The following is a 128,772-nucleotide window of genomic DNA, read 5'->3' on the forward strand; positions in this document are numbered from 1 at the left end:
CACCCTCCCCAACTGGTGGGCACAGCCAGAGACATGGCATAGACATGAGCCCCTGAAATCAATAAAATTGCCTCCCCAAGACAGACACCTGCCAGTACTAAAGAAGGGACATAGGACCTGGTCTCATAAGTCAGGGTCCTAGATCCTTAGTCTTCCTTCATTATCTGCAGGATGTCTCTCCTTGGACACATTATCCAAGGCATCAAAAAGCCTGTAATCTGTCCCTCACCTCATTGGCTCATTTACCCAGATATACTTCCTTTATCTCTTTCCTGATGGGCAGTGTGGCTTCTGGGATGTCTGGTGAGTTATCTTAGCCTTCCTGTTTTCCTCCAGGACTAAGCTCGTGTCAGTCTTCATGAGCATCAATGAAACTTTTTGTAACAGTTTGTCATTCCCTCCCCCCACTGCCTACCCACCCAGTTTACCCTCTTTTGTCCATTCCTCAGTCAAGTGCTAGAATAATCTCATGGTTACCCCACTTGCCCAGCTGGAGAACCAGGAATACTCCCTGTCTCATGTGATGACAGAAAACCCAGAACTCCACCATCTCCAGCCATGACAGGAACAAGGGAGGCACCTGCTTACCCCCAGAGCCATGCACGTGCACCAAGTGCTTCCCTTACTTAGGTATCCTGAGTGTCAGGATGGCCTCAGCCGCCAGCCTCTCACCAAGTTCCTGTCTGTCCTGCTCACTTTATTTCTGACTACCCCCTTTGTGCTATGGGAGGCCCTAGGGAGGCTGTCCAACATCATCAAATCCTGACACTTGGATTATCAGAGGATCAGGGGAGACTCTCACCTGCAGAATTATTTGCACAGAGCCTTGTTCCTTGGAAATGGGGCAGGTTTGCTTTCCGTGATTCTTTTGGAGAAGAGAGAATCCTGTTCAAATTCAGGAAAAAGGTTGCAATTGGATATTTCTCTTAAGCCTTGCTCGGTTGATTAGAAGGCCTTCCTATTTCTGTCCTGGGACTAGAAAAGTGCAGGATAACCTTCCCCTGGCATATGACTGTGGACTGTGGATCAGTCTGACGGTGGCCGGCCTGGGAGTAATGGTGTTAGGGCCCCGAGGGTCCTTGATTGCTTGAGAAAAATCACACTTTGGGCTGTGTGCTAGAAGTAGGGCAGGTAATATCTGGGTGTTTCTAAAAAGGACAACAAAATTCCTTTGAAATTTTGATCTCATCTTATGGTTTTGAAATTTAAATCTCATACTATAAAGAGAATCATAGTTGAATCTGAACCAGAGAAGTGAGGCAGCTTTAACTTGAGAACAGTGTGCGCATACTGGTCTCTCCTCCGACCCGTGCATGTCCATCACTTCAAAGTTTTATAGAAAGTTTTTTTTTTCCCCCCCAGGAAGGCATTCCTGATGAACAGATTTTTGCCTGAGTATCAAATGAGTATTTTCCCTAAAATCATTTCCCAGAAAAGGAGGAGTTCCTTAATAATAAATTCCTTGCAAAGTTTCTCTTATTACACGCTCTTTCTCAATTACTTTGAAAATGGGAGTGTTTGGGAAAGACCCATTCACAAAAATGACCTCAATTGGGCTTAGTTTGGGAGTTATAGTGGAGATCTCCAGAAGAATTGCCATAAAAGGAGCCAAAGGCAAACCCAAAGATTTAGTCATGACTCCCATGATATGAGCTCACTATGAAATATATATGATTTCATTTTAAACAAGTTTTTTAAAGACCCTTTTAAAAAGCAAAATGCGTAAGCAGTTACCTTATGGAGATGATACATAGGCACTTCTGAGGTAGTTGGTGAAACTTGTTAATATTACAAAAGTAGGTACTCAGGACTTGGGAGACTGTTTCCAGCGACAGCTTCATCACACTGTTTCTCCAACAGCTGCATGGCAGGGACAGAAATGAGCTCTGGAAAACTGCTGATTCAAAAAGAGGAACTAGTGATGACACGGAAAAATGCGTTGTCCACGAGCACGCTAAGATCTGGATAGAATTATTTCATAAGTAGGAGGGAAAAATCAGTATATTTGGGTATTGGATATGGTCTGATTTAAAATAGCAACAATAGGTAGACATGCAGCTGTTTAATCAACATTTATAAAATGTATACATTCATGTTCAAGAATTTTCTTTAGATCTCGTCACTGGAAAATTGGGAGATGACTGTGTATTTGGGGCTGCCTTATATTCAAGCCCTGAGATAACTAAGAACCTGATTTCCCTAGTCTGCACTTAATGTGCCTTTTCTGATGTGCTCTTTTTTAAGGCTGAGGCCAATCGTGTTTACTTCATCTTCCTCTCCAGAATAACATCTGAGGACAGGGCTGTTGTCTTTTTGCTGTAACCCCTCCCAAATGGAGTTTTCCCCTCCTGTGGTGTGGGAACGGTTGCTAGTCTATCTTCTCATGGTCCTTGTCTGTGGGATGAGGAGATGGAATAAGATGATCTGTAAGGATCCATCCTGGCTTTAAAAAAAATTTTTTTTTTGAATTTTTGTGTTTTGGCTTACTGAGTGTCTATGTTGCTTTTAAAACTTTTAAGCCCTTGGTGTGTAGGGCTGGGTATCAGGAGACGTTTTCATGTTGGCGGTGAAAAAGAGGCCAAATCCCTGACTGCCCATGGCACTATGCACCCCTGGGTAAAAAGAAACCTGAGACCAGGGCTAAAAAAAATTTCATTAACATATTTGGAAATCTGTTCTGTCTACTCATGCTTCCATTTCTTCCTCTAAACAAGATCTACCAAGCACCTATATCTACCTGGCGTCCTAGGTGCCAGGGACCCAGAGATTGAAAAAAACCCAGGAACCTTCCTCCAGGGGGTGTGGCTCCTAGGTTAGAGAGAGTCAAACACTGGCCAGCAGTGTGGTTGCAAGACACAGAAGGCCCTTAAGTCTGGGGAGAAAATGAGAGAAGAATGAAAGGTCTCATCCAGGAGGATCGTTTGAGTTTCTTCATTAATAAGTAAGAATTTTCTAGCTAAACGAGGGACTGGGACGAGGACTAGGAGAACATATTAGAAGAACAAATCCTGTGCATAGGCTGGGAGGTAAGAGAAAACAGTATGTTCCAGCAACTAGAGAGTGTATCTCTGGAAAGATGATGCAGCCAGAAACGCAAATGTTGGCCATGGGTCAAAGTGGGACAGCGGCAAGCCTTTCATGCTGCTGGTGCTGCCCCCTAGTGGATTGGCAGGAGATGGGAGGGAGCTGGGGGAAGCCATCCTGAAGGAGAGGCCCCAGAGGTGGACAAGTGGGGATGGATCTGTGCACAGGGCAGCAGACGTGGGCATCCCGTGGCAGAACAGCCGGGGACAGGATGTGTGGGATCTGAGTACTCAGGGAAGGTGTCCTGCCCCCAGGCCCTTTGGTCACGAGCTGCCGTGGGCCCGATTCCACCATTAGAGGACATTTCCTTGGGACAAATGAGACTGTAGGAGTTGTGTTAAAATGCATTCTGAGGAAAGAGGGACATATTTACCTCCCTTTCCTCCCTTCCTCCCTCCCTCCCTGTTTGTTTCTTTTTCTTTCTTTTGTTTTTATTTAAATTCCAGTACATTTACCTCCCTTGCAGGTGTTGCTCTATGTGCTTAGAGCAAATGCATGAGCTGAGGGGGAAGGCAGGCTTCTGAGCCAACTCAGATGAGTGCCTAAGGGGATCCTGATGAAGAAACACTGTTCTGGGCTCAGGGCTGGGAACGGGGAATCTTGGGGGCAGGAGCTGGTGATGCAGAGGCTGCGGTGAGGAGGGGGGAAACTCTGAAGAGTTAGCAAGGTCTAGGAAACAGAAGTGATTCACTGTGCACGCCGGCCGCAGAGGTGCTGATGAGCAAGGTTTTCACTAAAAGCAGCTAGGGACAGATGGTGTACACAGCAAAGGATGTGGGCTTTGGGGTCAGGTTAGAGTTGGAACCCCATTGCGCTATTTGTCTAACATATGACGCTGAGCAAGTTGTAAAACCTGAGTCGGCCAATAATTCTGATGCTTACCTCAGAAGAGGTAAGGATTTACTGACCCAACATGAGTGTTTCATAGATGGTACATACATGTTCACCTTTAAACACCCGCACCAGCCTGTGGCCCCTGGTAGGTAATGAGAACTGTCGGGCTTGCAGTGAACATGCAGCCCAGCAATGAGCAGCCAAAACTTGCCAGTCAAAATTCTGCACGTGGAGCTTCTACTTTCTCCGGGGTCCTTAGCTAGGCTCTGAGGCCAGTTGGGAGTCCAGGTGTTCATAAGTCAAATCCACGCTGGCTTGGTCTGAGAGGGAAGAATGGCTGCCTTTCCATTCTTTGCGTGCTCCTGCAGCGTTAGGTTTTTTGTTGTCAGAATCTCAGTGCCTTTGAGAACCTTCTTCCTTAAATATTCCTTTAGGTGATTCATTTAAAGGCATGATCCCCTTCCTGGAAGCTTACAGAACCAACTCCAGAGAAATTTATAGTAATTCATTTAAAAACTGTCACTAGGCCACAGGCTTCTCATGGATGTAGCCAGAACTGCATGGGAAACAGTTTCCTACAGGGACGCGACCGAGATGTGGACGTACTGGTTGTAGCATGGACCTGTTCATTGAGACAATTTTATCCAAGGGGGTCTGGACTCAGTCCAAGGGTGTCGCTCAGCATCTGAACGAGTGCTCTGGGGGATAAACTAGCGATTGCTGGGTAACTCTGGCTACTCTGTCTCTAAAGGATTGTGCGTGGCCCTGGATGATGGGGCCCTTGGAGTGAGATACACTTCATCGGAGGTGGGGTTGTTTTCCCCCACTTTCATTTTTGTACGAGGATTCCCCTATATATCTCACCATGTTATCCTAGTAAGATTGCAGTTTCGCACAAATGCATAAAGGAATCAAGAAATACTATTCAAGTGGGAGATAATTCTCACTAAAAGTTCAAGAATAACACAGGTCTAATTAGACTTTTCTAATATGTTAAGGGACATAACCATAGTGACAAAGAATGAAAGTAGAAGATGGAGGTTTTGGATGACGAAAGATTTCTAAAACTAAGCTATGCTGTCCCGTCTGTTTAAATCTGAAGCCGTTTAAATGGACTTTGCATTTAAAGGCAGATTTTCTCCCTCAGTGGAGACAGAACTATTTTAAGCTGTTGAGAAACCAAGCATCAACAGGGCCACGAACTGCTGACCTGGATTTGGTGGGTTGAGCTGCTGTCTGCTTCCCTGCACGCTCTCCTTTTTCTACCTGAGTTCTGCTTTCCTCCTGCTCTTCTGCTTACTTGGGAACTGGCTGAAGCATCCGACTTAAACATGAACTTAAACAGTTTCTCTGCCCCTGGGCTAGGGCAACAATGCTCTGAGGGAACTCTGTCATCTTTCTGGAAGCAGGATGTACTAGATGCATAATATAAATCAGGATAAGACGAGAGGTACCACAAAGAAGTCAGGCTGAGTGTGTTAGAGCCAAATGAAGGATTTTAAACAAAGGAACGCTTATTAGCCCAAAGCCAGATTTTTGTAACCTGTAGTATATATGTGAAGGGATGAAGTTAACTTGGTTTGTGGATTTGACTCACTGCATATTTTAGATAAATTCACAATGTGAAGATGTGCAAATCTAATAGTTCAGGATTTTCTTCCAGGTGGAATTGTTGCCTTAGTTTTGTAGACTAACCTCGGGGTAGCAGTGGGATGCTGTGTTATCAGTTGGCTTCATGCCTCTCTGTTAAGGAGACTTTAGCAGCGTGGCTACAGACCAGCCACTAGATGGCGCAGTACCTCTGTACTTGGCTGGTCCCTTGGCAGCCCAATAGAAAAAAAATCCACTGGGAGGTGGGACGGTGCTGGGATTCCAGAACTCATCTTGGCAAATTCATTTACCAGTTTTCCAGATTTACAATCTCTTGGTCCATTCTGTGTTATTAAGACCAAGATAATGTATCGATTTTCTTCTAAAACCTATTCCGTTATGCTAAATGGACATTTAAAAAGCCACAGAACCCTCTAAAAGCATCTAGTTCACACTAAGACCCAACAGCAGGAGTGACACTGTTAACTCAAGCATTACATGTAATGACATCACGCTAGTGATCACACACAGAAAAAAATTTAAACAAGAATTTATTTCTTAAATTTACTTGAAAGATTAGAGCTGATACATAAGAATGTTTACAATAACGTTTAGAGTTATGTTAACATAAGACCGATAGCTACAGTAACAATTAGCACATGCAACTCACTACAGAGGTAAAAATACAATACTCTCTCTAGACAAACCTATATGAAGTAGACGGGCGGGGGGTAAAATAGCAAGTGAACTTCAAAGGATTGCACTTACAAGTAAAAGGTACATAGCTAGGATATAAACAGGATACACACCTAATGCTAATCACTGTACTGTAGTACTAGCAAATTGCACACTTATTTAGAGTATACTCAGTAACATATGAGACTAAAGAATTTTCAAATATCTGCCTTTAAAATATCCCTTTGACATCACATTTTGGTATTCATGTTACAGCATTTGAAACGTGTAGTTACCATTCAGACAAAGCTTGTCTCTAAGGGATAAAAGATCTAGAACATCTAGCTATCTCCATTGGTCTTCAATGCATTTTCATCATAATCAAGGGTAAAGCACTGGGTAATGAAGTTAAATAACTAATCCACTTGAAGGAGATGCTGACTGCAAAAAGCTCTTAAAAATTTAGGAAAAAATGGACAACAGTAGGGCACACACCAAGTTGCCTTCTTTTTCTTTTGAATGCAATGTATACGAGAATATCATGCTAATGCATACTAGTAGCACATACGACAAAAAAAAAAAAAGATTAATCGAAAAGATAGTACATTTGGCTCTGGAAAGTTTCTTTTGACTTACATCTCAATTGTTTATAAGTATTCTGAAAAGGAACTGCTGTCAAAAGACTGTCTGAAAGAAGAACTAGCTGTAAGTTGCTAGTTTATACCATCTTTGAAATCCATGAGAATGACCAAATTTATTATTTTTTAAAACTTTTTTTTAGTAATATCTACACCCAAGGTGGGGCTTGAGCCCATGACCCTGAGATCAAGAGTCACATGCCCTTCCAACTGAGCTAGCCAGGCACCCCGACAATCACCAATTCTACATTAAACATAAACACTTGCCATTTGACGGCTCCACATTCTCAATATACAGAAAAGGGCAATGAATTTTTAAAAGCAATCTTACTTAGGCAATAGAATTGAACATGACCTGCAACAGAAAGCTATCCCAGTTAACTTTTAGCAATTGATTTAAAAAATGTTATATAGCTTATTACATTATTACCCATTTCAACAAAACGTTAAGTATATGGTTTAAAAATTTCTTAAAACCAAACATAGGAAAATGATGTAGAATATAACAGAATGGAGGAAGAGCTCTCCTATTTGACTTATATTTGGTCAATACATGCCAATTAACAAATTTTAGAGAATTGTATGATATTATCCTACTTCTACATTATTTGTCATGTTACTAGTTAACTCTGTAGATAGAAAAAAGACATTAAAAATTTTTTTTTGATTTCTACTTACGAAACTAAGATGTTCTACTTAAAGGATGAGCTTTCATAAATAAATGTTTTACAAGTACATTTCTACTTCATGAACCTTGAACTTCACAGTAAGCTAGGAAGATTAGGTAACTTCATGTGTAAGGTTGAAATTAAATGAACAGCTAGGTGGAGAACTGATGTGAACACAGAACGTGTGAATGGTTCTTTTTCCCCTGCTTCTACTTACATGTTGGGTATGTTCCTGAGTGCTGACTGATCCAAGTGAAAAAAAATTTTTTTTTTTTAGATTTTAATGGGTTTTAAGTTTGGGAGTTTTCCCATAGTTGCTCAGCATCATGCCTTTATAAGGGATGAGGGTAGGGTACCAAACACACCAGTAACAGTCAAACTACGATGGCAATACCTGTGGCACACATGCTTATTTTTTACTCCTCTGTGAGGCCAAGTGCATCAGAAGCAGTGCATTAGTTTTGTCCATAGAGAGGCTTTGCCAGCATTACTTTAAAGGAAATTTCTGGATACTCAAGATTTAGTGAGGATCACATCTACTAACATATATAGACTAATTTTCATACAAACCAGATTTGTTTCTCTATGTAAAATACAATTTACATGCCTCAAAACAAATTATCTTAAAAACCTGAAGAAAACCGCACAAATTATCCTAAGACATGGCTTAGGAAAGTAATTTTGTACTTTAAACAAGTTTCATGAATGCTTCTCTTTTGTTGGGCAAAGACCTATCTAATAATACTATCACGTATTAGTAATCAATTCTAGGGCTATTTCTGAATGGATTATTGGTTCAGCAACCATCCATTCAGTATGTCTATAGTGCTCTTGCACCTGGGGGGGGCACTCAGGGCACCATGTTCTATACAAGTTTCAAAAGACTTGCTTATACAGTATTCTTTCTTCAATGACTTCATTCTCATTCCCTTGGATTGTGAGTTTACATTTTATAACTGCTCCCATGCCAAGTACCAACGTCACCCTAGAATTATTCGTAACACTGCTATTTAGCATGAGGAAGGGCAGAGCTGACCATTTTTACAAATAACATGACTACTTACTTGGAGGAAATGAAAAATAAAGCTGATACATATTTCTTGACAGATTCTTAGCAAGATAAATGTAATCTTAGTTTGGATCAGGCTTTGACCAACCTAAATGGTGGTGGTGCCATTATCCTGTAGTGTGACTTTGGGGTCCCTCTGTCCCTATTTGGCTTCTCTGTGTCCAGTCTTCCTCATGTACTTCTCATCCTGTCATTCTGCCACTCTCATGTTGCCTCCACCCCGTCTCACAAAGACCATGTGTGTGAAAGTGCTCTGAAACACAGCAGGCAAGAATATGAAGGATAAGGTCTAATAAACAGAAGGTCTAACAGGAACAATATTCTGAGAGTGTAGTGAGTAGAATTAAATTTCAACTGTCAATGGATACCAACTTTTCTTAGCCTTTTATTCTTGAATAACCTCTACAAAATATTTGAAGTTGTCCTGGTTTTGGTGATTTAATTATGACAGAAAACTGAAACATACTTTCTGCAAATGTACCTGTAGCACTGGTCAGCCACTAATGATTTATGAAAATCTCTTCATACTTCTTGTTCCTGTCTTTAGCCTGCCTCCTTGTCAAATGTGGTGGGTAGGGTATGGCAGAAATGCAAAAGTGGGGTTAAGTGCTAAACTCGAGCCTGGCTCACTTCTCTCTGGGAAGAAAAGAACTTGCAGGGAGAGGTTTAAAATCTAAATCACAATGTGGAACTAAGTAAGTTCCACTTACCTCAGAACTGGCAGATATTAAAATACTATCCCTTAAGTGCCTTTATAACAGGGTATACGCTGTGACATTTACTAACATCAACATGTACATTTTTGGATGGTGCTTTATTTTGGTAAGTAGTGCCCATGTGCTCCTCGTTTGCTTCAAACACTAGAAAAAAAAAACAAAAACCTTTGAATCTTGGCCTACTTAAAAATAAAAACAAAACATTTATCTTCACCTTAAAATGTTTTAATTTAACATTGTATAAAGTGCTTCATCAACCAAATTCTCCAGCATTTTTAACAAAGGGTCAATGTTTATATATATAGAAAAATGTTAATAATTTAAGTCTTTATAAATGGCAAAGAATTTTTAAGATGGCTAACATAGTTTGGCATTCATTCCTAGCTCTTAACTGGGCACTCTGCTGAATTTGTAAATAACGACCGAAAGCAAATTTTGAAAATTTTAGATTACTTAGGATTATATAATATTCAAAAATATTTTTAATTTGCAAAATTCACACTCGAATTCCATTTGTCTAATAACTGGCAGCATCATTACCAATGGAAGAGAATGTCTACTACTCCTGTGGGCGATATTATAATTAAACCCACTATTTTTTTCTTGTTGGTTTTGGTCAGACAACAGAAGCTGGGTTCTTGTAATTATGCCACCTGCAGCTCTACGCTGTCAGCTAAGTAGAGCGTCTAGATCTCACTCATCTGTTTATCTCAGCCACTTTATTTGGTGCCTATTCTCCTTAAAATCGGTATAGCTGTACTAAGTATATCACTGCTTATTATTTAAATACCCTCTGTTTTCTAGCTACCAAAACAAAGTTTTACTTTATAAATTTCAGACAAGCTTTCTGTTTTTCTTCAGTGCAAACATCCTGAAACAGCACAAAATCATTCAGCTATTCAGAGGATGAAATGAGTTCATGTAGTGCTTGAAAGTAGAATCCCAGATATTCTGGAAGGGAAACAGCCCATGTGGGAGGGCAGTTTATTGTTGTCCTCAAGGGCAAATGATCATCTTCAGTGAGTGAAGATTATTTTTATCTGAAATAACAGATAAAATTAGCTTTAGTTTACAGGTACTGCTGAAGTTGTAACAGGAACTAGTCTTCACTGAGGCATGTAGCCACCTCGTCTGACAGTCTGCGGTAGGTAACTTTTAGGCATTCCTTCATCAACTGCAGCCTCCATCCCAACTGTTTCAAATCTCTCCACCTGTCCCTCAGTACGTGGGCCAAAAGCATCTGCTACAGAAATTTCTTGAAACATTTTCATTTGCCCAGATCCATAGGGCTGTGAAATATCTGAAATCTGCTGTTTGAGTCTCACAAAATCTTCTTCACTGACTGATGAAACTTGCTTTGACCTTTCAAAACGTGAAATATCTGGGCTGGTTTCACGTTGACTGCAGTTTTGTTTGAAATACTGTGGCCTGAGCAGACTGCCAACACTGCTCTCTGTGTTCTCTACCAGCTGGAGCTCTTCTGGCCGCTCCTCAGAATCTAACAAGGGTTGGGTGGACTCGGATCTTGAGAAGACTTGGACCGATGGAACCTGGTGTCTGTAGCCACTGTGCACCACTGTGGAATACTGGACAGTGCCCGAAGTGTTTTGTGCGGACTCATTTTCATCGCTGCTAGAAATGCTTGGCCTAGAGGAGGACATGCATGAAGACCCTCCAATACCACTGCTGTGTCCTTCAGTACTAATTTTTTCCTTCTTGAACAGGTCCAGTGATTTCAGATCTTCTGGAAAAGGCTTCTTGTCATTTGCTGCTTCTATTTCCACAACACTTACATCAGTGAAATTACCATCTGAATATATTTGATCTTTTGAATTAAAATTATGCTAAGAAAGAAAGAAAAAATGTATTATTACCTCTGGCATATGTTCATTCAGAAACTCTGAAACATACATATATGGCAAATTCTAGTTAAAACCACAGAGAAATGCATCTCTGAAACTTCTCAGTAATTCCTATGGTGCGGAGATAAGCTGGATCACTGAGCCCTGTCAACTAGCTGAACTACAGATACTGTGGAAATGATTCTGAGAAGCATGAATCAGACTGTATTTCACCAGAACTCCAAATTAATACTGTTGTTCAATTTTGATAAGCTACTGGTGTACAAAGACTACTTCATTACTAGACTATGCAGCCTAGGATTACCAGGATATAAAAACTAGAAAAATCAAACCCAAATGACTTAAGTCTCATAGAAGGTAAGATTAAAATGTGTTCTATATTTTAACATTAAATTCAAGGATTATTAGAAGGTAATGAAGTTCAGTCATTTCACCTTTAAGGAGGTTCAAAGAATTTAGTCTAGGTTTCTAGAAATCATTTCAACAGTATTAAACTGGTATACTGTTAAATTTGATTTTAATATCCTATATAAAATGCTTGTCTTACAACACAGTTACCACAGAGCAGTATTTATACATTAACTTTTCTATTTTGCAAGTTCAATCAAGTTCTTTTCATGTTTACTGAACAGAATAAGGAATATCAGAATATGTTGTGATAATACTTTATTATCATTTACTTTTCAATTTGGGCTCATCATCTGGTTCAACTCTATAAATGTACCCTAACATGCCCGTGTATAAACAAGTCAGAAAAATTGTATCTTACCCTAGGAGGTGTATGAGGTGACCACTGGGCAATATGACTCTTTGAAGGATCTGGAACATTAGGCCAGATATGTTTTTTAATTCTGGAGAGAAAGGAAATATAATGTCTGTAAAACCACAACTAATAAACAACGAATAGTCCCTGATTCTAAACATGAGCTTAATCTAGCATAATGAAAAACTGTTAAGTATTCAAGTTAAACTGAAATAAAATTCTGCAGTAAAAAACAATTAAAAAGTTGAGCCAGGTCACAAAACCTTAGAGTACACCCCTTCCCAACAACAACAAAAAAAAGCAAAAATGTTGAATTTCCAACTAAAACCACATAAAAAATTTTCACATGACTACCAGAAAAAAAATAAATTTCATTTTTTCACAAGAGTATTTAATATAGTTCCTAACCCAAAGTTAGAGATCCCTAAGTGTATATAAGTATACAGGAAGTGAGTCATCTTTAGAATAAGTTCAAATATAAAAATAAAAATGAGTAGTAAGATCTCGACAGACTCTCCTGTGGAAACAACTATAAAATCTGGGTATAATATAAAAAGCAGTAAAGTTAACCTAAACAAAAATAGCAACCAGTCAATGGATGAATTCCTTGAAAGAGACTGAAAGAAAATTTGAAGTAAACTAACATTCTTCCCACAAGAAAATCTCAGGCTCAAATGGTAAATTCTAGCAAACACTTAAAGAGAAATAATACGAATCCTATGTAAACTCTCCCGAAGACAGAGAAGGTAACATGTCCCCATTCATTTGATGAGGTAATCACTATTACCCTGATTTCAAAAGTAGGTGAAGACACCACAAAAACAAAAAAACACAAAAAAAACCCAGTGTCACTCATAAACATAAATGCAAAAATTAAACTGAATCCAGAAAAGTCTGAGAAATGGAAGAACGGTTTAATGTGTGAAAAAAATCAATGAATAAAATTCACCATATATGTAGGAAGGAGAAAAATCATATGATCATCAACAGATGCCAAAAAAGCATTTGCCAAAATTCAACACCCACTCATGACAAAAACTCTCAGCAAAATAGAAATATAAGAGAACTTCCTCAACTTAAAACCAACATCACATGTAATAATCAAAAACTGAACGGCTTTCTCCCTTAAAACTGGTGATAATGTAAAGTTTTACTTAACCAGTATAATAAGAAAAATAACTGAAAACAAACATCAGAATAACCATCTTTACTGGTTAGCAGCGAAAATGCTAAATCCAAAAAGGTACTAGAGTAGATGAATGTATCCCATCTTAGTATACAAGGACAATGTATTTTTTAAACTGCATTTCTATTTCTAGCAATGAACAATTAGAAAATAAAAATTTCTGAAAATGCCATTTAGAATTGTATAAAAAATATTTAGGAATAAGTTTAACATAAGATGTGTAAGGTCTATCTAATGGAAACAACATACTGCAAAAGAAAATTAAAACCTAAAGAGTTCTTAACATATCCCTGAACTGAAAAACATGTGACTTATGAAGATGTGAACTCATGTTCAGATTACAGTTCTTCCCAAAATTGACCTGCAGATTCAATAAAATCTCAATCAACGATGTACAAGATTTTTTTAAAAAGAAATTTCCTTTTCATATAAATATTAATATCAGCTTATCAAAGATTCTAGCCAAAATAATTTTGAAAAATAATAGAATTCTAACTGCTCTCAAAACTTATTATAGAGCAGTAAAAATTAAGACAGTATGGTATTGGGATGAACAGACAGATCAATGGAATAGAATTGAGAGTTCATAAAAAAAACCAGACTTATGTGGATAATTGATTTTGGCAAAGATAGATATCTTTAATACAATGGGGAAAAAAGTATTTTCACTAAATAAAGCTGGAACAACTAAGTGGTATCTATGGAAAAAAAAAATAAATGAACCTTGACCCTGACCTTATACCATGCACAAAAATTCTGAATAGACCACAGACATATGGCTACAATAATTAAAGTTCTAGAGGAAAAGAAAGCAGAACGTATTTGTGACTGACTTAGGCAAAGATTTCCTACATAGGACATAAAACACAAGAATCACAAAAAAACTGATAAAATGGACTTCATCAAAATTAAAAACTTTGTTCTTCTAAAGTCACAGTGAAGAAAATGAGAAGGCAAAGCCACAAGACCAGATTGTCCAAAACACATTTGAGAATAATTTTGTAATCAGAATATATAAAGAACTCTTAAAGTTCAATATTAAGGCAAACAACCCAATGTAAAAATGGGCAAGATTTCAGAAGATATATCACAAAAGAATATATAGAAACGGCACATGAAAAGCTCCATTACTAGTTACTAGGGAAATGGAAATTAAAATTACAATGAAATAGCATTACACACTGATAAGGAAGTGGTTAAAATTAAAAACTTTAACAGTACCAAGAGTTGATAATATGGAACAACTGGAAGGCTCACAGAGCTGGTGAGAATACAAGATGGTGTATGTGCTTTGAAAAATAGTTTGACAGTTTCTTATAAAGTTAAATATGCACTTACTATCTGACCCAGCAATCCCACTACTAGGTATTTACACAAGACAAATGATAACATGCCCACGCAAAGATCTGTCGGTGAACATTCATGGCAACATTATTCACAATAGCCCCAATTCAAAGAAACAACCTGAACTTCTGTAACAGATGTTATCAACAAATTTTGATAAATCTATACTATACTATTCAATAAATAGAAAAATAGTATATGCAACAAGTCTCAACATGTGAAATGAAAGACGTTATATAAAAAACACTATTATTTGATTCTATTTATATGAAATCCTAGAAAAGGCAAAACTACAAAGAAAGCAAATCAGTAATTACTTGGGGCCAGAGGCTGAGGGAGAGAATAGAGCATAAATCCAGGGGAAAAACTGCAAAAATAAAAATAGGGGTACTTACAGGTCTCGCTTATTAAAGCAGAACAATACTCCCAAAAGGGTTGTCAAGAGGAATGCTAAGCAAACAGGGACAACTATAGCTTCAATTTCTCCTTGAGCTAAAAAACAGAAAGGGGTAAGAAGGAAAATAATGGTCAATGCATATGTTGACACAAATAATAAAACTTCCCAGCCAGAGGATTGTTGAAGAGATGAAATACCATCCTGTTTTTATAGCCTTTTCAAACTTAAATGGCTGTTTTCTCCCCTCTCCCTCTTCTTGGTAAATGATATCCTAGCCCTTTATACCTTACACTGTAACCTGGCCACAGGATGTTGGTTAGGGGAATAAAATGACTAAGTTCATTTTATTGGACAGATAATCTAGAAGTTAGAGCTCCCAAACCTAACCATTTATTACATTTTTTTTAAAGATTTTATTCATTTATTTGACAGAGAGAGACACAGCGAGAGAGGGAACAGAAGCAGGGGGAGTGGGAGAGGGAGAAGTCAGGCTTCCCGCTGAGCAGGGAGCCTGATGCGGGACTCGATCCCAGGATCTGGGATCATGACCTGAGCCGAAGGCAGACGCCCAACGACTGAGCCACCCAGGCGCCCAACATTTATGATCTGCCAGCAGAATCTTAACAAAAGCTTATCTTTGGGGAGAAGTGGAAAAGTTGTAAAACAATCTTAATAACTGAAACTACAAATATGATCCTCTATGAGGAATAAAAATAAAAGGTTCAGGCAAAATTTTTAGTAGCTATTTACTATTTTCAAAAAGATGGCGTCAGGGCCCCTGGATGGCTCAGTTGGTTAAGTGTCCAACTCTTGATTTTGGCTCAGGTCATGATCTCAGGGCAGTAGGATCGAGCCCCAAGTCAGGCTCTGCATTTCAGCAAGGAGTCTGCTGGAGATTCTCTCTCCCTCTCTCTGCACTCCCCAACCCCACGTTGTGTGCTTTCAAATAAATAAATAAATCTTAAAAAAAAAATGGCATATCTGATAAACAGCTAAGAATTTATAAGTTTTTTTTTTTTTTTTTTTTTTTTAAGATCTCAATTAGTTGAGAGAGAGAGAGGAGAGAACATGAGCAGTGGGGAGGGGCAGAGGGAGAGAGAGAAGCAGATTCCCTGCTAAGCAGGGAGCAGGCAGGGCTCCATCCCAAGACTCTGGGATCATGACCTGAGCAGAAAGCAGACACTTAACTGACTGAGCCACCCAGGCACCCCAGAATTTTTAAGAATCTTGAGTACAAGGAGTGGCGGTAGTAGGAACAGTATCACCGAATCAGTAAGCATAAGGTTTCTAAATAGCAGATGATACCTAATCTGCATTTAAAAGAGGGCTTACTTAATCAAATGAATCATTAATTGGATAGTTCATACTGGAGTTATTTTTTAATGATTTACCTTATGGTTGTTTCCAGTTAACTCCTCCAGTCTCCTTCTAATTAGTCTTTTATGGGAAAACTTTGTAAAAGTAATATTGCAATCATATGCTATTCACTTAGTCTAATCTTTGCACCACACATATCCCTTTGCAAGTAACTTTATTTTCTATGAAGCTTAACACAAATCAGTAAGTCAGATCAATGCTCAGGAATAAAGTGTAGACTGGCAAATACTAACTCTTGTATGCTCAGGTTTCATATACATACCAAATCAAATTCAGGCAGAACATTTTCTTTACTGCTGCTAAACTTACTAGGTTTTTATATCTTGGGCCTTTGCTCATTCTGTCCTAAGATGCCCTCTTCCTATTTGTTCACAACCTAACCTCGAGGCTCAAGTACTGTCTCCTTTATAAAATCATCTCTGAAGATGAAACTCCCCCCTACTAATTATCTTTAAATTCCTACTCTATTTACAGCCTCCATGGCCCAAATGCCTTTCCATTCAGTTACTTTACTTATGCTGTATTTCTTTAAATACACTGTAAGGTCCTTTGGGAGCAAGACCCACGCTATATTAAGAAGCCATAATAGTTCCACAAAACAATAAACAAATCAGTGAAAAAAGCAGATGATGAAGTAAATCCTAACAAGTATGCTCTAATTTTTGGGAAAAAACATATGCATAGATAATACCAGAAGGATATACAAGGATATACAAATATATTAAGAGATTATTCTAGATGAGGGATTAGGAGTGGACTTTTTTTCTGCTCTATAGAATGTTACTTTCATAATCAGGATAATATTTTAAAAGCTTTTTTTTAAGATCAACTTCAATTATTACTTGTTACATATATATTTTATTAACATGTCACCACAAATCTTATTCCAGAAACTATGTTCATTACTGGCTATCACAGCAAAGCTCAGGATCTTTTATTATCTATTTTATGTAGTTATTCATTCATTTTCTCATTCAGTAATCATTCAATCAATAAGGAATATGTAGTTTCTATTTATCAATCACGGTGGAGGTTACAAATACTTTATAATAAAATAAGGTAATTTCTATACTGATTCAAAATGTGGGAACAAGAAAGAATGTAGCTTCAGTCTGCATTAGGGAGGCTAAAGGAAGAGCCAAAACAAGGGAAGGTGAGGAACTAACATAGGGCTACACATTAGGAAAAGCAGAAAAAGATGGAGAAAGTCATGAGAAGCTTAGGGTCAAGGAAAGAGACTATCAAAGGGCATGCAAAAGCAGTAATTAGAAGGCATGATCAATAGGACTTTATACTTGGCTTATGTAAGCAAAAAAGATAGGAAGAAGTTTACTATCATTATCTAAATTTCTGGCTTTGGCAAAGACTCGGATGGTTGTGTCACAGAAAAGAGAAATGTATTTGGGAAGGAGAGAAAGGATGGCTGAAGTCACGGATAGGTAGTGTGAAGAGGTAGATAATAAAAGAGGGCTGAGAATAGAGCTCTGGAAAATACAAACCATTTTATAAAAAGAAGAGTGAACAGGAGGCCAAGAAGGAAGTACCAGAGAGGAAGAAGATTCAGGAGAGTGCTATTACAAAAAGAAGTTTAGAAGAACCAAGGGAAGAAGCAGTTTCAAGGATGGAGAAGCCAACAGAGTCAAATGCTGAGGAAGTACAGAAAAAAGACTAAAAAGCAGGCCCTGGAGATCATAACTAAGTGGACTTCCCTGAGTGACATCAGGGAGATTTCAGTGGCGTGGTGGGCTGGATGCCTGGGTTCAGCAAGTCGAAGACTGAGCTGGAGGAATGGAAGTAGAGCCTGCAAATGTGCACTCATCTTTCCAGCAACCTGCCTATAAAAAGGAGTAAGAGAAGGAAGAAAGAGACTACACTCGATTTTTGCCAGTGAACGTATGAGCCCATTTAGAAAGATACACAAATTCTTTTGCCATTTGTAGAGTATAGATGAAGTCAGTGAGAAGCAGTTAATGAAATAACAGAGGTGAGTTTTGACAGTTTAAAGAAACAACCAAAATCACATAAATACAAAAACCATAATTTATGAAAAATGCATTTCTATGATCCAAAGATGCATTTTTAACAAAATTTTAGATTAACTAAGTCCATTTTTAGTCTGATTAAATTTTAAAAAGAGGGGCCCCTGGGTGGCTCAGTTGGTTAAGCGACTGCCTTCGGCTCAGGTCATGACCCTGGAGTCCCAGGATTGAGTCCCACATCGGGCTCCCTGCTCAGCAGGGAGTCTGCTTCTCCCTCTGACCCTCTTCCCTCTCGTGCTGTCTCTCATTCTCTCTCAAATAAATAAACAAAATCTAAAAATAAATAAATTTTAAAAAGAAAAAAAGAGGAGAAAAGAGCAAACATCATTCTTTCTTACCAAACTTTGGTGTAGTGAAAGTGAATTCTGGGCCATCCTTTCCCCCTTCATCTGTATATGCTGCCATTCGTACCATGTACAAAGTGTCACTGGTCAAAGAGGACAGTGTATATTCTGTGTGGGAAGAATCCACATTCACAGCTAGAAGAAATCATAAGTGTGGCTTATTCAACTGCTCAATGTCTCTGCTTGATTTGGCTTTTATTTGACATTGCAAAAGAATTAAAAAGGAAAAAAATATATTTTTCAGAAAATAACTTTCGTATCTCTGACATAATATTCTTCTCCCATAAGCACAATGCAGTTATTTCTTTAATAGGACCATGAAAGCAACCATAAGGCATATTCTTCAGATGTCTCTTTTCTGATGATAATATACTCTAAGATATATAACTTAAGGACGTGAGACTTAACATTTAAAAGCTTAAGAAAAAAACCAGTAATTCTTAATAACTGATAGTTTTATTACCAGTTTCATTTCCAATGATGGTTCTATAAAATATAGTATAATTCCGGATAAATCCATTCTGAACATCAACAGGAAGTTGGTCCCACTCTAAGACAGCTTCATTTTTCCCCACTTTTTTTGTCCGAACAGTAGGTCCTTTGGAAGGTGCTAGAATAGAAGTATTTGATAACTGAAAATCATTATAATTCAGTATATCACTAGAATTTACTAAAATTTATTATATTTGAACACCGTAAGACATATCCTTATTTAAAAAAGATAAAATGTCTTTGTTAATAGAAAACTCAACATATTTCGAAGAAAATGAATTTGGACTTACGAGCTTGTTTAAGGTATGCTTTTATAGACTCAGGGCTTCCTGGTCCATCAGCATATATTGGAGTAACTGTTATCAAATAACATTTGCTCTCTGCTAGGTTCCCTAAAGAAAGAATAGGAGAGTAAGCGTTTTTTTCCCGTAATAAAAAAAAAGTCTAACTCCATTATTTATTTTTACACTATAATTTCATGGTTATTGAACTTTCTTTTCAAACTGCAGTTTTTTTTTTAATTTTTTTGTTATGTGAATCACCATACATTATTAGTTTTTGATGTAGTGTTCCATGATTCATTGTTTGTGCATAACACCCAGTGCTCCACGCAGAATGTGCCCTCTTTAATGCCCATCACCAGGCTAACCCATCCCCCCACCCCCTCCCCTCTAGAACCCTCAGTTTGTTTTTCAGAGTCCATCGTCTCTCATGGTTCATCTCCCCCTCCGACTTACTCCCCTTCATTCTTCCCCTCCTGCTATCTTCTTCTTCTTTTTTCTTAACATATGTTGCATTATTTGTTTCAGAAGTACAGATCTGTGATTCAACAGTCTTGCACAATTCACAGCACTCACCATGGCACATACCCTTCCCAATGTCTATCACCCAGCCACCCCATCCCTCCCACCCCCCACCACTCCAGCAACACTCATCAAACTGCAGCTTTTAAAGCATTGCTTTTTGTGTCCTGTTTTCAAGCTTAATAGAGTAAAGCTATTTATGAAAATATAAGCTTACTTTTATTGCCAATATGGTGGAAATATTTATCAGTAAAAGTAATTATTATATTTATATCAGGACTTATAAAACATTGATTTCAAATTATCCTTGGTCTTATAGCTTCAGTGTTTGTACATCTTAACTAATTCTCAGAAAACTGCCTAAAGACCCACTGGTAAGAGCTAGGGAAATGGCCCTGGTTTGTAACTGGGGAAAAAAAGAATTAGTACTATTTCCCCCAAAGGGTAAAAAAAAAATTTTAAATAAAGTTATCTTGAATACCTCATTTATAATCTCTTCAAATTAACAAAGTAATCTATTCCTTTAATACACAATAGTAAAATCTTTTTTTAAATCTTTTTATATAGAATTTTATCTGTCCACATCAGAAAATAAGGTATTTGTTATACTGAAGTTTATACATTCAACAAGAACTTTTATTTCCTTAACTATTACTCATAAAGTTATATATGCTCCTTTGCTTTCTTAAACAGAGTAATTTTACTTTTTCTTGATGACTCAATATTATCAAGAAGATAAATTAAGTGTTGAACTCTGCTGTAATACAGTGATGTTATCAGAACTATGAGCTATTGGGGCTCCCTGTGCAACCTGAAGGTCTCTGGAGATTATGCTATGCTTTCTTAAAAACATTTCTATTGTCTAGTTACTACCAACATGCATCTTCTCTCTAGCTCCACCTTGCTTTTGATAAGGCTGATAAACTAACCAATCTTATTAAAATTGTTTATTAAATAAGAGGTTAATGAGGGCCAAATAGCCTGTTTTATAAATAAAACAAACTTTATGGCAGATTTGTCCTTGTTTACAGCTTTTCTCTAATTAATCATATTATTCATAGCTGAATTCTAATGGTTCTCCTTCTTTACTAAAACAAAACAAAACACATACAAGCTGAGTGTTTTCTCTTTAAAGCTGTTTTATCACTTCAAAGCCACAGAGTAAGTTGTACCTTAAAACACAGGGCAATCACTATTTTGGAGCTCTACAACATCATTACTTTCTGTCCATTACAACTTCCAGTTAAAAGACATAAGGAAATCTGAGTTCTAATTCTGCTTCCCCTATTCAACAGCTTTAAGAGTTTAACAAGTCATTCAGATGCTACAGGAAAATATTTTCTCATTGCAGGATGAGGAGTTAAATCAGGTATAGAAAAAATGCAACTAATTACAAGCAGAAGTCATATTATCTTATAGTTCTCTTTACAGTGTTTTAAGTGTTCCTTTGAGATCAAAACACTTAACTCTAAAGAGAAGATACTATTAGACCCACTTTGTCAATAAACAGACCCTGCAATTGAATGAGGTTATATGTGACTTGGTGAGAGTCACACATCTGGCAAACTAGATATAACTAGTAACTGATAAACTAAAAATCTTTTCAGGGGACCACAACATCTGTAAAGCACACAAAAATATGTAAAAGAAAAATCTGTCTAAAGGATATCAACTTAAAATTTTTTCTAGCCAGGTATACCTCTTAAATAGGTGCGGTGTACAGTACCATCTTCTTGTTGCCAGTCTGGGATACAGGGCGATTTATCTGATAATACACACCATTCAAGTACGTATTTGTTTACAGATTCATTTGGAGCAGTCCATTCTACCCAAAGCATATTATCTTTGGGAAATGCTTTAAGATCCGTTACAGGGCGAGTAGCTTTAAAACAAAGTTTGAATACTGATATGATAAATGAACATTAAAAAAACTTGAAATTTTGATATTTTACATTTCCATAACCAGTTTTTGTAGCACATATTAATATGTATTTCCATTTACAATTTATTTTGAAACTAAAATTCTTCAAATGTTTTCTACATATAAATGGCATTTTTTCTTCTTTGAAAGCAATGAACAATATATTTAAGTCATATTCACCTTTGGTTCCCAGAGCCTTAATATTTAAAAAACCAGGTAAGCAATCAGGAAAGGCCGAAATGAATTAAGCAGTTTACTCCAAAGTCTATTTAAGTGAGCCACATAATAATGGAACAAATTATTTGGCTGTTGACTTAGAATAATTATGCACTATGCCTCAGAATATCTTCTACATGTGGAACCACCTTTTCCCATCCGTAAGTCGACTCCATCTCACAGACACAAACCTTGAAAATCATAAGCAGGAATAGTTAAAACAGCTGCATCTGATTTGCCAACCAGATTTCTTGCTGTCAGAGTTGCTATGTAACGATCATTTGTGATGTTTACTGTCCATTTTGTGTCATTAACTGTGTAATTCCGTAAACGTGATTTCCATCTTGTGAGAGTCACTTCATAATCCAAAATTTTTCCATTGGCTTCAAAAGGAGGCAATGTCTACAATAAAATAGTTTATTTTAAAAATGTATTTAATAAAAGTTAATCAGTTTTCTCCATGTTCACAAATTCTACTGTTATGTCAAACCTCTAAATGTTTAACTGAAAGGTCCTGACAACCTCATTTACACGTCAGTACCTTAAGTAAAACTACTACATAGTAATGAAGAGTAAACCCATGACTCTGACTAGGAGGGAAAGTAGCACTATTTCATTAGCTTTTAGTTCTGTATAGTACCTGCACTGTGGCTATCTGGCCCTAAATTATATTTTATGCCTGAGTATTTTTCTATTTTTTTTTTTAGTATGATATGCTTGCAGACTTATGGAGTTGACAATAATTTTGTATTTCCTATTATTGGCATACATTTTGATTACTCAAAACCTTTAATAATTATTTTCTATGAGGCACTCAGGAAAGTTCAATGACAGATAAGATCCTTCTCATAGAACTTTAAATGGAATTGTGATGAAGTATTTATGAAATAAAACCTGCAGCTTATGGCTCTCTTATGTAGTAAATACAAAGCTTTGTGTTTCTATTTATCAAATGTTTTCCTGATATTAAGATGAATAAAAATTTAAGTGAAACTACACTCACAATGCCATATAAAATGTATTTATGTTAAGTGATAAAAGAACATAAACATGCAATTTTTTACCTTCCATATGAGTTGTACAGATCTATAGCCATGAGTATGGGATGGCTCTATCTTATACCAGAAACTTGGTGCCTTGGATGGTCCTAGAGAAATGACATAAACTTTTTAAAATAAAATTTTTTAACAATAAAATATAATCCTGGAAATTATTCTCTTCCTTTGTTCTTAATATTCTTGCCCTTCAGCCACTGTTTAAACTGTCATTTGCCCCACCCTAGCATGCTATGCCTGGGTCTTTCTTTAGTCAGGATGAAGCTTGATAATTTAGATTATATCGGGATACTTTTCTAATCTTTAAATTGTAAAGCTACAAACATATCCTAAGGTATAACCAAAGATGGATCACCATTTCTTACTGCTAAAAATCAAACTGAAAAATTTTATTTAAATATATACTTAAAACTCCTAAATGTATGTATGTAAGAATATAAAACAAAATAAATGGGAATAAATGTGGGCTAAGTTTATTACCTTATGTTAGGATGACTGTTGACAGGATATAATAAAAATGAATTCACAGTGTTGTTATCATAATCACCAACAATGTGAAAAATGAAAATCCACTTTATAAAACCAAGTATCAAATGCTATTAGGTTTTAAAAATTCCTATGGAATCAACTGATGTTTCAAAATTTTTGTAAGTGCAATTATAAGATATGGTTCAATAGAATAAAATCTAAGCAGTGATATGATGATTATAAAGAGGGATTACAGAGAACAAAAGAGAGAAAAGAAAGAGGCAAGACTGGGGACAAGGCTGCCCGTATAGGAGGTTCAAAGAGATACACATACATGAGTATACAAAATAAAGACCAAGAAACTATAATGAAAATGTTACAGGCCAGAAAGACTTCCTAACATAAAAAGAACCTAGAGGAATCATTCATTAAGTTGAAGAAATGCTTAATCTAATGGTTCATAATTTTCCAGGTATCTTTCTGACAAAGGTTATGTACCATCTCCCCAGAAAACGTACAGAGGCACTAATGATAATATTTTGCCCACACCTGAAGTAGTTCAGGAACCACCCTCCTCTCGCCTCCCTTCTGCAACTGACCCACCAGCTTTCAAGGCCCCAAGGATCCCAGTTTAAGAATTCCTGGCTGAGACAAAGAAATCCAGTTGAAGACCCCCAAATCAGCAATAGCAGAATTGCTTTCTTTCATGTCATTTATGAGAATAAGAGAAAATTCTTAGTGGAGAAAGGTAGTTTACTTTTTTGCCTCTCTCATTTCACTATCTAAACCTCTGGTGGAGCTGGAAGTGAAGGGATAGAGGTGGTACAGGAGGTTTTAAAGCCAGAGCTGTTGCCATTGACACCTGAAGGGTGAAACTATGGAAGAAAACTGTTCAAAAAGAAAAATCTGTATGCTACAGGACTATTTCTTGACTGCTACAAAAGAAATTACTGATGTTAACTGCTATGGGCAGGGATCTTACCTTGGACCCCATATACCCTTTTATGAATTTTGGATTCTGTACTATATGCCCTATATGATCGTGGGGGGAAAAAAAGGAAAATGAAAATAAACCAAAACTCCAGGATTCTTTTCCAGGGGTTTATTAAGTGCTGGTAGAAATAAACAAATAATAGTACAAACATTATTTCTGACAGTGAGGGACTATGGTATATTTTGTTAGTATCATTTTAATGAGTCGGGATATGATTCTCTAGGGATATCTCTGAACCACTGTCCTTTAATAAAATGTTCTGGACTTAACTGTTAGGTCAGTGGTTTTCTCTTGGTCATTCCATGATAATTTTATTAGGAATCAAATAGATTTATACCATCAATAATGCACACTTTATATCCTGATGTCCTTAAAGAGAATAAAAGTGTAAAATACAAGTTTGAATAAAATGATCACAAAATAAGAAGGAACGAGGTCTGTATTATTAAAACCAGACACAATTCATAGTCGTTAATTCCAAAACCTTCCTCATATATCTTAGTTACTCACTATCTTCATATGTAATACCACTTGCTTCTTCGCTCCAGTCACTCCAGAATCCTTTACCATCTTCCTTCATACAACGAATCCTAAACACATATTCTGTAAAAGGTTTAAGGTCCTGGACAGTGAATGAAGATCGGGTGGATGCGGTATCTTCAGGAGGAATCTGAAATCAAAGCAGATCAACCAATAAAAAACCCGATGGCATTTATTTTAACTGTTCTAAATTCTCCAAGATTTTGGAAACTGATTTAATGAAACAAGACTAATAAATTAAGCTCTGGAGATATAAATGCAAATCAAAAAGCAGTCTAAGTTAATGAAGTAAATAGATTTGGGAAGTATGGAAAACATCTATTATTAATCCTTCATTTATTTATTTTTTTTCTTCCATGGGGCCTGTATCACTTAGGGTCTCAGCAGGAAAAAGATGGTATACTCCAAGTAGAATTTAATTCAAGAAGAGTTTACACAAAAGGAAGTATGGGCTGAGTGTAGGGAAACCTTAGATAGTGGTCATTACTCAGGGGCTTGTAGCTGTTACTACCCCTAGGCCAAAAGGGATGAGGGGAGGTACCAGAAACTGGGAGAAGAGGGTCAGATGGGGTTAATTTGAGAGGAGCAGTGACCTTAGGCTGAGAGACATGGGCAGCCCCAGGGAGGAAGGAGGGAAAATAAGTAATGCTGATCTCACTTGTCCCTCTTGCCAGACCCCCTGCTCCCATTAACCACATTCACTAGGAAACCAGAGAGAATGTGAACCCACAGATGAAATCCATACAGGTCAGCATTCCAAGACAAAGAGTAGAGAAGAGAAGAGCACAGTGCAGCTCTCAATAGGCAAAAGGAAGATATCCAGCTCAATCAAGAAAAACAAAAGGTATCATTGTATACAAACTTGGTTTTCAGGAAAAGAGAGAATATAAATAACTGATTCTACTACTCTGAGACTTCAATACTGAATACAAAGTAGGTGTCAATTTTTTTTTGTTATCAATGAATTAAGAGTCTATGATATCAAAAAACTATTTTGAAGTTCAGGTATGCATCCTCTCTACAACATGAAGCATGAATCCATTTTCATTTGTTGCTTTTTCTAACTTTATTTTGAGCAGCCCTTCAGATAAGTGGAATGGAGAGCAGAAGTATTAACATCATGGGCTCAAATCCCTTATGAGCTCATTATTGTAACAAGAAAAAGCAAAAGCATAGTGTTTGTGCCAAATGAAATTATAACAAAGAATATTTTGTGGAGCGCAATTATATGGTGTTGGTCTTTTTAAAAGTTCTAAGTACTTCTTTTGGTGACAGCATCATCTCTGGATACACGTGTTCTGTTCCTTTTCAGTCTTGTAAGTTCCCCACAACTCCTTCCTTTACTAAGAAGTTGACATGCTTTCTAAAAAAGGTCTAGATAGTAAATATTTTAGGCTGTGGGCCAGATAGTCTCTGTTCCAACTACTCAACTTGCCCACTGCAGCACAAAATAGCCAAAGACAATAAAAAACAAAAAACCGAGTGTGGCTGTGTTCCAATAAAACTTTATTTATAGAGACAGATGGCAGGCTGAAATTGGCCTGCAGATTTAGTTTGCCAACCCCTGCTCTACCTTAGCCAAATAATCTCTTCATGTACTCCCCACTTAATTTGCTTATGTTTTGTGTTCCTTTCACCTCCCATCAAAAATACTAGTCCTTATCACCTGGTATCACTTCCATACTTCACTTAAAAGCTACTGCACTCAGCAAAACTGTTTTTTCTATCTGAATGTCTTCCTGTTTGCCCTTGCATGAAATACAGATCAAGAAGATGTGTCAAGCAAAATATTTCATATAACCACCACCTTAGGATATTGAGACTTTTAGGTTAGAGGGTTGTAAGACTTTTTGCATAAACAGTAACTTGCAATTTACCTGGCTCCAAATTGAGGCATCTCTGGTCTTATACTGAATGTTGTATTTCAGTCTTATAAAACCCTGAATACTTGAGTTGATCCATGTCAATTTTAAGATACTGGAAAGTTCCTCTGAGTTGCTTACGGATAAATTATGTGGCGGATTGGGCTTCACTGAAGAATAAAATAAATCCGAATGTTTATCATGGTTTATTTTTACAACTTCTTATACAAACTCAAACATACTACTTATATTTTATTTCACAATATTTATTTATTCTTACCAAATGAACTAATTTTTTTGAAAACAATGTGATGTCATACTATTATATTGGAGAGGAAAGGTTTCCAAAGAAATTTTAGTTTTCTCTGTCAAGTAATCGTATGCTTGTTAATCTTTTTAGGTTCAGTTAACAAAAGACAAATATTTATGATATATGTAAAGAAAAAGACAATTAAAAAAACGTGTACTATAATTGCTATGTTGTAAAATGTTTGATAATTGCATAAATACTAGCAGATAACATTCAAAGTGAAAACCACTGTAGTATAGTTGGATTATTAAGATTTTTCCAGATTATTTTTAATGTTGATAAAATAAATTTGTAAAAATCACTAAAATAATGATTATTTCTGTATTAATTAAAATCTAAAAACTAAATTAATAAGCCACTGCATATATCCTAATAAATTCTCAAATTCAGATTTATAACTACCTTTATCTACAGGATCAAAATTTATATGATCTGATGTAACCTTCCCAAGAGCATTCTCTGCTTCTACCCAGACTTCAATGTTGACAAAATACACAGGAGAATAATCAACAGTACATGAGGTGGGAGTATCACGTTTTGTTTTACAATCAGCAAACTTCTCTGTTGCCCTAAATACAAAAATGGAAGAATCGGTCATTAAAAACAGATTTTAAAAAATTAGAGTAAAAAAGGTTACTTGATGAGACCCAGATTGTTACAGCTTAAAATAAAATTTCTTAAAAACTATCATGCTTTCCTTTAAAACTGAGTTTGATCTATATCTTAAAACATATTATTTTCAAATTTTTACTCCAAGAACATTACATTTAGAATACTATACTCTATCCCCAATGACCCTTCTCCAAAAATAATTTCCTGTGATCTTCTTTCCATTCCTGAAACAGAATCCTTACTGTACTTGCAATGTCCTTCTTTAAGCACAGTATGATTTTTCTAAGCACAATATGCTAGGAGGTGACAGGAGGACAGGGATAAGTATTTCTGTCAACCCCAGAAAATCCCCTTAGCCTCTTTCCAGTCAAACCCAGGTAAACACTTTCTGATTTCTATCACCAAAAAAGTTTCAAGTGGATAATACTATTTACTCACTTATATTTAAATTATGCATCAATTAAAAAGACATATACACATATTTTTTTTAAATAAAAGGGTAAGTCAAAACCACAACAGGTAACTTTTATGAATTACTATGATGTATACCTGAAACAAACAGGATACTGTATATCAATTATATCTCACTTTAAAAATTCCTAAAACTCAAAAGCAAAATGAAAACATGAACTCTTGTATTGAGTTGGTGCTGTAACACACAGAAAACTATTTTAAGTGTCTTTTTTTGTTTAAAGATTTTATTCATTTACTTGACAGAGAGAGAGAGAGCAGAATCAGGGGGAGCGGGAGAGGGAGAAGCAGGCTCCTTGCTGGGCAAGGAGCCTGATTCAGAGCTCGGTTTGGAACCTGGGATCATGAACTGAGCCGAAGGCAGATGCTGAACCGACTGCACCACACAGGCGGCCCCTTTAAGTAGCTTTAAAATTTAAGTAGCTTTTTAAAACAGTAATTTAACTATATCCTTAGTGAAGAAAAACAATCTTAAAATTCTTTTTAGTATTCACATTGTTGGTACCGATACTGGCATTGCTATTCTGCAGCTGTTATGCTTACTGAGATAAAGCAAATGAGTTATTATATTGGTGCTTCTGGAGACCAAGGTTTTCAGCACAGAAGAAAGATGTAGATGTTAGATGGATGAAATTAAGTAAAAACAGGTAGTCCAGATTTTAAACTGGAAATACCAGTATTAGCGCATGATGTATTTTACCTTAAAAACATTTCCTAGCTGTTTCTGCTGTAAAAGCCTAGAAATAACAAGCTCCCCTAGCACCCAGACTGTAGTCTCTAAACAGTAGTTCCTACTAAATGGAACCATGGCTATATGGGAAATGGCTGATTCTAGGTCTGGGGCAGGACATATATACGAAGGTGAATCTGGAAAATCACGTCATATCAGAAAGGAAGGAAGCTGTCCAAGACTAATGAATGAAGTCAAAAGGAAGAGCCAACCTGAGTCTAAGTTCCTACTAACCAAGGATGGGACAACATAAGTATCAAGAAAAACAATGGTAATGGACTGAAACACATCAAATATTCTTCAATATAAATTCATAATGAAGGGAAAAACCCCTCATCCTTTGGAGGATGCTAGAGAACTAACTCTTTATAAAATTGGTTAGAAAGGGAAAACATTAATACCATTTTGCTTCTCTATATGAACTGTCCCTCAGGGTAACCAACAGTTGAAAGTTTTAAGTATATCAGGTTTTAAAAAAAAGAATACCACTATTTTGTACCTCATGTACAAATAATGATCGCTGATGGCTCAAACCTTTAAATGAAAAACTAATGGGACGCAACACGGTTAAATTCTCAAAACATTCTGCTGAGTCATAACCTTTCACAGAAGAGGACATACTGTATCATTACATTTACATGACATTCAGAACAAGCAAAACTTTATAGTGAAGAAAATCAATTCAGTAGTTGCCTTGTGGGATGGGGTGAGATAGGGTGGTGGATAGGACTGACTGGGCAGGAGCAGAAGTGAACTTTCTGGGGGTATGAGTAATGTTTTATATCTTGATAAGGGTCTGAGTTACATAACTGTACTAGTCAAAAGGCATTGACTGATACACTTAAGGTATCTAAGTATATTTAAAGATGCACATAAATTCTAATTACATCTAATTAATAATGTAAACACTGAGGTGTTTAAGGATGAAGTATACTAATGCCTGCAAGTCACTTTCAAATACATAAAAGATGGACAGGTGGAGAGAAGGATGCAGAGATAAACATATATGTGATAAGGCAAACACAGTAAAATGTTAATTGTAGGATCTAGGTGATGGATCTGTATAAGCATTCACTGTGAAGTTCCTCCAGCTTTTATATGATAAAAACTGCTGGTAAGAACTGTTTTAGATCAATTTGTACTAATGTATGCAGAGTGTGTCAGTCATGTCAAAGCCAAGTCCAAAAAACAAAAACCTATCTTTGAAAAACAAAAAAAAGGAAATTTTATAACAAATGTATCAAGCTGACAGCACCTGAAACCACCTCTCAATCTTAGTATCAGAAAAACAAAAGTTCTCAACCAAAAGATTTGTTAGATCTAATGGATGAATTCAGTAAAGTTGCACAATACAAAATTAAAATACAAAAATCAGTAGTGCTTCTATACACTTACAATGAATTTTCTGAAAAAGAAAGAAATCTATCCCACTTACAACAGCACCAAGAACTATAAAATAGGAATAAATTTAACTAGGAAGGTAAAAGACCTCTACTCTGAAAACTACAAGACACTGATGAAAGAAATCAAAGACACAATAAATGTGCTCATGAATTCAAAGAACGAATACCATTAAAACGTCACAAAAGCCATCTATAGATTCAATGCAATCCTTATCAAGCTTTCAATGGCAATTTTTTACAAAAGTAGAGAAAACCACTCCTAAAATTTATGTGGAAACACAAAGGACTGAATAGTCAAAAATATCCTGAGAAAAAAAGAATAAAGCTGGAAACATCACACTTCCTGATTTCAAGCTATACTATAAAGTTTAAGTCATCAAAACAGTTCTACAATAAAAACGAACACACCAATGGAACAGAACAGAAAGCCTGAAAATAAACCCAAACACAATTCAACTAATTATGCCAATTAATATTTGACAAGGGAGCCAGGGGAATTCCTGATGGAATAGTGCTGGGATAATTGGATATTCACCTACAAAAGAATGAAATTATCCCCTATCTTATACCTTTCACAAAAATGAACTCAAAATAGATTAAAGACTTAAATGTATGACTTCAAACCATGAAACTCCTATAAGAAAATACAGGAATAAAGCTCTGTGACATGGGTCATAGTACTGATTTTTTGGATATGACACTCAAAGCACAAGCAAAAATAAAAAAGAGACAAGTACAACTACATGAAACTAAAAATGTGGGGCACCTGCCTGGCTCAATCAGTTGAGCATCTGTCTGCCTTTGGCTCAGGTCATGATTCCAGAGTCCTGGGATCGAGCCCCATGTTGGGCTCTCCCTTTGCTACTCCCCCTACTTGTGCTCTCTTGCTCTGTCAAATAAATAAAAAAATTTAAAATAAAAATAAAAATCTGCATAGAAACCATTAACAAAGTGCAAAGACAATCTACAGAATAGGAAAAAATATTTGGAAGCCATAGATCTGATAAGGGGTTAATATTCATAATATATAAAGAACTCCTACAACTCAACAGCAAAAAAACAACCCAAATAAAAAATTGGTAGAAGACCTGAACAGACATTTCTCCAAAGAAGATATATGAAAGGGCAATCGGTACATGAGAAGACACTCAGCATCACCTGTCATGGGAAGAATGTTAATTAAAACCATAATGAGATATCGCCTCATGCCTGTGAGAATGGCCATGATCAAAAAGATAACAAATGTTTGTTTGCATATGGAGAAAAGGGAACCCTTATGCACTGTTGGTGAAATTATAAAGTGCTATAGCCACTATGAAAAAGATGGAAGATCCTAAAAAAATTAAAAATAAAACTACTGTATGATCCAGGAATTCCACTTCTGGGAATACATCCAAATGAATCAAAAACACTATCTCAAAAAGGTATCTGCACCTCCTTGTTCACAGCAACATTATTTACAACAGCCAAGACATGGAAACAGGATTAAGTGTCCATCAATGGATGAATGGATAAAGAAGTTGCAGACTATTATTCAGCCATAAAAAATGCAGAAATCCTACATTTGCAAGAACATAGGTATACCTTGAAGGCATTATGCCACGTGAAATAATAGAGATAAAGACAAATACTTAGGATTTCACTTGTTTGTGGAATCTAAAAGAAACAAACAAACAAAAAGACCAAACTCACAAAAAAGAGATAAGACTTGTGGTTACCAGAGGCAGAGGGTGGGGAGAGGGGAAATTGGAGGAAGGTGGTCAAACGGTACAAACTTCTATTTATAAAATACTAAGAACTAGGGATAATGTACAACATAACTATAGCCAACATTATTGTATGATATATAGGAAAGGTGTGGATAGAGTAAAGCCTATGAATTACCACAAGGAGAAAATTTTTTTCCTTCTTTTTTATCTATACAAAAAGAAGGATGTTAGATAAACCAATTGTGGAAATCACTTCACAATTTAGGTAAATCAAACCACTATGCTATATGCCTTAAACTTATACAGTAATGTGTATCAATGATTTCACAATAAAACTGGAAAAGATAAAAATGACAGAAATAGTAGACATAAATTGTCTAATTGTTTATTACTCCACGTTACATTAAGATAAAATATGGTGTGCACCTAAAAAAAAAGAAAGAAAAGAAGAAAAAGGGAAGAAAAAGAATCTAACACTCTGTGGTGGATCCTGACTGGAAGTATATACCACCCCTACGGATTACTTTCGGGAAAAAAAAGATCAAACCCTAATCTAATCAAGTGTCTAGATCTAACAGCAATTTCTAGGAAAAAAAAAAGGGACAGAGGAATATGTTAAACAATGTATTAACTGTTACTTTAACAATTGAATTGCAAAGAAAAAGATGAGAAAACCAGGCAGAATCTATGGTAAAACTGTGATATGTTTTTACATACCAATTTGCAATGCATGGAAATTATTTAGATCATGATTTGATGACTTGTAAAAATATATACAAATATTCATGGCACAGGGCGCCTGGGTGGCTCAGTTGGTTAAGCGACTGCCTTCAGCTCAGGTCATGATCCTGGAGTCCTGGGATCAAGTCCCGCATTGGGTTCCCTGCTCAGCGGGGAGTCTGCTTCTCCCTCTGACTCTCCCCCCTCTCATGCTCTCTCTCTCATTCTCTCAAATAAATAAATAAAATCTTTAAAAAAAATATTCATGGCACAGCATAGGAAATACAGTCAATGATATTTTAACAGTGTTATATAATGACAGAAGCTATGCTTGTGGTGAGCATTGCCTAAGATATGGAGAAGTTGAATCACTATGTTGTATGGCTGAAACTATTATAACACTGTATGTCAACTATACTCAAAAAAATTAAAAAATATGTATATACATATATTCATGAAACATCTGAGGAAACATGAATACTAACTGAAAATGGGGTAACCTATTAAAGTTTCTTCAATGATATTATAATGGTATATAATGTGTCTTAAAAAAGTATCCCGATCTTTTAGAGATATGAACTAAAATATTTATGGATGAGATGATGTGACGTCTGAGATTTTCTTCAAGATAATTTGGGATGGGGTATATAGAAGACTGGTCATGCGCTGGATGACAAACACATGGGAATTTATTAAACTATTCTTTCCACTTTTATATGTTTAGATGCTTTAAAAGCTTAAAAATTTGCATTTAATATTTCCACTTGAAGAAATACTCCAGCACAAATGACTAAATTAGTAAGTTCAATCTACAAAAAATTTAAAAACAACTTGCCATTCAGATTTTAAAGTGAAGTTTGTTTCCAGGTATGTTTCCCTTCCAGGATCCCACTGACACATCATTTTCTTTCCTTCATTCACAATGCAACTCAAATTTTTAGGTTTTTCTGGAGGCACTAAAAGGGAAAAATGAGCCATTTTCAAAAAGCTTTATATCCACAAATAACATGCAGTTTATATACTACCCAAGACATATGCAATCTAAATTAGATGGAAAAAAACAAACAAACATGAGCAAAATGTATGGACATAATGAAATTCGACTAGTGACTAAAAAAATAATTTCTATTTAAACTCGTACTTTTTAGATTAAGTAATATACATTTTCTATAACTGTCCCTAACTAGCATGTTTCAAATTAATTTTCTACACAAAATCAACTTCATTTATAACTGGATAAGAATATTAACTGATTTCTCCATGAAGTGTATTTTAAAAAGTATTACTGCATGTTAGTAAAAGCCAAGTAAATGGAAACAAATGATTCACATATTTCTCTTCCTATTGTTTTCTGAAACTCCGCTGGAGGAAAAGCAAATACCAAAATTATGGTTTTGGGGATCCATCAATTTGACAATGCACTCTTGGATCATACTAAGTTTATTTACTCTGACACAGAAGGACTTTCTCCAGTATTTATTCACTTTCTTCAGATAGTTTGTTCTATATGTGCATCTTTTCAGCAATTAAAGGATACTGAAAGTTACTATGAATACACTCACAAATTTCAATTCAACACTGCCTTTTTGCTGGTCTCATGTAAAAAGTTTTCTAGAAAACTGAGAGATACTTGACTTTCAAGAAAGATTTATGTTACTCTTCAAACTTTTTGTATAGTAGTAACAACAAATGGAATTCCACTTCAAACCTTTTTTAAAAACAAGTATGTCCAAAAGTCAATGAGCCAAAAAATAACTGCACTTCATGAAGACCAACAGACATTACAAATGAAATTCAAGAGTCATAACAAAGTTTGAAATAAGACAAAAACAAAACTTACAGCCTGAAATTATTCTGATTCCATAAACATTCTGATCAATCTGTCCAAATGTACGAATGTTGCAAGTGAGCTGAGTATTTAATAAAGATGTATCTGTAAACGTGACACTAGATGCTGTTCTATTTATGATGGTGTACTGTTCTTTAGGAACCGTAAGATGGTTTGTTTTCCAGAAAATGTAACTAGCATTTACATGAAAATAATCCATACATTTTTCTTTTAGCACACAAACTGCAGTGAAATTAGAACCAAGTTGTAGAACTGGAGATTCAGGTTTGATATAACCACATGGATCTAGAAGTTCACCTGAAAAGAAACAAGAGAAAATATAAAAATGGACTGAATTATTCTAGTATAAAATGGTATTTCATATAACTTTGCTTTAGGAAAACAGACTGCCTGCAGCATGATTCACACTTACTCCACCACCAATTCTGTTCCTCTATTCAGACCCAGGGTCTAAAACCCTCCAGCAAACAGGCAGTGGTAGGCTTTATCCCTCTCTAGTCCTGAATGATGTTGGGGATGTGGATGGGGCCAGGGAAGATAGTATACATTGCTCATTTTATCAAAATTCAGACAACAAAGGAAATAGCAAGAGAGCAACAAAAAACATAACTAGAACAAGATGGTCAAATATTATTAGTTTTAACAATAAATGTATGGGATAAAATCCCATATTAAAAACAAAAAAATCAGCCTGTATAAAAAGTAACTATACCACAGCTGTATGCTTTAACTATCACCTAACTCCATGCTGATGACAACTAAACCCCTATCTCCAGCTCTAACTTCCTACTGTTTTCAATAACTTGCGAGACCTATCCATCTGAGATACTTCCTAAGTACTTTAAGATGAACATATCTAAAGGGCACCAGGGTGGCCCAACTGGTTGAGCGTCTGACTCTTGGTTTTGGCTCAGGTTTTTCATCTCATGGGTCCTAGGATCGAGCCCCACGTCAGGCTCTGTGCTCAGTGAATCTGCTTGAGATTCTCTCCCTCTGCCCTTCCCCCCAATGACCCGCTCTTTCTCTCAAATAAGTAAATCTTCAAAAAAAAAAAAAAAAAAGAACACATCTAAAACTTTATGCATCACAGTCCCTTTCAAACTTACTCTTATTTCTCTACTTCTGCTAACAGCACTATTTATATCCAGTTATCTACTATCTTGTAGTCATCTTCAACACCTCTTCCAACTTCACAATATTGCAGTGTGTCTTGTTGGTTCTGTATTCTTAATATGTCTATCAACCTCTTTCTCACCAGCCCTTTTTGCCTCCTGAAGCTCAGGCCATTATACTGCAGTCTGACCTCCTTCCAGTTTATCCTTTATGTTGCTATCAGAGTTACTATTCAAAATGATCAGGCCATTTCCGTATTTTAAATTATTTAATGGCTGCCTACACCATCAAGATAAAATCCTAATTACTTGGCTTGATTCACGAGCCTCATTGCCCAGAAACATAAGGCAACTTTCCCTAGTGAATCCTTTTGCCAATGGGTTCTTGCATGGCAACCCATCCTAACTGAAGTTCAGTTTTTTCACTTGGAAAATGAAGTTAATAAAACCTATCTTTTTTTTTTAAGATTTTATTTATTTATTTGACAGAGAGAGAGAAAGTACAAGCAGGGGGAATGGCAGGCAGAGGGAGAAGCAGACTCCCCGCTGGACAGGGAGCCTGATGTGGGACTCAATCACAGGACCCTGAGATCATGAACTGAGCCGAAGGCAGACATTTAACCAAATGAGCCACCCAGGCGCCCATAATAAAAGCTATCTTGGAAGAGTTTTTGAGATTAAAAATTACTTATATAAAGCACCTATCACAATGCCCGATATTCAATAGTCCACCAATAACAAATGGTAGCCTATCATAATTATTATTACTCTCCAAAGAATATCAAGTCACACTGATAGGGTCTGGAAGACTCTCAAAGTCAGCAGGAAGAATTAAAAACAGTTTTTTGCAGTTAAAACTATACTCCCAAATGGAATCCTGGAACCTCATAAAATCTATAATGCCCCGAGTAGGAAAGTGTATTTCCTTGTTTCAAAACTTACAAGGTGGGCTCTTTATATGACCTTGCTATTATTTATACATAGCTACAGTAAATCCCAGTGCACATATTACTCCACACTTCCATACGTATGGAACTTCATCTTGTGGGATACTAGTAAGTTATCCTGTGATACTGGGCCAGTCCTTACAACTCCCTAGACCTCACTTTATTTCCTTGGTAAAATCGCTCCTGTTTTACTTACTTTCTCTAAAGTAATAAGGAAGAGTAAATATGAAATATATATACATATATACTTCATATATATATACTAAAGTATACTTTGATATACTTCATAACTAAAGAGTTATGAAATATAGAGTACTAAAGAACATAAGACATAACTACAGACTCAGTATTAATAATTTTTAATCACACAGAGTAAGACAGATACTAGAAATGAGCAATGTTCCAAAGTGAAACATAGGTTCATTAAAATCTTCCCATGCCAAATTAATCCCATTTTTACGGGGCTACTAAGCTATTTGAGATTAAATTGTAGAAAGAGAACATTTTAATTTTAAAAAGGTATTTGATAAACTTAGTTGGGATCATGTAGACAAGATGAAGATATACAGATTAGAATATACCATAACAGGTAACAGCTTAACATTACAAAACTGCGGATACCCGGCTGTTCTTGATCTACAAAAACAGAAATTTAATAGGTTCAAAAAAGAGATTCTTAATTGGTTGATTACTCGGGGCGCCTGGGTGGCTAAGTCGTTAAGCGTCTGCCTTCGGCTCACATCATGGTCCCAGGGTCCTGGGATTGGGCCCCGCATCGAGCTCCCTGCTCCGCGGGAGGCCTGCTTCTCCCTCTCCCACTCCCCCTGCTTGTGTTCCCTTTCTCGCTGTGTCTCTGTCAAATGAATAAACAAAATCTTAAAAAAAAAAAAAAAACTGGTTGATTACTCATATATAAAAAAAATACTACAAAAAAAAGTCAGCGAGAGAGGTCTAAGTAAAGTATGCTGAAGTACCTGCTTTCAATCCTTGCAGCAGACTGTATTTTCCAAACATGGTCACACCTATATATTTATCCTATCCCACATGCTTTTCTTACAATGTGACTGGTACTCCTTCCACAAAGAAATGGGGTCAACATTCCCCTCCTGCCCTCAGATGTGTGTGGGTGCTTATGTCTGCCCCAGCCAATGGAGTGTGCTATGTGACTATCTAGACTGTTAAAACAACACAACTTTCGACTAGTGTTCTTTTTCTCTTGGGACATTTGTCCTTGGAACCCAGTCACATGTTGCAGGGAAGCCAAGGCCACATGGGGAGACCACATGTGGTGTTCTGGCCAACAAGCCTAGCAAAGCCCTCAGCCTACAGCCAGCATCAACACCAGACATATAAATGAATGTGCCTTCAGATGATTCTAGTCCCCAATCTTTGAATATTCCAGGTAACGCCCCAGACATCACAGAGCAAAGATGGAATAGTCTAGCTATGCCCAACTTTATTCCTGACACACACACAAACTGTGAGAAATAATAATTACTGTCATTTCAAGCCGTGAAGTTTTAGAGTAATTTGTGAGGCGGCAATAACATACTTCTGTTATTTTGAACGTTTTTTTCAGTAATTTGGCAGAAAACAGACACACACAAACACATACAAAATTAGCAAAGGACAAGACTATGAAGGATTGCCAACACTTTGGATGTTAGTATTAGAATTAAAATTACTTTAAAAGATTAGACCAAAAGGCCAAAACTAATATAATGAAATTTGCTAGAGAAGAAAATATCGCTCAGTTAGGCTGAGATTAAATAAATATAGGGTAAGGCAGAAGTGGATTAAAAGTAATTCATGTGAAAACCTAAGAATTTTCACTGACCAGTAGCTTAACAAGAAACTATGGTCTATCTTAGCTGGCAAAAAACTAGGCTGACTGAATAAGAATGATGTTCAGATCAAAGTAAGTAATAAAATGACTATACTTAGACCATGTACAGTTCTGGTACATTAATTTTTTTTCTTAAGTGCATTTTTATTAGAACCTCAATAATAATTCTATAATTACTATCCTTTTTATAATGTTTACTGTGGGCCAGGCATTGTCCAGATGCCTTGTGTATAGTAACTCATTTAATCCTCACAATACCCCTAGGAGTCAGGAATCATTATTATCTCCATCTTATAGATCAAGAAACTGATACAGATCAAGCGACTGGCCGAAGTCCTATAGCTAGTAAGTGCAAGAGGTGTGATGGTCTAGTATTTCAAATGTGCTATGGGCAACCAAGAGAAGAATCAGGAGGGTAATCAGCATGTACAGGGTTAGAAGCCAAGTCCTATAAAGAAAAATGAGGACAACTGGGTAAGTTTAGTTTGGGCAAGAGAGGCCTTAGAGACACATGAAAGCAGTCCTTCAATATTTTCCAAGTGTTGAACAGTGGGAAGAGAAAGTAGGATTACTCTAGAACTAGGGATAATGGGAAAAAGTAACAAGAAGGAAAATTTGTGCTCAAGAATAAGGGAAGATTTTCTAAACAACAATTTCCAAAATCAGTTTTATGTCACTTGAAGTGTTCAAAAAGAAGTCGCATTCCTAGATTTAGAAAGGGGATGATTTACAGCAGTGCTTCTCAAACTATCTGTGGTGAAAGATCGGTTTGGTTTTTTACCCCCAATCTTTCACAGACTTACACTTTTGCTCTATACCATGTTTAATGAGTTAAGTCCAGTGATCACATGCTTGGATGTCACGGCTATGTCAAATTGTTAAGAGTTTCTAAACATATATTCTTAATTTCTGTACTGCTCTCATTGTGAATTAATAACAACCAGTTCTCAGACAGGCATCAGGCTGTGGACCAGTTTGAGCAGTACTGCTCCAGACCTCTTTATTCTGGTATCACGATCACACTGCTGTTCAGTGACAACTTTGGCTATTAAAAAGTGAAGTGCTAAAAGTTAACAGATTTTCTCCTATGTATTAAAAAAATGCCCAAAAAACCAACAACATATTTCCCCCCCCCCACCTTAAAGTTATTGTTAGTATACCTAAACAGCATTTAGGATTACTGGGTGACTGTTTCTACTCAAACTGTAATTTATCAGGAGTATTTTTACATTTCAAAATCATTTTTAGGTTAGGACAGCATTATTCTCTCAATAGTGAGCCTAAAAAAAATAAAAACATTAACATAATTACATAATTATGAAGCCGCTTAATTATATAATTATACAAAAATATATAAACCTGATTTGTGAGATTGGGAGGTAGGGTATTTTCATGAACCTTACCTACAGATTCAGTGGTGAAGAAGATAAACAATGCGTGCACTATCCAAGTCTGCAATGCCAACATCTTGCATTAGATATTTCTGTAAAAGACACATATAGTATTATTTTTATTATTTTTCCTCTTATTACATACAGTAAGTGAAGACACAATTCCTAATGCTCTTGTTTCCACTGGATAGCTGTCTTCTAAAAGGTGGTAAAATTTTATGAGAATGCAGAAAACAAATTTAAATCTTCAGAATATTTTCCTTTATTCCCACTGGAGTTATGGTTACGTAAAATAGTGATGGAACACAACTTATACTTTAAGATTAATTAAAAGAGCAATCCTGTTTCTTTATTATGTGAAGACTTACACTATTAGTAAATACTGTGTGAGACAGTACTTCAGACAGACAAATTTCTACATGGCGAAACCCACCAAAAGCAACCTCAAAAGATATTTGCCAAAATGGAAAAAAAAGTTTCTAATTCATACCATGACCAAAAATATCCCCTGCTATATGAAGAATGTCTACAAATCACTAAAAAATTCCAACACCTAGTAGAAAAACTAGCAAGGTGAGCTGAATAGGCAATTTATAGAAAAGAATATACAAATTATTTAAAACATATGAAATGATACTTTCAACCTCACTCATAATGAGAGGTACAAATTAAACTACCCCAGAAAGGAATGTAAGATGATACAGACACTTTGGAAAACAATTTGGCAGTTCTTTACCAAGTTAAATGTACATAATAATCCATATTTCCACTAAGAATGTATCCAAGAGAACTAAAAATACACATCCACATGAAGACTTATACTCAAATGTTCATAGCAGCTTTATTCGTAACAGTCCCAAACTAAAAACAACCCAAATGTCTATCAACTGGAGAATGGATAAACAAATACCCAAACAATGGTATATCCATACAATAGAATACCATTCACCAATAAAAGGGAATGAATTAGTGATACCTGCAAGAGCATGAATGAGAATGAATCTCAAAAGCATTACGCTGAATAAAGGAAGACACACAAAACAGGCTATGTACTGCTGAATTCCATTTACAGGGTATTTGACAAATGGCACAACCAGGGTGACAGAAAGCAGATCAGGGGGCTGGCTTGGGCTGAAGTGGAAAAGGGGAATAAATGTAACGAGGCACAAAAGAACTTTCAGGGGTGACAGGAATGTTCCATGACCTGATTGGGGTAGTGATAAAACTCTATATATAATTTGTCAAAATTCACTGAATTGTATCAAGAATTATGAAAGCAATGAGATTCTACCCTACCTGCAAGCGAACAAGTTAACCTGCTAGTTCCATGGATACTGGGAGAAGACATGAGACTCCTGTGTCAGAGACAAAGGACCTTGTTACTCATACCAGGAGCAGCATTCTCAGAGTATCAGCATTTTCTTGAGCCAGCTGCCTGGGCCCCAATTCCGACAGAGCATTGTGAAGAGGGACTGGTAACACCTGTACACACAGTGGGTCATGTTATAGGAGGGGAAGACTGAGCTTAAGAGACCCAGATCTTTTAAAATGGCAGTAAGCATGCCTGCCTTTTACTCTGGAGACAGATACTATCTCTATTTTCCAAGGCTGTAAACAAATCTTCAAGAGACATATGGGGAATTGTTTCCTAACAAACTGTACACTAAAAATTGATGAATTTTATTCTTTATAAATTAGACCTCAATTAAAACCCAACAGAATCTACCCAGGCAAGGTAGTCAAAAGAAATGAGTGCTTCACTCCTCTAAAAGACATGTACAAGAATGTTCATACAAGTTTTATTTAAGTACTGAAAAGTAGAAGCAACCAAAAACACAAACACAGTAGAACAGAAAAATTCAAGTAACTCAATCATAGCAATGAAAAAAGAATTACAGGTACTGACAATATGACTGAATTTCCTATATAACAGAGAAGAAATGAGACAAAAATGTGTATGAAGTTCAAAATCAGGCAAATGTAATCTGTGGTGATAGAGAACAGTGGTTATCCTTTTTGGGGAGTGGGGAAGAGGGCAGAAGTGAGCATTCTGGGATGCTGGACATGCTCTATACTTTGAACTAGATGGTGATTAAAAATTCACTGAGCTATAACCTTGTGATCTGTGGACTTTATTGTATGTAAGTTGTACTTAGTAAAAAACAGTAAACAAACAAAACAAAACGACCCCAGTATCATTTCCAGTTTTGGCAAAAATATAAAAAATAAAAAACTATCAACACAGTATTTTGGGACTATGACATAAAGGCATTCTCAACTCTGCACTTACAGTCTAAAATGGCATAAGCTTCCCAACAAACTGTGGGAATTTAAAACTGAATTTTACTGTTTGTAAATTAGAGCTCAATTATAAATAAAACAACTATCCAGATAAGGTGTATGCCCAGTTTTGCATTATCGATCAAAATTAAAATATCTATATGTTTGAATCTAATGATTCTACTTCTAGTATTTTATCCTACAGATATGAGCAGAACAATACATATATGGTTATTCACTATAGCAGTTTTTAATAATAAAAGGTTTATGCACAAATAGGGAACTAGTTAAATTATGGTACATCCAAATATAGCATACAAGTAGCTACGAAAAAAATGAGGACGCTCTAGATCTCTACCTAGAGATGTGTAATGATATCTAAAATACATAAAATAAAAAAATAAAATACTGTTAAGGTAGAGAACAGTGTATTTATTTGTGGGGAGAAACCAAAAAAAGACAAAACACACACTCATTTCCTTATATACGCATAAAATACCTCTAGAAGGATAAAAACTCAAAGACTGGCTGCCACTGGATGAGATACCAGGGTAGGGAGGAGATGCTCTACCATATACTCCTTGCACCTTTCCAATGTTGTACCATGTGACTTCAGTACTTAGTCAAAAACTAAATTTAAATTAAAAAATATTTGTGTAAACTCTCTCCCAAATAAAACTATCAACTTCTTGATGAGGGCTTCATCACAGTACTGCATTTGGAATACAGTGTTTTTTTATTAAATATCAATACTAACTTGACTTTATGTACTCCCTACCCATGTAACAGTCACTCTATAATTTGCTCAGGATAAAAGAATGAAGTTGTAGGAACCATTTTCCTCCACCTGTTTTATTTACTTCCTAACTTCAAATAGTCCCGTATCAGAAAAATCCACATCATTCAACTGTTCATCAAAACAAAATGAAGAAAATATCTGAGCATGCTGGTAGAGCAGTATGTGGTCATGCCACCCTGACCACCCACACCAAGTACCTTGTTCACACTGTGGAGAGGATTCTCTATAGTTCCTGGAAACTGGCAATCTTTTCATTGATGCACTATATTCTTAGAACAAAACTCTGACACAAGAGGTCCCATAAAGGTATTTATAGTTACCACAAAGCAATTAGATTTATCTAAGCAGGGCCATGAAACACAGTATATAAAAGGAAAACAGGCAAAGAAGTTTTCACATTTTAATAGTTAGAAAGTAACGTTTCCTGGGACGGACGCCTAGGTGGCTCCATCAGTTAAGCATCAAGCACCTGCCTTCAGCTCAGGTCATGATCCCAGGGTCCTGGGATTGAGCCCTGAGTCAGGCTTCCTGCTCAGCCAGGAGTCTACTTTTCCCTCTCCCTACGCCCCTCCCCTGCTTGTGCGCACGCTCTCTCTCAAATAAATAAAATCTTAAAAAAAAAAAGGTAACATTTCCTAATTTTTAAAGGATTGTCATTGAGATGTGATGAAGAAAGATCTTTTCAAAGTCCCAACCTAAGAAATGGAACACAGTAGCACTACCTAAAATATTAAATGCAATATAGTCAACTTCATTTTGGGGCTTATCTTGTTTTAAAGTGGACAAAATTGACAGTATAGTGCATACTGTTCCTCTCTTTTCATTTTGACAACAGTACACATTATCTTCCCGCATCTCTGGCAGAATTTTCCATGTATATATTATAACCACATATTGCATACAATGATTTTCCTTGAAATTTCCATCTTATTTTGGAAGATTCTATGAAACCAAAACATTAACTACTAAGCAGAGATACAGGGAAGGTTTATTCCAAGCACTGAGTGGTCCTTCTAGAGTGGCACCTCCTCAACTATGGTGGTTCAAACACGGTAATGTGCTGAAAGGTGCTGTAAGATGCATCACAACTAATTCACTATTGTTAAAGTAATAAAGTTTACAAATGATTTTTAAAAATTAAAACAAATCAAGATTATCCCTATAGTTGATCACTCTTATTCATTTTCATTCCCATGAATTTTCTTAAGTGGGAGAAAATGCACTGGAGTTATAACTGATAAATATTTAATAGTTTTGCCCTTCATAAATTCTTTTTGTTACTTATAGATTACGATTTTTGAGTCTTTTTTTTTACTTTGATGCAAGGACAAAATGAAAAAGTATGAGTAATATATTTAGATATAGATTTCAGGGGAGGAAGAATGTCAATATAAACTTAGTTACTACGGTAACATTACTCCTATAATGGTAGAACTACTAGTAGATGAACTACAATTGCCAAAAAGAAGGCAAAGTAATGTTTGTTGAATAAATAAGCTGGGTAGGGATCAGGATGAGGAAAATTTCAATATGGTATCATGTACACACATTACAGTGTTAGTCTGAATAAATCTGCAAAGAGTTAGTCATACCTACATTATATTAACTAATTATTATTTTAAAAATTATCCAACTCTGCTCTATTATTACTAATTATTAATTCATAGTAACACTTGTATACTACTTTACATTACACAAGTGCTTTTATGTAAATTACTCCACCTGATTCTCCTAATATCCTAGAGAAGGAGGCTGGTAGGGCAGGAATCATTATTTTATTATTTTAAGAGTTTATATTTTTAGAACAGCTTCAGGCTTAAAATGAAATTGAGAAGAAGATACAGAGAATTCCCACATACCCTCTACCCCCACATATGCACAGCCTCTCCTATTATCAGTATCACTCACCAGAACAGTATATTTTACCTCGGATGAACCTATACTGACACACTTTAACCACCCTAAGTCTGTAGTTTACCTTAGGGTCCAACTCATGGTGTTGTACATCCAATGGTTTTTGAATGGCAAGGATTAATTACTGGAACTTCACAAAAGAAAAATTCTGACAGGTTAAGTTACTTACCCAAATCACAAAATTAGGAAGTGAAGAAACAGGGACTTGAAACTAAGTCTTCTGCCTCCAAAAGTCATGCTCTTTTCATTAGGTCTCACTATAAAGAGAGGAGAGCCTTGTTCAGAAAGCTGGCTTTGATAATAATATGCATTCTTCTTAAATCCTTGCCTGCTGTAAGCCTTCCTGAAAGTATCCCATTTTAGATACCTTCTGACCCTCAGTATAAAACAATCCCATAAACACTCGTATAACAATATTTAAACATCCCACTGTTGTTTTGAAAAAATACTTGGAAACATTATCAGCTCCTCCATGCCTACTTCAAACTTCCCTGATGTTCATTTAATATCACAGAAACATGAAAGGGACATTTTGTTGAATCTGACAAAAGCAGTTAAAGCAAATCTTTAAGAGAATCATACCTTTTACCTTTCACTAGCAGTTAAAGCTACTGACTCTTCAACTGCCATACTATTTTATGCACACAGACATAAAAATTCAGTTTATATTTCAGTACTAGGTTAAATTCTAGTGTAAGTAATGGTGGTTCCCCTTTGAAATGTAAATGATAACTTCAAACTTAGGCAAGGAGTTCAATCCTCCATTACTGTTTCACACATATTATGCCTTTGATATAATTTAATATATAAGAAATTAAATTTACAATGATATATTAAAATGCAAAAGAAATAATTATTTTTAAGTTCTCAAATGAAGAGAAGTTGAAAATACATCATGTAGAAGTCCCCTATAATCCCACCAAGGTAACTAATGTGAACAATTTGGTGAATACTTTTGCAAAATTTTCTATTTATATATTACAACATTGTATAAATATATACTTTTACAAAAATGGGATCACAAAAATGTGCTATAACTTGCTTTTTTCATTTACTACATTTGGATATATTTCTAAGTCAATACATAAAAATTAATTCTACTTATAGCATTTGTTCAAATTCACTTTCTCATACAGGTCTTCCCTGACCACCCAGTATTGCTTATCCCCCTTTCCTATTTCTTCTCAAGGGCACTTACCACTTTCTAAAATGACTTGGCAAACATTTCTTGTAAAGGGCCAGATAATAAATATTTTAAGTTTTGTGGCTATTAAGGCCTCTGTTGCAACTAGGCGACTTTGTTATAGATAGTATGTAAACAAATGGGCATGGCTGAATTCTAATAAAACTATTTATTAAAATAGGATGCATGCTAGATTTGGACTGCAGACCATAGTTTGCCAACCCCTGTTCTAAAATAGTTTACTTATTTTATTGGCTGTCATAGGTTGAATTGAGTTTTCCTCCCTAAAGATATGTTGATGTCCTAACCCTCAGTATCTCAAAATGTGACCCTGTTTGGAAATAGGGCTGTGGCTGATGTAATTAGTTAAGATGTCATAAAGGAGCAGAGTGGGCCCTTGATACAGTATGACTGGTTGTTGTTATGAAACAGAAACAAACAGGCACAATGCTGTGTGACAACACAAGCAGGCACTGGAGTGATGTAGCTATAAGCTAAGAAATGCCAAGGACTAACTAAGGGCTACCACCAGGAGCTATGGAAAGGAATGATTCTATCCAGAGTTTCAGAAGGACTTCTGGCCTCCAGAACCTTAAGAGAATATACTCCTGTTATTTTAAGTCACCCAGTTTGTGGCACTTTGTTACAGCGGCCCTGGGAAACTAACTCATTGTCTGTGCACCTAAAATAGAATGTTAGCAAATTAGGCAAGAAATTTTGTCTGTTTTGTTCCCTCCTACCTTCCTACCATCAAGAATCACACCCAGCATAGTAAGCACCTCAGTATCTTTGTTGAATAGATAAACTGACTTTCTTGCTGTAAGCAGGTGCATAATAGTGGAATAAATATACTGTAATATAACTAGTCCCAAGTCTTTGTATGGGCATAAGCTTTCATTTCTCTTGGGAAAATACCTAGTAGACTAGCTAGGTCATATCTATGGTAGGTATATATTCATATTCTTCTTTGGTGATGTGTCTGTTCAAATATTTTGCTCGTTTTTAAACTGGGTGTGTTGTTTTCTCAATATTGTTTAGAAAGTTTTAAAAAATAAAATTCTATATACAAGGTCTTTATTAGAAAATCCTTTTTTAAGTATTTTCTCCCAATCTGTGGCTTATCTTCCCATTCTTTTACTGTGCTTTTTAAAGAGCAGAAATTTTCATTTTAATCAAGTCCAATTTATTAACTAGTACTTCTGGTATTGTATCTAAGAAATCCTTGCCTAACCCAAAGTCTCAAAGGTCTTCTATATCTTCTAGCTAAAAGTTTTATAGTTTTAGGTTTTATATTTAAGTCTATCAACTATTTTGAGATAATTTTTATATATGGTGTAAAGCAGGTATTCAAGTTCATTTTGTTACATATGGGTAGCGAATTGTTTCTGAACTATTTGTAGAAAAACTACCCTTTCTCAAGTGAATTGCCTTTACACTTTCATCAAAAATCAGTTATCCATATATGTGTGGGTCTATTTATGTCCTCTCTATTCCATGGTCGGGCAAACTTTTCATGTAAAGGTCCAGAGAATAAATGTTTTAGGCTTTGTAGACCACAATGTTTCTGCTGGAACTACACCATCTGCTGTTGTAGCACAAAAGCAACCATAGATAATATATAAACAAACGGGTGTTGCTGTGTCCTAACAATACTTTACAAAAATAGGAGGCACCCTGGATTTTACCTGTGAGCTCTAATTACCCAATTTCTGCTCTATTCTGTTCCATTGATCTATTTACTTTTAAGTATTGAAATCAGTGTTCTGTGTGTAGTTAAAAACCATGGCTACTGCTGGATGGAGTTTTATATAAATGTCAATCAGGCCAATCTGGTTATAGTGTTATTCAAATCTTCTATATCTTTAGTCATTTTCTGTCTATATCCTCTATCAATTACTGAAAAGGGGTTTGATATCCCCAAATATAACTGTAGCTTTATTTATTTCTTCTTGCAGTTCTTTAGATTTTGCCCTATTTTGAAGCTACATTATTAGGCACATAAATGTAAGGTCTCAATGAAGTGACTCTTATATCATTGTGCAATGACTTTCTTTACCAATGGTCATATTCTTGGCTCTGAAATCTACTTTGACATCATTATAGACATCTAATCTTCTCTTCCATTAGAGTTATCATGGTATATCTTTCCCCATTCTTTTATATTTTACCTATTTCTTTCTTCATATTTAAAGAGCTTTGTTTTTTGTTATGTTTTGTTTTGGTAGGTAGCGTACAGTTGTATCTAATCTGATAACCTCTGCTTTCAGGCCACTTATATTTAATATCATTCTTGATATAGTTAGGTTTAAAGCTATCATCTTTATATTTGCTTTCTACCTATTTGATCTCTGTTCTCTCTCTTCTTCTATTTCTGTCATTTGGGTTAAGTGAATATTTTTTATGATTTCCATTTTGTCTTTCTTTTTGGCTTATAAGCTATTAATTCTTTGTTTTGTTATCTTAGTGACTACTCTAAGATTTATAGTATACATCTTAAACTTATCGGTCTACAGCACCTCATGCACAGTAAAGTATACTAGAGTACACATCCATTTCTCCCCTCTGGATCTTTACGCTATTTTTGGCATACAACTTACTTTTACATATTTTATAAACTTCAGATGTACCTTATATATGTTGTAAACCATACTGTCATTGTTTTTGTTTAAATTATTTTAAAAGAGATTTCAATAATACAAATATCTTGTGTATACATCCATGTCTACTACCATTTCCAGAGCTTCTCACCCTACGTCTAAGGTCTACATTTTCGTCTAATATTTTCCTTCTGTCTGAAGGATTATTATTATTTTATTATTATTTAAGTGTGGGTCTGCTGGTGATGGATTAAGTTTCTATATATCTAAAAATACTTCATTATTATTTTTCATAGATATTTTCACTAGATATAGATTCTCAATCAATACATTTTTCTTTCAGTACTTTAAAAATGTAGTTATTAAGTTCTTGCATGCACTGTTTCTAATGAGAGATCTACTATCATCCTTATCTTTCTTCTTTTGTATGAAAAGTCTCTTTTCTCCTCTGGATGCATATAAGTTTTTTTATAACTAGTTTATCACTAATTTTGAGCAATCTGACTGTAATGCACCTTGGTAAAGTTTTCGTCATGTTTCTGGTGCTTAAGAGTTTGTGGAACTTCTAGGATCTGCTAGTTTCAATAGTTTTCATCAAATCTAGAAAAATTGTGGCCATTATTTGAGTATATTTATCTCTGACCCTCCTGCTCCTACCCTTGAGGATCTAATAACAGGTATTATTAGGATGCTTGAAGTAGTCCCCCAGCTCACTGAAGCTCAGTCCACTTTTTCCTTTTTTTCTCTGTTTTATAATTTCTACTGCTGTGTCTTTAGGTTTACTGATCTTTTTGTCTGCATGTCTAATCTGCCATGAATCCTAACTTGTGTATTTTTCATTTCACACATATTTATCATCTCTAGATGTTTAATTGGGTCTTTTTCATATATTCTATAATTCTACCTAACTTTTTGAACATATAGGACACAGTTATAATAACTTTTAATTTCTTTGGTAATTCTAACATCTATGTCAGCTCTGGGTTAGTTTTAATTAATTTTTCTTATTATACATTGTACTTTCAAGCCTCTTACATGCCTAATAATTTCTGATTGGATGTTGCACACTGAATTTCACCTTATTTGCTACTGCATCTGTACTGGGTTTTTTTCTATTTCTATAATCTTTTCTTTTTAAAGATCAATTGGGCCACCCAAACGCCCCTGTATTTCTATACTCTTGAACTTTGTTCCAGGACACAGTTAAGTTACTTGGAAACAGTATGGTCCTTTCAGGTCTTGCTTTTTTTTTTTTTTAAGATTTTATTTATTTATTTGAGAGAGAGAATGAGATAGAGAGAGCATGAGACGGGGCAGGGTCAGAGGGAGAAGCAGACTCCCTGCTGAGCAGGGAGCCCGATGCGGGACTCGGATCCCAGGACTCCAGGATCATGACCTGAGCTGAAGGCAGTCGCTTAACCAACTGAGCCACTCAGGCGCCCCCAGGTCTTGCTTTTAAGATACACTGGTAACTAGGTATTTACCCAAAGAATACAAAAATATTAATATAAAGGGATACATGCACCCCGATGTTTATAGTAGCATTATCTTTAACAGCCAAATCATGGAAATAGCCCAAGTGTCCACTGACTGATGAATGGATAAAGAAAATGTGTGTACATATATACATACATATATATGTACACGTGTACACACACACACACACACACACACACACACACACACACACACACACACAGAGGAATATTACTCAGCCATCAAAAAGAATGAAATCTTGCCATTTTCAATGACGTGGATGGAACTGGAGAATATTATGCTAAGTGAAATAAGTCAGAGAGGACAAATACCGTATGATTTCACTCATATATGGAATTTGAGAAACAAAACAAAGGGGAAGAAAAGAAAGGCAAAGAAACAAACTTAAAAAAAAAGATTTTATTTATTTATTTGAGAGAGACAGCATAAGTGGGGGGGGGAGGCAGAGGGAGAGGGAGCAGACCCCTTGCTGAGCAGGTAGTCTGATGGAGGGCTTGATCCTGGGACCCTGAGATCATGACTTGAGCTGAAGGCAGATGCTTAACTGACTGAGCCACGCTGGCGCCCCCCCGACTGTTAACTATAGAAAACAAACTGATGGTTACCAGAGGAGAGATGCATGGGGGGATGGGTGAAATAGATGATGGGGATTAAAGAGTGCACTTGTGACAAACACTGGGTGTAGTATGAAGCGCTGAATCACTATATTGTAAACCTGAAATTAATATCATGTTCAAATCCCAGGAATTTAAACAAAAACTTAAAATATACTGGGTGGGACTGGAGCAATGCTTATTCTAGGGTGATTTATTTCCTACTACTGAGGCAGGATCCTTCTTTGTCTCTATCCAATATCCCATGAGTCAAATGGTTTCCAACCTGGCTGGTGAGGACAGGAACCTTTCCTGACCCAATGGAAGCACCAAGTCCTGTTACCTTTACGGCCTCCAGGAGGTTCTTTCCCTGGTCTGTAGTAATTTCTTTACATGCATGCACTGGTCAGTACTCAGGTGAATAGCTGAATGGGACCTCTGAAGCTTTCAAGAGTCCTCTAGTATTCTGTTTTGTGAACTCTAGCTCCTTTGGTATTCCCAGCCATTTCCACAGGTCAAAGAGAATCCAGAGAGCTGACCCTGGATTCCCCCTACCTGTGCCATGGCCTGGAAACTTTCTCAAGGTAGTAGGCTAGTGCAATCACAGGATTCATCTTATTTGTTTCCCATCTATCAAGACCACTGCCTTTCGTTATTCAGTGTCAAGTCTTGATTATCACTGTTTCATGTGTTTTTTTGTTTTATGATTGTTTCAGGCAGAAGGGTAAATCTTACCCTCCTTATCCCATTTTGGCCCTAAGTGCAAGCTGCCTAGTCGTTTGGATACCAAATCAAGCAAGGATTACATGATAAAACTACTGTCAAACTATTACGCATATTGGTGTGACAAATCCTAATTAAAGCATTTGCAAATTAATTTTAGCAACATACATGAAAACAACAACAAAAAAACCCCCATAAATACTAACAAGTATTAAGCCTAAAAATAGGGGCACCTGGGTGGCTCAGTTGGTTATGCATCTGCCTTGGGCTCAGGTCATAATCCCAGGGTCCTGGGTTGGTGCCCCAAGTCAGGCTCCTTGCTCAGTGGGGAGTCTGCTTCTCCCTCTCCCTCTACCCCTCCCCCCATCCTGCTCGTGCTCTCTCCCGCGAATAAATTAATTTAAAAAATCTTTTAAAAAAATGGCTAAAAGTATAAGTATGGTCCATTAAGCAAAAAGATAAAATATTACCCACTGTATTAAGAAAACTATACAGTCATTCCAACAGATGCTTGAAAATCATCTGATAATATTCAACAACTGTTCACTTAAAATTTAAAAATAATAACAAAAGTGTCAAAAAAACAAAGACTGAAAGACACCATCCTTATCTTGATGAAGTGTAACAAAGAAGAGGACAGATTCTGGAATCAGACTGCCTTTGTTCAAATCCCAACTCTTTATTTTTTTGTAAAACATCTTAGCCAAGTTATTTGATATCCCTCACTTTCATTTTCCTTATCTGTAAAATGAGGATAACACCACCACCTACCCACACACTACCTAGGACTTTTGTGAAGATTGAATAAGTCAATAAACATAAAGCACTTACAATCTACCTGGCTCATAGTATGTACTCAATAAACGGTAATCTGTTGTTAATCAGTGCCGCTCTTGCTGTTGCTGCCACAATCCGTTATCAGAAACCTACAGCAAACATCATATTCAAAAATAAAAACTGGAAGCATTTCTATCAAAGTCAAAATTCAAACAAGATGCTTGGAGTCATCACTTATTCAACACTGTTCTAGATGGCTTAACCAAAAATAGAACAAATGACGATATAAAAATGGAAAAAGAAAAGCTTGTAGATGATATTATTTTTTAAGAAAAAGAATCAAATGACAAACTACCACAACTACTGAGAGTTTAACATAATAGTTAAACAAAAGATCATCAAAAAACATAGCTCTCCTATATACCAGCAATAACCAATTAAAATGTAAAAGAAAAAATCCTATTCACAACATCAAAAACTATAATAACTAAGAAAAAATCTAATCAGAACTATGTAATAACTTTATACAGAAAACTATAAACCCTTACTAAACAGCTCATCAGTTAAGACTTAAATACCATGGAATGGAAAGCAAAATATACATAGTATAGACATTAGCTCTTCACAAATTATCTTCATGTAACACAACTTCAACCTAAATTACAAAGTGGTTTATTATAGAACTTTACAAACCAATTTAAAATGTCATATAAGACATTAGATAATAAACAAAAGCCCATTTTCAAAAGGAAGAATAAAAAAATACTTGCCCTGTCATCTATTAAGGCACACCACAACATTATAGTAATTAAGACAGTGCACTGCATGTGAATAATCTGATCAACGGTATAAAACAAAAAATCCAGAAACAGACCCATATATATTTAAGAATTTAATCATCTGATTAAAAAAAAAAAAGCACCTCGTATCACTGGGGAAATAAAGGACCATTTAATAAATAGTACTGGGACAACTGGCTCCACAAGCAAAAAGATGGAGTTCTACTTCATTACACATACATACACACTCCAGATTAAGGATCTTTAGATTTCGAGTACGGGAGGAAAATACAGAGTTATGTTTATGACCTTAGAGTCAGGCAAGTCCCCCTACACATTATCACTGACTGTTTTACACATATGAAAAGGTTTAAAGAGTATTTTGATGACTATTTATGTTTTCACTACAGCTTAAGAAATAAAACAAAACACATAGTTGAAGCCAAATAAACAGGTCTTGCTCTTAAGAAGTTTAAAATTTAGAGAGATAGAATATGCACAGAATGCTACAGAAGCATAGAGAATAACCCAATTCACAAAGGGTCCGGGAAGGCCCAGAAATGAAATACAAGTGAAGATTTTCCTAAACAGAGAAAATAGCATACACATGAGCTATAAGTCATCTTTGACTCTGAATGTCAAATGAAGATTATCAATGGCAAAATTCCAGCACATGCCAGTGTACAAACCAGAGCTGTGCTATCTGAAACACAGCTCTGATGAGTTTACTTTGTATTAGGGAATGGAGGTGAGGGTATACATACAACAGAACATCCAAACAAAAACAGATTGTGTAGACAACCAATATGAAATGCACTCTTCAGAAGTAATGATGAAACCAATCTACCTCCGAGCACAGGATGAAACTGATGAGTCCGAGTAAAGAGAAAATGAAAATTTGGAGGCAGAACATCCAAATTTTAACAGGGCTACAGATTTACTGCGCTGAAAGGAATAAAGCTCCTGCTCTGAATATGTAAACATAAAACTTTAAAATAATAACCTATGCTACAGCCACATTTCAACACATATAGCTCTCTTAGTCAAGATCCATTACCTAACTAATTCCTCATTAAGTCTCATGAAGATATATTAGACAGACACAGAATGAAAAAGAAACTGTAGACATTGTAACAATATCAGGAATGTTTCTGAACATGTTGACCGGTTGTTTCGGTTGTTTCTTGAATTTCTCTTATCTCCTGGTTTCTATCGAATGATATCATATGGTTGGAATTCTTTCATTTAGCTTCTTTGTCTCCTTCACTGAATTCTCTGCGAGGGTTTACCTCCTGGCTATGAAAGTACCCAAGTATTTGGAATCTACTATTTTTTAAAAATACCAACATATGAAGACACAGGACTTGAAGTATCACTATTTTAAACAAAATAATTTCAAGAATTCTGGCTGGGATCTTTGATTCCAGTTATGTATCATTGTCTTGGATATTCTGCTTCTGACTCAAATAGAAAGGTCTAAAAACAATACAAAAATACACACATGCTGGTGCACACATATAGATATAAATGCACTGACTTCTAAGAAAAGTCGTTATCTTTTTCCCCCATCTAAGATCACCCTTCTTGAACTGCCTAAGTCAATGGGGTCAATTGTTGCCTCTTACCTTTCCATTAAATTATAGCTTATCTTCCTTCATGATGTCTCTCCCACTTGTCTCTTTTCTACCCTCTACCATGACTAACATAATTTTGGCACCGATCACCTTACTATTTATCTGCCTTCCTGCTTCCAGGCTCTTTGCATCCTCCAAATCATTCTGACATTATAGGTAGATGAATCTATCTAAAACACTACTTTAAACTCATCACTCTTATCTTCAAAAGCTTTTTAAAGGGTCAATAATAATGCCAAGTATTCTAGCTATTTAAGAACCTAAAAATTTGGCTTCATGTGCCTGTCTAACCTATCTTCTCCAGTATTTAAAATCTATTCCAGAGGGGCCTGACTGGCTCAGCTGGTAGAGCAAGTGGCTCTTGATCTTGGGGTTGTGAGTTCAAGCCCCACGTTGGGTATAGAGATTACTTAAACAAATAATAAAGTCTATTTTAAAAACCCCCTCTACTCAGGCTGCTCCCTCAGGCCACCCCACCACTGTACATCTAAAGAGAATAGCAAACTATCTGCTGAAATTATTTATGTCGTTTCCCATATGCAAAGCAAATATTTAAGCTCTTATTTTCCTTGACCTCATCATGCCATTCACATTTTGGTCTACTTTTTATCATTCCCTACTCCTACAGACTAAGCTCAAGCCACAGTAAACTACTAGACTTTCTCTAACGCACTTTGTTATTTCTGAGTTTGCTTCTACATATGCTATCCCCTGACTCTACAATGTCTTTTCCCAGGCTCCGCTTTGCACCATGTATAACTTCGATGAAACATCATCTCCCCTGTGAAATTTCCCTGTTCCCACAAACATCTTTGCTCCCAATGCACTTGTGTACAGTTCTGTAACAGGACTGATAACACTGCAATTATTTGTTTCTATGTCTTGATATCCTCAGAATCTAAGATACTTTGAGGCACATAGAGGACAATTAAGAGTGGGTTTAAAAGACCTCCTGGAATGGACATATTATTCTAGTCACTGCCAGTCAAGTATACTATATGAAGAGGGAATATATGCATCACAGTTAAGACCTCAGATTCTGAAGCCAGGCTATGTAGGAATTCTAGATCTACCCCTTAATAACTGTGTGGCACTGGACAAATTAACCTCTCTTTGCTTTGGTTTCCTTCTTTGTAAAAGGAAGATAGTAACATTTACCTCCTCAGGTTATAAGGATTAAAAGAATTAATACGGGCAAAGTGCTCAGAACAGTGACTGGCACAAAATAAGTATTACATATGTATCGTCTATTATAATTAATATACCTTGGTTATTTCTGACTCTTTCTACATAGATCTTTATTTGGAATGGGTTTCCTTCATTTTTCTCTTTATCCACATCTCATAAAGGTTTCAAGTCTGACCTCTGCTCAATCCTTTGATCATTCCAACCGTTAAAAAATCACTCCCTAATTTAAATATAGCAGTTTCCCTATCATTCCACATTTAATTGAAACTGCCTTGCATCCTTGCAATTTTTCATACATCTGTCAGCCCAATTTCTGTAAACTCTATAAAGGTCCTAAGAATACCTCATGCATCTTTGTGAATTCCTATAGCCAGCAGTAAGTGTTTAGTATTTGTTGTGTAAAATAATAAGAGTAGAAACTTCAACTGTGATCATGCAACCTTGCAATCAAAGAAATGGAGAAGACTGTGAGAACATTCCACACTTCTCTGGGAGCCAGGCTGCTAATGTATTAGGGCCAGGGAGTCGACTCCTGTTAAAATGAGAAGCTCTTGCTTCTTTCTGTGGGGGAAAAAACCCTCCTTGCAGATCAGTTATGGGGAGTAGGCAAGTTCCCAAACCAAACTGTAGTAGTGGATCCTTTAGGAGAAATGTGTCAGCATGACAAAATGACCAACTGAGAGTACAGGATTTGGAATTACACAGATCTAGGTTTCTAAGGGACCCTAACCCTCAGTTTCCTTCTCTATAAAGGACATCACAACATTTTACTTCATAGTATATAATAATCGACATTCACCCTAAAATTTAACTGCAGTGCAAATTCCCTTGGGAAAATTTTTAAATAAACTCAAAACACTGCAACTCATAAATAAAAATGAGAACACTGTGCATGTTTTTCATAAGAAAATATATTAACTTAGCTGGCAGCAGTATTTATAATATTCTAAATTACCTATGAGAAAATTAAACATGTATAGCATTGTCAATTATACAGACTTGAGGGAAAAATTCCACTACAAAACTTATTCTCCTTTTCTCACACTTTCTCCATCAGGTAATTTTTTTCTTCCACGTGATTAAAAACAAATGTTCAAAATAATCTCCCAAAACAAATAGCTGGAAAACATGATTTAACTTAATATCAAGTTGGTCCTATAAACGCAGAATTCCATTTACAGTTCAAAAATACTTCCAAATGGGAATTATCATGAATTTAAGAAATTAAGATAATGGCGAACAGCTAGCTCATATGATGATCTGAGTCAGGAATTTCAAATTAAGAGTTGTTCCAACTTGAAGCTGGCAGTCACACAGTCTAAAGGGTTTGTTTACAGCACTGACTTAACCAAAGGCTCCAATCTTTTATAAGAGTCATCCTGGCATCCTAATCACTAATTATTTTAAAGCAGCGTAACTGTTGAAAATGCCAATGCTACACAAATTAAACCGAAATGGGTGTTCTTAAGGGAGGAAAAACCCAAAAAACAAAAGTGGCAAGTCTTAGTTCTAACCTGTGATATTTTTTCAGTTGGAGTTATGAATAAAATGCTGTTCATCTACTGAAAAACAGAACCTTGCCGCTTGGAATAACCTTTAAGCTTGGGGGAGGGGTGAACTTTTAAAGATGGATTCGGTGCTTCTCAGATATACTGTTATGTAGGATTCGTTAGGACGGGTACACGTAAGAGGTAAAAAGCAGAAAAAAGACGTTAGTTTAAAATATTTTAATTAAGGTGAACTTTCAACCCTGTGAAACATTACAACTTCAGGATGAAAGATGGCTTTGGTGAAGAGATACTAATCTCCGGTTAGAAAATGAAGAATCGAGTGCGGGGCTAGTGGAAATTAAGGGGAGATGGAAAAGGGCAAAAAGTGGGGATTTGGGGGCGTGGGCCTAAGAAGGGTGTGTGTGTGTGTGTGTGTGTGTGCTGGAGATAAGGTCTGCGCTTACGTTTGAGAAATATAGATGACAAAGTTGTAGAAATCAAATTCAGAGGTGTGTGAACACGGAAAGGAAGGAGGAATGTGGGGATTTCCAGGCTGGAACTAACAAGTTTGCGACGGACACGGTATTGGGGCGCCCCTCTCCCGGGGAAGGGTGGCCCCCTCGAGTGCCAAGTCCCCAGGCCCGAACTCCCCGACCTAGCCCTCACCCTCCCGCTACACGGCCCTTCACTCGGCCACGGCACCTCCTCACCTCAGGCCGCGGCGCCTCTCTCATTCGCGTCTGTATAGCGCACGACTCCCTCCGCGCCAGGCCGGGCCGGGCCCGTCGGCCGCGCAGCCGCGGCCTCCGGCTCAGCTGCGCCCGGGCGTTCCCCGCGCGGCTCCGCGGGCCTGTCGGCTCCCCGCTTCTGCTCCGGGTCGCTCCGAGTTCCTTCCCGCAGACGCGGCACGCGGCCCTCCTCCCACGACGGGGCGTTGCGCCCCCCCAACCCCGCCCCGCAGCGCCCTCGCCGCGCCCCGCCCCCGGACTTAGGGACTCTATGCTGATTGGCTCCAGAGAGACCCGGCGCGCCAGGGTATTGGCCGGGCGGTAGCCCGACGGCGAGGGGGCGGGACTCCAGGCAGCTACGATTCCCGTAACGCGGATCCTGGCGTCCGGGATTCCGGCGGCTGCGCCCGCGTCGCGTTTCCTAGACCAGATCGAAGGGTTCCCCCCACCTCCCCTCTGCGGGCGGAAGGAGCGGAATGTTCCATTTTTTCGTGGAATAACAGGGTCGTGAATTGAAGCCCGGGTGCTTTGTACGCCTGCCGCTCTCCCTTCTCGTTGCGGTCCCGCGGCCTGCCTTCGCGTCCTTCCCCGAGGGACTCAAAGCCGCGAGGGACTACCGGGCTCCCGTGGGGACAGGGCAGGCGTGGGAGTTTCTCACGGAAAGTGAAGGACTCGATGGTCGTGACTCCACACGAGATTACCGCAGATCGTGGTGGCGGCGGCCTCGGTCCAAGTCTTACATAAATGAACCTTGCCACGACATATATTTTTAAGTTGCTAAATGAGTTTGGCTGTGATTTATCAGTGAACCCAGAGCTGGTGTGACACGCCAAGAAGCTAGTTCTTTGCGGTTTGTACTCCCAGTCTGTGATTTAAATACCTAGCAAAAACTAATTCCATTATATTCCTCCCCCGCCTGGGAAATGGACCTTAAGGCTGTGATTTCTTTATTCCCTTCAAAAGCAAGATGGGAAACTTCTACGATAAGGTTGTGTGTGTGTACCCGAGGCCAGGGACTTTTGTGGAAGAATGGCAGGCTGTCGGAGGGCAATAATGGTTTAATGGACTTGAACAAATTATACTCATAAATTAACAATTACAAAGTTTTTCATTATATTGAGGATGCGGACAGAGAAAAACAGAACAAATTATGATCTCTTGTCGATCAGATAATTTTGAAAAAACAGGGAAAAGCAGCTCTAGTGCTAAGGGAGTTCCAAGCAAACCTGGGGATGTAAGAGAGACAAAGCTCCACTGTGTTCAGCTCTTGCTGCTCCCTGTCATGCTACAGCTAACCTACAGAGTGTGACTGGATTGTATTCTAGTTCTGCCATTTATAGGGAAGTATAAAACAAACGTATAAAATTTAAATTAAAATTTTTATTTAGATCTAGCAAACATTTATTTAGAGGCAATGTATAGTGGCTAAGTGTACTTTTCTGGTTGCAAATTGCCTGATTTTGCATCCTGGTGCTGCCACTTCCTATGTCTGTGATGGTGGGCAGGTCATCTCAGTTTCTTTATCTGCAAAATGAGAATAATGGTATCAACCTAATGGGATTGCTACAAAGGTTAAATGAGTTAAAATATATGAGGTGCTTGGTATGTAGTAGGTGCTCAATACATGCCAGCTGTTATTGAATGTCTGCTATGTCAGGGCTTCCCAAACCTTTTACATCAAAGCATATATTGAAAATGATGGTATTTTACTGGTACAGGGAATAAAGATGGGGAGGGAATCGATACCTCACAGCACACTAGTCTGCCTTGCGCACTGGTCAAGGGAGCAAAAGACTGAGTCAGTCCTTTCATGGGTATCTCTGGATTGGCTTAACCCAGTTCTAACCTCTAAGAAACTCACATTTTGTGGGGATGGTTGAAGTCCTGGGCTAAAAAAATGAATCAATACTGAAGAAAGATTTTTCAGAAGAGGAAGAGCCCTTCCCCTCTGGGCTGGAATTGCATGACTTTGCAGACACCTCTTTAGGGTATTGGCCCTGAAATGACCACTTTGCAGTTAAGGATTTGTCATGAGAAAACCCTGTCAAGATGCAACAGTAAGTGGGAAAAAAGTGACATATCAATAAAGAACTTGCCACGTATGCCTTACGGTCCTTTGGGATTTCACATATATCAAAAGCATAGGGTGGGTAAGTGTACAGTGAGAGAGCCATGAGGACAATGAGGTTACTCAGAGTAGATGAACAAAGCCAGGAAAAAAATGCTACATAATAAAGGTAATCTATGCCGAAGACCAATTTTGCCCGCTTGCTATTTGCATACAGTTGGCCATGACCAAGATAGCCATTTACTTCCTTGCCTGTGCCCAGTTGTTTTTCTGAAACTCTGTGTCAGCCTTGGAATGATCTGCATGTCCTGTCCCAGCCTAATGATTTCAGCATCCATGATAATGACTCAGACCTCATGGTTTCTCATCTTTCTCTTTTCCAATCATCTTCAACTTCATCTCTATCAGAAACCCACAGATGTAGTTACTCCTTGAATCCAGTCATCAGATGAAATCACTCCACCTGCAAAATTTTCAATTGTTTTAAATTTCTCTCTACCACAGCTACATACTCTTGTATCTCTTTTACTGGCTCTCTCCCATTGTGTCTACGGTTTGTCCTCAGCGTGACCTCCAGTCTTTGTTCTCAAAGTTTATCCATTATTTCCCACCTTTGCTTACCTCCCTAAGTTGTGGGAACCCTTTTATCGACTTTTTTGAAACTGCACTCTCACTAGTATTTTCAATTCCCTTGACCTTCAGCCATGTTTACCTTATCAATGCTATTTCCTAACTATTTCCCTTGTCCTTGAACTATCAGCCCCACCCCAACATCTGTTCCTAGTACAGAACCTTGTTTCATTATTCCCTGGAAAAAACCAGTACCAACATTTGTGAGCGATCTTCACTTTTCTCCAATTTAAGAGGCAAGTGTATATAGCCTTACCCTCTTTTCCCACTGCCTTACTCTTTTAAAAAGGTTTCCTCCTCTGCGTTCTTGGTCCCACTCCTTACCAATTTCAGTCCCCTAGTTTTACATTTATCATTATTGGCATAAAATACCTTAGAAAAATTTAAAAATTAAATATTTAATCAATGGTGAGTCGGGGACAGTGTTTCTGTATGTGTTAAAATTTTTGTAATAACCTAATAGCATCTAATTCACCAAGCAGAATGAAAAGTGATTCAAAATAAATTTAAAAATGAAGCAGTTTCAGCCACACTGTAATCTACTTAATAAGTTTAGCATGAAACAGGAACTTAAATCAAGTTGTAGCTAAGTTTCCAAGCTCAAAAACATGACAAATTCATTTCACAGCAACAAAACTAAGCAATAACGTAACTCCATTTCAAAAAATTTCACATAATCACTGGGCATACTGTAAGAACACAACTTGAAAGTTTTCCACAAACCGAACAAAGCCATATAATGAGCATCTAGATCAAGAAAAATAACATGACCAATACCCCCCAAAGACCCCCTCCTGCTTCCTTCTAGTGATTGCAAAGCCACTGGTGACCACTATTCTGACTTCTAACACCATAGTTTCATGAGTATCATTTTAAAATTGAGAATTTAGCAGAAACTTCTTAATCTTACTAGAATTTGCTTATTTTATTTCATTGTAATGGATAACTATAGTAGAGCAAGAGAGTTAGAAATGAAATAAATACTACTCTGTATAAAGGTTAAACACAGACGCAAATTGAAGCAGAGGGCATTTAGCTTCTTGTTACACTAGACCTCTGGGAAACCCTGTCAAATAGCCCTGGGCTTTCAGGGAGCAGGAAAGGCCAGTGCAGAAATGTGAGCAGCAGTGAGGGAGAACCGTTTTCCCAGACACATACACAGGATAAGGAAGTCAGGTATTGGGACTGTAATTTTGCAATAGCCCAGACTAGCTTCAGAATATCATCCTGAGGATTTTCACCACACTTTGCTTTTGTTAACTGACACAACTCTTGGAGAAGCCAAGGTACTTCCTTTGTTGACCCTCATATGCAGGAATACTTTTCAGTTACAAAATAGATTCCTTGGCTTCAAGTCTGATACTTATACTAAAACCAGACAAATAAGAAAGTACCAACATGAACTTTAAAAAAATATATATTTTATTTTATGGGCTTGTATGGCCAAGAATTCCCAGCCCTTTGCCTAGAATTTGGATAGTGATTTGGTACTAATTGGATTAAATAATGGCTTAGGCAAATGTGTGTCTGTCTCCTCAAGGGTAGCTGGCAGTACCCACTGAAAAGGCAAAAATTAAATGACTATACTTCTTGACATAGCTGGAATTTTTTGAAAATTGTTCTTTCCGGTTTTCCTTTAGAATTTTAGGGTTTGATCATTTTCCAGGATCAACAAATAATAAACGGAATTTAGTGTCAGAGTCAAATGAAACTGGGAAAAATATGAGCTAGATTAGCTCGTATTTCAAATTATGAGAATCATTAGTTTGCTGTAAGTGGGCATGATAGACAGACTCTTAGTGCAAATTCTATGACCTCTGGGTTCTCGGTGTTCTTTGTGTGATTTGACTGTGTTATGCAAGATTGCAGTGCCCATCTTGCTAGTGTCTCTCTGTTGTAGCTTTGAAAAATCAAATTGCCATGTGGTGGCCTCGATGTTATATGAAATTGTAATACTTCTCTTGTGAGGAGACTCACTCTTCCTTGCTAGCTTTGATGAAGCAAACTGCCATACTATGAGCTGTCATATGGAGAGATCTATGTATCAAGAAATGAAGGGTGGCCTCTGGCCAACAGCTAGTAAGAAACTGAAGCTTTCAGTCTTACAACTGAGGGAGGTGAATTCTGCCAACAAAAGCAGATCCTGCCCAAGTCAAGCCTCGGATAAGACAACAACCTCAGCCAACAAAATGATTGTAGCCTTGTGAGACCCAAGGCAGAGAACCCAGTCAAGCTGTGCTCAGACACTTGACCCACAGAAACTGTGAGATAATAAATGTGTGTTGTTTTAAGATGCTACGTTTGTAGTAATTTGTTGTGCAGCAATAGAAAACCAACACAGGAGGCAAAAGTTGAAAGCTATTTACATATATGTTCATACTGAATGTTATTTTTACACATTTAAATCCAGCATTTCTTAAGTCAGTTAGAAGATCTGGATCTGGAGAAGGGAATTATATCAAATAGGAGCTTGCTCTGGTATTCCAAAGACCCAGGAATTAAGGGGATTTATTTATTGGTCCAATAAATGGTCCAATTTATTCAGTTCATTTGTCCCATAAACAATTACTGAAAATCCACTATGTGCCAGGCACTTAGATATGGATCTGAGTAAGACACATGTGTTGGTCTTGAGAATCTCAAGGTCTAATGAGAGAGAGAGGTAAATAAGCCAGTAATTACAGCCATGTCCTGGTGCCATGGGAAAGGTATTAAGAGAACATTTGGAAGTGCTCGCACAGGAATACTTAAGGAACGGGGGATTATAAGAACTCTTGTACTTCTCTCTACCTCCAATCTCACATCCTCTCACTCTGGTAGGTTATAGATGGCCAGAAATTCTTTGATACTTCTCTGTGGAGGGCTGAAGTCTATTTCCCTTCCTAGTGAATTTAGCTAAGCTTGAGGATGGCACTGATCAATACAGTACAGAAAAAAAACCAGTTCAGGGGCTAACCTTTAAGAGAAGCTTTCACCTTGGTCTCTGGAAGTCCTGAGCCACCACGAAGAAGTCCAACTTCCTTGTGAGACCATATGGAGAGGGCTGAGATGACATGGAGAGGGGCAGGGGCCCAGCTGCCCAGTCACCAGGCATGAGTATAAAGCCATCTTGTAACATCCATACCACATCAACTGCCAGATGGATACTACTGTGGTGTCAATCGGTGCCACATAGAGCGGAAGAATTGCCTACCTGAGCCCTGCCCAAATTCCAGACCTCCAAAACTCCAATACATAATAAAATGTTATTTTAAATCACTAAGTTATGTCAGGGAGAAATAAACAACCAGGATGAAACCCTCAAATCCATCATGCACAAATGCTGAAAATCTGACCATTTCTTTCAATGCCTTTCTATCACCTAAGCCACTTTTGTGTGTCATAAAAGTCCTCCATTACCTGACCTCTACTTACTTCTCCAACCTTATCTTTATCATAACCTCCAACTCCAGGCTGTCATAGTGCCAATTTGCTAATGGTTCTTGGGCTAGCTTCCAATATACTGTTTCTTGCTTCTATGCCAAGAAAAGAGAGCTTCACGCTGTTCCCTTGCCCTATCATTGCCTTCTTTACTTTCATTTCCTAACTTGATTACCATCTTTCAATATTCATCTTAGGAGTTATCTCCACCCCAGAAATATAACTGACTTCCCCGTGCTCTGGGCCATGAGAAACTCACAGCAAAAGTATGCAAATGAGTCCAGATGATCTCCTCTACTTTCTTTTCTCCAGAGTGAGCTAACTTCTGGGGCAATGGGAAAGGGCTTCTGTCCTCAGTCTTGACATGGCCTAGCATCTGTTGAGATGACCAACAACACACTGTGGTTCCTGTGTGTCATGGCCGCCACAGTAGGCACCCATGAAGATGTTTTTGACTCACCTGGACTCATGATGTGCACAATCCATGCCACTTTCTACTTTCATGACTCCGTTATAAGACCCCTTGCGCCCTTTGTCAGCTAAATTCTGTGCCCTTCTTGGGGATCTAGGGGCAGTTCAGCTCTTCACCTATGCCTCTCTGGGGCTGCTAGAGATTCAGAAGGGCTGCCTTACGCTTCCCCTACTCTGTGCGGCCATCTTTAACTTACTACTGTCAAAACACTGTGTGCTAGGAAACACTGCTGGGCTGTTGCCTCCCAGGATTTCACAGTGTAACAGATCCCCAACATCATCATGAGCCTCCACCATCTTTCCTCACCTTGGAGTTAACCTCAAGGTAAAGGGTATGGTAGAGGAGCCTTTTTTCCTTTACTACCTCTACTTCTCTTGCTTATACTCATTTATGTACTTCTGATCTCCCCAACTTGGTAAGTCTTTATCTGGCCCGGAGGTGGGTGTGGGCAGGAGGTTGATGTTACCAGAAGGGGCAATGAAAACTGGTCAGCAAACACTCTTCCCAAATCCTTCTTATATCTGACCAAGTCTTTGGAATTTGAAAGCCAAGAGTTTGACACCTTTAATCCCTACTAATGCTGTGATAATTCTTCTGAAGCAATGGGGGAAATTTACTAAATGGGGAGTGCAAAGAGAAAAAGCATAATCTGGAATGAATTTGACTAAAATACTTGACATGCCCGAAGAAAGTTTTTAGTTCTTCCAAATCCATGTTCCCTCTTCTCCCATCTGCCAAGACAGTCATAGATAAGAAACCCTAAATTAGAATAAAGAGTGTCTGCTGTCCTGAATGTGATTTTTGCTGTGTAGGGAATGAGAAGAGGGGAGAGATCAACCAGATGAAAACTTGCTTTCAAGTTCCCCGGGGCCAGAGCTTAAAATGGAGCATTTTCCCCAAGGGTTGACTGACTTGGGAGCTGAGCCTCAGAGGTCATGTAGAAAATTTCCAGGGACATTCAAGGCAGCCCACACTCTTGATTGTGGTAAATAAAGGAAAAAAAATAAAAAAGCTGCCTGGCACTGAACTTTCTGTGTCCAGCTCTGGTTCTGCCTGCGGAGCCGTGTGAGAGAGGGTCACCAAAGCCCCGATGTGCCGCCACCCATCTCCCTCCCTTGGCTCTTCCTTCCTGCCTTCCTTTCTTCTTCCCCCTTTTACCTCTTGATATCATTATCGTGACTGTATTTTCCTATGCTGCTTTTTTTTGGCACGCATGAAGGCCAGACAAGAAATGAAAGAATGGACAATTCCTCTCACATGTTTACCTGTAATGGTCGGAGGTGGGAGAAGGGAAACCCGGTATATCTTTAAACTGCTAGCGTCTAGCTACCAATGGACTGAATGATCCAACCTTATATACAGAAAAGGATTCCAAATCATTTACACTGCGATTTTGATTTTAAGAAGAACATAAAGTGATTTTTTTTTTCCAGGTAGGAATAAGTTGCGCTATTTTCTCCAACTGATCAGAGACAAACTTTCAGTGCCTAAATGACCAGTCATAATACTACCCTTCCTTGAGTGCCGGCTGTGTGACATGGAACTCACTGTCCTAGGCACCTACTATCCCAATTAATCTTTGCAATAAACCAGTGTGGAAGCTGTTGTCATTCCCATTTTATATACGGGGGAGCAAAGCTCTGAGAATTTAAACAGCTGCTCAAGGCCACCCAGTAGATATTCGCTCATGGGGACTGGGACCTAAGTCTTTATTGCTCTCAAAATCATGCTCTTTCATGATGCCACACTGTCACCTCACCACATGTTTCACAAATATTTCATTTGTGAATTGAAATTTGTGAAATTCAATTGTGAATTTCACTCTAATGATTTTAAATATTTTGAGTTTGTCAAAAATGTAATGGGATAGCGAGGGTTGGAAGAAAAATCTTTTCTATCCACAATGTTCGGCCACGCTGCTCCTTCTGGGGATTACTGTGTGTGAAAATCAGAGTGATAACAAACACTTAGTGTTTACCACGTGCTAGACATTTTTCTAAGTGCTTTATATCTTAATTAGCAATTCTCACAACAACTCTGTGCAACTGGTATTATTATCCTCCTCTTAAAGAGGGGAAAACTGAGTCCCAGAATGGAAATGCTACTATCCCAAGGTCTCATTGCTCCTAATAGAGACTATGGGATTTGAATAGTGAGACTGTGCTCTTAAACACTGTGGGAACAGCTATTCATAAATACAGAGTGAAAAGTTACTTTTATAATTTAAAATACAGTCAGTATCAATTTCTGTATCAATTAGGGCTTCTTATACTGCAAGCGACAAAATAACCCAATACCACTTCTGAGAAGTCCAGAGGCTCCAGGCAAGCTTTGATCCATGGGCTCAAATGATGCCACCAAGAACCTGGCTTCTCTCCATCTCTTTACTCGGATTGGACAGTATGGCTGGAGCCCTGGGCTTTCTATGCAGGGGTCACCTGAGTCACTACCATGCTTTCACTCTATGGTGACAAAATGACTGCTACAGTTTGAAACTTAGCATCACATACCATTGCAGGAGGAGAACAGTGAAATCCGCTTTTCCCCAAAATTCTAGCAAACATCTCCTCGTGTCTCATTGGCTTGAATTCAGCTACATGTCCATGCACAAACCATGGCACGGGGAATGAGATAAGATGATTAGCTTTAGTCCATTGGGTCCCACCTTGGCAGCTTACCCAAGACACTTGTCTGAGAAAGAGGGGAGGGTGGTTCACCAAAGCAAATATAGGTGATTGCTTCCTGGAGGGAGAATGTATACTGGGCAGGATACAGCAGTCCACAGTCCTTCCAACCCAGAGTATTAACATTTTGGTGTCTTTTCTTCAAATCTTTTCTTTTTTTTTTAAGATTTTATTTATTTATTTGACAGAGAGAGATACAGTGAGAGAGGGAACACAAGCAGGGGGAGTGGGAGAGGGAGAAGCAGGCTTCCCGTGGAGCAGGGAGCCCGATGCGGGGCTGGATCCCAGGACCCTGGGATCATGACCTGAGCCAAAGGCAGACACTTAAAGACTGAGCCACCCAGGAGCCCCTCAAATCTTATTTTCTAAGAATATTTTTTACTTATATATCCGTTTTGTTTTGTTTCTTCATTTACCATTATGGCCTAAGCAATTTCCCAGGTTGTTAAAAGCTCATTTTACTGACTACACTCATAATGCTTTTATTAGCTCAATGAAATCTTTTAACAGATTCCACAGATATAAATCTTGGCAGAAGACATAGCTGGAGGGTATGATAACTTCAAATTAGCCCGGGTCTGGTCTTGGAAGGGGGCAGATACCAGACTGCGCCTCAGTACTCTTGCCTCTCCTACAGCCACGCCTGAAGCCCCTCTTTGCTTGGCTTCTGGGATTTGGCTTGTGAGGGAGAGGAAGAGAGGACGGAAGGCTCAGACTTGCCAGAAGAGTCTGGCCCACTTGGCCCCATCCCCACATTCCCCAACAGAACAACTTTAGACACCAACACATGTTCCCTCATGACCTGAGAAACTTGCTACTTGGGGTAAAAAGACCAAACAATGGGAAAAATTAATTAGAAGTATGACAGATCGTGGGTAGAAAGTGCTATCATTGCACAACTCTGAAAACCCTCAGCATGGCCCTGGCATCATCTCTAAAAATATACAGTATGGCCTCTGTGCAAAGTGTTTTTCATTTTGGTTGGAATTTTCACTTGTAAGGGGGCCAATTTCTTTAGTATTTGGCCAGAATACTTTAGATCCTGAATTTGTGGAGCTAAACTCATTTGTGCATCTTCTAAGTAGAAGAGTCAGGTTGAACTTGTGGATCAACAGTCGACATCGTGCCAAACAAAATATTTTCTTCTTTGAGGCAAGTAAGGAGTTCCAATACTCTTGAGCCTTTCTCACACAAGGAAATGGGTCACATCATTGAAGCTGCCTTAGAGGAAAATCTATGATAGCATTTGTAAAGCTAACATTCTAGAAGAAAGGGAGTAACCCCGATAGACTTATTAATTGTTGTTTTGTGCCTTCCGATGTCACATTTTGTATTAGTTTCTAAGTATAGTTCCTAGTCATCACACTGTGTACAAGGGTGCAAGGCACTGACCATGGGATGGGTGGCTGAGGGTTCTGGTTTCTGTTCTGCCAGGCGTTGGTGGAAGCAACCAGTTAGGCAACTAGAGGCAGTCACGACACCTTGTACATGCTGGACAATCGGTAATGATTTGTTGTTTAAGATGATGGGTTGGAGAGGAATCACGGGGTGGGGAGACAGAAGACTACACGGTTCTGCCCCTTATTCGTTCTATAACTTTAGGTGCATTACTTGTCTCGTCTGAACCTCCATTTCTTTTTCTGTAATATGGGAATACAATTTATTTCAGCAAGTTATTATGAAACCTAAATAAGATATATATGCAGTCAAATGCTCTACCACTGAGCTATACCCCACTAAATAAGATATATATGTAAAGTTGCTTTATGTGGAAAAATAATATAAACGGGAAGATATGTTATCATTGCATTATGATTATTATTACTATTAAGCTGAGTCATGGAAAGACCTACATACTGACCATTAAACTGTGATAGCTTAGTAGGAGTCTGCAGTTTAGGGTCTCAAAATAACAACAAAAACATAAATGTCAGATCTTTACACACACACACACACACACACACACACACACGTTCTGAGCAATTTGTTTAGTAGGTGCCCTGGTAAAGATGAGGTAGATTTCTTCATCTTTCTAGTTCTCGCTACCTATTCGCCAAGCAGTCAAGACAGGATTCTTTCTAGATTTCAGAATCACAATTTTAAAGAATTGGTAGAGACTGCAGAAAATTTACTATATGTCCAAACTTCTTTGCAGATGAGGAAATTGGGACTTGCCAATTAGTTCCAATTAGTCCTTGGTTCAAACAAATAGTCAATGGCAGAAGGGGGATGACATCAGGCTGACCACATCAAGTAAATGTGATACAGGAATGAACGACTTGGAGCAGCCTAGATCTGATGTTAAATCCTAAAGTGATTTCATCACATGGAGATGCAGAATCTTTTGTCTGCAAATAATTGAGTTTCTTGAGTAGCTGGCTGAACCTGATGGAGGCCAGGGAGGGCTTGTTTGGGCTGAGAATAACCAATGGATTTTTGTCATTTTTTTGATATCATTAAATTGTATTATCTGTAAGGATATTGTTTAGAAAACGCTGTTTAGAAAATTCTTGTTAACTGCTTAAACTAAGAAGTCATCCCTACCATTTATTAATCACCCATTTGGTGCCAAGTATTCTATTTAAATTGGATAACTTAATCCTCCCACCAGTCTGGAAGGTTGGTACTACTCTCCCATTTTGCAGATGAAATCAGAGTTGGTTAAGTGGTTGCCTTCAGCTCAGGTCATGGTCCTGGCGTCCTGGGATCGAGCCCCATGTCTTGTTCCCTGCTCAGCCGGGAGTTTAATTCTCCCTCTCCCTCAGCCCCTCTCCCCTGCTTGTGTTCTCCCTCTCATTTGCTCTCTCTCTCTCTCAAGTAAATAAATAAAATCCTTAAAAAAAAAAAAAAGAAATCAAAGCTCAGAGAGGCTAGGGAAGTTACTTAAGGTCACAAAACTGGGAAATTTCAGAAGCAGGATTCTAAGTCAGGTCTGTAAGATCTTGAAGTCCAGGCTCTTTACACCACTTAGAGTAGTGGGTATGGATGGCTCAGAGACCAAGACTGGTTGTTCCATTGGTGGCCACATTTTCAGTTCCTAGCCAGTCTGAGAACAAGACTTCTGCACAAGAATCAGCTGTGCCAAACCAGAGTTGCTTGCTTAACGTGATTCACACTAAGATTCTCTGTTTCAAACAAGTTCTTAGAATCCTTCCCTGTTGCAGTGAATTCACACTGTTTTGACCCTAGATCTCTAAATCTTTCCATCTGATTTTGTCCCCTTGCAGTTTTCATAAACACTTCAGGTTCCTTCCTTGAATATGAAGGGAAAGAAAAGAACCATGACAGTCAAATATGGGAAGTCTGGTTTGAATTAACATAAGAAGTTGAGATCTGGGCAAACACTCAAGTGAAATAGGATTTGGTTCCTGCTTAGGGTTAAGGCATGACAGTAAATACTTTCTGCATAACTAACTGAAAGCAGACCTGTCCCCTCTTTTTCTTGGGAACCATATACATACTTGGACATTAAGCAAAGGATCCTGGAGAGAGAGGTGAGAAGTTTTTCTCTATTTGACTATTTGGCTGAAATAACGTTACCTGTAGAACATACGAATTATGCTTTTCTTTGGAAAACCTGATTCCATGTGCAGGGCATATGGGCCATGAAGGGGGCGGGCCGATGACTAAGTTGGAGTCAGAGCTTCTCTGAGTCCTGGCTCTGTAACTTCCTGACTCTGCAGCCTTTGGCAAGTCACCCAATCATTCTGATTCCTAACAGGTAAAATGGGGCTAACCAGGGCAATCCCTGGCTACAGCACTAGGATGGCATGGGGGCCAAATGAGAGAAAAGATGGGAAAGGACTTTCTAAACTGCAAAGTGCTGCGTAAATGCAAGGAGTTAATGTCAACCACAGCACTTGCTTGCTTTGCCTGTGACTCTCTCTGAGGGTGGTGGCTAGGGAAGGTGGGGTGAAGAAGTGTTGTGCTGAGGAGGATATGGGTCTGTTTTATATTCAGATGCTAAACCACAGCTGCTGTGCTGGCAGGAAGCCAGGAGCTGCACTTGAGATTCCAGTTTCCTCTCTTCACTATTCACTCACTGCCCTGCCTATGAACAGGGAAGTGTCAGGCCCTCCTCCTCCCACATCCCCAGGGAGGAGGGAAGCCAGCACTGGGCCATGGAGAGGCTGGGTCACTAAGAAGAACTACTGTTTACTGAGTGTTTCCTGGGTACCAGGAGTGATGCCAAGTGTTTTACATACACGATCCTATTGATTTCATGTCAGAAAATGAGGTATGATTAGTATCCCCATTCTACAGATGAGGAAATGGAGAGTCAGAGATGTCAAATAACTTGCCCAAGATTATAAGTAGACATCAGACTCTATGAAGAGTCAAATCCAGGTGGTCTGATTTTAAAACCCACATCCTCAAATGGTAAGCTATGCTGCCTTCTTAGGGGCCAGAGTAATCTCTGGCTCACATCCATCCTCACTCTCAACTTCCTGCCACCAATACAACTTGGTTGGTGGTATCCAGTTTCTGAAGAAAGCAAATGCCAAGAAGGGTGCTAGTGATGGTCTGGCAACTCCATTTCCTACTCACTGCATAGATCTGCCTCGGTGCCATGAAGTCCTGTTCTGTGCGAGCATTAACCTGGTATCTCTTTTTGCTCCTGGAGTTTCTGGCTCATGGATGTCATAAAGGTGTCTAACTCTAGCTTTAGGCCAAGGCAGGGTTTGATGTGGTGGTCATAGTCAAGGAACGCCTGTGACCTGGGGAAGGCAGTTGCTAACAGTGGCAGAAACTGGTGCCACACCAAATCCCTCATCTCCGTGGACCAGTGGAACCATCATCTACATCAAATATTTCCTGAGCATCCTGGAGTGTCACACCCAATGCCAGGGGCTACATCCTTGCACATGATAAGGCACTTCAACAGGAGACAAAGCAGTAAGAGGTAGTATATGATGAACACAGATCAGTGGTTCAGAAAGCAAGTGAAACTGAATTCTGAAGAAGAGACAAGTTGGGGTAGAGCCTTTAGGAGGAAGGCAGTGAACTGGACTTTGAAGGAGGAGTGGGATCTGACCAGGAGAAAAGGGGTGGGGATAGAAGAGAGAAAAGTAAGACAGGATGGCACTGTGGGAGAAGATAATGGTGCAAAGGCAGGTTCAAGACAAGTGGGAATGAGTGCTGGTGTAGAAGGATGCTTTCAGCTGGTTGAAACTGAAAGGGCTTCAACCAATGAATTCTTTCACATAATCCAGAAGTTGGATGGACTTCTGGATTGCTTGGTCCAGCAGGCAAACAGTGCCAGCACCTTTTCAAGTGTCTGCTCTATAGTTCCCAGAGTCATTTGTCTTCAACCCGTAAGGCAATATATTCCCTCGTTCAACAAGAGATTGATTTATTTTTTCCAGAAATCTCCAGCTGGCCTCTTATTATATTTCATTGGCTCAAACTGGCTTTAGGCCTTCCTGTTTCTAAACTCATCACTGATGAAGGAAATGAACATTATGATTGGCTTACACCAGTGGATCTCAAATTTTAGCCTTCCTTGGAATCAACGGGAGAGTTTCTAAAAGCCACATACTGCTGCCCTGCCTACTTCAGAGTTTCTGATCCAAAGGTCTGGGGCCAGAATTTACATTTCTAACAAGTTGCCATGTGATGCTAGTACTGCTGGTCTGGGACTATACTTTGAAGACTACCATCTTAGGATATCATTTGGGGTGAAATGCAGGATGGGGCATCAAGCTGTGACGTGTCCTATGATATGGCCACCAAATATTCTGGTTTGCCTGGCACATTTTCTGTTTATGCCTGTTAAGCTAGTCTAATTATGTCCCCTTTCACTTTCAAAAGTGTCTTGGTCATTTTCACATATAAATTACATGATTACCTTACTATAGGAAGCCAGGAGATCAAGTTCAAGTGAAAGACCCTTTTTTATAAGTCAGCACAGGCTAATGAACTAGGACTCATCAACAAAATATGTGTACCAATTTGGAGATCTCTTCTTTGTCCTGTGTCCAAGGACCTAAAAGAAAGAGAGGGAGAGAAAAAAAAGCCATCACTATGAACCATATTTTATGCTGTTGGATCCTGACTGATGTGAGTTGGAAGCATTGCTCTTAATTTGTATGGAAACTATTCTCTCCTCATCGTAAATACGGATTTTGATACCCTTTTGCTAAACATTCTTAAGAGTATAACTCATTTTGAAGATGGCAGAGGAGTAGGAGCCCTGGATTTCGTCTGGTCTCAGGAATTCAGCTGAATAGGGATCAAACCATTCTGAACACCTACGAACTCAACAGGAGATCGAAGAGGAGAGTAGCAACAACTCTCTGAACAGAGAAGCGACCACTTACTGGAAGGTAGGACGTGCGGAGAAGTGAATCCGAGGCGATATTCGGGAGGAGAGACGGCGGGGGAGGGGCCTCCGTCGGCCGCTTCTGGCAAGTGATAGAGCCGCGGAGCACAAAATTGGACCTTTTAGAAGTCGGCTCCGCTGAGGGACGTTGCTGCAGTGGCTAAGCAGGGGGTGGAATCCTCCCGGGACAGTGTGGTCTCAGGACCCTTGGGGTCACAGAAAGACTGGGGGGTGCCTGAGTGCGGCAGAGCTCCCAGGTATCAGAGCGGGGAAGCCGGCTGCAGAGACGGAGCCTAGGCACGGGCTCTCAGCTCGGGGTGGCCATAAACTGTGATCCGCAGCCCAGTCAGGCCACTGCTCCTCCAGCAGGGACCCAACAAGCGGCAGAGCCGGGGAGACTCCCCTTCCTCCCCTGGGAGGAGCAGCGCGGGAGCGCACCGCAGGGATCTGCTGGGTTTGGAGACTCCACACGGGGTTGGGTGCCAGAGATAGCAACGCTCGGTCACAGGCCGGGTGAGCACGGAGTGCGGCCGGAGACCAGGGAGACGGGAGTGACTGCTTTTCTCTGGGGGCACACTGAGGAGCGGGGCCCCGAGTTCTCAGCTCCTCCGGGTGGAGATTGGGAGGCCACCATGTTCGCCCTGGTCCTCCAAAGCTGTACCGAGAGCTTGCAGGGAACAAAAGCTCCTGAGAGCAAACCCGAGCAACTTGCTTAGCCCGGACAGACAAGGGCGGGGCAATTCAGCCTCCGGCAAAGACATTTGGGAAACCACGGCAACAGGCCCCTTCCCCAGAAGATCAGCACGAACAGCCAGCAAGACAAGACCAAGTTTTCCGATCAAGGAGAACGGGAGAACTCCCGCGCTAGGGGAATTCTGCACATAGAATTCATGGCTTTTTTTTTTTTTCACCATGATTCATTAGTTCATCAAAGTTAATTTTTTTAACTGTTTTTTTTTAATTTTTTGTTTTCCCTTTTTCAACCAACATCTTATCAATCCCTTTTTTAAAAAAAACATTTTTTATTATTCATTTTTAGAGTCATATTTTATCCCTTCATAGTAGTTACCCTTATTTTTGGCATATATGTACAAGTTGTTCTCTCTTTAAAATTTTGAGATACAGTTTCTTCTAACAGATCAAAATATACCCTAAATCATTAGTATATGGCTTTGTTCTAGTCTCCTGCCTGATCACATTCTCTCCCTTTTTACTTTCTTTTTTTTTTTAAATCTTCTTCTTTCTTTTTTCAAACAACTTCTTATCTTATCAATTCCTTTTATAAAGTCTTTTATAATTTTCATCTTTACAGTCATCTTCCATCCCTTCATTGTATCAACCCTTATTTTGTACATAGATAAGTCTTTCTTCCTTTAAAATTTTAGGAGGCACTTTTTTCTAACAGACCAAAATACACCCAAAATCTAGTGTGAGGCACTGAGCTATGCACTAGCCTGATCATATTTGATCATATTCTGCTTTTTTTGTATTGTTCTGTTTTTGTTTTTATCTTTTTTTTTCTCTTTCTTTTTCCTTTCTTTCCCTTTCTTTTCCCCTGGTTTCAGGTCTTTTCTGATTTGTATACAGTATATTTGCTGGGGACGTTGTTAACCTGTTAGCATTTTGTTCTCTTATTCATCTATTCTGCTCTGGACAAAATGACAAGATGAAAAAAATCACCTCAGCAAAAAGAACAAGAGGTAGTACCGTCAGCCAGGGACCTACTCGATACTGACATTAGTACGATGTTGGACCTAGAGTTCAGAATCATGACTTTAAAGACACTAGCTGGGCTTGAAAAAAGCGTGGAAGTTATTAGAGAAACCCTTTCTGGAGAAATAAAAGAACTAAAATCTAACCAAGTCGAAATCAAAAAGGCTATTAATGAGGTGCAATCAAAAATGGGGGGGCACTAACTGCTAGGATAAATGAGGCAGAAGAGAGAATCAGCGATATAGAAGACCAAATGATGGAAAATAAAGAGACTGAGAAAAAGAGAGATAAACAACTACAGGATCACGAGGGCAGAATTCGAGAGATAAGCGATACCATAAGACGAAACAATATTAGAATAATTGGGATCCCAAAAGAAGAGGAAAGAGAGAGAGGGACAGAAGGTATATTGGAGCAAATAATAGCAGAGAACTTCCCTAATGTGAGGAAGGAAACAGGCATCAAAATCCAGGAGGCACAGAGAACCCCTCTCAAAATCAATAATAATAGCTCAACACCCTGACATCTAATAGTAAAACTTACGAGTCTCAGAGACAAAGAGAAAATCCTGAAAGCAGCTCAGGAGGAGATATGTAACCTACAATGGTAGAAATATTAGATTGGCAACAGACCTATCCACAGAGACCTGGCAGGCCAGAAAGGACTGGCAAGATATCTTCAGAGCACTAAACGAGAAAAATATGCAGCCAAGAATACTATATCCAGCTAGGCTGTCACTGAAAACAGAAGGAGAGATAAAAAGCTTCCAGGACAAACAAAACCTAAAGGAATTTGCAAACACGAAACCAGCCCTCCAAGAAATATTGAAAGGGCTCCTCTAAGCAAAGAGAGAGCTTAAAAGCAGCATAGATCAGAAAGAACACAGACAATATACAGTAACAGTCACCTTACAGGCAGTACAATGGCACTAAATTCATACCTTTCAATAGTTACCCTGAATGTAAATGGGCTCAATGCTCCAATCAAAAGACACAGGCTATCAGATTGGATTAAAAAACAAGACCCATCAATATGCTGTCTGCAAGAGACTCATTTTAGACCCAAAGACACCCCCAGATTGAAAGTGAAGGGGTGGAAACCCATTTACCATGCTAATGGACACCAAAAGAAAGCTGGGGTGGCAATCCTTATATCAGACAAATTAGATTTTAAAACAAAGAATGTAATAAGAGATGAAGAAGGACACTATATCCTACTTAAAGGGTCTATCCAACAAGAAGATCTAACAATTGTAAATATCTATGCCCCTAACATGGGAGCAGCCAATTATATAAGGCAATTAATAACAAAAAGCAAAGAAACACATTGACAGCAATACAATAATAGTGGGGGACTTTAACACCCCTGACTGAAATGGACAGATCATCTAAGCAAAAGATCAACAAGGAAATAAAGACTTTAAATGACACAGTGGACCAAATGGTCTTCACAGACATATTCAGAACATTCCATCCCAAAGCAACGGAATACACATTCTTCTCTAGTGCCCATGGAACATTCTCCAGAATTGATCATATCCTAGGTCACAAATCAGGTCTCAACCGGTACCAAAAGATTGGGATCATTCCCTGCATATTTTCAGACCACAATGCTTTGAAACTAGAACTCAATCACAAGAGGAAAGTCAGAAAGAACTCAAATACATGGAGGCTAAAGAGCATTCTACTAAAGAATGAATGGGTCAACCAGGAAATTAAAGAAGAATTTAAAAAATTCATGGAAACCAATGAAAATGAAAACACAACTGTCCAAAATCTTTGGGATACAGCAAAGGCAGTCCTGAGAGGAAAGTATATAGCAATACAAGCCTTTCTCAGGAAACAAGAAAGGTCTCAAATACACAACCTAACCCTACACCTAAAGGAGCTAGAGAAAAAACAGCAAATAAAGCCTAAACCCAGCATGAGAAGAGAAATAATAAAGATCAGAGCAGAGATCAATGAACTAGAAACCAAAAGAACAGTAGAACCGATCAATGAAACTAGGAGCTGGTTCTTTGAAAGAATTAACAAGATTGATAAACCCCTGGCCAGACTGATCAAAAAGAAAAGAGAAATGACCCAAATCAACAAAATCATGAATGAAAGAGGAGAGATCACAACCAACACCAAAGAAATACAAACAATTATAAGAACATATTATGAGCAACTCTATGCCAGCAAATTAGATAACCTGGAAGAAATGGATGCATTCCTAGAGATGTATCAACGACCAAAACTAAACCAGGAAGAAATAGAAAACCTGAACAGACCTATAACCACTAAGGAAATTGAAGCAGTCATCAAAAATCTCCCAACAAACAAAAGCCCAGGGCCAGATGGCTTCCCAAGGGGAATTCTATCAGACATTTAAAGAAGAATTAATACCTATTCACCTGAAACTGTTCCAAAAAATAGAAATGGAAGGAAAACTTCCAAACTCATTTTATGAGGCCACCATTACCTTGATCCCAAAACCAGACAAAGACCCCATCAAAAAGGAGAATTACAGACCAATATCCTTGATGAATATGGATGCAAAAATTCTCACCAAAATTCTAGCCAATAGGATCCAACAGTACATTAAAAGGATTATTCACCATTACCTTGATCCCAAAACCAGACAAAGACCCCATCAAAAAGGAGAATTACAGACCAATATCCTTGATGAATATGGATGCAAAAATTCTCACCAAAATTCTAGCCAATAGGATCCAACAGTACATTAAAAGGATTATTCACCACGACCCTGGGCTGCAAGGTTGGTTCAACATCCGCAAATCAATCAACGTGATACAATACATTAACAAAAGAAAGAACAAGAATCATATGATCCTCTCAATAGATGCAGAAAAAGCATTTGACAAAGTACAGCATCCTTTCTTGATCAAAACTCTTCAGAGTATAGGGATAGAGGGTACATACCTCAATATCATAAAAGCCATCTATGAAAAACCTACAGCGAATATCACTCTCAATGGGGAAAAGCTGAGAGCTTTTCCCCTAAGGTCAGGAACACAGCAGGGATGTCCACTATCACCACTACTATTCAACAGAGTATTAGAAGTCCTAGCCACAGCAATCAGACAACAAAAAGAAATCAAAGGCATCCAAATCGGCAGAGAGGAAGTCAAACTCTCACTCTTTGCAGATGATATGATACTGTATGTGGAAAACCCAAAAGACTCCACCCCAAAACTGCTAGAACTCATACAGGAATTCAGTCAAGTAGCAGGCTATAAAATCAATGCACAGAAATCAGTGGCATTCCTATACACCAACAACAAGACAGAAGAGAGACAAATCAAGGAGTCGATCCCATTTACAATTGCACCCAAAACCATAAGATACCTAGGAATAAATTTAACCAAAGAGGCAAAGGATCTGTACTCAGAAAACTATAAAATACTCATGAAAGAAATTGAAGAAGACACAAAGAAATGGAAAAACGTTCCACGCTCATGGACTGGAAGAACAAACATTGTGAAGATGTCAATGCTACCTAGAGCAATCTATACATTCAATGCAATCCCCATCAAAATACCATCCACCTTTTTCAAAGAAATGGAACAAAGAATCCTAAAATTTGTATGGAACCAGAAGAGACCCCGAATAGCCAGAGGAATGTGGAAAAAGAAAAGCAAAGCGGGCGACATCACAATTCCGGACTTCCAGCTCTATTACAAAGCTGTCATCATCAAGACAGTATGGTACTGGCACAAAAACAGACACACAGATCAATGGAACAGAATAGAGAGCCCAGAAATGGACCCTCAACTCTATGGTCAACTTATCTTTGACAAAGCAGGAAAGAATGTCCAATGGAAAAAAGACAGCCTCTTCAACAAATGGTGTTGGGAAAATTGGACAGCCACATGCAGAAGAATGAAACTGGACCATTTCCTTACACCACACACAAAAATAGACTCCAAATGGTTGAAAGACCTAAACGTGAGACAGGAGTCCATCAACATCCTAAAGGAGAACACAGGCAGCAACCTCTTCGACCTCAGCCGCAACAACTTCTTCCTAGAAACATCGCCAAAGTCAAGGGAAGCAAGGGCAAAAAGGAACTATTGGGATCTCATCAACATAAAAAGCTTTTGCACAGCAAAAGAAACAGTCCACAAAACCAAAAGACAACCGACAGAATGGGAGAAAATATTTGCAAATGACATATCAGATAAAGGGCTAGTATCCAAAATCTATAAAGAACTTATCAAACTCAACTCCCAAAGAACAAATAATTCAATCAAGAAATGGGCAGAAGACATGAACAGACATTTTTCCAAAGAAGACGTCCAAATGGCCAAGAGACACATGAAAAAGTGCTCAACATCGCTCGGCATCAGGGAAATCCAAAGCAAAACCTCAATGAGATACCACCTCACACCAGTCAGAATGGCTAAAATTAACAAGTCAGGAAACGACAGATGTTGGCGGGGATGCAGAGAAAGGGAAACCCTCCTACACTGTTGGTGGGAATGCAAGCTGATGCAACCCCTCTGGAAAACAGTATGGAGGTTCCTCAAACAGTTGAAAGTAGAGCTACCATACAATCCAGCCATTGCACTACTGGGTATTTACCACAAAGATACAAATGTAGGGATCCAAAGGGGTACGTGCACCCTGATGTTTATAGCAGCAATGTCCACAATAGCCAAACTGTGGAAAGAGCTAAGATGTCCACCGACAGATGAATGGATAAAGAAGAAGTGGTATATATACACAATGGAATACTAGGCAGCCATCAGAAGGAATGAGATCTCGCCATTTGCAACGACATGGCTGGAACTGGAGGGTGTTATGCTGAGTGAAATAAGTCAATCAGAGAAAGACATGTATCATATGACCTCGCTGATATGAGGAATTCTTAATCTCAGGAAAGAAACTGAGTGTTGCTGGAGTGGTGGGCGGTGGGAGGGATGGGGTGGCTGGGTGATAGACATTGGGGAGGGTATGTGCTATGGTGAGAGCTGTGAATCGTGCAAGACTGTTGAATCACAGATCTGTACTTCTGAAACAAATAATGCAACATATGTTAAGAAAAAAGAAAAAGAAGAAGATAGCAGGAGGGAAAGGATGAAGGGGAGTAATTCAGACGGGGAGATTAACCGTGAGAGACAATGGACTCTGAAAAACAAACTGAGGGTTCTAGAGGGGAGGAGGGTAGGGGGATGGGTTAGCCTGGTGATGGGTATTAAAGAGGGCACATTCTGCGTGGAGCACTGGGTGCTATGCACAAACAATGAATCATGGAACACTACATCAAAAACTAATGACGAATATATGGTGATTAACATAACGATAAAAAAATTTAAAAAAAAGCAAAAAAATAAACACAATTGATTTTACATCAAAAAAAAAGTGTATAACTCATTTTACTAAATAGTAAGGCATAAACTCCAACTAACTCATTTTGTCTTATGCTCATTGACATAATTTTTAGGAAAATACAAAACATATTTTGTGTTAAGTTAAACTATCATATTTTTAAAACTTTGACCATAATGCAGCTCACAGTAAGACAGAGTTCAGAATTAATAAATAGTGTTGGTTGCCAAATATTTTTGGTTCATCCAGAACTGAAAGTTTTTATTGAAAATTTACTATATCTGGCAGTCATACTAGGAGGCCGTAATTTCTGGAAGAAAAGTAGTGAAAGAATATTCCTATTTTTCTTTCTTAATCTAGTTTCTTTTTCTTGGCTTTTTCTACCTAAAGGTTACCAAACATTAGACATGAAATGATCTTACATATTAGACAGCTCTAATCTTATTCATGGAATCCTTTTTGAGTTTCTCAAGAAACTGATAACACACCGTGTTTGGGATGCAGTTTAAGAATTTACTTAAACCACTTCCTCCCATCCCCACACAAAATCAGAAACCCAAGCCAATCCAGATGAGAATCATGGACATATCGTTGCTCTCTGCAAAACCAAGAATTGTGAAATTTTACTTAATCCAAAATTGTTTGAATTTTGTTGTTTTAAGCCTTTTACTGAACTTCTCTTCTTATGCCAAAATAACCACATATGGTTTCAATCCTTCGAGAGAAGGACAACTTGGGGTGAATCTAGTAGAATAGCAACATTTAAAGAAGTTTAAATATGGTAGAATTTTTGAATTGCAGAGTCCCTAGGACTCTTCTGTTCTACACTTCCATTCACTATAGGAATCTCCTCCCCAACATCACTGTGAGAATGGTTCTCTGAACTGAATTCTGACTTCCAGTGATAGGAAGGCCACAGCTTCAGAGGGTGGGCAATTGGCTTCATGGTTGAACAGCTTCGGCTAGCAAGTTTTCTTACAGTGAGTTATGACATGCCTCCCACCATGTTTACTGTTGAGGGCAACAGACTCTACTGTGGACTAAACTGTGTCTTCCCAAAATTTGTATGTTCGAGCCCTAACCCCCAATGTAACTGAATTTAGACAAAGGAAATGTGGGAGTTAATTAAGATTAAATGAGTTATATGGATGGGGTCCTGATCTAGTAGAGCTGGTGTCCTTAAAGGAATAGAGGGAGCTCTATCCTCTGCAAGTGCTGAGAAAAGGCCACGTGAGCACACAGTGAGCAAAGAAGGGAAGGAACACTGCCCAGAAACTGAATAGGTTGGCACCTTGATGTTGGACTTCTAGCTTCCAGAACTGTGAGAAATAAATTTCTGTTAATTAAGCAACCCAGTCTATGGTATTTTGTTACAGAAGCCTGAGCTGGCTAAGACTATGTGTACTGCCTTTTCTATATGAGAACTATCAACTATCATGCCCACTCCAACACTTACAGTCTTTAAAATGAAAATTCAGAGTGAGTTCCATTTTTCTTTAAGTGATAAAATTTCCAGATCGCTGTCTAGACTGACCATTTTGAGATCACTTCAGCTTGTGCCTGTCTCATCAAAATAATGTTGTCTAGAATAGAACACAGAATATTTTAAGTTCATTCCGACCAATGCAGAATACACTGAAACATTATTATCTATGAGCTAGATTCCATATGTCCTTGTGGGCCATACATAATACAATGTTGGTTTTGATTTTTCAGAAACACATTGTATGCCAGTTAAACTTGGGGTCACCTAAAATTTGCATTTTTTTTTAAGATGAGCTTCTTTCTGGGCCCTGAAATCCAGAAGGCTCTTAAGTTACCAAGTATGAGATCATCTGGGAAAAGATAGAAGATTAAAGAAAATTGATATTTCACTATACAAATGAGAACTCTAAGGGCTGGTTGGTTTATATAATATAAAGTCAGTTATATACTATCTTGGCAGGCACTAAATGCTATGAAAAACAAGAAAAAGTAGAGCAGGGCAGGGGGTGTTGGGGCTACATTCTTCTGGTCACAACATAGCAGGAATCACTGGATCTCGTCAACATAGTTGTCACTTTTTCGGTTTCTGCTGTCTCAACTCTAGGTACGTGACCCTGACCATTTTAGCCCAGGCCCAAGTAAACTGATTAACTTGGAAATTTAATACATATTTTACATATTTAATATTTCTAATGTAGAGTTGTTGTAGACTGTGGTAATTAATTCAGCTTAGGAAGTATTCCCTGAGTTATTCATTTAGAAAAACACTTGTGATTTTATTTATTAGTGGTACATCTGATTTTGAAAATGCCTTCATTTAATCAATTGATTAATCACCCATCATTTAGTCAACAAATATTTATGGACTGCTTGTTACGCAGAAGTCTGGATCATATGTATGTGTATTGAAAATATTGTTACAGAATTGTGCATTCTAGAATTCCTAGGTGTTTATAAAGGTGGAATTAGACATCTAGAAACATCATGAAGTTAAAAATGGCAGTATTTTCTAATCCAAAGAATAGAGCTGTGGTATGAGCATTTTTCTTTTTTTCCTTTATGATTATGTAAGAACATGTTAGTTGGTCTTACAATACCTCTCTAGTAGATAAATTATGTTTCCTAACTGTATATGTGGGGGAATTTGAGATTCTGGGAAGACAGATGGCTTACCCTTAGTCACTTAGGGAGTGTTAATAGTGGAATGGAAACCTTGAGTTTCAGCATCATTGTCTAGCAACATCTGATCTCTGATCTAATTACTCTAAGAGGTCCCACACCTTTGGCTCCAGGCCTCCCTGTGAGCCAGGGGGCTTTCACTGTCATACCCACTCAGACCTCACCTGTTTCTGAGGTCCACGTCCTTGATGTCAAAAGGCCTGCCTCAGGTATGAGAAGTTCTCAGGGTGCTATAGGCTATCTGCCTTTGCCAGTGAGATTCAGCCCTCCAACTGGCCCAGGTATCAGCAAGTACAGAAGGAGGGTATATGGGTAAAAGCGGGGGCAGCAGAAGAGGCCACAAGAAGGAATCAACCATGTTTATCTCAACTCTTTTATCTTACTGCAGCTCCCAACTTGCTATGTGACCTTCTCCTATGCAATTGCAGGGGGGCGGGGGCAAAAAGGAAAATGATAATCACAAAAGAATTCTAGATATGTGACCCTGACCATTTTGTTTTTGGGAATGCCATGTCCAGGCCTTAAGTTTTGGACATTTTCGTCTGGGGATTTTCAACCTGGTTACAAAACGGGCAGAGGGAATATTACCCCATGGGAATGTATCAAAAATATGTGCAGGAAGGGTGTTAAAACACAAATCTCTGCCTCCTACCCTCCCACCCCCTCCCCATCCCCCACCAAAGGAACTCATGTGAGCAAAGATTCTTAACCCCTGCTACACGTTAAAATTACCTATAGAGGGGCGCCTGGCTGGCTCAGTCGGTTAAGTGTCTGCCTTCAGCTCAGGTCATGACTTCAGTGTCCTGGGATGGAGACCCATTGGGGCTCTCCTCTCAGTGGGGTGTCTGCATATCCCTCTCCCACTGCCTCTGCCCCTCCCCACTACTAGTGTGCGCTCTGTCTCTCAAATAAATAAATAAAATCTTTTAAAAAAATAATAAAATAAAATTACCTGTGGAATTAAAAAAAATTACCCAGGCCTGGGTCCCACCTCCAGGCTTTCTGGGTTCTTTGGTCTGAGATACAATCCTGACTGACATTATTTCTTTAAAGCTCCATGTGCTTTTTTTTTTTTTTTTAAGATTTTATTGATTTATTTGACAGAGAGAGACACAGCGAGAGAGGGGGAACACAAGCAGGGGGAGTGGGAGAGGGAGAAGCAGGCTTCCCGCCGAGCAGGGAGCCCGACACGGGGCTCGATCCCAGGACCCTGGGATCATGACCTGAGCCGAAGGCAGACACTTTACGACTGAGCCACCCAGGCGCCCCTCCATGTGCTTTTAATATTGCAGCCGGAACCACTGCCCTAGTGATCCAGGTGACAGCACCCCATCCCCAGCATCCTCCACCAGGAGCGTTAATGTGGAGAAGAAAGCATGAGAACCATCAGTCCAGTCATTCTCAAAGTGTTTCACACACCAGCAGCATCAGTATCCCCTAGGAACTTATTAGAAATTCAAATTCTCAGGCCTAACTCTAGACATACTCTCAAGGGTATAGTCCACGAATCGAAGTTTTAAAAAGCCCTCCAGGTGATTCTGATGCACAGTAAAATTTGCAATCCTAACTTAACCCATAGGATTCTAAACTTGGTAACTTGAATATAACTGAGTTAGGTACTTGTCCTTTCTGATAAAGAGAACATCCTCATTATAAACATGAGCATAGATAGGGCTCTGTTTAGCTAAAGACGTTAAGTATGGCAATAGAAAAGTCAGACATTAACCAGGAAGGACTCTGGGTGTGAGGGCTGAGGTTGTACTTTTGTTTTGAGATAAAGACTCCTTCTCAGGAAATCACATCATATGGGCAGCCATCTTTTACCCTTGAGCTAACGCTCTTTTTGCATTGACAATGAGTTTATATTTTAACCTACTCTAGGCAGGCTCTTCCCCATAATCAAATAATGTGTTCAAAGACAATAAAGATCAGCAAACAAGGCCCTACACTAGACAAAGGGACTGGAAAACACCGAAAGCCACCTGACCCAAGACGTCTCGTGGGAATCCGCTGGGTTCTCAATTACAACAATAACATAGATGATGTCATGCCAGACTGCTGTGGTCATGAGAGTTGGGGCAGAAGACTGAGGTGTTGTCATCCATTTTGTCCCTCAATGAGCCTTGTGGCTTTGAGAGAATCTTTAGATATGAGTCTATGGAGGAGGGATGACACGTGTTTTTGGACATTCTTCATATCATCTTATTTCCAGTTTTCAATCACATCAACAAGGATGTGAGCAATGTCCCAAAGTAGGAGAACTGTGGTATCATAAGAAAAACCTCTTGGTTGACAAACCAGAATGCAGATTCAAAATTTTTTCTTGTGGAGGAAGCCATTATAATATCAGAGACCCAAAGGTTAGGTTGCTTCAGAGCCTACCTGTTCCAAATAGGTCATAAATTCCTGAGGAATAAATCACTCTTACTGGGACTGAAGACATGCTTAAAGTCAGAATATGATGGTAATGATTCACTCTGAGATTTCATATAAAAGCCACAGGAACTAAAAATGCAGGTACATTTCCCAATGTGAAACATGACCTGCAATCTTAATCCATTTAACTTCCTCAAATTGCTGTATTACTCAAAACAGCTTGTTTCTCCATTGAGCATAGATGAATTTCCTCTGTGGTAACTATCACCATTTGACTCAGTGATATGTCTAGGCTCTCCTCACTACCTGTGAGTTCTCCTTCAAGGAAAGGTCATCAAGCAAGCAGAATGGGTCTGGTTAAGAGCATGTGCTTGGGACCAGATTACCCATGTTCAAATCTACCAACATGGCTTGTTAGGGATGTATACCTGGATGGATTTCTTCACCTTCCTAAAGTACAGTTTCTCCACCTGTAAAATGGGGAAATAATAGTACCAACCTCATAGTATTGCAACAACACAGGGTCTGGTCTATAGGGAGTGCTCAATAAATATTAGCTCTTATTTGAGGAAGCTATAGCATAATTGTTAAGGGCAGGATTTTAAGGCCAAACTGTTCCAGTTCAAATCTACAGACAAGTTTCTTAATCTGTCTGTGTTTCTATGTCCTTCTGTATGAAATGAAAATAGTAATGATATTATTTTACAGGTTGCTGAATCAAATGAGTTAACACATGTAAAGTGCTTAGAACAGTAACTGGCAAATGGCAAGCCTGGAATTAAGTATCAGTTAATACTATGATGTAAGAATCATGACATAGAATTCCTGTCAGAAAAAGTAGTGAGTTAAGAACCTGATCTCAGGTAGAATCAGATTAGTATTACTCTCCTTAACTTCACTGCCTGATTAACACTGGCTAATTCATCAGAGCTGGAGTTGTAAAAGGAGTCCAGAAGGAACTGGGACAAACAAGCTGCCACCAGGTCAGCACCTCACATCTGTGGGGCACTGGGAGCTACCTACCATATTTTAAATACTTAAAAGTTATCCATCAAGCTAAAAACTGTTAAACATTTTCTATCCTCCAATCTTGACAAATATGCCTTCTCAACAACCTGGAAGTTCAGGTTGGAATGCAGAATTCTCAGAGCTCCATGCCAGAGGAAGCTGAAGGCACAGAGAGAGCCAGCGTCCAGCCCCTGGCCCCCAGACCCTGCCCTCCAAGCCTTTTCCTTTCTTCCTGTCTTCTCCTTCTCCTCCCCTCCCCCTCCTCCTTCTTTTTCCTGCCTCAGTGTCCAAGGTCAACCCCAGAACTCCCACCCCATACACATCCCGGTGATGGCAGTGTGCCACCCAGCTCAGGGAAGTCTCAGGCAGATATCCAGCAATGTGGCCTGAGCTCTTTGGGCAGAAAATTCCATCGTCTTGGGTACCAGGAACTCATTCTGGAGGGGGGAGTGTTATAGACTGAATATTTGTGTCCCCCGCCTCCAACTCCCAAATTCATATATTGAAGTTCTAACTCCCAGTATGGCCTATTTAGAAATGGGGCCTCTAAGAAAGTAAGTAAGGTTGAATAAGGTAGGGGCCCTGATCCGATGGGATTGGTGTCGTTATGAGAAGAGACAACAGAGAGTTTGTTCTCTCCCTCTCTCTACACAGAGGAAAGACCATGTGAAGACATAGACAGAAGGTGGCCATCTGCAATCCAGAAATAGAGTTCTCACCAAAAACTGTTCATGCTGGCATACCACTGATCTCAGACTTCTCGTCTCTAGAACTGTGAAAAACTAAATTTCTGTTGTTTAAGCACCCCTGAGTCTGTGGCATTTTGTTATGACAGTACAAGCTGACTAATATAGGGAGTGTGGGGTGGGCTCCTGGTGGGCAACACCCCCTGGCCTGCAGACTCCTTGATCTGTGTGGAGGAAGGCAACCAGAGAAAAGCTAGAGTCCATTTAAAGAGACGTCCTTAGGGCAGGGATACCCTTGAGCTCCAAGGATAGTCACCTTTCCCCAAAGGAGCTCAGGGAAAAGTGGAGAAATTGAATTTTATTGTACTGGTTCAGATAGAGAGATTCAGTGTGGGAATTTAGGCCAAAAAGTAAGTGGACCTTGATAGATAGTTGTTAGAAATTACCCTAAGGGGGGGGGGGTGCGCCTGCGTGGCTCAGTCGATTAAGCATCTGTCTTCGGCTCAGGTCATGATCCCAGGGTCCTGGGATGGAGCCCCGCATCGGGCTCCTTGCTCAGCGGAAGCCTGCTTCTCCCTCTCCCACTCCCCTTGCTTGTGCTCTCCTCTCTCTCTCTCTCTCTCTCTGTCAAATAAATAAATAAAATCTTAAAAAGAAAAAGAAATTACCCTAAAGGTCATCCAGCCCTCATTTTACAGTTGGAGAAACTGAGGTCTACAGACTTACATAACACTTTGCTGAGACCTTGGCTCTCTAAAATCTTGGGCATATACCCTTTTATTTGTTAGGTTAAGTTTCCCAATTTGTGGATTAACTGCCAGAGGCCTCCTGAATTTGCTAGGACGACTTTGGAGAATGCTTTAAGAATTCCTGCCTCATTGCAGCCTAGATCCTGCTCCATCTGGGCTTGATAAGGCAAAACCATTTGGTTAAAAAATATACATAGCCACCTTGTAAGTACACTTATTAACCAAAGAAAAAGTACATAATAACATTTTTGGGGTGAGGTCTTTGATATTTACAAACTGTTATTCACCCCAATGAGACAAATGTATGACTAAAAGCAAATATAGTCCTATGAGGTTCAAACACAATGTTTATTTGCATTAAAAGTCTATTCAGGTCACATGAAGGAAGCACTTTGAAACTGGGCAGAGGTGGCCAAGCTGCAGCTTAGTAATGGAGCTCATATTCTCTCACATGCCTAAGGGCCCAAGGGATTGGGAGAAGAGGTGGCGGGACTTCAGAAGATCACAGTCTAAGTACATAGCGTTGGTATCTAGCACACCTGTAGTTCTCTGCAGCTTCTGTGTTTCCTTTGACAACAGACCATCTATTCCACAATGATAGTTCTTCCGGGCAGAGACATAGGTCTAATTATATTATAATCTCCCTTCATCTGGGTATTTTCAATTTCAAATGACTCCTACACATTGGAACACATCTGAGTTGAATGGCCATGCACTTTTATTATCCCTATTTGAGAAGTGACAATATTAAGATTCAGAGAGCCTAATTAAATGCTTGGCCCAAAGTCATACAGCTGATAAAAGAAGTGAATTCATGTCTTCTGGCTTTAATTCCTCTGTAGTATGCATTAAAAATAAAACAGCCAGAATATGAATCTATCTTATTTGAACCTTGGCTGTGCTTATGAAATAAAACTATATTGTTTTGTCTCAGTAGGGCTCTAAGCGTGGACATCCCTTGCTCAAAGCTTGGGCAGTCCAGGTGGTTCCTGGCCCTCTCGCTTTAATTTCCACAAGGACAGAATTGTAGTCCCTTTCCCTCTGCAGTTCTGCCTTTGACAGAAATGACCAAGGACTACAGCTGGTGCTCTTAGGTTTGAGCAGATGAGGTCTCAACCAGTGTTCAAATAATATCCATCAGAATAATTTTCCAAATAATTCTGTTAAAACATTGTTTTAATGTCCATTGGCTTTTTCCCGGTTATAAGAAAAATCCCGCAGATTTCCTTGTGGAAAATTTATAAGGTGCAGAAAAGTATAAAGAGAAAATCAAGTTCACCTGTACTTTCATCTGAGATAATGACTGTGAATATCTTGATGTGTTTCCTCAAGTCTGTCTGTCCTATATTTAGAATACTTAGGCCATACTATACATACAATATTATATATATATATACACAATTATAGCTTACTTTTTTCATTTAGCATTCTATTTTATTGCATTTTCCCATGGTCATTTGGAATTTTAAAAGATATATATATATTTATTTTATGGATGTTCTACCACTTATTTAAATGATTTTCTGCTCTTGGTCACTTGAGTTTGCTTCTGATTTTTCAGTTTTAGAAATAATTCCACAGTAAGGGATTTGGGGCGGGGGGAAGAAGAATTCTGTAACACATATTCTTAACATGATTCTCTATTTCTATCTCTAATATTCCTAGAATTGAATCATGGAAGTAGAGTTACTGGATCAAGGACTACAAATCTTTTTAAGATTTTTGATACTTGGAGTCAAATCGCTTTTTAAAGAGGCATTACCAGTTTATTCCACCACTGGCAGCATAAAGAGTGCCTCTTCTACACAGCCACTCAACAGTGATTCTTGCCTAACAGTTTCTCACTGCGATACAGGCTCCCAAACCAAACTGTTTAGAACTGAATCCCAACTGGACCACTTCCTAGCTGTATAGACTGGAAAAACTTGCTTAGTTGCTCTGTGACTTGTTTTTTCTTCTAGTAAGTGGGGATAGCAGTACTACTTATTTTGTAGAATTAAATGATATATTACAAGTAAATACAGGAGTGCCTATCATAGAGTAAGGTACTCAATAAATGCTGGTCTATTATCATAAATAAAATTCTCTTCCAATTTGACATATGAAAAACTGTTTCATTGTTGTATTAAACTATATTCTTTGATTACTAGTGATGATAAAGATTTTTTTATGCTTATTGGCCATTCTGTATGTGTGTATGTGAATTGTCTATTCCTACCTATTGACTTCTCTCAATTGGGGTTGGTGTTTTCTTGTTAGAGATTTGTTAGAGTCCTTTGTATATTAAGGATATTAACCTTGTGCATGTCATCTATACTGCAAATATTATTCCCTGTTTGTAATTTGCTTTTAATGTTTGTCTATGATTTTTTTTTCATGACGTAAATGCTTAAACTTCTATGTGGTCAAATATGATATTTTCTCTGACATTTTCTTCTATTGCTTTTATGCTTTGAAATCCAGCCCTCCTCCCACATTCATTTGTAGTATGTAATTTATCATTCATAAATTGAGTTTTTACATGTTCTACGGTCTGTTTTGAGATTCACTAAAAGATTCCAATTTTTGCATCAACCCGACAGTGTTTTAATTATACTAGCTTTATGTTTTAATACCTGATAGCTTTTCTCTTTCCAATTTTTTAGAAGTTTTTTTTTTTTAAAGATTTTATTTTATTTATTTGACAGAGACATAGTGGGAGAGGGAACACAAGCAGGGGGAGTGGGAGAGGGAGAAGCAAGCTTCCCGCTGAGCAGGGAGCCTGATGTGGGGCTTGATCCCAGGACCCTGGGACCATGACCTGAGCTGAAGGCAGACGCTTAATGACTGAGCCACCCAGGTGCCCCTAGAAGTTTTTGAAAGCTTATTCTTTTAGTTTATTTTAATATCATGTTATCAAGTTCCCACACATAAAAAAATCCTTTTAATTAAATTTGTGTTAAACCCATAAATTAATTTCTGTTTTAGGAACAAGGAATATTTCTTCATTGATTATAATTTTATTTTAAAAATTCTATAGGTTTGCTGTTTTTGTTTTTGTGGTTGTTTTCATATAGGCCTATACGTTTCTTGCTAGGATTATTTCTACAGCTTTTAATATTTTTGTATTATAAATGGACTTGTTTCTCCCTCTATATGATCTAACTTATTGCTGGTAAATGGGGCATATACAGATTTCTGGATACTTTGTATCTGACAACTCTGAAGAAGTTTCTTAGGAATTCTAGAAGGTTTCTGGTTTCTGGTTGAGTCAGTTGGGTACATAATCAGATCATCTGGAAATAATGTTAATTTTTTTCAAATAAACTTATCTCCTATTTCTATTTCATGGATATTGTCAGTTGCTGAAAATGTGTGTAAGACACAATGTCTAAAGCAATCTGTCCTTCCTTGCTCCCTCCACTCTGACAACAACCAGAGTGGGGGCCGGGAGAGGAGAGTGGAGTGAGATGGTGCTTATCTGAGAACAGGCGAAGGAGGCCGCTGGGTAGCAGTTTCTGTAGCCCTGAGCGCTGGTTCCAGATGGACTGTGGTCAGTCATCAGCAACCTTCCTTGTCCCCTTTCCCTCTGCCGGACTCCTGCTCCTTTCTCTCCATCCTCCCTCCCTGAGGACATGGCAGTGGCCAAAGCCTCTGCACTGAGGAGAGAAGCTGCTAACATGCTTCTCGTTCCAGTAGGAACTTGTTGGTCTTTGGTCAAAAGGTGGGACCTCGGATCATGTGCAAGGGCCCTTAGTGCATTTTCCTTGATGCATTTCCTCCCTCCTCCCCATCTTCCCTGCTCCCGCCCTCCTCGGAGCCACCAGCAACTCCCACTCCCACCCTACAATAGCTTTCTAAATGGCTCCCTGCCAATCCATTCTCCTCACAGGCTAATATTTAAAAAACAAAACAAAACAAAACAAAACACACACAAAATCAGAATGCACACCTTTATTAAAAACCTTTCAGTGGCTCCCTGTGCCACTTAGAATAAAACACACATTCCTTAACATGGCCCCATGTGCTTGGTCCCTTCCTACCTCCAGTATCTTGTAGCACCTCTGTTTCCCTTGCTCTCTGGGCTCCCACCACTTGGCCTTCTTTTCTGTCCCTAGAACACACCAAGAGCCTTTGGACTTTCTACCCTTCTGCCTAACATTCTTACCCCAGCCCCTTGGCCTGTGTTCAGGCCTCATATCCAATATGCAAATCCCCACCCTGCCCTAGCCAGAGCATCTTGTTTGTGCTCTTTATGGCACTTACCACAATCTATAATAATTTTGCTTATTGTTCACTTATTTGCTATGTCTTTGCCACCTGGGATATAAACTCTATGATGGCAGGAAACTTTGTTGTGTTTCTATCTGAATCCCTGGTATCTAGGATGGTGGCATGGAAGGGATGTGAAGAACAGCCTGAGTTCTTCCTAGAAAATGGAGTCTGCTCCCAGGGCTTGCATGCACTTTGGGACATGATCCCAGGAAAGGAGGAATGCCGCCGATAGTAATATCTGTTCTCATGTGGCCACTGCAGGGGACTGGGGATCATGGTGATGGGCATCTTCTATGCAACTATGCAGAACGAATCTCAGAACCGTCCATTCAAGGGACAGAGGAAGGGGTATCTACCCACCCGATCTGATTTGCAGCTCTGGTCAAGGACTCGCCTTTCCGTGGGTGTATGCAGGACCAGATATATAATTTGTGAGGCCCAGGGTAAAATAAAATTACGACTCCTTGTTCAAAAAGTATTAAGAAATTCCAGAAAGTGATAGATGAGCCTGCACCAAGCCTGGGGCCATTCTGAGCACAGGCCCTGTGCCACAGCACAGGTCTCATGGCCAAGTCCTCATGCCTTCAGTACCAAGCCTGGGGACCAAGTAGTTTGCTGCAGGCATCCCACTGGGTGTCAGAGTATCTGCGAAGGTCCAGAGCAGAAGAGCTAGAGCGACGAGGTGCAGCTGAAGCAGGTGCTTTCAGGTTTCACCTGCAAACAGATTGCTCAGCCATGGCTGGGGCAAAAGGTGAATCGAGAGGATCACAGGCTGGGCCACCAGAGGTATCAGAATCCTGAACGAGTAAGTGACTTTGGTGTTGCTGCTCACTGAAATATGCCTAAAATTCTAGAAAATCTAAATGGTAATTTGGAGAGTAATCATTCTTTAATTTTCTATGATAATGGAGAGATCTCTTCTGCTTCACCATTAAGTATGCTTTTGGCATTGGTTCAAATGAGATTATACTTATTAATGTGAGAAAACACCCTATTCATAGCATTCTGTACACTTAATTATTTAAATATTAAATAATAAAATAGTTTTGTTTTCTTCTGTTCTGGTTACCAATTGCTATGTCACAAAGGACCCCAAAATTTAGTGGCTTAAAATAACTCCGTTTTACTATAGTTCATGATCTTGTCGTCAGGAATTTGGGCAGGGCTTGGCTAGGTGTTTCTTCTACTCTATGCGGTATCAAGTGAGTCACTTGGTGCTATCCACCTGTCAGGTAGGCTGGTCAGGAGGACCTAGGATGGCTTTGCTTACATATCTGGTGGCTTGACAGGGTTGACTAGAAGTCTGGGCTCAGCGGGGACTGCCAGCCAGCGCATCTACCTGTGTCCTCTCTAGCACGGTGGGTGCAGGATAGTTGGATTTCTTACTTGGTGGCTCAGGGTTTCTAGACAGAGTGTTCAAAGGGACCTGGGTGGCAGCTGCAAGGCTTCTTGTGACCTAGCTTCAGAAATCACAGAATGTAACCTTTGCCACATTCTATTTGTCAAGGGAGACGCTAAGGCCAACCTAGATTCAAAAGGAGGGGAATAAAGTGATCTTCTCAATGGGAGGAAAAGCAAAGAATTTGTGTCCATCTTTAACTTAGCATGTCCCCATTAAAATTTCTTATAAATCACATGATAGGGTGAGTGATTCCTTTAGTATGGCACTACTGGTATCTTTAGTTAGGGTTGCCAGTTAAAACACAAATACTGCAAGAGATATATATTTATCCTAAAAAACTGTTTGTTGTTTATCTGAAAGTCACATGTGACTGGGTATCTTTTCTTCTTTCTAAATCTGGCAACACTGTTTTCATTATTCCTACATATATTGTATAGGTACCAAAGTAGACAGTCCACATGGGAGCACATTTTCAGCTTAGTCAAGGGCGATGAGCCCTTGAGAAGATCAAAGAGACAGTGAGTCTGTAATACAAAGCAATCCCACGGAGCAAACTGCATGGCAGGAAGGGCTGGTTTACTTTTCTGATCAACTGAGAATTAGCTAGAAGCGTTTCTGTTTTTAGACCTAGTTTTTGCAAATTGTCTTAAGTATAGGAAGGATAGCATGCAGCAATAGCCAAAGGTCCAGTTTCTGGAGTTAAACACATCTGGATTCAAGCGCCAGCTAGCCTCTGACCAGCTGTGTGATCTCAGAAGACAAGATGATTCCTCTGAATGCTGTTGCCTTATTCGTAAAAGGATAATAGCACCTTACCGGGTTGTTTCCAGGGTTAAGTGAATGTATGTAAAGTACCTAGCACGATGCACATAATGAGTACCGAACAAAGTTACCTGCTATTATTATTTGAAATCTTAATAAGCAGAATAGGCTGAACACAATTTTTCTAATTATTGGAATTTGGATGAAAGTGTATTCATGCAAGACATATAGTTGTGTTTTAAAAAATTCTTAGTATTTTCATAATGCTAGGCACACAAAAAGAGCTCAACAAATACTTGCTTATCAGCCTCGTTCACTTATACACACATTATAACGAGAAAGGGCGGTTAATGGTTCCAGTTTGTTCACTGTGAGGTAAATATTTAATAGTGATGTTGCTCATGTGGTAGTGACTAGCTCCCAAACCCCAAACACCTACTCAGCCTCAAAAACCTTAACTATGATGACTACTTCTTTTTATCACTTGCAAGAAGGTAAGAGTTAATCTTTTGATTTTCATCTTTCTCAGCTTTATTCCCCAGCAAGTGAAACCATAGTGTTGTCAACCATACAGCCTGCTTTAAATATTCAATAGCTAGCACAGGGACAGTTCAACACATTATTCTTCAAGGATTAAAAAGTGTGCACACTCAACAAAAAAGTGTACACACTAATTGAACAAATTTGTAAAATACTGGTACTGTGGGCACAATTTTCTAACTATTCCTAGAGAGCATCTCTGTCTGACTGAACTTTCTGAGATGATGAGAGGTCTGTGCTATCCAATAAGGTAGCCAATAGCACATGTGGCTAGCAAGCACTTAAAATGTGAGGAATTGTATTTTAAATTTCATTTATTTTTTTTAAAGTTTACTTATTTATTTTTAGTAATCTCTACACCCAATGTGGGGCTCAAACTCATGACCCTCAGATCAAGAGTCTCATGCTCTTACTACTGAGCCAGCCAAGCACCCCAAATTTCATTTAGTTTTTTTATTATGTTATGTTAATCACCATACATTACATCATTAGTTTTGGATGTAGTGTTCCATGATTCATTGTTTGCGTATAACACCCAGTGCTCCACTCAATACGTGCCCTCCTTAATACCCATCACCGGGCTAACCCATCCTCCTACCCCTCTCCCCTCTAGAACCCTCAGTTTGTTTTTTAGAGTCCACAGTCTCTCATGGTTCGTCTCCCCCTCCAGTTTAGTTTTAATGAATTCAAATCGTCACATGTGGCTGCTGGCTCCTGGACTGCACAGTGCTGCTCCTGGCAGTAAATGACGTTTGGAGACTCTACCAGTGTCTAAAGTCATCGAAAGTTCACTTCTGTTCAGCTTCGCTGTGAACTTTACTAACTCAGTAAGTTATTCTGAGCTTGCTTAGGTTTAAGGCATTAGACTGTAGATCCACAACAAGATGTTCCATTTCTCTCTCTTTTTTTTCCCTCTGAGCTTAGAAGTGGCTTTATAATCTTTCTCACTATTAGGCTCTGAAAGCCACTGAGAGAAGTTAGCAATAAGCTAATACTTACTGAGGGCTAACTATGTGCTAAACATTTGATCAAGTGTCACCTCAGAATTAAATCCTAATCATTCCAACCACAGATCTGCATCTTCTTTGTGTTAGGAACCAAGATATTCTTCTTCATTTTTTTCTACTATTATAAAAAAACAATAATTATCCTAGGGACTTAATGTGAAGGAATAAAGAAAATCAGTAGGTATTTGCTGAATCTGCCCCAAAAGCTTATAAGCAAACAAAGGAAAAGTATATATTCAACATAAATTTGCACAACATGATTAAAACCTGCTAAAAAGGTATGAAGGTAGGAGTTTGGACTTTTGGATTCCAGTGGCTGGGGGAGGGTGGGAAATGGTGAGGAAAAGCATAATTATGAGTTTAAGCTGTACTATTTGAGGTAGAACTGCCAGACTTACACAAAGCCATCAGAAAAAAAAGGACACCACTATGCTCTTTCAATATCTTATTCTTAAAAAACAAAGGTGATCATTCCTGGAACTCTGATAAGAAAGGTTCCAGTAGGCAGGTCAGCTGAGGTTCAGCCAGGAAAGCTATTTACTTAACAACGTGCTGCCGGGATTGAGGGGAAAGACACACTCTTAGTTTGAAACTCAGACTAGGCTAGAACCCATGGGGAAAGGATTCACATATTTTCTAGGGAGAAGCAGATGTTATCAATAATTACAATAATAACAACCCTACATAGCTATCGCTGTTATCAAGTTCACATATGAGAACTCTTATCATAGTCACATATGATAAAGGCCATTTTTTCTTTACATAAAGGTACTAATGCATTTTGAAATTATCAAACAGCTAAAAAATATCTGATTGCCAAACCTAAGTTAGGAAGTGAATTCTCGGAGGCTAAAAGGTGCTTATCTGAGGATCTCACATGTACAGATTTCATTTTGTGGCAACAAATATTCATGAAGCGTGTGCTAGGCACTATGCCAGGTGCCAGGTGTATATTGGGGGATGAAAGAGACACAGTCCTTGTCCTCATGCAGCTTAGAGTCTAGCGGGGGAAACACACCTTTAAAAAAATGCCATAACGAATACCTAATTAATGCCTTAAGGGAAAACCACAGAAGCGATGGGAGACAAAAACAGGGGGAATCTAATTTCGGTCAGACAGCCAGGGAAGTACAGATTCTGTCTGCCCTTTCACTGCCAGTTAAACAGACCCCACTCAGCTGTCTGTCAGGGATTTCTCTAAGTAAAATAATTCTGCAGTCATCCAAAGGATTTAAGTACTATTTCAGGATTTTGTGGTCAGAAGCATTATTCAGTTTCCATCCTTGCGACATGTGAGTCAAAACCTTTTTTTACTCCTAGCACCCTGTACCGCAAAAAATAACATAATCCACATGTCATTCCTTGCAGATCTCGATAACCTCCTAAAACCTCCCTCATTCCACGCTCTGCAGAAGTCATAGCCCACTCCAACACTTCTGCAAATTCCCAAGGAGTTTATGCTCTCATGGTCACTTCTGGCCTCGGCCTCCTGCTTTTGCAATGGGTTTCAATTATGGAATATATTTCTTCCTGTAAATGTGGTTTCTGTTCCATGCCCTGCTAACCCAGATGTGAAACTCAGCCTCCTTTATGATTGCCACAGAACTCCCACTCTCATAGGACATTTGAATGTATTGTGAAGATCTGAGGGGGGACAGTGAAGAAGTTTGCATTTGTCAGGATAAGTCAACTGCTATAACAAACAAACCTCTACTGCAATAACTTAACAATAGCAAAAAGATATTTTTGTACTCATATCATAGTCCTGAGGAGGTGGCAAGGGGCCTGATCCATACAGTCCTTCACTGACAGAGGTTTTGGTCATCTGGTGGCTCTAACATCTGCGGGGGTCATGGAGCCCTCCGCCTGATCTTCCGCAGCCAGCCTGCAGGAGAGGGAAAAGGGTGGAGGATAGGGTGGTAGCTGTGTAAACCAGGCCTGGAGGTGGCGGCATCACTCCTGCCAACATCCCATTGGTTAGACCTAGTCATGTGACTGTACCTACCTACAGGGGAGGCTGGGAAATGTAGTCCTTGGGACTAGTTTGGAGCCCAGGAAGACAATGGTATTTTGTAGAACACCAAATCTTTCTCTGTCATAGGATCTATACCACAGAAACACAAACAACTTCAAATTTAATGTTACATCGCCTAATTTTAGGAATTCCTTGGCTTTTTCATTATTGGAGATTTTTTAATGTAATGCCCAGGTTCACACTGAATCTTTTTTCTCTCTCACTTTGCTCCTTCCATCCTTTTCTCTCTTCCCATAACCCAACACCCCGCTTAACTTTTTTTTCTAAAAAGGGTTTTTAACTCTTTCTCATTGTCTTGTCTCCCACAGATTCCTGAAGCTCTCACCATCCATCAAAATGTCCCATCAGAGAACAAATACAGTGTTTCACTAGGGAAATCTTCACAGGCCATCAAGTCTGAGGCCGTCCGAGAAACCATATGACATATGTCTGTGCTTCTCAAACTGACCCAAATGTATTCTGGAGAATATGAAGCCTCAAGAGAAAAATAATCTATTTCTGGCTCAGAACAATTTCCACAGGGACCACGTCTGTGCTCTCCCTCTTCTTTTGGGGGAAGAGGTCCTTTCCACCCCATTGCTCCAATATGCTGTCTAAATATTCCAAATATGATCGGAATGTCTGTGTGTGTGTATACATATGCATGCTACATTCTTTCTTTCCTCTTTGCTGGTGAGACTGAACTGTGGGTCCCCAAATCCTGCCTTGTCCTTCACTTGAAGAGAAAAGCAGAAGCAAGAGGCAGGGAGGAAAAGTGAACTAGGGGTTTCAGGCCCTTGAGTCACTCCTTTCCTCGTGCTTCCTGGTTACATGAGCCAATAGATGCCCTTCTCGCTCTCTGACCTAGTTCGCATACGGTCTGTCACTTACACCCAAAAGAATTCTGACTTATATAGCATACAGGGCAATTTTCCTGAGCAGTCACTGTTTACTATCAAATTTGTACAACTCCCCATTATTTTTATTTTAAATCATATATATATATATATATGGGTCATATATATATATGTGGATCACATAATAATTGAACACCTGCCTATAGCTAGGTGCCCAGATCTGTACATACTCCTCCCCACTTAGAGGTGCTTAGATGGCAAAGATGAAGGAACACTCCCCATTCTCAGTTTGGGGAAGGGTCAAACTCCTTCTTCGTGGAGGAAGTTTTGTGCAGGGAACACATGAAATAATGACCTTTTTATGGGCTTTCTAGCTGGATGTACTTTTGGGGTGTGGGGCAATAGAAGCTGGGATGTCCAATAGAGTACCAACATCTGAAAAGTCGGCTGAGCCATCTGGCACCAGGAAAATTGGTCCAGCTTGCTTCCCGGAGGTTGTGATAAAATTTATAAATAATTTGTCACACAAGGACTTCAAGAGAGGCTTAGAGGAAAGAAAACTCGGTGCTATCTCAAGCTGCTGGGAGCAAGCTGCTAGCCCTCAGCTACCTCCCCCACTACAATAAAGTGCCAGTTGTGAATGGAAAGGAAACACTTGTAGCTCCATTTCCTCCCTCTCAGGCATAAGCAGCTCTAAACAAAGAAGCAATGTGAACGGAATGCCTCAGAGAGAGCAGTAGCTAAGCTTTGCAAACTGATGAGGAAGCAAGAGTGGTAGAAATAGTTTGAGATTAGGGCAAGCAAAGAGATTTGCAAATTAGAAAATATACTCTACAGGGATAGAAACATCAGATAGGATCTATCTCACTACATGTTTTGTTTTGTGGTGTTTTCCCCCCCTTTAGTCTCACAGTTGCAATTAGCATTATCTTCGAATCTAACCGTTGCCTACTTCTTGCTTCTTTTCTTCTTTTACCTGGGAGCTTCTATTTGTATTTTAGCCAACTTGTTTGAGTAGATGATCAGCCGCAGCAGGATATGGGTTTTTGTTTGTTTTTTCTTTTTCAAGTGAGATTGAGCACAAGGCTAGCCCCACAACTAACGGGGCTGGTGTCCTACATAAACATCTGACCGTGATTATCATTTGTTTTCCATAGATTTTCACAAATAAAGGGATCCAGGACTGTGAGAGAGTCATTGTCATTGTTTTCCTTTATGTGAAACAGGTATCAAATTTTAGGAAAATAGCCAAAGTGACCTACGATGGAGTTGGTTAGGATCATTGGATTTATCATATAAAAACTTGTCTTTGGCTTCTGATTTGGGGTTGATTATAAAATTAAATTATTAAACATGATGTTTTGTTAAATATGATGTTTCAGTTGTTAAACATGATGTTCTTGGAAAATTCATAGTTTGCATTCTAATCTCCATTACTGGAAATAATTTCTATATTGTTCTGATTACAATTAATCTAAGAGATAAAGTATAACTCATATTTTAAAAATAAAGTTCTAAAGTCACCACATTTGGTGTGGCAAACACTGCCACAAAACCACTGCATAGCCCATGTCCTGTGATCTATCAACAATTAGATACATACCATCCTCTTGGGCATGGCAACTTACTGCTGTACTTCTAGTCTGTGGAACTGTCCAAATACTGTGGTGATAACCAGAGAAATAGTAAAGGTAAGTTGGTTGGTCCCAGGTGTCCAAAGTGCAACTCGACTGGGTTATAGAATAACTAGGTTGTCCAGCATTATCTATGCACTCGTTTCCCAAACAGGCTACACATCATAAACACCCAGAGAGGTTTAAAATGTTTTCCAATTTATTTTTAAAGTTAAATAAAGTAAGGGGTGCCTGGGTGGCTCAGTGGGTTAGTGTCCAACTCTTGGTTTCAGCTCAGGTCATGATTTCAGGGTTGTGGGATCGAGCCCCGCATAGGGCTCTGTGCTCTGCCCTGGAGACGGCTTGGGATTTTCTCTCTCTCTGTCTGCCCCTGCCCATCCCCCTGCTTGTGTGCCTGTTCGTGTGCATGCATACTCTCTCTCTCAAAATAAATGAAAATCTTTAAATAGAGCAAAATTCACTTTTTGATGTCAAGTTCTATGCATTTGGACAAACGCTTGTTATCACCATCACAGTCAAGATACAAAACTGTTTCACCACCCCTCCCCAAATTCCCTTGTGCTACCTCTTTTTACCCAAAACCACCTGCTCTCCACCCTTAACCTCTAAAAAACCACTAATCTGCATTTTCCAGAATGTCATATAAATGGAATACAATATGGAATGTGGATTCCTTCACTTTGTATAATGCACTGAAGATTCATCCTTTTTTTTTTGTTTTTGTTTTGTTTTGTTTTTTGAGAGAGAGTGTGCACATGAGCAGGAGGAGGGGCAGAGAAAGAGAGGGAATCTTTTTTTTTTTTTAAGATTTTATTTATTTATTCATGAGAGACAGAGGAGGAGAGAGAGAGAGAGAAGCAGAGGGAGAAGCAGGCTCCCAAGGAGCAGGGAGACCGATACGGGACTCGATCCCGGGACCCCGGATCATGACCTGAGCCGAAGGCAGACGCTTAACCATCTGAGCCACCCAGGCGCCCAAAGAGAGAGAATCTTAAGCAGACTCCGTGCTCACCATGGAGCCCAATGCAGGGCTCAATCTTACGACCCTGAGATCATGACCTGAGCCGAAATCAAGAGTTGGACACTTCATAGCCTGAGCCACCCAGGCTCCACTCATCCTTGTTTTTGTATCAAAAATTTATTCCTTTTAATTATTGACTATCATTCCATTACAAGGATTTATCACAGTCTGTTTTTATATCTCCAGTTGAGAGATACTTATGGTATTCCCAAGCCTGAATGACTGTAAATAAAGCTGCTATAATCATTTATATGTAGATCTCTGGTGGGCATACATTTTCATTTCTTCTGGGAAGAGAATATCCAGAAACAGGATACCTGGAATCTTGTGGAAAACATGTCTACGTTCACTGAACTACAATCTCTTGGGTGTGGGGCCTTGGGATATGTACTTTTAAGATGCTCCCCGTGTATGAATTCTTTTACTTTTTTTTTTATGTTCAGTTAGCCAACATACAGTACATCATTAGCTTTTGATGTAGTGTTCAACGATTCATCAGTTGCGTGTACCGCCCAGGGCTCATCACATCCAAGTGCCCTCCTTAACACCCACCCCCCATCCCTCCACCCCCTCCCCTCTGCAACCTTCAGTTTGTTTCCCAGAGTCCAGAGCCTCTCATGGTTTGTCTCCCTCTCTGATTTCTTTTTTATTTTTTTTAAGATTTTTTATTATTATCATTATTTATTTATCTGACAGAGAGAGACACGGCGAGAGAGGGAACCCAAGCAGGGGGAGTGGGAGAGGGAGAAGCAGGCTTCCCGCGGAGCAGGGAGCCCGATGCGGGGCTCGATCCCAGGACCCTGGGATCATGACCTGAGCCGAAGGCAGACGCTTAATGACTGAGCCACTCAGGCGCCCCTCCCTCTCTGATTTCTTCCCAGGTATGAATTCTGAATGGGTACAGAGTATCCTTTTAGGGTGATGAAAATGTCTTAGAAAGAGATACAGGCTATGGATATACACACTGTGAATATATGAAATGCCACTGAACTGTACACTTTAAAATAATTAACAGTGAATGTTACATTATATAAATTTTACCTCAATTTAAAAAGGTGCTCCTCAGGTGATTCTGATGTTTGAAAGTCCTGATCTTGGGAGGCTGTATCTGAGTGGGCTTCATGTTCACGACGTCTGTACTTGTTAGAGGCTGACCTCAGGATAACAGACTGAGATTTGGGCCCTATCTTCAACTCATGAATCTGTAACAAACTGATTTTCTTTAGAAAGTTTGGGGAGTCTTAAGAAGTCTTGGTGGTTCGAAGGTAAACCTGTAGTTTAAGCGCCCTCTTGGAGGTTGCTCCTGGTTTGAATGGATGCAGAATTCTAGGTCATCACAATTCTGCTCTGGTCTAACCAGTCTAAGGAACTGACATCAAGCCCGGGTCCAGCTTCTCCTGGAGTCAAGCAGTATGGCTGAGATTCTTCTCACGGAGGATTAACCAAGGACATGCCAGCTGTAGAGTCTGCTGAGACATTTTACAGAATAATTTTAGATGCTTGGTATTGGCTGGCTATCAATTCCCACCCCCCTGGGGTTTTTATTTCCACCAGTAGATATACAACTGCTTACTGCAACATTTGAATAGATCATCCCTCATTATATTGACACAAGATGTGCCACAGACAACCTTATATTCATAACCTTGACTGTGCCAGAGTATGGCTAGCCCTGCAGATATGAGCCAAACCAGCCAGGCAGTGTTGTGAGATTAAAAAAAGCATAGGACAGTGAAATAAGTGACCTTAGTTCTGGATTTATCTTTCGCTGTAAACACTGAAGTGGAGGGAGACAGAGAAGATTCTCTGGGTCTCTCTGGTCCTCCATTACCTATTCAAATTCTGCTTTGGGCTCTGTTTCCTTCATCGACATCCCTATATCCTTAGGCTTTCTGTTTTTGTCTTTCCTGTGTCACTTGTATTTCTGGTCACCTTTGAAACCAGAGGATCCTCCTACATGAACACCTTCCTCTTCCGGGATTTGTGTGTTCCCAGCTGCTTTGTCAATGAGGGAACAAGTCAACGGAAGAAGGTAGTTGGGAACTGGAGCTTAGAGTCGAGCTCGGTCCCTTAGGGTTTCCCGAAGCCACCACCCCAGCGGGCTTCGCAGAGTCCTTCTGAAAGGCAAGTGTCATCCCAAGCTCTGCGCATCTCTGGGAGGACTGAGTCTTAGAATCTGAAAAAGACATACTTTGGCCTTCTTATTACTAGCTCCAGAGGACACTGCCCTAGTCTGCCAGGGGAGTCTTTTCTCTACCTTTTCCTTTCTCCCTGAATGGAAGCCTCTTTAGATAAATTGGTGTCAATATTGCAGAATTTTTGACGCTTGTCTTCTCCACTTGCCTGGGCATCATTGCCTTTTCCCCATTAGGTTTCATGAACTGAAACATGACTAGGAGAAAGGCAGACAAGACTGCACTTAAAATAAAGCAGAGGTGGAAGGATGGCCTGGAGGAAAGATACTTTGTATGATGTGGGGGAGGGGAAAGGAGAGGTGTGGGAACTGGGGGTGGGACCACGAGGAGGTTACAGTTCAAACTGGAACTGGTTAAAAAAAAAAAAAGAGAGATCACTGACTGAACTTCCTGTTCACCCAGACGGCATCTGACCATGAGCAAAAAGGAATTTACAGCCCTCTACACGCACCTGGTCTTTCCTGCCTCCCCTGCTTTCTCAGGCTGATGTAGGCCCAGGAGCAGTTACTACAGACTTAGTCATGAGGAGAAGGGACAACCAGGGGGAAATTCGTAGGGAAGATAACTGGCTTGGCTGCCTCTTTAACTTCCTTCCTGGACTTCTTCCCTCAGAGCTTGGTGCCTTTATAGACTTCCAGGGCGGAGAGTTCTGTGGCTTTCTACCTCAGCAAGACTATGTACTGGACCATTTCTGACCACTCCTCTTTCTTCAATCTTCTTTTTCCTATATGCTATCTTCCCTTTAGAACTGGTGTGAAATTGGACTTAAGGTTTGGTGAATGGCAGAATCTTAACATGTGCACCCTCTCTCTACTTGCAGGTGGTATTTTATTCTATCCCCACTATAACCTCAAGAAATGAGCAGGGCAGAAGTGTGAGGAAACATGGTAGGGAGTCTCGTGGAGATATATTTTTGGATGGGGGAACATAATGCATATTACATAGGAAATTGACTTGACTCTATTGACTTGTATATATGAAAGGTCAAAATTCCAGAGTATTATATGGAGGCATAAAGTTAACATGCTTACCCATCCATCTATGCATTCAATAAATAATTATGGAGCCCTCCTATGCAAATGTTATTGTTCTATATGATTAGTATACTATATGCTGGGGAGGAAAGGGGGAAGAGATAAAGAGAAAGAAGATAAATAACTGCCTTAAGGCAGTTATTGTCTGGGATTTATCATGTGAGAGAGACTGAAAATCTTGGCTGGCCTACATAATGATGATCCCTAAGGAAAACAATACAAGCGCTTCTTCACTGCCTGTAAGGGAAACCAAGAAAGTACATAATGACATCTTGGCAAATCATACCTCAAGTTACATTTCCCACAAGTTTGTGGTTATCTAGGTCCACCCCCCCTTAGTTGCAACAGTGGCAAGCAGACCATGTTCTGTCATTAGTAAAAGCTCTTTTTGTGGGAACAGTGGTGTACTTGTGGACAGAAGTTCACACTGAGTTCTATTTATAGCTTCTGATGACTCATTAATATGTTACCTTAGCAAAGGCCAGCTCCAGAGCCAGGCTTCTATTACCTCGGAGTCAAAAACATTCTCACTGGAATATTCTGATGACACAAAAAGCAAATTGTCTATAAAACACCCCAAGCGATGTGCATGTCAGCCTTTTAGTTGGTATAATATTAGCCACACTTATACTCAGTATTGCAAACTAGAGTTGTCAAAGGTACCTGCATCTTCCTGTGTTTATCAACATTTAGATTTTGTGTTAAGGAAAAAAAAAAAAAGAATTCATTGGTAGTCTTCTGAGGAGTTAAACCTGAAGGTGATCTGGAAAATATGTTAACCAACCTTCAAAAGTATTTCCGTTCCCGGAAGTCTTCACACCCTTTGTGACATTTCCACACATGTGACTTTCACACTCACCACGTTGATTCCAACAGACAAGTCGTGGTCAGGGCTTTATAGAGATGTTAAGGTAAGACTTTGAAGCTGCTGTACTTCATCAATTCAGTCTGAAAAACAATCTCTGTGGTTAAGCATGTTAAATCCCCCTGTGCTTTCACAGCAGCTTGGCGAAAGGTTATTACTATGAAGGCTTGGAGGGGGAGACCAAGCGCTCTCACTGAAATGAATTCAAAGGAGTTACTCAGCCTCTATGCATTTTCACAGAACCTCATCATCAGATATCATTCTATGATTTGTTAAAAATATAGCATATAACAGAGACTACCAATGCCAAGCGCTAGCAAGGACTTGAAGCAACTGGAACTCATACATTGCTGTCCATTCCTGGTACGGCTACTTTGGAAAACAACTGGGCAGTTTCTTATAAAGTTAAACCAATACTAAGCATATAACGTAACAATCTCACTCCTAGGTATTTACCTAAGAGAAATGAAAACATATACCCCTGGTAGGGAGTGGTGCATGTGGTGGAAACAGAGTGTTCGGGCAGACAAAATGGCACCTTCAAGAGCATGACACATGGGAGGAGCTAAGGACACGGAGCATGGAGGGCAGGGGCAGACAAGACAAGGCGAGAGACACTCTCAGTTTGTGGGCCACGGTAGGCATTTTGCTCTTTATTCTGAGACTGATGAAAGACTATTAAAATGTTTTACGCAGGAGAGGGACATAATCAGATAAGACTTTCAAAAGAAAAAAAATGAGTCTGGCTGCCATGTGGAGAAGAGATGGGAGGGGGTTGTGTATGACTGTGGGGAGCCTGCTGGACTGCTGGGGAGAACTCCCTAGGGGCTGGGTTGTAGCCTTGGAGATATTCTCTTCTATCCCCCAAACAGCCCTGAGATAGTTTGCACAGAGACCTTTTATATAACAATATTTCTAATAGAAACAAGAATGATGAATTGTTCCTCTTAAGATTTGTTATTATAAAAATACTCAATATATAAAAAAGAATTCATGTAAGATTAAGATAAATTCTAGCACATCAGGCAAAGTATGCAGTCATCTCCTTATTTCAGGACTAGAACATTACTATTATGAAAACCTTCTTTGAACAAGGCTCTGTGCTCAACTTTATTTATTTATTTATTTATTTATTTATTTATTTATAGATTTTTTTTTTTAATTCATTTGAGAGAGAGAGAGACAGAGACAGAGAGAGCCCAAGCAGGGGGAGAGGCAAAGGCAGAGGGAGAAGCAGGCTCCCTGCTGAGCTAGGAGCCCAACATGGGGCTCGATCCCAGGATCTAAGATCATGACCTGAGCCAAAGGCAGATGCTTAACCATAACCTTCTGAGCCACCCAGGTGTCCCACTGTGCTCAATTTTAAAAAAGGGATTCGAAACTCTCCTCGGAATGCAGTGCTATCAGGACTTTCTGACAATCAGAGCTTTTACACAATAGGAGAGGCTACCTGGGAGACCACGCTGAGGTCTGGGTAAGGGTGTGGTGGGGGGACGGGTCGTCACAGGAGGGAAGGAAAGCTGGTAGTGACTTGGCAAAGGTTTCAATACTAAATCCTAAGTTTTCAAATCTTAAAAATCCTAAAAAATTCCAAGGCAACAAATAGAATAGATATACAAGAGCAAAGCTTTCAAGAGGCATTTAAAAACCTTGGGTGTTCGGCTTCTTAGAGTTAAATATGGAAGGGCAGCCACTTTTTTAAAACAATCCCGTGATATTTGGAATTAGATGGAACCGTGTACATACATATATTCATATACGTAGCAATACATATGGTTGAAGTATTTTGAGCTCTTGAGCCCCCAAAGTAGTGGGTTAGGAGCAGGATGAGGGCTTAGATGATGTTTCTGAATTCAGAGAAACAGTGGCAATAACTCTAATGTCTATTGTGTAGCATGGGTTGGCACACAACTGCTTTTGGGCCAAATGCTGCTTGTTTTTGTATGATCCGTGAGCTAAGAATGGTTTGTACATTTTGTCTGATTAACTCAACTTTTTTTTTTAAAGATTTATTTATTTATTTGACAGAGAGAGAGAGACACACACACACAGTGAGAGAGGGAACACAGCAGTGGGAGTGGGAGAGGGAGAAGCAGGCTTCCCGCGGAGCAGGGGGCCCGATGCGGGGCTCGATCCCAGGACCCTGGGATCACGACCTGAGCTGAAGGCAGACGCTTAACGACTGAGCCACCCAGGCGCCCCTGATTGACTCAACTTTTAAATTTGAGGTAACTGTAGATTCACCCACAGGTATAAGAATATAGAAAAGAAGTTGATGAACTGGATTTATTGAAATTAAAAAGTTTTGTTCATCAAAGGACTATCAAAAGTATGAAAAAACAACTCACAGAAATGGAAAATATTTGTAAATCATGTACCTGATAAGTGATTAATATCCAAAATATATATTCTTACTCAATAACAAAAAACCCCAGACAATCCTATTAAAAAATGGGCAAAGGATGGGGCGTCTGGGTGGCTCAGTCAGTTGAGCGTTCAATTCTTGATTTCAGCTCAGGTTATGATTTCAGGGTCGTGAAATTGAACACCTCGCCCTCATTGGGCTCCATGCTGGGGGTGGAGCCTGCTTTGGATTCTCTCTCTCCCTCTGCCCCTCCCCCGCTCTTTCTCTCTTAAAAATAAAAGGGCAAGGACTTGAATGGACATTTCTCCAGAGAAGATATAAAAATGGCTAATAAGTACTTCAAAAGATGCCCAACATCAGTAATCATTAGGGAAATGCAAATCAAAACCACAGTGAGGAAAAAAAAAAAAACCCAGCAAGAGACCACCTACACTCATTAGGATGGCTATGAAAAATCAGGGAAAAAAACTCAGAAAACAGCAAGTGTTGGCAAGAACGTGGAGAACTGGAACTCTTATGTACTGGTGGTAACAATGTAGAATAGTGTAGCTGCCATGGAAGACATTATGGGGACTCTTCCAAAAACTAAAAACAGAGTTACCACATGATCCAACAATTGCACTTTTAGTTATATATCCAAAAGAATGAGAAGCAAGGACTTGACCATACATTAGTATACTTAGGATCACAGCAGTATTATTCACAATAGCCAAGACAGCTCAAATGTCCATCAATGGATAAAAAGATAAATAAAATGTGGGATATAGATATCATGGAACATTATTCAGCTTCAAAAAGGAACGAAATTCTGGGGGCACCTGGGTGGCTCAGTTGGTTAGGCATCTGACTCTTGGTTTCAGCTCAGGTCATGATCTCAGGGTCGTAGGACCAAGCCCCAACCACCGCGTCCAGGTCCGTGCAAAGTGAGGACTCTGCTTGGGATTCTCTGCCTCTCCCTCTGCCTCTGCCCCTTCCCCCACTTGTGCTCTTTCTCGCTCTCTCTCTCAAATAAACAAACAAACAAATAAATAAAATCCTTAAAAAGGAATGAAATTCTGATATATGCCAGAATATAGGTAAACCTAGAAAACCAGACACTAAAGGACAAATACTGGAACAAATGGTTCCACTTGTTCTAGAGTATTGAGAATAGTCAAATTCATAAAGACTAAAAAGGAGCAGCAGGAAGGGAAGAATGAGGAATTTTTCTTAAGTGGATGCTGTTTTGTTTTGGAATGATGATGTTCTGGAGATGGTTAGTGGTGAGAGTTGTACAACACTGTAATGCCACTAAATGCCACTAAATTATAAACTTAAAAATGGTTAAAATGATACATTTTATGTTATGTGTATGTTACCAAGATTAAAAAAAAAAAAAAGAATACAGAGAGATCCCATGTATGCTCCAGGTTCCCCCAGTGGTGACATCTTAAAAACTATACATCATATAGCCGGGATGTTGACATTGATATAATCTATTGATTTTTGTTCAGATTTCCCCAATTTTACATGTAGTCATTTGTGCAGTTTTTACATTTTTTTAAATGTCTGAAAACAGTCAAAAGGATAATATTGTGTGACAGGTGAAAAGTATATGAAATTCAAATTTCAGCATCCACAAAAAAAAGTCTAATTGGAACATAGCCACTTTCGTTCATTTTTGTAATGTCTATGTCTACTCTTGTAGCGATCATGGCAGAGTTAAGAAGAAGTTGCGAAAGAGACATATGGCCGACAAAGCATAAAATATTTACTACCTGGCTCTTTACAAAAAAAGTTTACTAACTCCTGTTCTAGAGTATAATTAGCTGTCCCCGCCTCCGAATAAAAGCAGCGAGTATAAAATAACCCGGCGAAAACTACTGAATAACATGTATAACTTTGGGCAAAGGAATCATAATGAAAACGATAAATTGTCAAGGGTGATATTTATAAAACATTAAGTCGGTGCTATTTGGCCTTGCTGGGAATCTTAATTGTTCCCAACACACATCCTCTTAGCTCTTCTCACCAGGGTGAATGTTGAGTGTTGGGTTTTTTGCTGTTGTTGTTCTTGTATTTTTGGTTATTATACCAATGAATATGCTTTTGATTTAAGTAACAGAAAACAGAACTGAATATAGTTTAAATAATAGGAAAGTTGTATTACTTTTCATTAAAATGTGAGAAACCCGGAGACTCCAGAGTTGACTAGTTCAAAGGCTCAAAAATGTAATCAAGGAGCCAGGTTCTTTCCACTTTTCTGTTCTGCCATCCTCAGTTTATTCTCAGGTACACCCCCTCATGTTCTTGACACAGCTGCCATAGCTCACTGTGTCTTTAGGCTGGAAGAGGGGAAGAGGCATGTCCCTTCCTCATGTGCCACCGTAAGGATGATGGAAACTCTTGCAGAAGTCCCCTGACAGACTCCCTTCCTCAGTTGCTTCATAATCCTATGCTAGCCTTGGTCAGAAGAGAATACCATGACCAGCCTAGACTCAGCAGGATTCATCCCTGGAACGGGGAGGAGCCCTGTGTTTCTGAAACATGTGGTTATCTAATATGTGAACCAAATGGGACTGTATTAGCAAAGGAAAATGTGGGGGGATGAATACTGGGAGGCAACAAGTATGTCTGTCACAGTCACAGTTTGGGTGTTTGCAACCTTAGCTGCAGAGCGGATGAACCAGGAAGTGGGCTTTCACCAGACATGAAATCTGTCAACACCGTGATCTTGGACTCCCCAGCCTCCAGAACTGTAAGAAATGAAGTTCTGTTGTTTATAAGCCATCGTGTCTATGGGACTTTGTTATAGAAGCCCAAATTGACTAAGACACCGTGCAGTATTGCTCTCCATCTGAGTCTTAGAGTACTTTTGAATGCTGACTTTCCTTTCTTAGGTGACATAATTCAGTAGTAGTCATTTCCAATTTGTGGGTGGAAATAAAACACTTACATCATCCTGATTCACGTAGAATTTCAAATTTACCCACAGTCAACCCACCCCCTCTTTTCAGGAATAGGAGGAAAAGTCTAAGAAAGGTATCTCTGATTGAAATAGAGGAAAGAGGTCAGCATTATCCATGAGAGGGCTTCTAGGACAGTGAAGTCAGAGGGGTGGGGGATGCTACAGGAGGGCAGTCTGGGAGCTGAATATGATATGGGAGGGGCATTTGGGGCAAAGGCCATCAGAACTAGAAATGTGGAGTAATGGTAATACCTCTCCCTTAGACTGAGTTGTCACTCTGACCTGAATCTGAGATCTTGAGTGATTAGAAGTTTAAGATGGAAGCTATTGGGGGTGCCTGGGTGGCTCAGTTGGTTAAGCCTCCGACTCTTGATTTCAGCTCAGGTCATGATCTCAGGGTCATGGGTCGTGAGATCGAGCCCCATGTCAGGCTCTGTGCTGGATATGGAGCCTGCTTAAGACTCTCCCTCCATCCCTTCCCACCTGCTTGCATGTGCGCACTCTCTCTGTCTCTCTCAAAAAAAAAAAAAAAAAAAAAAGATGAAGGCTATTAAATTCCTCAGACAAGTCCAGAGGAAGACTGTCCCTTTCAGGGTTAACCCTAGCAGAGTTAACCTCCGGGGCGTATCACTCTTTGCCTGCTTCTTCCAGGAGGTCCAGTGTCCCCACAACGATAGCTAAAGTCTTGCAGAGGATTGTGGGAGGTTGGGCCTACCACTCCCACAGTCAGATCTCTTTTCTGTCTTAATTATTTGTGATGTTTTCCCTAGGACCGGAATGTCCTCCCACCCTTTTTCAGACTTTTTTTTTTTTAAGATTTTATTTATTTTTTGACAGAGAGAGACACAGCAAGAGAGGGAACACAAGCAGGGGGAGTGGGAGAGGGAGAAGCAGGCTTCCAGCGGAGCAGGGAGCCCGATGTGGGGCTCGATCCCAGCACCCTGAGATCATGATCCGAGCTGAAGGCAGACGCTTAACGACTGAGCCACCCAGGTGCTCCCCCTTTTCAGGCTTTTGAGAACCTTCCCTGAAGTTTCTTTTGTATCCATCTGCCCTGAGTGCATTTAATTTATATCCTGAGTATAGTTTGGATCTTGGTAACTACTCTCAGAGAGTCAGGGACCTTTCAGGAATGGGGGTACGGGGGGTGGGGGGGAGGGATAAATTCTGAGTGTAGCAAGGAGGAGTTAGAAAGAAGTGGCACCATTAGTGCCCCTTGATGTTAAATACATAACACTGGGATGATGCAAAAGGCACACCTAACACTCTTGGTGAACCAGTGGAAGTATGAATGCGAAGAGGGGGAAGTGGGAGCAAACAAGAAGGGTGCTACATATCTCAATTACTTTCCCTTCAAAATCCTTTTATTTATTTATTTTTTTGGTGTGTTTAGTAAAGAATTTTTGCTTCAAATTCATATACCTGTAATAAAACTATAACCAGAATGCTTTGGAAAGAATGTTGTATTAATTCATATCCCAGTTCTCTCGAGAAAGGAGATATAAAATCCAACTGTATAGCATTAACAATTTTAGAAATAAAGGGGAAAAAAGAGAGACAACATAAAACAGAGCCAGGAGCATGACTCTAAAAGCGTGCCATAAGCACTAGGCGTGATTCAGCGGCAAACTCAACTCCAGGCTTACCAGCAACCAACTCAAAGTGGAGAGTGCCTCTGGTTATACCGTTCACATAGCTGATAAGATAAACAGGCCAGTGGCCCAAAATAAGCCAATTATTCTTGGTACTAAGACCAGACAAATGCTTTAAAGAGTCCTCTGCAACGGGACAGTGTGAAATGTTTAACAATGTGGACATGGAACCATATCTTCACAGGAGATCCAATGATAAGCTCTTTCTAACAGCATCTTTCATTATAGCAAATTCTACTCGGGGGAAGGGTGGGTGGTGGTTTCTTTGAAATGTCAGTGTGTGTTCATAACTTTGGAAAGCCAGAAACATATTGCCAATTTAAGACATTTCAATGTTTCAGTGAGAAAAAAAACCCTAAGAGTCCATCTTCTAGAAGAAAAAGAAAGTCCTGTCTTCAGAAGCCCTCATATCACTGTTTCCCTCCCCCATCAACACACACACTTCTCTAAATTTGCATTCCACGGCTTGGCTGAGTGAAGGAAAGATTATACTATAATAACTGTTTTTAAAATTAAAAAGAAGCCACCAATTCAGGAAACCAGGCAATAAATTATAGTGAAAAATGATTCACTCTTATATAATAGTAAACCAGATTTTGTGGGTCCTGAAGCTTATACAATTTGGGGCACTCGCTTTAGGGAAAATAATACAAAATTATGAATATAAAAATTGTATAAAAATAAATATACATAAAGAGAAAATAAATCACAACAAGTTCCTGGCGCCATGGAGATTTGAGTCCTTTCCTTCTGAGATTAGGTAATTTACCAGAAATGCTTACAAAGAAAAGCTTCCTGATTACAACCTGCCCTCCCCTTCCCACCAGCAATGAACTCCCAGCACTCGCAGGGGCCTGGGTAAGCAAGGGGCCCTGCAGCTTAACCTTCATTAATTCATAGCTTTACAGAGAAATCTTCTGAGTTCCCGTCACGGGTCTACCAGCTTTTCCTAGAAGAGGAAGCTTCTCTCTTCCTCTGATAATGCAAACTTTGAACTATTATTGACAAGACCCAAAAGAAATCAATGTCTTTATTTCTTTGAAAATGACTCCCTATCCGTCTGGAAGAAATAATAGCTCCTCATCTTGCTCTGTTTAAAGTGATCATTTGCCCTTATTCACATGTCAGGCTCTAAATATGGGGTATCCTTGGCTCTCATGCAAGAGAATTTCCAGAGAAGTGTTTGGGGCCAAGGAGGAGGAATGTGAGATCTGTTCTCCTCTGTGAGGCAAACAGCAGGAAGTTGGGAAAGTCTGATGTTCTGAGTGTATTTTCTGTACATCTTTTCCTCTATTCAAATCAATTTTACTTTTATTTCTTGGATGAAGAGCGGTAATCAAGCTGCCACTGAAGAGCTGTGAGAATTTTGACTTAAGCTTTGTTCCAAATGAATTTGAAAGTGGAAAGGCCAGATGGAAAAACAATCTCCAATCTAAAAAGTTAAAATCTACTTCTAGAAAAATATTGCCAATGACTCAGAAAAATGAGAATTTAAAAATGAAACCTCAAGGACACAGGTTTTGCTGAGATTGTTTCCTCTTTGCTTCTTGTACTTGTACTCTGGAATTTAAGCCATGCTAGCATATTCGCTACACAATAGATTTCCGGTGGTGAGAGGAAAGAGTCATAGGTTGAGTTTAACTGAAGGAAGGCAAGGCCCTCTGATGATTAACACAAAATGTAAAGTGGTCAGATTTTTAAGAAATCAACAAATGGTTTAACACAGAAAGATTCCCTTACATGCCTGCCATGGAGCCTTGGAGTAACTGAGCTCCTGGCAGTTGCTGAATGTCAGTGAGTCCCTCCAGGTCCCTGGAAGGTGGTGCGAGATGGGAAACTGGGCGAGTGTGAGTGCGCAGGGGGGAGGCTGGGCTCTGAGCCAAGCCCAGAAAGGAAAGCCTGGGGTTCTCAGAGCTCATTAGTCAATCTCCTGGCCCAGGGGGCTCTGGAGAAATCAGGGAAGCCTTTTAGAATTGACGTCTTCACTTAGAAGGCTGTAGATCTGCCAATGAGAACCTCCCGAGCTGATCCACAGGATCACTGTTCATGGGAAAGGAACCGGAGATGATACATAAGAAGGAAAAAAAGGCAGGAAAAGAAAGTAAATGTCAGTTTAAGCCTAAAGTATGGAGAAGAAACACTGATGGACAGCTCTGAAGCATTCAACTACAGTGAACTCTCAGTAACTCAGAATAGTGTCAAAGGGGTCTGCTGTGGATAAAAACACAAACTATGCGTTAATTTTTAAAGTAAACATAAATTTCTTATTTTAAGGCACATTCCTTAATAGTTAAAGGGCAGAGGAAGCAAGCAGAAATCCTCCTGGGAGTGTTTAAATGCTTAGAGGGGGAAAGAAGTGTAACTGGGTCAATTAAGTGTTATAAAATAGATGCTAAAATTACTTTAAGTACTCGGGTTTGTTTCCTTCAGAAGGCTAAATGTGATTTCAGCATTTGTTCTGCAAAGTATTGCTTTGATGGATTCTATCTCTTGAGCTTATTCTGCACTCTTTCTTTTTTTGCAGGTGAGAAAGAATGTGGTCTTACCCCGCGTAGAAGGTGTTAGTATACTGCAGCAATCATCACATAACGGCTGCTTCCCATTTTGTATTTACTATGTACCAGGCTCTGGACTGATCTCTTTCTGCAAATGCTTTTTGAGATTTCTTTTTTTTTTTTTTTTGAATTGGTAATCTCCAGCCACTAAAACATTTAAAAGAAACCGAAGTGCACAGAGTGAGATGCTCATAAAGTGGGTCTTCCATTCTTGTTCCCTAAACATTCTGCCCAGAGTCACCTTGGCTCACCAGTCCCCGACGTTTGCCTTCCAAGAGAGTGTGCTGAGCATTTACAATACATCACCACATGTAGTCCTCATCACAACCCTACGTGGCTACTACTATTACTTTCTTTGTTACCAGATGAGGAAGCTACGGCACAGAGCGTCCTTGCCCCAGATTACAAGAAAACAGGAGAACCAGGATCAGAACGTACATCCGTTTTATCACGGCTGCACTTCCTTCCCGTTATCTTCACTCCAGATGGCCTCAAAGCCCGGGCTCTACCTTCTCCACCTATCCACTTGTTCAGGTCCTACCCATCCTGCAGGGCCCTGCTCAGAACAATCCTACTAGCATTTGTTGAGCGCTCACTGCATGCCAGGCTCTCGTATACTCGATCTTCTTTAATCCTCATCAAAGTTCTACGAGGTATGTGCTATTATTGTCCTCATCAACGGAAGTGAAACTGAGACTTTGAAAGCCACACAGCTAGTAAGTGGCGGAGGCAACACTCAGCCAGGACAGCCTCATCTGAGGCCCCTGCCTCCCAGCTAGGGCACACCCACACCCAGACCCCTAGCCTGCAGTGATTTCAGGCCTCTGGGGACAGCCTTGGCACTTCTCGTCACAAACCAAGATGCCATCTGCTTGCAAGTCATCCTGTATCATTCTCAGGCAATTCACCATTCTAGGGTCTTCTCTTCCAACTTGGCTGTCACTTCTCAGAGCGCAGACTCTATTTTTAATGCTTGGTTATAATATTTAGGAAGTGCTTGGCAAACATTAAGTGTGTAATAAACAATTGGTTTATTATACCAAGAAAAAGTTTTAGCGCCATATGAGCAGTTGTAGAAACCCTGAGGAGACTTTACAAAGTAGGACAAGAAACTGGACTAAAGAAAATCAAACTCTTCAAACCTCTGTCTGGAATTATGTCATCATGATATTTAACCTCTGGAAAATCAACTATATGTGCACTAGGAAAAAATGAGAGAGGAAAAAGGGCAACTGAACAGCACCGTGATTTTTGCCCACCACTGCTCTCCTGGCGCTCCATGTGGGCACACCCTTGGGTGGTCTGACTCTTCCAATAAAGCAGGGAACCTGTACGGCTCTCTCTATAGCTGCTGCTGGTACAGCCACAGAAGCCCCAGAGCCCATAAAGCAAGCTGAGGGGGAAGTCTTTGACCTTAGGGCTCTGAGTCTTCATTATGGGTAGCAGCACCCAGTGGCCACCATTTTTGAATGAAATTAAAACTCTCTTCTCCTAACTTCCATGAACTCAAGGGCCTCTCAAATTCATCCCGGTCTCCTAAGTGAGGTAAGGTCCAGCACACCACTCCCCACCCTCCTGCTCCAGACAGATGGTCTGTCTCAAGGCAGTAAATGATTCACAGTGGCTACTCCCGCCGTGTGGGGGTGGGGGGTAGAAGAAAAAAGACATTTCCATTTATTAGACTGAGAAATAGGAGGGATTTGGGCCATACTCTCTGCCATAATGTCTACAGGGAATTTTCTTGGCTGAGACCCTCCAGGAAACCAGCCAGGAAGAGCAGGATCTACTTTTCATTTCAGAGGCAGAGGAAGAGGTGGGCAGCTTGGGGCAGGGAGAGAATGGAGTTGGTGGGAAGTTTTGGAACAGCTGTGTGTTTAAATCAGAGGCCCTGGGTCAAGGGCAGTCAGAGAACATGAAAATTCCAGGCACAGAGAGGATTTCTAAACATGTTGACCCCTCTTTAGGCAAAGAGAGAAGTGGAGAAATAGTCATGAAAGCAGGGGGTGTGAGCTGGAAATCCTGAGGGGACAGTCTACTCCAATCTGATACGAATATCTGTTGACTTTGGTCAGCAAGGGACCTAGAGAGCCTTAGCACTGACTGTGGCCATGAGCAATCTCTTCATGTTTGTTTGTTTTTTAACAAGGAAACATCTCTCCAACAGCTACATTTCTAGTGCTGCAGTAGGTCTCATTTCATTCTTCCCAAACATGGTTGATAGGTAATAAAGGGGAGAAAAAAGATGACTTTATACTTTCATACAAAATTCTTAATTTAGGGGTCAGTTAAACGTTTTTATTGTTTGGTTCTCCCTCTAAATGATTGTTTCCTCTTTTCCCTTTTGGCAGTGGTGCTCCCCTCCTTATCTCTCTGCACCCCCACTGCCCTCCACTTTCCTTCTCTACTTTCATTTCAGTGGCTGGCAAAATCAGAACGTTATTTGGTTTTGAAATAGTCACTGTGGAAATTTATGAAATCTTTTCATCCAGAGGTTTTACCAAAGCGGGTCTGAGCCTCTCTTCTTCTGCAACAGTTTAGGGAGCCTGTGTATGTTGGGGGAGGGGTTGGTGCTAGTGACAGATCAGGTGGCCTCTCAAGGACTCCCCTCCCTGTGGTAGAGAAAAACCTGATGCTCAGAGTAGGGGCAGAGCATGGAAATGGGAAAAGCGTCTCTGCTTCCTCCTCAAGATCCAGTGGGAGGTCTGGCCATTTTGGCAAATAATGGTGGCTCACTGCCGCCACTTTATTATGTGGTTGATTTGGAAAGCAGATTGTTGAGAATGTCAAAGCAAAGCAGAGCCTTGAACACTGCTTTTAGGTGCAGGCCCTCCTGATGCACACTCCGGGATGGGGTCTAGGGCCCATGTGGGGCTACCTGAAGTCTTCATATCAGCTGTGTGGGGTGGACAGTCCCCTTCCTGTATAAAGCTACACTGGGAAGTGGGGCCTGGGCATCTGAGGCGGCCTCAGCTTTCTGCGAGTATATTATGAAAGCAACTAAGTAACAAGAAATAATCACTTGGGCTATAAAGCAGGTTGGTGCTTTATTGAAGCCAGGGAATATGGAAAATGGTCTAACGAATCATAAAACAAACATAAACCTGAGAGAGAAGGAGGGAGAGAGAAAGGACAAGTGTTCATCTTCGAGTTCTAGATACACTGCACTGTTTGCCCTGGTCTAAGAGCCGACTGTGCTGGCCCTTTCTGGACTTCTACCTCTAGGTTCTTTTTTCCTTCCCCTTGGTCTCTGCTTCCTGAGGTCAGCCCCACTTCTTCAGTAAGCTTTTCCTTGGGCCACCAGATCCTCCTGGGCTTCAGGAACCCTCCTTTCTCTGTCCTTCCCCAACGTTCCAGCGATTGGAGGCTCTCTGAGCACACAGCCATCACACCGATGATCTGAGGTGGTGCCCAGGACTCGTCAATAGCCATGACGGCCCCCTTGCTGCTGACGGAGCTCGGCTAAAGCCTGCCCTGGGACTATAGTCGGTGGCTGGGAGTTAAGACCTACCTTTTAAAGGAAGGAAAGAGAATGACTGAATGACAAGGTTTGATTTGTCATGTTTTCTACTTATAAGTGAAACCACATTCGGAGAAAATGTGTGGCCATAAAGCTGGCATCCATCTATCTGTATTTTTAGTCAGTCTTCTGTGGGGGAATTTTTCTTCTACTCTTTAAGAGAAAATAAAAGCCCCTGGAGAGAAACTCTCAAATTTTGCCACACACCTTTCTCCCGCCATCCTTTCGTCAGCTCCCTCCATCGTAGGTGAAGAGATTGCTCATCGCCACAGTCAGTGCTAAGGCTCTCTCTGATGGGCTTTGCTCCGTTCCAGTCCCCCCTCCTTCCTGCTGCCTCTCTTGCTATTGCTTCATTCCATCAGCATTGAAACCAGCTCAAGTTTCTCCCATCCCCAAAACAATGCCCTCCTTTGTTTCTACATTTCTTTCTAATGGATTAACTATAGTTTCATCATTCTGTATTCTTGATGCTCTGGCATCTGAGGCCTTGCTGACCAGGGAGGGTCCGCCTCTCTCCAGGTTAGCTAATTCCTAGAGACAAAAAACTACTCACCTGTCCTGTGTAAACTAGCCATTTCGGAACCCATACCCCTACCCACCTCTTTTATGTGGCTCTCACAGGACTGATACACTTGGCCCACTCATCTCCTACCCTAATTACCCCAGGCCCAGGTACCAGACAACTACAGAGAGCCCCTCTGCTCCAGAGCCTGCTGGTATTGGTCCTGCTCATCAGTCCTCAGCCTGCTCACCCAGCCTTGCCTTGCCTGCCTGTAAAATCCACAAGAAAGTCTTCTGCCCGTGTTTTCCCCCATCTCCCTCTGCCTCCTCACTGACCCTGGTGCTTTCGCCACAGGGCCCGGTGCGGCCGGTGTGCCCTTCCTCTGGGGATCTGGAACAAACTATGTTTTTCTTGGCAGTGCTCTCCTGATCTGCTACCTTCCCATTACTGGAGTAATAATGAAACCGAATTTTAAAACATCCACCTACTTCCTTACCTGTCTACTTTTGGCTTCAGTCAAGTATATTGAAACAGGTGTCTACACTCACCATCACCTCTTCCTTACCCTCCACTCTGAAGTTCTCCTGAAATCTGGCTTCTCTCCCAACATTTTTCTTATACAGCTCCTGTCAAGATCACTAACAATCTTGTTGCTAAAATTTAAGGCGGCTTTTCAGGACGCCTGGGTGCCTCAGTCGGTTAAGCGTCTGCCTTCGGCTCAGGTCATGATCCCAGGGTCCTGGGATCGAGTCCCACATCGGGCTCCCTGCTCAGCGGGGAGCCTGCTTCTCCCTCTGCCTGCCGCTCCCCCTGCTTGTGCTCTTTCTGTCTCTCTCTCTCGGACAAATAAATAAATAAAATCTTTAAAAAAAAATTTAAGGCGGCTTTTCTGGCATTATTTGATTTAAGTTCTAAGCAGCCTCTGATACTGGTAACCACTGTGTTCTTGAAACTGCTTTCCTTTGGCTTTAGTGATATTTATCTTTTCCACCGCAGTTTCTTAGAATCTTTTGTGGGCTCCAGTTCCATTTATCTCTTCGTTGCAGAATCCACAGAAAATTCAACAGTATGCTTGTCATCTCCACATGGGTATCCACCAGAATTTCAGAACGGGGATATCCTAAATTGCGATCACACCTCTGCCCCAAGCCCACTCCCGCACTGTAGTCCCTTTCTCAATGAGCCACACCGTCATCCCTGTTGTTGTCCCTCGGGGCCACAGGCGTCAGAGTCTCGATGGTGTCCCCGGCTCCTCCGTCTGCCACATTCCCCACGTCTAGTCAGTCACTGAGGCCTACTATCGGTTTTGCTTCTTCAATTTTTCAAATCCATTTATTTCTCTCTCTCCCAATTGTCCCTATGTTAGTTTGAGTTCTTTTATCTCTCATCTGGTTAATCCAACGGCCTCCAAACTAGTCTCCTCGACTTCATTTTCCTCCCTTTCTTCCATTCTTCACATTGCAGCCACATCACTCTTTCCACACATTCCCATCAGAGCACGCAACCCATTTCCTCCACTTTACACCCCTCTGATTGTGCTTCATTACCCTTAGGACACAGTCCAGATTGCTCCACATGACCTTCAAGGACTCTCAGCTTGAGTTCTTTGCTTGCTTCTCTTGTCTCCTTTCCTGTCGTCCCTCCTGCTCCCCCATCGGGCTGTGTCCTCAGTGCCCTTTCTCATCTCTTAGCCTTCGTCTGAGCCGTTCCATAGACTCTCCTTCTCCTGTTCCTGGCCCACTCTAGCTCGTTATCAGATCCCAGGTTAGGGATATGAATCCCACCCTAAAGTCTTCTCTGAGTTTTAGGTGGCTCCAGAGCCAATAGAGCACCTCCATCAAGAGTCTTACCACACTACTTGTCAGTGCCTGCTAGTGATAAGCACCTCGGGGGCAAGCCCGTCTCTGGCTCACTGTACCGTTTCTAACACCTTGCACAGTGCTGACACAAATGCTTGCCGAATAAACCACCGTGATTCCAACCAACGCCAAGAGTGGTTCCATGAGATGGCCTGTCCTGAGAACACTAACATTATTGTCCTCATGTTCCTTTCACCAGCAAGAATAATATTCATTGAATGCTTACTGTGTGTCATGCAATTTTCCAAGGGTAGGGAAAAAAGCCAGACCACTTCCTTATTTATTCCACTGAAATGGTATTTAAATAAAGTCACTTTCATTTTTCTTTATTTCAGTGGTGATTACAACTGAGATCATTCTTCTAGGGGCGGGCGTATAGAAGCCCCGAGAACTAATCACTGACCTTAAGTAACACTGACCTCAGAGGGATAGATTTCCTAGTTACCCATGACATATTTTGACCATGTGCATCTAACCATTCATTAGAAGCCTGGAAGTGTTAAGGCCAAATCATCACCACTTAAAAATATACTTGTTTAGGGCTTGTTTTTCAACTGGTCGAACTGGACCACGTTTCCCATCTCTAATTAATTCCCATAGTTAAATAATTAATAAACTAAAGCCACCTTTTGGTTTGCTTGTAGAAATGCAATTGCTAATATGATACACTAATATTAATTGCTAATATGGGAAAAAGGAGGTCATTGTGGGGCACAATGAAGTCACTACTTCCGAGTGAGTGGAATTTTTGATGATTTCCTAGAGCAAACAGATGTTTCTACATGTGAGGTTTTGAGCATATCTGACAGCAGCTATAAATAATATTGTAACTTACATATCTGATACTGGCCATTGCCATCTCCCGCGTCTTTATCCACATTTGTTATAAAAAGTTCACAAAGACCTAACAGGAAAAGCCAGGCAATTCCTGGATGAAATTATTCCATTTCATCTTCAGAGAGAAGAAATTGTTGCATTTAATGCTTCCCTACCCCACCATTCAGACTGGGAGGAAAGGTGTTGTCTTAGTCCACTTGGGCTGCTGTACCAAGTACCACAGACTGGGTGGCTTATAACAACAGAAATTTAGTTCTTCCAACTTTCTTAGGCTGAACAGACTAATACAAATGGATCTTGCCCAAGGGAACTTCCTAGAGTAGAGAGGGGACCCCAAAAGAAAGGTAGGCAGTTGGGATCTTGGTGCTGGTGGGAAGACAAGCTGCTGGCCAGAGGAGAGCTGTTCTCAGCAAGAGAGACCAAAGGAGATAAACCTGAAGCCATTGCACTGGAGAGAGGCAGCTATACCATGGCCATCACCCTGGGTGGGGCCGCGGCCAGGGCCAAGGCGAGAGGGGGGTGCGCGCAGGGGCCAGAGCGGGACTCTATCAGACTTTCGGGAATGCATCTTTGCTCCCTCATCCCCTCTCTCCATAAGGTGACCCTGACCCTGAGGGGTCAATACAAGTGACAGGAGGTTGGAGAAGAGATAAATAAAGGAGGAGAGAAGAAGCTAACCTCACCCAATTCTCCACAGCAGGCCCCCTAGCCTGAGGCCAACTTGTGTTCATGAGAATTAGGTTGGAGTTAAGATGTTAAACTGTTCTGAACTTTGAACATCAAAGACTATTCTTTGGCCTGGAAAGCTATGGGACCTGCCTGAGATTTTATCTAGAGCCTGGAAAAATGGTCTCTGTCTACTAGGGAATGATGGGCAACATTAAAATTGCTTTCATGTTCACCGTCAGTTGAGACATACATCTTGAAAGAAATGGGTCATGTAGCCATTTTGAAATATTTGCTAAAAAAATATCAGCTTGATACTTTACGGCTTCTTTTTATGTGTACATGGGTATGTACATACATATATATCATACATACATAATCACACACTTTTACAGTTGGAAGCATATTTACAGATGTTCTACTCCAACATACTCATTTCATAAATCAGGAAAATTAAGTTTCATTAAGTTTTCTTTCAGTTCCAACATTCTGTGATTTTACAGTATGGATAGCCACTCATAAAAGATATTGAAATAAACCATTCTTTTTTTTTTTTCCCTTTAAATTTTTATTGTTATGTTAATCACCATACATTACATCATTAGTTTTTGATGTAGTGTTCCATGATTCATTGTTTGTGCCTAACACCCAGTGCTCCATGCAGAACATGCCCTCTTTAATACCCATCACCAGGCTAACCCATCCCCCCACCCCCCTCCCCTCTAGAACCCTCAGTTTGTTTTTCAGAGTCCATCGTCTCTCATGGTTCGTCTCCCCCTCCGATTTCCCCCCCTTCATGCTTCCCTTCCTGCTATCTTCTTCTTTTTTTTTCTTAACATATATTGCATTATTTGTTTCAGAAGTACAGATCTGTGATTCAACATTCTTGCACGATTCACAGCGCTCACCATAGCACATACCCTCCCCAATGTCTATCACCCAGCCACCCCATCCCTCCCACCCCCCCCACCACTCTAGCAACCCTCAGTTTGTTTCCTGAGATGAAGAATTCCTCATATCAGTGAGGTCATGATACATGTCTTTCTCTGATTGACTTATTTCACTCAGCATAACACCCTCCAGTTCCATCCACGACGTTGCAAATGGCAAGATCTCGTTCCTTTTGATGGCTGCATAATATTCCATTGTGTATATATACCACTTCTTCTTTATCCATTCATCTGTCGATGGACATCTTGGCTCTTTCCACAGTTTGACTATTGTGGACATTGCTGCTATAAACACTGGGGTGCACGTACCCCTTCAGATCCCTACATTTGTATCTTTGTGGTAAATACTCAGTAGTGCAATTGCTGGATCGTATGGTAGCTCTATTTTCAACTGTTTGAGGAACCTCCATACTGTTTTCCAGAGTGGTTGCACCAGCTTGCATTCCCATCAACAGCGTAGGAGGGTTCCCCTTTCTCCACATCCCGCCAACATCTGTCATCTCCTGACTTGTTAATTTTAGCCATTCTGACTGGTGTGTGGTGGTATCTCATTGAGGTTTTGCTTTGGATTTTCCTGATGCCGAGCGATGTTGAGCACTTTTTCATGTGTCTCTTGGCCATTTGGACGTCTTCTTTGGAAAAATGTCTGTTCATGTCTTCTGCCCATTTCTTGATTGGATCATTTGTTCTTTGGGTGTTGAGTTTGACAAGTTCTTTTTAGATTTTGGATACTAGCCCTTTATCTGATATGTCATTTGCAACTATTTTCTCCCATTCTGTTGGTTGTCTTTTGGTTTTGTGGACTGTTTCTTTTGCTGTGCAAAAGCTTTTTATCTTGATGAAATCCCAATAGTTCCTTTTTGCCCTTGCTTCCCTTGCCTTTGGCGACGTTTCTAGGAAGAAGTTGCTGCAGCTGAGGTCGAAGAGGTTGCTGCCTGTGTTCTCCTTTAGGATTTTGATGGACTCCTGTCTCACGTTTAGGTCTTTCAACCATTTGGAGTCTATTTTTGTGTGTGGTGTAAGGAAATGGTCCAGTTTCATTCTTCGGCATGTGGCTGTCCAATTTTCCCAACACCATTTGTTGAAGAGGCTGTCTTTTTTCCATTGCACATTCTTTCCTGCTTTGTCAAAGATAAGTTGACCATAGAGTTGAGGGTCCATTTCTGGGCTCTCTATTCTGTTCCATTGATCTGTGTGTCTGTTTTTGTGCCAGTACCAGACTGTCTTGATGATGACAGCTTTGTAATAGAGCTGGAAGTCCGGAATTGTGATGCCGCCAGCTTTGCTTTTCTTTTTCAACATTCCTCTGGCTATTCGGGGTCTTTTCTGTAAACCATTCTTTTCTCTTATGGATGTGCACTAGGTTATCTTAAAACAGAGTGAAGTAACCTCTGGTGTTGGAGAGGTGCTCTGGACACCAGCTGGTTCACTGCTTCTGCAGGAGACACAAGGATGCTTGCTGCATTTCTTTCTTTCTTTCTTTTTTTAATAGACTGGGGATCTGTCAGCCTAAATAACTGCAATATTTGACCAAGAGCCAAGCCCGGGAGTCTAAAAACAAGAGTCCAACATTGCCCTTGTTTTAGATAAGATTATTTCTATTCACCTTCAGAGAACGTTTGGGTCTCACCTGCCTAGAGACTGAGGCTTGCAGGTTTACAAGATGTCAGTCTTTCTATAGAACCTTGGTTCTGCATCCCTGAGCTTTTCACCCCACCCCAAAGGCAGAGGCAAAAGTGGAAGGATATTTCAAAGACCTTTAGGTAGGAAAACAGAAAAGTAGACAATGACCATAGTCCATTAATCTCATTCCTTCTGAGTTCTCCATTTAACATCACCAAATTCTCTCTGTTACCGCTCATGAACCACTCACCATGTGTATTATGGTGATTGGTGGGAGTGGGAAGAGATTGGTATCTTCTTTTGCAGCTTGGCAAGCATTCTATGTTTGACGGAGCACCAAAAATCCGAATCCCTTTTCCCTTTTCTTCTTAGGCCCCTAAGGTCTAGAAGTAGATGTAGGGACTGAGTGGTTAAAATGTCAGAGGAAAGAGGCAATTGTCTGTAGCTATGTGTCAAGGCCTTGGATATTCAGAAAAATACTGAGCACAGTGAGGAATGTGAGGAACTTTCCCTGAGAAATCCCTTGGGCAATGCACGGATAGAATCCAAGGGTGTCTCCATGACTGAAAGAGGAGGAGACCTGTGGAGGAGACCACAAGACCTCTCTTGTGGCCACAGGGGTCCTCCAGCCCCAGTTCCGCCTGACTCTATGAGAAGATGCAGCTCGTACCAGCTCTGGGCTCACAAGTCTCCTTGGCCTTCCACAGCGTACAGGTTGCCAGAGTGACCTTGTCCAGGTTGCTCGTCACCAAGAATTCTGAAGTGTTAGCTCTACGGGCAAAGCCAACAACCACTCTGTTGGTTTGCTGAGATTCCCTATACAAGATGACAAAGAGCTTTTCCAGAAAAAAAGAGGAGGTCTTAACGGCAAAAAGCTACTACAGTAGTAACTCCTAAATCTCAGTGATTTAAGACGAGATGAGTTATTTCTTGAAAACACTGAAGTCCATTTGGGTCCTCGGCAGTTGGACTCAGACCACATCAGGTAGTGGCTTCGTCATCGTCTATGGCTTCAGAGCTCTCCACCGGGGCCTCCACGTCTTACTCATGGCAACGGAACAGAGAGAGCATGAATGGCCCTATGAGAGGTTCTAGGGAGTTTGGACACATCACGGCCACTCACAGTCACAATGAGCCCACGCCTCACCCCGCTGCAACAGCATGGGACAAGCAGTTTTGCCCTGTGCCCAGGAAGAAGAGGACACCACAGTGTTGGTGGCACCCGCGATCTCAGCAGCAACCAGGTGAGCTCCCTGGGGCAGGGAGGGGAGCGGGGTGTGCAGGGACAATGAGCCACATGGCCTGGGCAAGGAGGCTGGCCCTGCCCCTTACAGCTGTAAGGCAGAGTAATGATCCTATCTCATGGGACTGTTGTGAGGGTTCCACAAGAAGACCCCCCCTGAGTACTGGACTTAGAACTGCCGCTGCACCATAGGAAATGACTGAGGGACGGTAGCTCTTTATGAATGGGCGGCACCTACACCACCTACACCAGGCCTGACAGAAGAACATGAGCTGCTTTTGTTTCTCTTCTCTGGTGTTGATCGGTTCAACTACAAATGTTTTCTTTTTCTTTTTTTTAAGTAGGTTCCATGCCCAGTATGGAGCCCAACACGGAGCTTGAGCTCCCTGAGATCAAGACCTGAACTGAGAGCAAGAGTCAGGTGCCTAGCCGACTGAGCCACCCGGGCGCCCCTAAAAATGTTCTTTTCTAATATTTGAGGTCCTTCACGGACCTCCATCTGCTTCTCCTTTTATTTCCTGTTTTCTTCTTTGTTGCAGCTGTGTATGGCTGTTTCCGTTCTGGATTTTAATTTCCTCCATCACACACCCTCTGGCTGTAAAAATCTCCTTTGCTTATGCTCTATGCTCTGGCCTCCAGTTCCCTCCCCATCATCAAATACCTCGTGAAAACCTCCTCTTAATGAAACTGTGTCTTTATTGCCCATTTAAAGAATCTTTCTAAATTAAATGGCCTGGTCCCCTCTGGTTTTCTACTTTTCTCTCTGTATATTTCATCAATTCTCACAGGAAATCTACCCCAGGAAAAACAGGGCTATTAGCAGCAGTGATGCTAGTAACTGGCAATCAGATTTCGTGGAGTTCCTTGGACACTGATGGGACAAAGTCAGAAAATAGAACCTGAGATAATTAACAGTCTTTGTCACTGCCTTACCCGTGTAAATGCAACCTGGAGAATTTTGGTTGGCACCCTCAACGACAATGAGCTTTATAAAAGTAGGCATTTTGTTTTATTCACAACGGTCGCTTCCTTGCCCTGGAACAATGCCCATAATGGGTATACATAACTTTTTCGCTAAAATAATCAATCTTTGCCTGGAGAAGGGAGAGTTAGCAGCAGAAGGTAAATGGTAAATGAAAACAAGGGAACATTTATGAAAGACTATTTAGTTTCTTCTGGTATTCTCTGCCACAACCTTTTATGGAATTTTTAATTACAAGATTAAAGTCATTATTAAGAAGTATTGTTCCCTGTATCAAAAACTATATTAGTAGTATTAGAAGGGCTAGCACATTTTATAAAAATGTATGTCTTAGGATCTAAATGGCCATTCTTCTTCATCACATTATTCATTTTCTCTTAAAAACTGTCAGAAAGACACCTCTCCAGATTCACTTTAATTGGAAAAAAAAAGCAATTACCCATATGTTCTTGCCAGGGAAATTTTAAAGTAATAAAAAAAAACTCAGAGCAAAGCATTATGCTCTGTTAAGTTAATTCTGATTTTAAAATGGTTTGTACAGTTACCTTTCAAACGTTGAAGATAAAACACACTTGAGGAGCTTCCTGACATTTTGTTCTAAGTTTCTTTTCTCATAAGAACCAACATTACATTGAAAACACAGAAGAGACAGATAATTTTTAACTTTATGCTTGATGTCTGCATGTGCACATACTTAGGTCTATGCTACTCAAAGCCAGTTCTCTATCATCGGGGGACTGCTTTCAAAGTTGACAGATCTTCCAGGCCTCTTTCCTTCCTTCTCCCTCTTCCAGAGTTCATGTGCACACCCACAGAACGTTTAAGAGGTTAAGAGAAATGGGATCACAGAAATCAGTTTGTTTTGCCTCTTGTGAGCAGCTGTGTTCAGAGAAGGTAATGGATAATCCATTAAAAAAGCTGTGAACTGGAGGGTATTATGCTGAGCGAAATAAACCAATCAGCGAAAGACAATTATCATATGGTTTCACTCATATGTGGAATATAAGAAAGTGCAGAGGATCATAGGGGAAGGGAGGGAAAACTGAATGGCAAGTCATCAGACGGAGAAAAACCATGAGAGACTCTTAACTATAGGGAACAAAGGGAGGTGGGTGGGGGATGGGGTACCTGGTTGATGGGCATTA

The 128,772-nt window shown here is 39.6% G+C and overlaps 1 protein-coding gene across 4 annotated transcripts; it reads right to left on the reverse strand.

The window, feature by feature from the left end:
- Positions 1-6,058: 6,058 nt before the first annotated feature.
- IL6ST (interleukin 6 signal transducer) lies at positions 6,059-58,413 on the reverse strand. 4 transcript variants are annotated; one of them, XM_027607190.2, is made up of 17 exons: positions 58,202-58,413; positions 45,200-45,287; positions 40,050-40,129; positions 34,943-35,038; positions 33,728-33,848; positions 27,650-27,816; positions 26,953-27,107; positions 25,046-25,205; positions 23,083-23,165; positions 22,210-22,420; positions 21,581-21,763; positions 19,369-19,470; positions 19,050-19,196; positions 18,581-18,721; positions 14,825-14,921; positions 11,906-11,987; positions 6,059-11,118 (listed from the first exon to the last, which is right to left on the reverse strand). In XM_027607190.2, exons 3-17 carry the CDS (start codon positions 40,111-40,113, stop codon positions 10,381-10,383), a joined length of 2,547 nt encoding a protein of 848 aa, XP_027462991.1. In that variant the 5' UTR covers positions 40,114-40,129; positions 45,200-45,287; positions 58,202-58,413; the 3' UTR covers positions 6,059-10,380. The 4 variants fall into 4 exon arrangements, with proteins under 4 accessions (XP_027462991.1, XP_027462989.1, XP_027462990.1 ...); XM_027607188.2 differs by having other exon boundaries at positions 34,733-35,038; XM_027607189.2 differs by lacking the exon at positions 45,200-45,287 and having other exon boundaries at positions 34,733-35,038.
- Between the last annotated feature and the right edge of the window lie 70,359 nt (positions 58,414-128,772).

This window comes from Zalophus californianus, chromosome 5, assembly GCF_009762305.2.
Source record: "Zalophus californianus isolate mZalCal1 chromosome 5, mZalCal1.pri.v2, whole genome shotgun sequence".
In the NCBI taxonomy this organism is placed as follows: Eukaryota; Metazoa; Chordata; class Mammalia; order Carnivora; family Otariidae; genus Zalophus; species Zalophus californianus.

Excerpts from the sequence above, each read along its gene's own strand:
- IL6ST (XM_027607189.2), bottom strand. The coding sequence starts at position 40,113 with ATGTTGGCATTGCAGACTTGGATAGTGCACGCATTGTTTATCTTCTTC. Across the intron at positions 25,206-26,952 it reads ATGCCTCAATTTGGAGCCAG|ATTCCTCCTGAAGATACCGC; the intron begins GTAAATTGCAAG and ends CTTTGATTTCAG. Across the intron at positions 11,988-14,824 it reads TGCTTTAATAAGCGAGACCT|AATTAAAAAACATATCTGGC; the intron begins GTAAGTACCCCT and ends CTTTCTCTCCAG.